Genomic DNA, 144,179 nt, shown 5'->3' with positions numbered 1-144,179 from the left:
CTGCTAGACATGACTTAAGTACATAAGTAATGAGTTTTCTTCTCTTAAAGGAAGGTTTTGTAATGGATTCACCGAATAAATTCGGCGCCCAACATTAAATGTAACAGGTATCGAACACGCTACCACAGAAAAGTATTTACTGTAATTAGATGGTAACCACCCACAATTGCAAGTACACTCCTCCGGGGCTTCAGTAATTAACACACGTATAATGTTGGCAACACCGTAAATAACTAATAACCATCCTTTATTAAAATTATGTACAATATAAACTCTCATTATTAGGCACAGCATTGAAGAAAAAGTTTTGATCTGACACACTGAGTGAACCTTGGCTAACTATTCTAATAGTTGTTCGGTCTGGACTGCTGATGGTGACAGTTCAGGCTAGAAAAATGTTAACAACTATGACACTCGGTGCTGACTGAGTGGACTTCGGCTACTGTACATAACTGTTCGGCATCTGGAACTGGTCGGCAGCTGGTTGTCTGTGACAACAGACCAAGTGAAGCTGTGCGGTTGCTTTTATCCACTAACGGCGGAAGAGTATATGTCCGCAATCTACATAAATGGACAAATATATAATAACACGAAGAAGACAACACATTACCATGCGTAACAAGGTGTAAGAAACCCGCTGGGATTCAAAACAGCTTCCAGTCGTCTCTGAAAGGTAAATATAGGTCTTGTATGGTTTTCAAGGGACTCTTTATACCTTTTTCCAGAAAAATAGTGGCTAGTTCGCTTAACGATGGTAGAGACAGATAGCGATCATGCACCCTTCTCTCCAAAGTAGAACACAAAGGCTCAATAGTATTGTGATCTGGTGACTGTTGTGGCCAGGAGGGGTGGGGGGTGGAGGGACGGCGATAATTCATCCTCGTGCTCACAAAACCGGTCCTAGACGATACGAACTGTGTGAACAGGAGCTATATCGGCTGGGAATACAACATTACCGTTAGAGAACTAACATTGTACCACAGGTTGGACCTGAGAAGCCAAAATGGTCGCATAATGCATGACAGTAATGCAACATTGCAGAGTACCTACGTAGACCACGTAATACCACCGTATGGCTGCCTGAATCGTCACCGAACTTCTGCGATGCTTCACGCTTGAGTCGTAAACCCATCAGAAGTTGGAAACAATGTGAAACGAGAAGCATCACCCAAATTAACTTCTTCCATTGCTCCACAGTCCAAAAAAATTTGTTTCGGCACCACCTTTTCCTGTGACTGGCATTTGTTTCACTAATCAGTTGTTTCGTAATTCCAACTCTCCCTGCTTATGGAAGTCCCTTCATGTTGTTTTGGTGCTGACAGCACTGCGAGTGCTACATTCATTTCTACAGTGACTTTTACAACTGTCGTCCTCTTAATTTTCGTCACAATCCTTTCATTTGCTTCTATCACGATCACTCAATATGCACTTCCTTCCTTGTTCACGGATTATTTTTTTTTTCCACGTCCCCTGCATGCAGTGTAAATCTTCAACACGGCGCCGCGTGAAACTCCAAAGACTTCGACTACCTTGTTTACGGAAGCAGCTACCATAAGATTACCAACGATTTATCTACGTCCTAATTAACTTAGGCCAGTAACAATGCGCTCTTCTGACCACGACGGACGCTTGTAGCGTATTGAGGACATTGCAAAGGTGTCGTTCATGGTCAAACCCACAGTGGAGTCTGCAGGTTTGGCTAGCAGCTGCAATTATACTCAAGCACGCATTTCTCGCTGTGTTTCCATAATTTTGTCCAATCCCTGTATTTTGGGGGATGCAGGAAGCAATCTGTGGTTCCAGCCTTCTCTGTGCAGTCAGACATAAATATCAGCGGATAGGTAGAGCTCTTTTCATGCTTCGTAGTGGAAGCATAAGAAAGGTGTCTTTATGTATGACATCTGTGTGGTAAGTAATCACATCTGCGGGGCACCACCTTGGCGAGATTCGGGCGTGTAGCGTCCTCTTAGAGTATAGTTACGTACTGTGTTTGGCAGTAGATGCAGCAGAAGGAAATTTAAAGTGAAATTATAATAAAAACAGTCCTTGGAAAGGGATATTTTCTCAACTCTAAAGTAATGACCGTTTTCTTTTATTTGTCAATTACAATTTCCAAAATATTAACAATTTACTAGGAACAAATAATTTTTTTCTTTATTATGCATCAGACTAAAACCAATGTCCAGGAGCTCCTTTAAACAAGAAGAAAGAGTGTGTAAACCTTGTGTGTTACAGGGTAGTTTCTACTGATAGATAACTGTTAAGGAAAAAGTTCGATAAATTGATTCGGTTCTGATTTAATTATTATTGCGTTAGTCAGATCACTGAGCGCAAATTCAGCCAATAGGTCGCTTTTAAATGCGGTAATACAGACATCTGTGGTTCCGTGAGTTATCACTTGTTGAAATGCTCATTACCAGTTAAAATGAGCCTTGAAGCTAGGTACGTTTGTTGAGCTTGAGCAAACCAAACGAGGAATACGGTTGGCTCCTTGAATGCGCGCGGCCAACGAGCTGAATGGTTAACTTCAATGCCAATTAAATCGGAAACCGAGAAACCTATCGAGTTTTCTTCTTTACGATTATTTCTCACCATAACTTTCCCTCCAACATCCTTACAAGCTTTCCAGACTGTATCTGACCGCCCCGTGGATCTGTTTTACTCTCAGCTTTTTTTACAAATTTATACGGTTCGTAATTTATATACAGCTACGATACATTTAATATATTGTGTTCAATAGTTTGCATTAAGATAGTTCGTTTAAGTAATATTTTTCAATAATGCTTCGTTTTTATTAAATCAATCTTAGAATTTCTAGATTGCGTAGGAAAGCTGCTGGGTCTTCCAGATCCTGTAAATCCTCCACGGTATTATCCAGTAAGATGTTTTTTAGTTTTTTTCCCATTCTCGACGTTTCGGTTCCATACTAGAGTACTGTTTTTTGGATGGTATTTCCCTGTATTTATAGCACTTTCCCTAGACGTTAGTTATGTTTTAATCATTTTCTCCCCGTTCACATTAGTGTCACATTCATTATTTGCTTTTCCCCCCGCTTTTTTCTAGGGCTGGCTCATTCAGCAGTCACGCTTTGTACATTTTGGCAAACGTCTTTTGGATGTACTGAGTTCTATTGTGACAGCCCACCACTTTGGTTTGACTCTTATCGTGGATGACGCCCCGAAACCTGAGACTTCGTGATTGTCCTTTGCATTAGGGAAATGCAACCATTGAAGTACTTTTAATTGTTTTTTGTTGAATGCCTCCACTATGATTCTGAACTTCTATCACTTCAAAAATTTTCGCACCATCATTTGTATTGCTGACAGATAAACCTGAAGATGTGTCTATACTGATGTGAAATCGGTAGATGCGAATAAAGCATCTTGATACAGCTATGCGGCTTTTGGAAAAATCTCATCTTTTTGACTTTTTAATTGTTGTAATTTTTATCATAATCTGAATTGAGTGTCGAGTTCTAATAATACCACCACTTGCAAAGTAGGTTAGAAATCAGATTAATAATGTTGCTCATGCAGCATATGTTCACTTTATCGGGCAACAACAAAGTTATTGACTGTGGATGGTATCGTCAGAATGTAAATAATGAAGTCACTGTAAAAAAGTCATTAATTTTGGCACTTATCTTGAATGGATTCCCACGTAGATTTCGTCGAAGTTGTTATGGCTCATCTTGTTGATTCTAGGGTGCTTCCACTTTGACTGCTAGATGGTCCAGATCTGAATTTTAGCAATATTTGAAGACCTAACAAATGCGTTTTTCAAAAAATTCTTAATGATCAAACAATCCCAGATCAGAACGATGGTATGGTAGAAATAATTTTTGACTGGTGCTCACGATCCACATTTTTATTAAACTTCTTGTAAATTCACATATACTGGGTGATCAAAAAGTCATCATAAATTTGGAAACTTAATAAACCACGGAAAAATGTAGATGGAGAGGTAAAAATTGACACACATGCTTGGAATGACATGGGGTCTTACTAGAACCAAAAAAAAAAAAAACACCCCATATGGTAGACGCGTGAAAGATCTCTTTCGCGCGTTGTTTGGTGATGATCGTGTGCTCAGCCGCCTCTTTCGTCATGCTTGGCCTCCCAGGTCCCCAGACTCAGTCCGTGCGATTATTGGCTTTGGGGTTACCTGAAGTCGCAAGTGTATCGTGATCGACCGAAATCTCTAGGGACGCTGAAAGACAACATCCAACGCCAATGCCTCACCATAACTCCGGACATGCTTTACAGTGCTGTTCACAACATTATTACTCGACTGCAGCTATTGTTGAGGAATGATGGTGTACATATTGAGAATTTCCTGTAAAGAACATCATCTTTGCTTTGTCTAACTTTGTTATGCTAATTATTGCTGTTCTAATCAGATGAAGCGCCTTCTGTCGGACACTTTTGAAGGTTTGTATTTTTTTGGTTCTAATAAAACCCCATGTCATTCCAAGCATGTATGTCAATTTGTACCTCTCTATCTACATTATTCCGTGATTTATTCAGTTTTCAAATTTATACTGACTTTTTGATCACCCGGTACTTCTTCTTAATTGTCACATAATCAAGAAAACAGTTTTGTATCAATCTTCATATATTTAATTTCCACTTCAACAAAACACAAGACGTGACTGTTCTTTTGCAAAGCGAAATAACAACTTAACTTCTGCAAAGTGAAACAAAGACTGCTCTGTGCGCATTCGCGCCAAAACGGTTATAAGTAAGTCAAAGATTATGACAGTCTCACAGAAATGAATACACACAAGAAGTATATCACTGGAATACATCGATACATCGGAGTACCTACACATTAATAAAACCAAATGAGAATATTGTCACAAAAATATGTCTGTTACTTCGCAGAAAAGTAGTACGATATTACTGGTATCGAGAACTGGGGTTGGAGTGCCGTAATGGTCACGTAAATAAAGAACCATTGCAGGGTGTTGTTCACAATGTCTCCTAGTTGTGGTTGCCCTTCCCATAAAGTTGTTTGTAATTTAGTGGTGGATGGGCGGGCAGGGGCGGCGTGTCTTTGACACTGGAATTTGTGGCACGGGCCCTGAACCACCTCGGTACGGCTCTCGATATAGGACACGGTTACGTTTGCAATTGAAGCTTCGTTGTAAACATGGCTTCTCACAAGGGAACCTTCCCATCGCACCCCCCTCAGATTTAGTTATAAGTTGGCACAGTGGATAGACCTTGAAGAACTGAACACAGATCAATCGAGAAAACAGGTAGAAGTTGTGTGGAACTATGAAAAAATAAGCAAAATATACAAACTGAGTAGTCCATGCGCTAGATAGGTGACGTCAAGGAGTGTGTGCGCTCAGGAGTGGCGTGACCCTGTGGTTAGCGTGAGCAGCTGCGGAACGAGAGGTCCTTGGTTCAAGTCTTCCCTCGAGTGAATAGTTTAATTTTTTATTTTCAGACAATTATTATCCGTCCGTCCGTCCGTCCGATGCGAGGTAACTGTGCATTAGTATTTGGACGCTACACCTAAACAAACATCGAAACACACGACGTCAGTCAACTACAGCGCACGGAAGAGAGAGTATTCTTGCTAACGCGGCTCCCTGGCTGGCAGTTGACTGTTCGCTACTTTGGACGAGAGTGCATTAAATACGTGAGATGTATTTCGTGGGCAATATGAATCCAGCAAATATAGCTCGCGACTTCAATAACAAGGTCAATGAATATTTTCCGAAATGTAAGGAATCAGAAAGTTCCTTAAGGGATCGAACGATTGTCGAACATTTGTATTATTATTTCCTACATTTGTTGATAAACAGTACGTATGCTGATTGTCTGAAAATAAAAAATTAAAATACAGGGCTATTACAAATGATTGAAGCGATTTCATAAATTCACTGTAGCTCCATTCATTGACATATGATCACGACACACTACAGATACGTAGAAAAACTCATAAAGTTTTGTTCGGCTGAAGCCCCACTTCAGGTTTCTGCCGCCAGAGCGCTCGAGAGCGCAGTGAGACAAAATGGCGACATGAGCCGAGAAAGTGTATGTCGTGCTTGAAATGCACTCACATCAGTCAGTCATAACAGTGCAACGACACTTCAGGACGAAGTTCAACAAAGATCCACCAACTGCTAACTCCATTCGGCGATGGTATGCGCAGTTTAAAGCTTCTGGATGCCTCTGTAAGGGGAAATCTACGGGTCGGCCTGCAGTGAGCGAGGCGGCCGCGGTGGTCTAGCGGTTCTGGCGCTGCAGTCCGGAACCGCGGGTCTGCTACGGTCGCAGGTTCGAATCCTGCCTCGGGCATGGGTGTGTGTGATGTCCTTAGGTTAGTTAGGTTTAAGTAGTTATAAGTTCTAGGGGACTTATGACCTAAAATGTTGAGTCCCACGGTGCTCAGAGCCGTTTTTTTTTTTTGCAGTGAGCGAAGAAACAGCTGAACGCGTGCGGGCAAGTTTCACGCGTAGCCCGCGGAAGTCGACGAATAAAGCAAGCAGGGAGCTAAACGCACCACAGCCGACGGTTTGGAAAATCTTATGGAAAAGGCTAAAGCAGAAGGCTTACCGTTTACAATTGCTACTAGCCCTGACACCCGATGACAAAGTCAAACGCTTTGAATTTTCGGCGCGGTTGCAACAGCTCACGGAAGGGGATGCGTTCAGTGCGAAACTTGTTTTCAGTGATGAAGCAACATTTTTTCTTAATGGTGAAGTGAACAGACACAATGTGCGAATCTGGGCGGTAGAGAATCCTCACGCATTCGTGCAGCAAATTCGCAATTCACCAAAAGTTAACGTGTTTTGTGCAATCTCACGGTTTAAAGTTTACGGCCCCTTTTTCTTCTGCGAAAAAAACGTTACAGGACACGTATATCTGGACATGCTGGAAAATTGGCTCATGTCACAACTGGAGACCGACAGCGCCGACTTCATCTTTCAACAGGATGGTGCTCCACCGCACTTCCATCATGATGTTCGGCATTTCTTAAACAGGAGATTGGAAAACCGATGGATCGGTCGTGGTGGAGATCATGATCAGCAATTCATGTCATGGCCTCCACGCTCTCCCGACTTAACCCATGCGATTTCTTTCTGTGGTGTTATGTGAAAGATTCAGTGTTTAAACCTCCTCTACCAAGAAACGTGCCAGAACTGCGAGCTCGAATCAACGATGCTTTCGAACTCATTGATGGGGACATGCTGCGCCGAGTGTGGGAGGAACTTGATTATCGGCTTGATGTCTGCCAAATCACTAAAGGGGCACATATCGAACATTTGTGAATGCCTAAAAATCTTTTTGAGTTTTTGTATGTGTGTGCAAAGCATTGTGAAAATATCTCAAATAATAAAGTTATTGTAGAGCTGCGAAATCGCTTCAATCATTTGTAATAACCCTGTATTTACTCGAGGGAAGACTTGAAAAAAAAAAGACCTGTCGTTGCGCATCTTCCTACCCTAACCACGCGACCACGGTGCTCCTGAGCTGACGCTATCCTTGAAGTCGTATATGTTCCGCATGGACTACTCAGTTTGTATATTTTGCTTATTTTTTTCATAGTTCCACCCAACTTCTTGCTGTCTTCTCGATTGATCTGTGTTCAGTTTTTCAAGGCCTATCCACTGTGCCAACTTATAACTAAATCTGAGGGGGGTGCGATGGGGAGGTTCCCTTGTCAGAACCCACAGGTGCGGTGACGGAGCCCACGTGTGCGTTACCGCTTGTCTGCACCGGACCAGCAACGGCCGCGAACCGGCAACTGCGCCACGTCTGGGCTGTCTGCTGTGTCCAGACGGCGGGGCGGCGCCGAGGAGGGTCGCGGCGAACCGCCAGCTGCGACGCCCGCGCCCTCTGGACGTCTCCGCGACAGCACGGCGTCGCCGTAGACGGCCGACGCACGGCAAGCGGCGGGTCACGTCGCAGTCGCCGCGAGTGTTTGGGTCCGCGTCGGTGTGCCGCGGAAACACGACCAGGTGGTTTCGGGCGAGCGAGCGGCCGCTCCCAGGCGCCCGCGGCCGCATTGTCTGCACCGGCAGGAGGCGCGGCTTACGTAACGGACGCAGGGCCCAGGAGGGCTCGGCCCTTAATGAACGAGCGGCTGGGCGTGGCCGCCACGCCGCGGGCCCGCACGGGCCGTCCCGCCAGCTCGTAATGGGACACCCGCACCCGCGGGCGAGCCCGCTGCCACGGCGACTCAGCCGCATCCTCACTTCCGATCTGCGCTTCGTTACAACTGTCAGACAATGACAAAGAAGGATCCTTTATTGTATGATTATATGATAGCGGAACAAACACTGGTAGCAGTGCTGTAATTTACCATCTAGTAAGGTCATCCGAAGACCAGTATCAGTTGCAAAGCGATTTAGAAAAGATTGCTGTATGGTGTGGCAGGTGGCAGTTGACGCTAAATAACGAAAAGTGTGAGGTGACCCACATGACTTCCAAAAGAAATCCGTTGGAATTCGATTACTCGATAAATAGTACAATTCTCAAGGCTGTCAATTCAACCAAGTACCTGGGTGTTAAAATTACGAACAACTTCAGTTGGAAAGACCACATAGATAATATTGTGGGGAAGGCGAGCCAAAGGTTGCGTTTCATTGGCAGGACACTTAGAAGATGCAACAAGTCCACTAAAGAGACAGCTTACACTACACTCGTTCGTCCTCTGTTAGAATACTGTTGCGCGGTGTGGGATCCTTACCACGTGGGATTGACGGAGGACATCGAAAGGGTGCAAAAATGGGCAGCTCGTTTTGTATTATCACGCAATAGGGGAGAGAGTGTGGCAGATATGATACGAGAGTTGGGATGGAAGTCATTAAAGCAAAGACGTTTTTCGTCGCGGCGAGGTCTATTTACGAAATTTCAGTCACCAACTTTCTCTTCCGAATGCGAAAATCTTTTGTTGAGCCCAACCTACATAGGTAGAAACGATCATCAAAATAAAATAAGAGAAATCAGAGCTTGAATAGAATGGTTTAGGTGTTCGTTTTTCCCGCGCGCTGTTCGGGAGTGGAATGGTAGAGAGATAGTATGATTGTGGTTCGATGAACCCTCTGCCAAGCACTTAAATGTGAAATGCAGAGTAATCATGTAGATGTAGATGTAGACGTAGCAATTACTTCTGTAAAATATCTGGCAGTATGCGCACGGAACGATTTGAAGTGGAATGATCATATAAAATTAATTGTTGGTAAGGCGGGTGCCAGGTTCAGATTCATTGGGAGAGTCCTTAGAAAATGTAGTCCGTCAACAAAGGAGGTGGCTTGCAAAACCCTCGTTCGACCTATACTTGAGTATTGCTCATCAGTGTGGGATCCGTACCAGGTCAGGTTGACAGAGGAGATAGAGAAGATCCAAAGAAGAGCGGCGCGTTTCGTCACAGGGTTATTTGGTAAGCGTGATAGCGTTACGGAGATGTTTAGCAAACTTGAGTGGCAGACTCTGCAGGAGAGGCGCTACACTACACTACACAACAAACTTGAAGGATCACTTTTTCAAAGGCTTTAAATTTGGCTCAAAAGTGTCTGTAAAGTTCCTCTGTAATGGTGCAAAAGCATGGCGCACTGCGACGCTTAAATAAAAAAGTGTCGAAGCAAGCGAGAAAAGACCACAGCTCAGAAGTTCATCTGCGCTGTGGGGTGAGTTAATGATGTCACATTGGCACCAAATATCACCACAATTCTGCCCAACGCCACCGCGGACGTGTAATACGTTGAGAAGGTCGTTACACGCCTCTTACCCACATTTCACCCCTTCTTTAGACGTCTCTGCGATGGAGGTAAGAATCGCGACACCCATCCACGTAGTTTTCTTATGGGTGGCTGAGGACAACGTTTCATACACACCGTCGCTTAGAATCGACATGAAAAGACATCAAAGGGGTGGCATAAAGGACATCAATGAAACCACCCTCTTTCTAGGGCGTCGGTTCCTACACATTTCGAGTCCGGAAACGACCCTTCTCGAAGAACACTGTGGGGCAGCATCCCCATGAACGTGGTCGCACCCCTTTGGGGTGCAGCGCGACGGCAGTATTTGCTCTCGTGTACAGCTTGAAACCACCAGCGTCTTTTCAAAGTCATCTGATGAAACTTGATCGTGATCCGAAGCACTAAAGGATACTTACATTTTTCAACCCTCCTGTTTTCAGTCCCCCCGTGGCGTGATCACTCGTGCGTGAATAAAAGGGCTGAGGGCCCCTCTAAGACACCCAGTCCGGCAGCACCCTCGGCGCCACCCACGTACTTTCGTTAAGCACGTCGGAAATGTACCTGTCAGACGTTTCGACACTAAATTAGCCTGGCGGCTGCTCTAGTACCTGGGGTTAGGCAACCACTTCGACAACCTTGGTTGTGCTTTGCTTACCTTCAGGCGCTAGACTAGTAGCCAGGCTGAATAGCTGCCGAAGTTTCTGACAGGTACGAGGGCTGTCGGAAAGTAAGGTCCGATCGGCCGCGAAATGAAAATCCCAGTGAAAATAAAAAGAAACTTTTATTCGCAACAGTTAGCCATACCTTGCAGCTACCTTGATAAATAGTCGCCGCTCCGACTTAGACATTTGTCGTGGCGTTGTACAAACTTTCCAGTATCCCCGTCACAGAAAGCAAACGCCTGTGCTTTCAGCCAGTTCTCTAAGCTGGTCTGCCTTTCGTTGTTTGTGCCAAAATGTTGTCTTCGTAGCCAGCGGTTCATGTGAGCAGAGATGAACAGCAGAGGGAGCCAGTTAAGGGCTGTATTGTGTTTGATCAAACACTTCTCATCGGAAACGCTACAGGAGCGTCTCCATTGCCACTGCAGAATGCGGCTGAAACTTGTTTTGAAGAAAGAAACGCACGTGCCGGCCGCTGTGACCGAGCGGTTCTAGGCGCTTTAGTCTGGAACCGCGCGACTACTACAGTCGCAGGTTCTAATCCTGCCTCGGGCATGGATGTGTGTGATGTCCTTAGGTTAGTTAGGTTTAAGTACTATGTTCTAGGGGACTGATGACCTCAGATGTTACACCCCATAGTGCTCAGAGACATTTGATCCAGTTTGAAAGAAACGTACGACATCTGTGTTGTGTGGACTGCATAGCTTCAGGCGAAATCTCTCACCAGATCCACATACTTAGCGAGAGACGCTGTTGTTTTAGGCATTTCTACGTGATCACTTCGCGTTCTGAGTTGAAAAGAGCGACTTGAAGCGATAGACACGCACACTAAAGACACTGCCCAACACATGTGTGTAAAGTTCCATCGGACCTTACTTTCCGGGATGCGTCGTATATTTGTAACGAGTTCAACGAAGTTGCGTGGGTGTTGCCGAACTGGGAGATCTTAGAGGGAGTCATTTCCGATTTGTTCACGTACATGTTAATGTTGCACTCCCACGTATTCATGTCACATATGGGCAGAAAGCAGATTGGAAATATTATCAAGTTTGTGGGATGCAGCCCCACAATGTCCTTAGAGAAGGGATGAAACATCCTACGGTGTAAGCAGTATAAGATTACGTCAAGAATATATTTCCGTCACTGATCGCACTGCGGACTGTCGTTCGGACTACGAAACGTGTGGGAATCAACGACCCACGGAGAGGAATGGGGTCGTTAACCCCCTTTATGCCAAGATCTGAGGCCTTGTCGCGTCGATTCTGAGCGGCAGTGTGTCTAAAATGTTTTCCTTGGCCGCCCATAAGGAAACCAAGTGATTTCGAAGATGGGTGTCCCGGTTCTTATCTCCATCGCAGAGACGTGTAAGGAACGCAGGAGACCTTTTGTAAAGTTTGGAAGGTAGGAGACGAGGTACTGGCAGAAGTAAAACTATGCGGACGGGGCGTGAGTCGTGCTTGGGTAGCTCAGATGGTGGAGCACTTGCGCGCGAAAGGCAAAGGACCCGAGTTCTAGTCTCGGTCCGGCACACAGTTTTAATCTGCCAGGAAGTTTCATACCAGTGCACACTCCGCTGCACAGTGAAAATCTCATTCTCCTCTAAAGAACGGGTGAAATATGGGTAAGAGGAGCTGTGGCGACCTTGTCATTGTGTTATAAATGTGACATCATTAACTCACCTCACAGCTCAGATGAACTTCTGAGCTGTGGCCTTTTTTCTCTTGTGTCGACATCTTGCTGGTTGAAGCGTCGCCGGTCTCCAAGGAGACGTCGGAGGGCGCCACCCTTTTGCACTCTTACAGTGATAGGTTGTGGGCATCTTCGAACCAAATTTCAAACTTACACGTCGCAGTGGTTTCGATGATGTGATCCTTTAAATCTGCTGCGCAGTTAGGAACCCTCGGAGTGGGAGTCCTACTCGCACTTGACAACTGTTTCTTCTAAAGTTGTAGGTAGAGTCATCACAGTTCTTCTCAAATTGTGATGTAATATATATAAAGAATTTAGTTCTTGTTGCTCGCTTTTGTGCAGGTAATACCTTCTTTCTATATTAAAAATATCCTGTAAGTTATTACTGAGGGCCGGCCTGGTGGCCGTGCGGTTCTAGGCGCTCCAGTCCGGAGCCGTGCTGCTGCTACGGTCGCAGGTTCGAATCCTGCCTCGGGCATGGGTGTGTGTGATGTCCTTAGGTTAGTTAGGTTTAAGTAGTTCTAAGTTCTAGGGGACTAATGACCACAGCAGTTGAGTCCCATAGTGCTCAGAGGCATTTGAACCATTTTTTATTACTGAGGGGGAATGTGAGAAATATTTGAGGAGGTTGGTCCGCTAGTTTCCAAAATTTATACGATGAGCAAAATTAGCTGACGTCATTATTTTCAGCAGCTCAGTAAAGTATTTCTTCTATTTCATAGATACACTATATGATCAAAAGTATCCGGACACTTGGCTGAAAATGACTTACAAGTTCGTGGCGCCCTTCATCGGGAATGCTGGAATTCGGTATGGTATTCGCATACCTTTAGACTTGACGACAGCTTCCACTCTCGCAGGCATAGTGCAGTCAGGTGCTGGAAGGTTTCTTTGGCAGCCCATTCTTCACGGAGTGCTGCACTGAGGAGAGGTATCGATGCCGGTCGGTGTGGCCAGGCACGAAGTCGGCATTCCAAAACATAGAAAAGGGGTTCTATAGGATTAAGGCGAGGACTCTGTGCAGGCCAGTCCATTACAGGCAAGTTATTCTCGTTTAACCACTCCGCAACTGGCCGTAAAATTACGAACAGTTGTTCGATCGTGCTGAAAGACGCAGTCGCTATCCCCGAATTGCTCTTCAATAGTGGGAAGCAAGAAGGTGCTTAATACATCAGTGTCGGCCTGTGCTGTGGTAGTGCCACGCAAAACAACAAGGGGTGCAAGCCCCCTCCATGAAGAGCGCCACACAATAACACCATCGCCCCCGAATTGTACTGTTGGCACTAAACACGCTGGCAGATAACGTTCACCGGGCATTCGCCATACTCACACTCTGCCATCGGATCGCCACATTGTGTACCGTTATTTGTGCCACCACACATCGTTTTTCCACTGATCAATCGTCCAATATTTACGCTCCTTACACCAAGCGCGGCGTCGTTTGGTATTTACCGGTGTGATGTGTGGCTTATGAGCAGCCGGTCGAGCATGAAATCCAAGTTTTCTCACCTCCCGCCTAACTGTCGTAGTACTTGCAGTGGATCATGATTGCAGTTTGGAATTACTGTGTGATGGTCTGGATAGATGTCTACCTATTAAACATTACGACCCTCTTCAACTGTCGGCGGTCTCTGTCAGTCAAGAGACGAGGTTGGGTTTTACGCTTTTGTGCTGTATGTGTCCCTTCCCGTTTCCACTTCATTATCACATCGGAAACAGTGGACCTAGGTATATTTATGAGTGTGGAAATCTCGAGTACAGAGGTATGACAAAAGTGACACCCGATCTACTGACGACGTTCGACGTTCGTGAGTTCTGCGGAGCGTCCCACGCTGCTCTCTCACGATGTCTAATGACTACTGAGGTCGCTGATATGGAGTACCTGGCAGTAGGTGGGAGCACAATGCTCCTAATATGATCACATAGTACCCAAAAATTTGGGGGCATTATGCACTGTCTACTGACTCCTGTGTATATACTACATCAGCTGCTGGTACGGTTATTTGTTGTGCAGAACTGAATATTGCATTTTCTCAAAATTTATGCAGACTTCATTTTCAAAGAACAACTAAACAGTTCTTTGAAAAATATCATTAGCAAATTATTCTCCTGTTTTTTTCCTCTCTAATGAGATTTATTTCTAACAATAGTATCGTCTGCAAATGGGACAAATTCTGCTTGATGAATATTAAGTGGAAGATCATTGCCATATACAGAGTGATTCAGTTGCTCCTATCCCTGTCCTTTTATGCAACACACACACACACACACACACACACACACACACTATATATATATATATATATATATATATATATATATATATATATATATATATATATGTATATATTGTTTTGAGTCATCAGTCTTCTGACTGGTTTGACACGGCCTGCCACGAATTTTCTCCTCAGAGAAGCACTTGCAGCCTACGTCCTCAGTTATTTGCTGGATGTATTCCCCAATCTCTGTCTTCTTCTACGGTTTTTAACCTTTACATCTCCCACTAGATCCATGGGAGCCATACTCTCATTTCTTAAGATATGTCCTATTAGACAGTCTCTTGTCCTTGTCAGTTTCCTTTCCTCTCCGTTTCTGCGGAGAGCCTCCTCGTTTTTTATCTTGTCATCTTCCTAATTTTAACATTCGTCTTTACACCACGTCTCAAATGCTTCGATTCTCCTCTGTTCCGGTTTTTCTACAGTCCACGTTTCAATACCATGTGATGCTGTGTCCAGTACATTATCACAAATTTCTTCGTCAAATTAAGGCCTATGTTTGATACTAGCAGACTTCCCTTGGACAGGAAAGCCTTTTTTGGTAGTGCTAGTCTGCTTTTGATGTCCTCCTTGCTCCCTCCGTCACTGCTTATTTTGCTACCTGTGTAGCAGAATTCCTTAACCCAATCTACTTCATGACCATCAGTTCTGATGTTAAGTTTCTCGCTGTTCTCATTTCTGATACTTCTATTACTTTGGTCTTTCTTCGATTTACTCTCAGTCCATATTCTGTACTCATCAGACTGTTCATTCCATTCAGAAAATCCTGCAATTCTTCTTCACTTTCACTGAGGATGGGAATGACATCAGCGAATCTTATCATTAATATCCTTTCACTTCGAATTTTAATTCCACTCTTGAATTTTTCTTTTATTTCCACCATAGCTTTTTCGACATATATATTGAATATATATACTGAATAGCAGGGCTTTCGCCGGTTTTAATCTTAGCACTTCGTTATTGGTCTTCTACACTTATTATTCCGTCTCGGTTCTTGTACATGTGGTATGTTATCCGTCTCTCCCTGTAGCTTACCCCTATTTTCCTCAGAATTTCGAACTTCTTGCACTGTTTGACACTGTCGAACTCCTTTTCCAGGTCTACGAATCCTGTGAAGGTGTCTTGATTTTTCTTTAGTCTTGCTTCCATTATCAACTATAATGTCAGAACTGCTTTTACCTTCCCTGAAGCCAAACTGATCGTCACCCAACACTTCCTCAATTTTCTGTTTCATCCATCTGTATATTATTCTTGTTAGCAACTTGGACCCATGAGACGTTAAGTTGACTGTGCGATAATTCTCGCACTTGCCATCTGTAGCAGCCTTCGGAATTGTGTGGATGATATTTTTCAAAAAGTCAGATGGTATATCGCTGGACTCATACATTCTACACATCCGCCTGAATAGGCGTTTTGTTGCCATTTCCCCCAATGATTTTAGAAATTCTAAATCTTCCAAATCTCTTTGAAATTCTGATTTTAATAGTGCACCCCCCTATCTCTTCTATATCGAGTCCTGTTTCTTCTTCTATCACATCGGACAAGTCTTCCCTCTCATAGAGGCCTTGAATGTACTCTTCTCACCTACCCGCCCTCTCTTCTGCATTTAACAGTGGAATTCCTATTGCACTCTTAACGTTACCAACCCTACATTTAATTTCACCGAAGGCTGTTTTGATGTTCCTTGATATTGAGTCAATCCTTCCAACAATCATTTCTTTTTCGATTTCTTCACATTTTTTCATGCAGCTATTTCGCCTTTGCTTCCCTGCACTTCATATTTATTTCATTCCTCAGCGACTCGTATTTCTGTGTACCTAAATTTCCCTGAACATTTTTGTACTTCCTGCTTTCATCGATCAACTGAAGTATATCATCTGTTACCAGCGGTTTCTTCGCAGTTACCTTCCTTGCATCTGTGTTTTTCTTTCCAATTTCTGTGGTTGCCCTTTTCAGAGATGTCCATTCCTCTTCAACCGGACTGCCTACTGAGCTATCCCTTATCGCAGTATCTATAGCCTCAGAGAACTTCAAGCATATCTCCTCGTTGCTTAGTATTTGCGTATCCCATTTCTTTGTGCTCTGATTCTTCTGATTAGTTTCTTAAACTTCAGCCTGTTCTTCATCACTAATAAATTGTGATCTGAGTCTATATCTGCTCCAGGATATGCCTTACAATCCAGTATATGATTTCGGAATCGCATATTGACCATTATGTAATCTAACTGAGGTCTTCACGTATGCCCCAGCCTTTTCCACGTATACCTCCTCCTCTCGTGATTCTTCAACAGAATGTTCTTTATTACTAGCTGATATTTAATGCAGAACTCAATTAGTCTTTCTCCTCTCTCATTCCTGACACCAAGCCCATATCCTCCCGTAACCTTTCTCCCACCCCTACCCCTACAACTGCATTCCAGTGCCCCATAACTATTAGATTTTATTCTGCATTTACGTACTGAATTACAGGTTCAATATACTGTGGTCTAGGGGTAGCGTCTTTGATTAATAAATAAAATGTTCTCGGTAACGGCTTCGAAGTCTGCCACCGCTTGAATGTCAAATAAAAATCATCAGCATTGGCGACCGAATCTTCCAGCATAATATGTGTCCCTCATTCTGCCAACGGCCTTGTCAAAGAGGGCGGAGGAGCGGGCAGTGTTTCAGGATACTCTCTGTGCTCTTGGGGGTGAGAAACTGCCCCTAAAGGCGTAAGACTCAGCAATGATCAACGGTATGAGGATGGAGGAGGCAATGAAACCACTGCATTAAAGAAAGATAACGTGTATCCACAGGAAATGTGGCCTGTCATTGAGAATGTGTCGTGATGATCTCTCCAGTAGCAAAGGTTTCCGGAATAGCCCCCCATTCTGATCTTCGGGAGGGGACTGCCAAGGGGAGGTGCCCATGAGAGAAAGACTGAATAACCATCGATAGGATAACGTTACACGAGTCGGGGCGTGAAATGTCAGAAGTTTGAAAGTGGTAGGTTCAAATGGCTCTGAGCACTATAGGACTTAACATCTGAGGTCATCACTCCCCTAGAACTTAGAACTACTTAAATCTAACTAACCTAAGGACATCACACACATCCATGCCCGAGGCAGGATTTGAACGTGCGACCGTAGCAGTCGCGCGGTTCCAGACTGAAGCGCCTAGAACCGCTCGGCCACATCGGCCGGCGAATGTGGTAGGGAAGCTAGAAAAGCTGAAAAAGGAAATGCAAAGGCTCAGTCTAGATATAGTGGGATCAGAGAAATGAAATGACTAGGAGACAAGGATTTCTGGTCAGATGAGTATAGGGTAATTCTAACAGCAGCAGAAAATGGTATAACGGGCGTAGGATTCTTTATGAACAAGAAGGTAGGACAGAGAGTGTGTTGCTGTGGACAGTTCAGTGATAGGGTCGTTCTCATCAGAATCGACAGCAAACCAACACCGACAAATATATTTCAGGTAGACATGCCGACGCCGCAAACTGAAGATAAAGAGAGAAAGTATATGAGGGTATTGAACCTACAATATTATAGCTGGCCTTTCCTGAGCCACGCGCGAGATTTTCGTAGTCTCTTGGTCAAAAAGGCAAGCTCTTAGTCCTACAGAAAAAATGAGCTGAACTTTTTAGCAGGAAATTTAATGTAGTTCAATATTTTAGTGGTATATGTTTTTTGCTGGACGCCATGGTGTTCGGGTTATTGAAGAAAAACGCAAAAAAGTGTCCTTCAAACGCAGATCAACCCCACATTCATCATTCATGAGTCAGAATTTCTAGTATGTCGTTCGTGGCATTCCCTCCTAGCACTGTACAAAAATTTCAGACTACACGAACTATTCCGATATTCCTCTTTCTTCGGTCTCATTTGATTGGGCTATTAGGACACCTTCATAGTAGGCTATTTCGTTAGCATTATTAATTCAAATGTGCCCGTGAGGGTAATGAACGAAAAATGACTACGGTAAACGTTACGCTAAAACTAATTACGTTGACAGTTCGATCCAAACGTAGCCCTTACTAGCACAGCAGTTTCGTAGTCATAAGCACTTACGAATACAGTGATAATTCTATATTTTGTGCTGCTACAATTCTCCAAATCGATAGGTAAAATTTACACAGCCGTCAGTTTTACAATTTGTAAGCGTTCAAAAATGGTTCAAATGGCTCTGAGCACTATGGGACTCAACTTCGAAGGTCATCAGTCCCCTAGAACTTAGAACTACTTAAACCTAACTAACCTAAGGACATCACACACATCCATGCCCGAGGCAGGATTCGAACCTGCGACCGTAGCGGCCACGTGGTTCCAGACTGTAGCGCCTTTAACCGCTTGGCCACACCGGCCGGCTGTAAGCGTTCGACTAAGCCGTTGGCGAAATAACGTCAGTCAGTAAAGAGTAAAAACGATCGAATTGGTAAATAATTCGTGCATTCGCAAATGTTTGCACAGTGGTAGGAGGGAGTACCATGAACATACTAGAAATCCTGACCAGTAGTTGCTGAGTGTGGGAGTAGGGGTGCATTTGAAGGTCAGTTTTGTAGATTTTTCTTAAATAACTCGAGATCTACGGCCTTTAGCGGGAATGGATCCAAGTACCAAATTTAACTACATTAATTTCTTATAAAAAGATCCTGTTTATTTTTTCTGTAGGAGTAATGGTTTGGGCAAAGCGAGCGAGAGAATATGAAATCACGTATGTTGTTTATGAAGGCCAACTATAACCTGGGTTGCATAAAACGACAGCAGTAGCGAAACTGAATCGTCCAAGGAATAGCACTGGACACAAAATTGAAAGCTGTAGGACTCCGTGATTTCTCAACAGTCACCAAAATTCTCTCTCCTTTCAACATTGTTTGCATTATGTAGTACAACACAAGAGAAGGTGCTGTAGGAATGAATGGTATAATACAAACTTTGTTCAAGTATTCGCTTTTATGTTATGAACGGTGGATTAGGACGGAGTTAGTAGTAACTTGTGTATCGCAAAGGTGATAATACAGTGCAGACATTTTAGCTACGAACTTGCTTTTTTTAGGAACTTCAGCCGTACATGATAGAAGTAACTCTCTTTTCAGCTATGAAACAGTAAATTTTATGCACCCTGCTGTCACGAATAATACAGCATGGCTTTTAAAGAACATTTTTAAGTTGCATTACATTATACGTCGCTTCTGGACAGGCAGTGGTTTGAGGAGCAAACTGAGCTAATCATTAATTGAACAACGATACAGTTATTAAGCTGAATGACATGTGTTATTTACTTGACGATTGACGATAGCATGGTGAGGAAATCGTTGTTTTGTATCTACATCTACATCTACGTCTACATCGTACAAGGATACTCTGAAAATCACGCATAAGTGGTAGAGGGTTCATCGAATCACCTTCACATAATTTTCTGTTATTCCGATCTCGAACAATGCGGGGAAAAAACGAACACCTATATCATTCCGTGCGAGGTCAGATTTCCATTATTTTATTTGATGGTCGTTTCTTCCTCTGTAGGTCGGCGTCAACAAAATATTTTCGAGCTCTGAGGAGAAAGTTGGTGATTGATATTTCGTGAGAAGATTCTGCCGCAACGAAAAACGCCACTGTTTTAATGACGTCCACCAAAAATTCAGTATCGTGTCAGTGACGCCAAGAGGATGTGAGCAGTTTGGCATGTTCAGGAATACCATGAGGTTTTGATGAAGAATTCCCGAACAAGTGATGACATAAAAATACAATATTCAGTGCAAAAGTTTTGGTCCGTCCACAGAAGACATATGATAAATAAGGTGTCATGCAAGAGATATTACCTTTTTAATGAAACTACAACTGCAAACATTAACGAAGAATATCAACGTACTGCATTACGACAATGTAAGCCCACACCGTGAAAAAAAAAAAAAATAGGAACCTGTTTGGGTGTTTAGGTCATATGAGAGGTTGGATATAATGGAGTGTTGGAGTTGTCAATATCTTCAAGGTAGATTCTAAGAAGAAAATTCATATTTAAGTATTACGTCATTGTTGGGGCTATATAGAATGCAGTCGCAGTCGCAGGAAAAAAAGAAATTTCCTCATACTCCAACTAAATGCTCACGTTATTATACCATGATCTACTTCGAGGCTTCTGAAGAGGAGGACAAAAACTTCGAAATTGATCAAGATATAATGAGATGAAGAACATTTATTTGCAGTTTAGGACAATTCTTTTTATCCAAAAAAATTTTTTTTTTACTTTTCACCCCCTGCACGATTGAGCAGAGAGGGTTGCTTGAGAACTGCACTCGTTGTATGTGTCCGATGCCTTGTGTCATCTTATTTTGGGCTGGGGTTCCTCAACTGAGAAAATTAGGGAAGCTATTTGCAATAAAAAAAGTAACTTCCAGAAACCTTTACCAGAAGCAGCATGTTGGGAATTTGTTAATTTGTTGCTGTTATAATACTGTACCACTAAACAATGTTTTACTACTGTGTGTGTGCGTTTATCTATTAATGTGTAGCATTAATAATTAGCTATACGGTGAAACTTTCACTAATATTGTTAATCCTACCTATTCACATACACTCTCAGCAAAATCATATTGCGAGCATGACAAATCTTCGAATTTCACCCATGAAGTTTCATCTTCCACTTCGTTACAATCATCTGATGTGATATTTCAGAATTATATTTGGCAAAAGCAGCACTTCAGCAAGCGACGCCGTTTCATTCAGAATATACACGCACAGTAAATTAAAACTGAATCTACCATTGATGAGCTTATCCAAAGACTAAAGGCAGTCTGCTACGTTATTAGAAATATTGGTCCTTAACTTCACTTTTACACAAATACAATAAGCATATTTTGTTCATTACCGTTTCCTGTTCGATAGACCAAACAGCAATGAAACTTCCATTCTGCAAAAGCATGTTATCAGTGTTTTTAATCAAATGTCCTACAAATCCTCTACAAACACCTTGGAATTTTTGTAATTACCTGCCATTTTAAAATAGCGAAAATAGCCCCGCTGTTTCCCATGAAATACTATTAAATTCGGTATCCACTGGACTACGATATATCCTTCCATTTTCATACTGTTATTTGTAATAAACGGCATATGGATTCTGCCTTTCTGTCAAGGATGAACAGCCGAAGATCTTCGTTACGGTACAATAAATCTTAAAGGTGTTCATTAAAACATGGAAAACTGAACACTCCTGTAAAACAATATAAAACGTCGTAATTAAAAAAAAAGTGGCTTCACGGACGAAAACAAAGAATAAGAATGAGCTGTTTCTCCGTAACTTTTGCATAAAATATGCCTGTAAGGCTATATACATATGCAACATTTTATATATTTGAAAATCTGCCTCTTAAACTTTTTTCAAGTAACAGTCCTTTCTTACTATTAGTTTTATTTGAATCTGAGAGCAGATACAATTATATTATTGCAAGCTAATGGCCAGAAATGATTTTCAGTATATTTGAGAACAATTTCCAAATACAGCACCACAGTAACAGGTCTCAAATTGTATGACCATGAATCAGCAAGAATTCCAGGACACATAAATTATATTAACTTGCGTATAGGAATTTTGTACCTTAATTAAAGAAATGAGTAAATCCAGTGTAGAAAGTCTCATCGTTATAGGTTCGATTCCAGATCTGAAGACAAATTAAATAAAGGACGGCACGTCATAGGTCATGCAGCAACAATAGAATTCTTTCCTCAAAAAATGGCTGATGCTGTAACGTACGACTGCGTCTCTTAAATACCAATGCTAGGTGATAAGTATGCGAATAACATCTCTTTTTTCCTTGATACAAAAATTTCGGAACAAAAGAGTGGTAGCAGATAAGAGATAATAAGGGCGTAATACGTTCTAAACTACTTCTGCTAATACACATTTACTCAGACCAACATCTAACTCATAAAGTACTGTCATGAAACATTACAAGTACTACATCAAGAATGTATCTTATTAAATGGTTTCTATGAATTATTAGAGGATGTGGATTATGGATTTGCAAATCTGAATGATGTAGAACAGAATTTTACAGGCGGCATATACATGAGTTGTGCGTATGTTTGGTTGTATGCTATCCGATCGCAAGTTACTAAATAGCACAGTGACTTAATTTTGATAAAAATTTACAAAATAGTGTTTGATATTACTCGAGTTATTGTGGAAATATACCTAAATTTAACAACTACGCTATGACCTCCTCTAACAATGAATTCAAAGAGTCCTTTTGAAGGAATTCTTGTAAATAGAGAAACGATGTCGAACATAATCCGATAATTTTAACAGTGCTGATGCCAAGAGTTACGCACCGACATCTTCATGCCGTACTTTGGTGGTAATTGCTCAAGAATTACTTGTCTTTGAGTGACCTATAAAAGTTTTAAGAGTTCTGGCTGTGGAAGTCGCTTTTGCCTACAACGGGATACAGTAATGACGTGAGATGTTTTGTTAGTAAACACTTGAGTGCTTCAGGCGAAAGAGAACTCCATGCTTGTGGAACTTCAGTCGACCATAGAGGTATAGGGAAATAGTAGACTGCTGTCGAAAATCCTTAATGGTGCTGACTGGACGCGAACTCTTCAAGAACAGGGTTAGGGCTTTTTCATGAATGTTCTTTTCTGTATTCCTATTTTATGGAGGGCTTTGAATATAAAGCCCTACAGAAAAGCAACAAAGCCATTCACTCTGTCAGAAAATTGTTTCCGTGTACGTTAGAGGCGAAAATGTACGAAACATTACGCCTTTTGGCGTAACGCAGTGGTCTATTGGGCACTCTTGTTTCAGAGAGCCTGCGTAGATTACGATCCTAAAAGAAGGAGATAAAGCTTAATCGTCTGAGTACAGTTTTCCGACATAAAGCCTATTCTGAAACACAGATTCTTCGTGCATTCCAGTTAAAACGAGTCCAGCCCAGGAGGAGTTACTTAGTGTTACTATCTTAGTGACGGAATTCGGCGGTAATTGGTCAATAGTTTACGCCATGGTTAAATTTTTCTTTGCGATAATCATATTTCTACAACGATATTTGCCTCCTGTGCATGATGTCTTTTACACATCTTCTTTGCTATTGTTTCAGGTGTAAATGCTACGTAAAGCTGGTGCTGACTGCTGTACAGTACCCTGTTTTCGTCTGTTCGCTTAATGCATCGTAGAGAAAAAGTTACTCGGAGTTTCTGTGGAGTGGTAAACATTCGTCATTATTGTTTCACGAAGATTTAAGGTGTTAATTTTTGGCTCCTGACGCCTGTCTGCGGAATTACTCCAAACAACGCAGATTAATGATGTTTAGGTGGAAGAAAGTGTTACGTTTGGCAATACCCAGTTAAAGTTACAATATTATTCCTTAGAAATATCAGAAGCTGGAAGCTATAAAAACAGAGGGAGAAGCTGAAGAAAATAAAAATAAGCGTCACAATATAGACAGCCTCGTACATGACAGCAGACGAATACCTATCAACAGAAACTCAGGCAACAGCTTCGTGAAACAGATAAATCTGTAGATGAAACGTATCAAGACATAGCAAGCGGTGGTAAGGTCAAATGAGGTCGAAAGAAGCCCTTGGCACAAAGAGTAGAAATCATTGTAAGGAACTGCGACGTAATCGTAAAGAAACACTAGTCAGTAAAAATGTTTTTTTCTTCTTTTTTCCTTTCTAGAAATACTTACCCCCAAGCTATGCATAGCACAATACTAACACCTCTTCCTCTTTTTGAGCTCATCATCTCACTCATTATGAAGGGATGCTGACTCAGTTTTTCAGGCTAGCAAATGGGAAGTTGTGGTACAGAAAATGGCCCAGAGATCACTAGTGTGTGTGTGTGTGTGTGTGTGTGTGTGTGTGTGTGTGTGTGTATGTGTGTGTGCGTGTGTTTGTGTGTTTGTGTGTGTGTAGTGAGTGCATTGTTGTGAAACAATGTGTGTGTAGTGTGTGCAGTGACTGATAGTGAGATATGAGTGAACGGTGTGGCATTACATTATTTTAATAAGTTATTAGTAAAAAAGTATTGTATACCAGGAGTAAATCTAAATTATGTCTAACTAGAAGTCTGTAAATATATGTGTATACGAATTAGCTTCCTTTAAATTGATCTAAACTTGAAAATACTTTGACATGTCCTATATCCTTGTAAAAAGAGATCTATGGATGAATAAAGCTACTACTACTACTACTACTACTACTAGCAGTAGTTAAACTGAGGAGACGAAGGAAACTGTGTATATATGAAGTGAATGACAAGACAAGCAATTTCCACTGCAAAACAGCAAATGTGAGATAGAAAGTGCAATGATATTAATACAATTTAGGAGGAGCACGTTCTCAGAAATATAGAAATTTATTAGGATGTTTAAGTCAGATGAGAATAAAGACAACAGTATTACTTAATATCAGCAAAATACTCTTTAGACCTGTACGAGCTGTTACTGACAGAAAACAGGGACGAATATAAGACTATTTCACAAACAGAAATATTAATCGAAGGCGAAGAGATAAATATTGACGTCTCCACACTTCAGACAGCTGTACGTAAATTAGAAAACGGCTGTGCTACAGGTCCAAAAGGAATCTCTGCAAAATTCATCAAGTTTGGAACAATGAAACTATTCGAAACCTTGACCTGGCGTGTAAATAACTTGTTAAACGGCGGTCTTGTATCAGATTAGTGGGTTGAGTTATTTGTATGGAGGGATTCTCATAGATCTAATGGAGTCAGAATACAAAGGTCAAGGGGAAGAAGAGCAAGGAGCATTCAGACCAGGCAGGATGTGCAGCGACAACGTGTTTGGCCTATAAAAAAGGCAAAGAAAAGATGAAACACCAGCCAAGAAACCTATCATATTTTTTAGACCTTCATAAAGCATACGATATTGTGCGTGAACAAAAGCTCTGAGAAGTATTACAGGACTCAAACATCAGTTACACACTTTAAAAAGAGCTCTCCGAACTTTGAATAATATTCTATAAAGTTTGTGTCAACAGTGCTTACACCAAGGCTGTTGTGTGTCACTTTCCCTGTTCGAAATAATATGTACCAAAGGCTGTAAATCAGTGGAAAAGGGAAGAAAGACAGACAGACAGACAGACAGACAGACACAAACACACACACACACACACACACACACACACACACACACACACGCGCGCACACGCACACACGCACACACACACATATATATATATATATATATATATATATATATATATGTGTGTGTGTGTGTGTGTGTGTGTGTGTGTGTGTGTGTGTGTGTATGAGTGAACACGCACACACACACACACACATATATATATATATATATATATATATATATATATATATATATGTGTGTGTGTGTGTGTGTGTGTGTGTGTGTGTGTATGAGTGAAACCTGTCTGTACACAATAAAATTCTTGCAGATGATGGTCATTACCAACGAAAAAGGTGATCTAGAATATATGGTATGAAAAGACAGGAAGAATTTCAACGATTAGGCTTAAAACTTAACACCCAGGAGACAAAATATCTTACAACAGAGGCAGCATTATTCGGCATTAAACTCGAAACAGAAGAAATTGCAGCTTGCTTTAGTTACACATATCTTCGAGCAGAATTTGATACCTCAGATAAAGATGATCATGTGGTATCATAGATTGATCACCCCCAAAGGCGTCTCACAATTAGCAACAGAAACGCATGGTTCCGACAAACGCCGATACCGATCGTGTGGGGACCCAGCGGATCCAATGATGCATACCCGCTGAGCCATATCTTCAGGGCCTCTTCTGAGTACACACGCCCTCGGCAGCCATGATGTAGCTACACGCCGTCTCAGTCACAGACTACGACAGTTTTCAGTATCAGTCAGCCTTCAACAGTTCATTCGTGCATTAGTAGCAGGAGCCTCACACTGCACGACGCTCTTTGTCTCTTTCTTGTAATAGCTGGACTTTATTGCTGTTTGTTCGTTTTGTAAGGTTTTTCGCAACGCTTGGTGAAAGCTACAGAGTAAGTGAAACTTCTGTTTACTCTTTTTAAGTGTTCGCTGATTATTTCTGCTCCTGTCCAGCTTCCCTGTGACGACAGCTGGTGCACCACTCTGGAGCCCACCTCTCCTTCCCATTTTGTACAAAGCAGTACACAACGGATCAAGAAATTACATAATGAGTAACTCTGGCTAGAAGACTGACCTCTTGTTTAGTAGAAATCCTTTGGAGTAACGACTTAGGTAGAAAATGGAAGTACTTTATGTATGAAAATCTACTTAAATATTCCTTGCTGTATTGTGCAGAGACGAGTTCAGAGAAGAAAAGGAGGAAGTCGGAAGCCAGAACAGAGAAGATACACAATGAAGAGGTCTGATTACCGAAGTGTAGCTAGATCATTAACAACTGACATCAAGTGGAAACAATATGGTATGGTCATGTCCAGCGGATGGATGAATACAAGGGCACCTAAGAAGACTATAACGTGCATACTACCGAACCGCAGAAGACGCGGACTGGCGAGGAAAACTTGGAAACGCAAAACTGAAGAGGCAATGCGATCAAAAGATTTAACAGGTCAATGGGACCATGGGGTGTCAGGGAGACTGAGCGTCGGCCAGGGCCAGAAAGTATTCTACAACCGAAAAAATGACTGAGAAGTGTGTGTCTTTTCCAGTTATATTTTCTTACAACATTCGCTCAAAAGTATATTCACACCCCATGTCAACACTGCTGTAGGTGCATTAGCACAGGTTTCAAGAAAAACCGTGTTGTGGATACGTTTATTTCAGCCATCTGTTGCTGAGTTTTTACCCACTTGAAAGTAATTATGGTTTTTAAATAAACAACAACAACAAATATCTGCTTGAGAGAAGAAAAGTAGCTATTACAACTTGGCGACAGAACGTGTTAGATGACTGCTCTATTTGCAACTGGATTACTAGCGGAAATAAATCCAACATGCCCAGGTTTGAAAAAAGCTATCCCCTCCATAAACAAAGTTATACTGCACGTAATTAATTAGTTAATGCAGTCTTTCTACAACATGAAAAAAATCAAAGTTCCGTTAGCAGTTCACTCATACTGTAATAGTGCGGTGGTGAATAGTAGGTATAGAGGATGGAAACTGTACTTAAGTAAATATGTAATTTCATCTCTATTATTCTAGCCATGGCGAATGTACTTTAGGAACTCGACTTAGTCAATGTGCACTGGTGTGGTGAATCCCAATTTGTAGTTATGACAGTAAAATTCGAAAAGTCGAACGTATACATTTCTGTGGAATCCAGAACAGTGCACCTGCAAGTTGTATCAGGGTCGCGACTTCCGCTATTTACTGAAAATGCGTGCATAGAACGGGGTATATAATATTCAGAAAAGGGAATGCTGTCTTTGAAGTGAGAGATCATATGAAAGTTTTGGAAGGTATCAGTTTGTACAGTCAAAGGCTCCGTAGTACATTACGTAATCGTGTAGTGGCTGCAGATTATCAGTCACGCTAATGCATGTAAAAAGCAAGTACGGGGCCAAGGATGTCAAAACAAGAGAGAATATTTAGAGACCACTCCACGTAACTGACTTGAAAAATCAAGAGAACACGGTAATACATACCCCCTTATCTCACAAACGACAGGTGGTAAATGAAATGCAAATATGAACTCACCAGGTGACCAAAGTCTCCATGTATGTTACAATCACTTAAAAAGCTAAACTGATGGGAAGAGTGACTGAATTGACTAGAATACTCTTCGGATTAATGAACTAAAGTCATATTCCGTCCTAAGCCCCAAACCATTGTCACAACAGGCCTCCGATGAGAGTATTTGAAAAATTATGTTCCAGTGCGCTATGTGTCCGGGCTTCTCTCTCTTGGCCTGGCCACACGGAAATGCTCGACCATGCCTTCCGCAAACATCAATGAGAGAAACTCCAAAGATTACCAGTGTCTGTAGTCGTAACTGGGTACAGAATCATCTTTGTAGTTGTGCTACAATAACTATTTGCGAAGTAATGAAAAATAGAAAAAGTGAAAATGAATGGGTGAGACCAAGGTTAGTTGGGATAAGGGGCTAGTTGTCACACAGCTTCTGTTACCTGCCAATGTGAATCCAGAGCGCTGCCGCGGTTTTAGTAGCGCGTCTGTGTAAAGTTGAACAATCCACCGGAGCTTCCCTATGCTTCGAAAAATCACAAAGGACGTTTTTTTTTTACTGGTGAGTAAATTTGCTGATCGATTTTTTTTCTAGTGAACCTGTAGGTTGAACTGAGGCGTTGCTGATGGCGGTTTCCGAAAGAGTTCAAAATGGTTCAAATGGCTCTGAGCACTATGGGACTTAACTTCTGAGGTCATCAGTCCCCTAGAACTTAGAACTACTTAAACCTAACTAACCTAAGGACATCACATACATCCATGCCCGAGGTAGGATTCGAACCTGCGACCGTAACGGTCACGCGGTTCCAGACTGAAGAGCCTAGAACCGTTCGGCCAGCCGAAAGAGTGATTAGCTGTGCTACCTCACTTGTTGTTTATGACGTCTGGGATTTTGTGGTAGACATTTTGATTTTATATCCCTTTGAAGCTAGTTTGGGTTATTCGGTATGGTGTCAGTTAGCGCAGCTACACCATCAGAACACATCGAACAAGACCAACAAGGAATGTTTCACAATATCAAGGGTCACTTTATCACCCCGAATACATTCACATGACTTTGTTTTGGAGGAGAACTATGACTGTCAGTATCCTGCGAACATTGTTGAAACCAATGGCAATAAGATACGCGTGTCCTCCATGATACAAAAAGGGAAAAGCTGGAGATGTCCAAACAAAGATGATTCATGAACAACTTTGCTTCCATAAGGAACCACTGTGTACAGCGACTGTGGACTGTCATAACGAAGGACAGAAACACAGAAATTTTATTGTTCTTGCATATCCAGATATGAGCTACAAATAACCATCCTCAGTGCATTTCAGTGAGCTACAATCCAACAAACTGGCAGCAGTGCATGTTACCGTATGACTTTGCTGATGTATATGCAGATGCAGTCTGTCTCATAAAGCTGATTAAATTTGGTACGACGAAAGGAAAGTTTAACCCACCCGTCAGATAAACGACTGCCCAACACCTACATTCATGGCTGATTGTTAAAAAATTGAACTACGAGGGTTGCGCAGAAAGTAGGGCTAATGCACGACATTTTTTCTTCAACATTTCTTTATTGAACATAATGAATGTTACACACACGAAAGAATGGTGTCTAATATACACAATCTACTTTTCTACGTAGTCTCCATCCCGTTCTATGGCCTTCCTCCAGCACGAAACAAGGGTGTGTATGCCCTGTCGGTACGAGTCCTTGTCCTGGTGGCGGAGCCAGTGCTTCACTGTGTGAATCACCTCCTCATCGTCCTCAAAATGTCTTCTACGAATGGCAGCCTTTCATGGTCCAAATAAGTGGAAGTCCGTGGGTCCCCACAGTTTCTCTCTCTGCAGCGAGAAATTCAATGACGGCACGTTGCTTGTAACATACATCACCTACAGACGCCATTTTGCAACTGCTCATCCGCTACGCTACCTGTCGGAAGTGACGGAAGCTTGGCGTGCTCACTCAGGACACTTCAGACAATACATACGTAACGTTTTGAATTTGTAGCATTGTTTCTGGCTGAGGAAAAAGTGCGGTGCATTACTTTCTGGGCAACCCTCGTAATTACGTGTGAATAACTATTGGTACCTATAATAATAATCAGAAAAATTGTTTTTCTTGATCAATTCACTGTTTGTTCATACATTTAAGTTCATACTGCGTTGAAGCAAAATTATTTTCTTCACAATGAATTTACTTTTTGAAGAATTTGTTCTTCCTATAGTATTGTGTACTCAAAAAGCCAAGCTATGCGCTGCATTCACCAGAATTTCTGCAAGAATTGCACAAAAATAAAAATAAATAAATAAATAAAACAAAAAATAGAAATATCAGAACTCAAAATCTATGACAACTAGCCCTGGTCTCCTCTATAGAAAGTAGCGTTTGACAAGCTACAAACTAGTATCATATGGCAGTTCTTCAAGTTTTGTGAGTAGGTAGTGGTGTATTGAGAACTGTGCTGACGCTGAAGGCAGGATACTTTGGTTCGATCAGCGACAGCCACCGAACGAATGGCATGTAACGGGAGCGGTGGCAGCTGCCGCCGTTTTACGGCCGCCCGTCAGAGCGTTCTCCTTGTAAGGCGACGTATGGCACCGACACGGCTGTCTATTCTCTCCCCTTCTGCTGCCGCACCACTTTCACTCGCCACACCAACCTCTGACGTGTGCCTCATCTCATTCAGGTACTGCCAGCTATGCACCTGGAACAGTAATATTTGGTCAAGCCATTATAAAATTAACACAACATCTACAACATCATAATACCATCATTAGTAACTCGAGAGGGTGTTAAACAGCAAGTCTGTGAAGGTATTAATCGAAGCTAAAAAAAATCCGGACACATGAGTGACAGCATTCTCTTCGTTCTTTGCTGCCCTGTCCTTCCGCTCTTCGGTTAGAAACGCTCAAAATAGCTAAAAATGATTTCAAGAAATAGTATTGTTTTTATGCCTCTAAGGCGAAAATAAAAAACAAAGTGGCGCACTACGAAGGACTTATGAATGGGACAGTAATCAGTAGACGTGGTGTACATGTACAGACACACAGATGATTACAGTTTCTGAAAAGACTGGATGATTTATTCAAGAGAAGGGGCTTCACAATTGGTCAAGTCAACAACTCCTCGGTCCAAAAAAATGGTTCAAAAGCCTCTCATCACTATGGGACTCAACATCTGAGGTCATCAGTCCCCTAGACTTAGAACTATTTAAACCTAAGGACATCACACACATCCATGCCCGAGGCAGGATTCGAACCTGCGACAGTAGCAGCAGCGCGGTTCCGAACTGGAGCGCCTAGAACCTCTCGCCCACCGCGGCCGGCTGCCTCGGTCCATCTATGACCCTTATGCAACCTGTTATTCGACTTGGTACTGGTTGATAGAAGGGCTGGATGTCCTCCTGAGGATCATCGTGCTAAATTCTGTCCAACTGGCAAGTTATATCGGCAGAACCGCGAGCTGGTTGGCGGACTTGCCCACAGTGCTCCAAAAGTTCTCACTGGGGGAGAGATTCGGTGACCTTGCTGGCCAAGGTAGGGTTTGGCGGGGACGAAGACGAGCACCAAAAACACTGTGCAGGTGGACATTATCTTGCTGAAATGTAAGCCCAAAATGGCTTGTCATGAAGGACAGCAAAACGGGGCATAGAATATGAAACGTCCCCTTTGTACAATTATACATGACTGTGCTTAAACTGACACACAATATTTTGTTAGCGCAACGCAATCTGACTTTCAAAATTCCCTACAAAAGAATGGCCCTGACTAACATTAAACTATACCTTTCACAAATCACTTACCTCACAAAAATCTTCGCTGCTCAAGCTACTGCAATACAGCGAGCGCCACTACTGCCAGCTAAATAAAAGATTCAAACTATGGAAAGCACTAACTACTCATAGGGATAGTTAGCAAATGAAAGATATTAATAGAGAACAAACAATGTATTTACCTTGATATCATCATATATAAATATAGCAGTTCATGACAAATTTCAAAACTCCGCCATCTCTCTCCCCACATCCACCACTGCTGGCGGCTCACCTCCAACTGCGCAACGCTACGCGCTGTTCACAGCCAGCTGCCTAACACTACAATGGCGAGTATTACAACAATGCAAAGCAGCCACAGACTGCACACAGCACAGCCAGTGATTTTCACACAGAGGTGGCGTTACCAATAAAAAAACCTAAACAGCCTACTTACATAGCCCCCATGCTCCCCACAAAAAATTTTACAAATTGGTTTGGGCAGTGCCCAATACAGATTTGAAAAAATTTTTCATAATTACAATAACAAAGAAATCAAATGCACACACTTATTGATACAATGTTGGTCAAAAGCTAAAATTGTCTCACAGTCCATAAAGACAGTCCTAATCGTACATAACAGGAGAATAGCAGTGTTTTTCTCAAAGTCTGAGCAGTAAAAGAAAATGCACACGGAAGTAGTGGATTTCCATGCAGTCTTGAAGAAGTAGTGTTGTCCTTCCAATGGAAAGACAGTGCTGACTCTCGACATGCAGACAGGTAATGGGCCACAACAGAGCAAACCCACAGCAGAGTCAGTCGAAATTTTGAAGAGTATTGGTAGGTAGGTCATCACAGAGCAGACCCACTGTAGTCCTGGTAGAGATTACGGTATTGGTGGGCCACCAGAGGTGCAGACCCACTGCAGTCCTTGTAGAAATAATGGTATTGATGGATCATCAAAGATGTAGACCCACTGTAGTCCTTGTAGAGATAACGGTATTGGTGGGCCACCAGAGGTGCAGACCCACTGTAATCCTTGTAGAGATAATGGTATTGGTGGGCCACCAGAGGTGCAGACCCACTGTAGTCCTTGTAGAGATGGCCAGCAGCCATCTGTTGCGATTGTGCAGGTGCACATTCACCATCGAAGAGTCTTGCAGAGAATATAGCAAGTCCATAAACCACCACTTGTGCACTCACAAAGTTTTTGGAATTGTCCTGAGAACCAGCAATGCTGTTATCCAGTCCCTTGCTGAATTATTAACACACGTGCAAACACTAACAGTCCCTACTTCTCACATATTGTCCATATACTATGACCAACAGAAAAGTGTGCAGTGAAATGTAACTTACAAGTTAATAATAAGATGAACTGGTGTCGATTACAATTTTATAAATTTACAACATGAAAATACAATTACAAAGGTACAAAATACATCATTAAAGAACATAATAATACAGATAACATTTGTAGTACAGGTTTTACAAAAGAATAGAAATAGACATATACATCAGTGTTACAGGAATTATGACAAGAGTACATACATAAAAGATCGAATAACTTTCGAAACATCAACTTCACACATGAGCATTAACACAAAACAGAATAAATAATGTCTAAACATCTTTACAAAGTAAATAACACATTATTAATGCCAATTGTATTTGAGGATAACAGTATTCCTCATCATAGTGAATGTAACTTAGTATTAGATGAGAAAAAAGTTCTATGAAACAGTACACAGAGACAGGAAGAAAACAAATACACAAGGGTACACAAACATATAGTGGGATAACACAAAAGGGAAAGGGCAGGGTTTGTTTTCAGTGTAACATTTGGTACTGCAGTCCAACCTAAAACTTCATTCCATAGATCTTTCGTCTTATTTCAAAATTTGTTTCCACCAAAAAAATCCTATCAAAGCATGCTTTCTGTATTTATATGTTCACATATTTCTTACCTCATTATTTATTTCCAAGAAAATCCTACGTAAACCTGTTGTCCCTAAACCCTACTTTTTTGCTCATATCCTCTTTCAAAATACTTTTTTTGGCCAAACCATTTTCTTATAGCTTCTCAATGCATTTCTTCCAATTCATCACATCTCGTTCTCTCATATAGCCTACCCCATCTTAAGCTAACTTAAATCTACTGAGCTCAGATGCTAAACTAAGGGACGAGGCAATGCAGCAGCACAAAACAATTAACACAAGCAGCAATGACAAAAAATACAGATTGGCAAAGCTAGCAGCAGCAAATGTAATAACTTACATCAAAACATGACATAGCTCAAGCAGAAAAAAATATTACACTAAAAATGGCCATGTCTAATACCTATGTCACATCTTAACACTAGAGTGATGCATCACAATTTATTCTACAAAAGAAATTACCAAGTACTTGAAAAGAAAATTATGAATGCAGTTCCTGTGAAGGTAAATGTCGCTTTGTGCTCCCTCATTTTTTTGAAAAAAATTATTATATACTCGATCTGTAGACAGAAAATATTTATATTAGTATATCTATAAAATTTTATTTTAACCAATGCTGCAGTGCAGCTAGAAACTAGATATCAAATGAAATAAGCAACTATGTACAAAGCAAAGCGTAAGAACATCGTTCAATAGTCATGTGGCATTTCATAAGTAGTAAAAAAATCTCTCATCTAGAAAGACAGTAGTCATAGTCAGGTGTGTAGACAAACTATTTCTTGTCATTTCATTAGGCATTTCAGTAAATATCAGAAAGTACGATATGTTTCCAAGTAATTAGCGTGTCGGATTTGTGATGCTTTCTCTAAAGGAATGACAATGGCCAGGATAATGGCCTCCCTTTTTTTTTTTTCTTCCTGTGCTCTGAAAGGCACGCGCCAATGGCCCTCTCTCCAGGCGTCCGACACAGCTGGGTGCCCACGACGCATTACGTGCAGGTGGTCACTTAACTTTCTTACGGAAATATTTACGACAGCAGTTTCCGCTACAGTGACAGTCTCACATAAAAATATTTCACAGGTCAAGAATTTGCATTGCAAATCTGTAGAAAGAAAATCCTATAAATATAAGTGTCCAAATAAAATATTCGTCAGCATTGTGATACAGTCACGCATTTACGCACATTTCATAACTCTTAAAGTACGATTCTTGGTTTCCAACATACTTCTTATTCCTCATATACGGTAGCAACATCTTATTGATCATAAACATATCTCAACAGCATAGTACACATCGTCGTTGTAATAATATCATCATAACACCTCAGTCAAATCTCAAAATCGTCGTAGCTTCCTCCAATAATTTCAAAACCTAAAAAAAATTCTCTGCTCATTTCAATAGTGTCATCTACCTCAAACGTACTTTAAAATCATGCTCCCTTACCAAATACATCATTCAAAGCTCTCATAGTATCACAATGATTCCGAAAAAATATGAACAGTTTACAAAGTACAGACAAAATACAGTTTCATAAGTGTGAAGTTACCCAACTGTGTATTGCATAAACATGTGTCACTGATGTAGTAAAAAAATGTTTATCTCTCAGTTAAATGATCAGATAGCTGTGTAATTTATGTGTTAGAGAAATATGGTACCGATGTGTAAAGTTGTATAAGCAAATACCATATTAGCTAGGGTTCCTTGTAGTTGCCACACACATGGTACACAAAGTAAGCGTGTACCCCCCTGAGGATTAATGTAATTATACCCTCAGGTGTTATAGATTATTGCAATGGAATGAAATGTATCACGGAAAACCTTCCTTGTAATTCAAAAATCTTTAAAAATAAATATTTTAAGTACAAAATTAATCACTCAAATACGTGTACTGTAGCGCTAAATGTGCGTCTTGTTGCAACATAATCTGTGTGGAAGTGTCGTAGTTATCGTCCTCCGAAAGCTAAGTTCTGCAGAAGTCAATATACTTACCCCATCAGAAACGAAAGTGAAATGCTTTGTGTATAGATATCGTAGTTATTACGTACATTACTGTGATCAAGAAAGTACTATACTGTAAAGTATTGTTGTGCTACGAAAAAGGCTCTCACATTGTAGCTTAATACTAAAACATGTTTTGCTTTCCAGAAGAATTCAGAAAAACTGTGCGGATATAAAACAGATACACCGCAAAAACAACATTGTAAATTTTCACTCATTAGTAGCGTCGTGATAAAACCGTGTAGTTGTCACATAAACTAACCACTGTGTCGTCTGGTATCTCACAGAAAGTACTTTAAACCCAGAATGTATTTTCAAGTAAACCAAAATGTTGCACATAAAATCTCATTAGCAGTACCAGTATGTGTCCTAAGTATGTAAGCCTGATGGTCGTTACGTAATCGTGCAACTAACAAGCAAGAATGTACAAATAACAACACTGTGTCGTCTGTTCATTATAACAATGCATTCGTAATTTCTGTTTAAATAAGTTCTCTTGGTTCTAGACTGGATATTTAACTTCAAACATTGTTGCATGTTAACAGTTTCTTAAGTCTGACAAAGCATACTAGAAATGTGAAGTGAAAAGTTTTATGGCAAAGACAAAGTTAAAAAGCAGATTATCTTTCAATAAACGGTTTTACATGTGAAATGTGGTGTAAACCTTTACTCTTCCTAGTGCACAGAGTTTCAACTTCAAAGCAATTATCATGTTGTATACATCGGTAAAGAATGCTAAAATTTTTCTCAAGGCTAGCGTCTGATGTTATTTTTCTTGGAGCCAGCGGGCGCACGCGGCTGCCTGCTGTGCGAGTCATTGTCTGTCTCTTTGTTGGCGCGCGCCGTTATTGGGATTAGGAGACCTAACTTCTACAAATTCACTCTGACGAGAAGGCCCTGCCCTGTTTGAATCCCGCCAGTTCTGATGCAATTCAGCTCTGTCGTTACGAATATATCGTCTGTCGTCATGTCGGTAGATTCCGTTGTTTCTTCCTTGTCCGTCACGTTGTGGAGAATTTCTCCCTGAGTCGTAACTGTGCGCCGAATTGTTGCGTCTGAAGTTATTCTGTCTCCCTTGATAATAATTATTTTGGTTCCCATATTGTCTGTTTCTCTGATTGTCTCTGTGATAGTCACTACCGCGGAGAGGTGATCTTTCCCTGTAATTATTACTACTCTGCCAACGGTTGTAATACTGGTGGTGTCTGTTTCGGTCACGATTTGTGTTGTGAGAATAGCCTTGTCGCGTCCAGTTATTATTTCTTTCATCGCGGAATTGCGACTGATGTGATCTGTAATTGTTGTGCTCCTGCGTTCCGCGATTGTCAGTGTCACTTTCCAGTTCTTGTAACAGTCCCTGAAAAGCTTCAATGTCGTCTTTGCAACGTCCTGCCAAAATAATATGTCGTAAATGTTCAGGTAATTTGATTAAGCAAATGCGGATGAGTTCTGAAGGGCTGTATGGGTTTGAAAGATATTGATTCTTATGCAACATGTCTTCAAAATATTTCACAAGACTGGAAAATTCAGATTGTTCAAAGCGTTTCATCATCATGATGCTATGTTTTACACGGTCTTGTGTGGCCTGAGACCAATATGCTGAGAGGAAGGCATGGTAAAACTCTCCTTCACTGTGGCAATCGTGAATTACCGATCGCATTCTTACAGCTGGTTCATTCTCTAAGTAGCCACACATAAATTCTAATCTGTGCTCCAATGACCAGTTGGGAGGAAAACAATGAGAGAATTGATGGAGCCACGCTTGTGGATGAATGTCGTTGGCAGAATTCTTAAACGTTTTGAATTTACGTGTAGTAACGAACAGCTTATAGTCAAAGTCATCATGTCGGCGAGTCGCATATCGGTCATTGTTACGTCGTTTCGGCGGTTCCATTTCAAAATTCGGTGCACCTTGCCAATTTCTTTCATAACTTCCGAAGTGTCCTGTGTTATTATTTTGTGGTTGTTCCGTATTTCTAGGTCCCTCTTCCCGTATTGGAGCGCGAGTGGCCTCTGAAATACGTAATTCTTGTATTACCTGAGTCAGCTGATCTTGTACTTCCCGGATTTCTCTTTGGTGTTGCGTATTAATTTGATTCAGATTTTGTTTCAGTTTCCTAATTTGTTCGCTCTCTTCTGTGTTATTAAAGACTACCGGTTTTGTGTCATTCAGATTATCATCTACCTTCGTAGATAAATTATTTAGCTGATCCGAAAGTTCAACTACTTTCTCTGATAATGAACTAATTTCCTCCATGTGTCTTTCTACTGTGTCCTTTAAGTTTTCCTGAGTTTTTGTAAGTTGCGTAACCGAATCGGTAGATGCAACTGAGTCAATTTTAGCTTGCAAGGTCTCATGATTTTCATGAACAATAATTTGCAGTTCTTTTATGGCTGCTTCGTGATTCTGTAATGCATTTTCATGCCGCGAAAAAATAGGTTGAGAATGCTCACAAATTTGTGTTTTTACGTCGTTACAGACTTTTTGACATTTCGATTCGATTTTATGTAACTCAGTAGTTAAATCTTCACGTGTTTGTTCAAGTGTGGTGTCTAACTTTTGAAGATTTTGTTCCATTGTGTCTAACTTTTGAAGCTTTTGTCCCATTTGTTTCTGATTTTGTTCAAGTGTTGTGTCTAACTTTTGTAGCTTTTGTCCCATTTGTTGCATTAACTGTAATAACAATGCACTGGTGTCTGAAACATGTCCCTCAGTGCTTTTCGGCAGTGAATTTGCACCGGCAACATTCACATTTTGACAAGCGGAAAACGTGTCTTGACTCATTTGGGAAAACGGTGAGGACGCAAAACCTGAATCTACAGTATTTGCAAAATTGTGTCCTGTCATTTCGGATTCCTGAGGCGAGCTGTTGCCGACCGATCGATCGATAATGCTTCCCTCTTCACTAATTGTTTCACTGTCCACGCCATTGTTTGCCGCCCGCTCCATTTCCCTATGCATAATTATCAAATTACTACTTTGAACATCAGTTAATTCATTACTCGGTGGCGCTAACACACTGCTTTCATTTTCACTGTCATTTCTCAGTTTACTTTGGAGCCTAGTATTACGTTTTTCACACGCCATTATTGTCACAGTATTTCACACGACAACACAGAAAAGCACAATTTGAAGAGCAAAAATAAGAGAACACATTAACATAACACTGAAAATAATATCTAGTTAATTGCAGCTGCGAAATACTTGGTGCAAATCTACATGCATGCCACAACTGTCTTACTGTACAACAATGAAAGACTGCAACTACAAAGGAGATTTTCTCTACAATTACGCGCTAGAAATAAACAAAATCTACACTAATTACACAAACTACAACAAAAGATCAGAAGATTCCAGTGAGGTATCCTCGGCTAAGGGTCGACATATGAAACGTCCCCTTTGAACAATTATACATGACTGTGCTTAAACTGACACACAATATTTTGTTAGCGCAACGCAATCTGACTTTCAAAATTCCCTACAAAAGAATGGCCCTGACTAACATTAAACTATACCTTTCACAAATCACTTACCTCACAAAAATCTTCGCTGCTCAAGCTACTGCAATACAGCGAGCGCCACTACTGCCAGCTAAATAAAAGATTCAAACTATGGAAAGCACTAACTACTCATAGGGATAGTTAGCAAATGAAAGATATTAATAGAGAACAAACAATGTATTTACCTTGATATCATCATATATAAATATAGCAGTTCATGACAAATTTCAAAACTCCGCCATCTCTCTCCCCACATCCACCACTGCTGGCGGCTCACCTCCAACTGCGCAACGCTACGCGCTGTTCACAGCCAGCTGCCTAACACTACAATGGCGAGTATTACAACAATGCAAAGCAGCCACAGACTGCACACAGCACAGCCAGTGATTTTCACACAGAGGTGGCGTTACCAATAAAAAAACCTAAACAGCCTACTTACAAATATCGTCGACGTACAACTACGCTGTAGGGGTGCCGCGGATGCAACCAAAGGGATCCTGCCATGAGAAGAAATGGCACCTCAGACCGTCACACCCGGTCGTCGGGCGGTATGGCAGGTGACAGTCAGGATGGTATTCCAATTGGACCTGAGTCCCGATGACCAGCGATGACGTTTCTGGAGGTGTCCCGGACAGCGGTTGGATACCATCCTGACTTCGCCCTTCATATCACCCTACAACCAGGAGTGATGGCCTGGGGTGGCATCTCATCTCATAGCAGGACCCCTTTGGTTGCCACCAGATATGTCCTTACAGCAGAGCAGTAAGTCGACGATGTTCTACTCCGCATTTCGTTGCCTTTCATGGTCACCCATCTTGGGCTTACATTTTATCAAGATAATGCCCGCCACATATTACGAGAACTTCTACTGCTTGTCTTCGTGCTTAGCAAACCCTACCATAGCCAACATGGTCGCTGGATTTCTCCCCTGTGGAGAAAGTTTGGAGCGTTATGATCAGGATATATCCTTCGTCGTGGTCTTCTTTCATTGTCTTAGAATGTATTATACTGAGTGTTCCATTTATCTCAGTCACCCATACTATACTTTTGTCCACAAACAAAATTAAAAATATATCAAGAAAATGCTGTTTACGTACCAGGTGACACTAACCAAAATGGTTGTCTTTCCTCTAACGTCCTTCTTTACTAAGATATAAACAGCACTAAGTCTTTCTTACATACCACCTTGTGTTTTTTAATCGGTAATCCACTTACTTTCCTCAAGACACGTTCGAAAACGTATAACAGTGCTTTGTTCATGGAAATCTGATGTTATGAGGATTGTAACACAAAACTGACTTCGACTCTCCACATTACCACTTAGTGCAGATACCTGGATTAACGTAATTCGTCCAGTTGCTGGAGCTGATAGCGAAACGGGAACACAAGGAAAATGCACTCTGGTCAGTCAATCAGTCTTTTCAGTTGAAAATTCATCTGAATACAACACACAATAATGAAAAGAAGGCAGAAATGCTATTCATCTACGAAGTGTAAGATAACAAAACAGTAACTGCAACAATCTTTTCTTATTTGCAATATAGATACTTCTAAATAGTACTATAGTATTTTTAAACGATATATTGTATACAATAAAGACAGTCTTTGATTAAAAACTGCATAATCATTTTTTGTGGTTTAACTTAGGCGTAATGCTACTCTGGCATCTACCTGACATGTGAGCACAGTTCTGTGGGCACAGCAGCAAATCCTCGCCAGTCAGAACTCCTCCGATATCCTTTCCATCAGTGAATTTTTCTTCTCAAACAAAGGCGAAGCAAACATAAGAACAAGTATTATTCATCCAGAGAAAACAGACGATTAATGTATTTCATCACAAATGAAGGCAAAGCAAAATACGGTTTCACAGCAAAACTGAAGCGTAACTCCAAAGTGGAGAATCACGTTAAATAACCAGTATTAAGCAACTTTCGTTACCTCTAAAAAATCTCATGTTTAACAACCTTCCAGTGCCAATAGCAAGGGTCTGATAGATCATCAAAACTTTTCGGCAAATACCACGAGGTATATATTGCAGCTGCCGGGAAGCCACAAATCTCCCTAATAACATCTACAGTTCGTTCTAGGACCATGCAGATCATAAAACCCAAAAATCCTCCTCATGCCAAACATAAAATCACCTCTCATGTCACAAAACAAACTGCTACATCCTTGAAAACTCAAATACAAATATGGCCGCAACAAATTTTTTCTCCAAAGAAAAATTTCCCATTTTGCAACAAAAAACACTTGTTTCACACAGGATTTGCACAAGACCTACAAAAAAAGGAGGCATCATAAAATAATACAATTTTGGGGGAAGCGTACAGGTCGCTTGCTTTACACTCCTGAAACATGTTTCGCCCAGATTCGCTGGTCGTTCTCGCTGAATGTAGGTACACTTCATTATATAAAACATTTGTAAAAACAGGCATTAGACTCAGGCAACTTAGGATTATCACGCCATGCGATTGTGAGACTGGCAAACATGGGCATAAAGACACTCATCTTCAACAAAAAGAAGTCATCGGCGAAGCGCACCTCTCTCCAACACCCTACACGCAACTCTCCCCCTGGTTGTTGCTCAAGAGGCGTACATGTATACAAAGAGTAGCAACCACAAGTGTTAAAAGATAAATTACGTACAATCTTATTGCTTAACGCAAACGAGAACTTATGAGAAGAAGTATGTAACAAACATGATCACAAATTACACAATATAAACAACCCTACTGTAAAAATATCTACAAATTCGAGAAGTTGTGTGTCTCAATTACTTTCTCCACCTGTTACGTTTCTAGAACAGCCACATTAGCAAAAACTAGACATTTTACCCAGAATGGTACAACGTACAGGGAGAAAATATTGTGGGATTTATTCTTCACTTTGCAGAAGAGGCGATGGCTTATCACCAGTACCTTCTGACAAGGGTGGAAGAAACACTCCTTCACATCATTTGCATTCCTGCTCTGCCACTATTCTGTCACTTTCTTGATGCACTACAATCACCTGTCTGTGCTTAGCCTGCTACTGTGACAGAAACGCAACCACTTCTGCGAATCTGTCCTCTAGTTACTGGTTGATTAAATACTTTGACTAGTGGCATCTTGGTTCAGTCGCGGGGCCGTTGATTCATCATTAACTCGAAATCTTTAATTTACTCAACACAAGTTGTAAGTAGGCTGTTTAGGTTTTTATGTTGGTAACGCCATGTAGCGCTCTGTATGAAAATCACTGGCTGTGCTGTGTGCAGTCTGTGGCTGGTTGGCATTGTTGGAATATTTGCCATTGTAGTGTTGGGCAGTTGGATGTTAACAGCGCGTAGCGTTGCGCAGTTGGAGGTGAGCCGCCAGCAGTGGTGGATGCGGGGAGAGAGATGGCGGATATATATATATATATACATATTGACTTTTGAACACTATTAAGGTAAATACATTGTTTTTTCTCTATCCAAATATTTCATTTGCTGACTATGCCTATCAGTAGTTAGTGCCTTCAGTAGCTAGAATCTTTTATTTAGCTGACAGTATTGGCGCTCCCTGTGTTGCAGTAGTTCGAGTAATGATGATTTTTGTGAGGTAAGTGATTCATGAAAGGTATAGTTTATTGTTAGTCAGGGCCATTCTTTTGTAGGGATGTTTGTAAGTCAGATTGCGTTGCGCTAAAAATATTGTGTGTCAGTTAGTGATGATCAGAATAAGTAAAGAGAGAAATGTCTGAGTACGTTCAGTTTTGCTCAGCTGTTTGAAAATCAAATAACGTAAGGGGTTTACCAGCACGATCATTCATAAATTTTTCTAAGGGGACGTTTCAAGGTGTCGTATAATTTTTGTTGCAATAGATGTGACAAAACTTTCTCAACTCTCTCGTGCATCCCTCGTTGGGTTTGGTTGTGAGTGGTAAGCATTAGTGGAGATACACTTTACTTTCCTCCTCCATATCATACTCTTCCTCATATTTGAAGTGAACTGTTTCCATTGTCCGAATGCAAATGTCTTACATGTCCGCTCATGTGGCTACTCATCAGTGCAACTTTCTTCAAACTGACCAGGAGCTTGACAGGTACTCTTAAACTGACTAATCCCCGGTGTACGATGTAGGCTCTGCCTGCACTATATGTGAGGAAAATCCTCAGCAAGAAATGCTTGTCATGAAAGTCCTGCCCGTTGACAGACACAGACCACTATGCTACACAAGATTCTATTACCAAGTTCCTGTGTTATGTTGACAAATGCGCACCACTAGGCTTGAAAGTCTCACACATATGTCCGTCATTATTGACTCTCACCCTGCTCTCCGATAGGAGACAAAGGGGTCGCTCAGTTCCTCTCCTCAATTTCAATTGAGCAAACTACTCAATTTGTGAGAAATAAACTAGTTCTGTGGCTTCAGATACAGCTCGCTCCTCCAGAACTTGTACTGTAAAATTGTGCATTCTTTGAGAACTGAGGTATTAGTTTCATCTACAGTCTGCATTCTTTGAGAAATTGAGGTGTGTGTCTCCTCTACTTTCCTCAAATTTGACTCCGTCTGGACCAGCCTGGACATACTTCTTTCTACTGCTTTTGTGACCTTGTCCAGTTTACATCAAATGATTTCAAATGGGAGTCGACTTTTCTGTGTAGCTCTGCTTTCTCTTTCCTAAACTGCACGTTCTCCTGCGCTTCTTTTCTGTCTACTTAAGCCGTCCTCTCTCTCCTCTGCATTACGTTCCTATCTGTTTCTCCTTTCCTGCCCCTCTCTTGTGACTCTTTTCTATCCGGCCCTCTGTAACATTTGTTTGCCCAGACTGGTATGTCACCGATTATCCCTGAATTAGAGCTGCTCTGTTCGACAGTTGACTCTGTTTCACTCTGTCTGGACGTCGGTGCAGTTCCCGAGTTTGAGGAAATGCAGTTGCTATTGCCACCTCCCCCTCAGAAAATTTCAACATGGTTTTCTCTGATACCATTCTATCTTCCGGACTAAAAACTTTCCTGTCTAGATCACACCGACTAGACCCAACCATGATTTTAAAAATGAAGTAAAAAGATCGATCACAATCAAAAATTTGACGTAAATAAGTATCTGTAAATAGCGGATGGATCGTTCTACCTGTTATTCAATTCCTCGACGACAGAAACCCATTCCTTGGTCACGGAGTCATTCGAAAACCTGACAGTTTGTGCTCGGTGTCGATGGACTTCCTCCCCGATCACCATTTTTTCAGATTTGTGCAGCCTTGGTCAAATTGTTGTCACAGCTTGACGCGGCATTGCATTTGGTCCATATGCTGAACCAGTGAGTAAGTTAGACATTTAGCCCATAAGAATCGCACTGATCCGCATTCTTCAACTTCGGAGTGTTTCCAGTTGCCCCGCCATTTCACTGACACATTGTGGCGCACCTGTTATCCGTATCGCAGCAGAACTGTGTCTTTGAAAAACCTAGGACGTGTACTTTCTTCTGATTATGCACCATACTTGTTGTGCAGTAGTCGTAACTTAGGAAGACAAGTCTAACTTACTTTTCGAATCCCCACACATAGAGAAAAAACTATAACACATTTGGAACGAGGTTAATGCAATTTTCGTATTTTTATCACTATATAGGGGATACCCAACCGCCGGCCGTGGTGGCCGAGCGGTTCTAGGCGCTACGGTCGCAGGTTCGAATCCTGCCTCGGGCATGGATGTGTGTGATGGTTGGTTGGTTGGTTGGTTGGTTTTGGGGAAGGAGACCAGACAGCGTGGTCATCGGTCTCATCGGATTAGGGAAGGATGGGGAAGGAAGTCGGACATGCCCTTTCAGAGGAACCATCCCGGCATTTGCCTGGAGTGATTTAGGGAAATCACGGAAAACCTAAATCAGGATGGCCGGACGCGGGATTGAACCGTCGTCCTTCCGAATGCGAGTCCAGTGTCTAACCACTGCGCCACCTCGCTCGGTGATGTGTGTGATGTCCTTAGGTTAGTTAGGTTTAACTAGTTCTAAGTTCTAGGAGACTAATGACCTGAGAAGTTGAGTCCCATAGTGCTCAGAGCCACTTGATACCCAACCACGAAGATGGTACCCAACGACTAGAGTTAACTACCGCTACTACTTTCAAGAGCTAGCACGGTTGAATGGCCGCACGGAGTGGCCGCGCGATTAAGGCGCCACGTTACGGACTGCGCGGCTCCTCTCGCCGGAGATTCGAGTCCTCCCTCGGGCATGGGTGTGTGTGTTGTTCTTAGCGTAAGTTAGTTTAATTAGTGTGTAGCTCTAGGGACCGATGGCCTCAGCAGTTTGGACCCTTAGGAATTCACGAACATCTGAATTTGAACGGCTGAATGAGACAATGTCGAAAAAAGAAGAAAAGAAAACTGTCTGAATTTTCACAACCACGGCGACGTTCACTATCAGGTAACATTGAGTGTTTGTCACTTCTTGGCCACAAACGAAATGACACCCAAGCTGCTGATTCGATCTTTCTCTTCTGTCCTTCTTAGAATGGAAAGATGCGTAAGAGAAGTGTGTCCAGGACGTGGAAGGGTGTAACAAAAATTGCCGGCACTAAAAGCACCGTTAGCGAAAAGAAGCAAACTGAATTGACACTTCCTCACCACGGATGGCGGGTGGTTGACTGATCCACTTCCGTATGCTTCGTTGAATCTCTAACTGCTGCCCTTTTGCAACAAGAATTAATGTTAAACTTGTTATCCATGTTATTTTGAAGAAAAAGAGACATCACACCAAACCTACTAATTGCTCTTGTAAGCTATACAAATTACTAACAGGAGTTACCAAACTCTAAAATCTACTCTTTTGCTTGTGCCTTTGTCCCACAGGTTTCGCAGGGTAGGCATGGTTACGGTCGGATTTGGCATGGTCAATTGAAGGGGTGGCCAGATGCCATTCCTCTCGCTACCCCATACCAACCCGGATGGAATCAGTGTACATCAGCTGTCTGCATCTAGTGTAAACCATGAAACTGTGCAAATGTGTTTCAAATGTCTGCGAGTCATGTAACTGAGGCGGGACGTGGGGACCAGCCCGGTATTCACCTAGTGAGATATGGAAAACATCCAGGTTGGCCAGCACACCGGCGCTTCGTTGTTAATCCGCCGAGCGGATTCTATCAGGGACCGGCGCACCTACCCGAGTCCAGGAAGCGGCGCATTAGCGCCCTCAGCTAACCTGCTGGGTTACCGAACTCTAAAACCTACTAAGAGAACCAATTTGCGGCTATTGCAAATGATTTCCTGAATAGCTCAGTTTCCGAAGACAGGAAAGAACGATAAATCGATTGGCTGTAGGCCTGCATTTCTGAGGCTGTACTTGTAGCCGGCAGTGATGGTACATGTCGTCAAGATTGCTGTAAATAAACTTATCAGTAACTTTTTCAAGCAGTGGGAGAAGATCTGAAGATGTCTGGAGGCTGGTATTCAGTTATGACGAAAGCAGGACGTCTGGTGTGGTAGTCTGGGGCGGTGATACTTGGTTTACTCGCACACCATCTGGTCAATGGCAAAAGGAACGCAGCTGATCATGTAAGAAATAGGCAACTGCTTGGTCTCCACAGTGCGGCACCAGTTGGAAACTGCACCTTCTCAGTATCGGCAGTAAAATATTCCCTTCCGCAAAGCAAAGTCTGTGGTTCGAAGGACATGAGGTAGATATACAACAGTGACCGTTTAGTCATAGCTTCAACGCTACCGAACATATTCAGTATGGGCGACAGCCCCGGGTGTCCTCCAGTTTGTGTGGGTTGTCATTTTCTCTCTTTCCTTTTTAATATTTCAGCAAGCAAGTAAAACCCCTTGGTATACTGTCTTCCAGTATACAAGTTACTGCATTTTTAAATTGATTGCTCGTATCATCGTTACTTGGAAATGTTCTCAGTACTATCCCATTTATTCGGATCAGCAAAACAGATATTATACAGGTGAACATTGGTAAAACTGACAATTTGCAGTGACTGACTGCTGACTGGAAACGGAGGAAAGAAGGACTTATGAACATATGTCCGGAAATGCGTAGTTGCCACGCTAGATGGCGCTGACGTATGAAAATTCCTCTGATCACATGCCGTGTGTTCGTTGTGTGTTGCAGGCTGTGTGGTCGACGCAGCGTATTGTATGCAGCAGAATGGTCCATTATTCATGTCAGAAACAACCCGAGGTTGTGTTTGTGTACGGAAAGTCAGATGGAAACGGTCGATTGGCATCACGGCTATATCAAAACAAGTACCCTCAGAGAAACCAACCACATGATACAACATTTCAAGTCATTTTTGGCTTGTATGATCACGGACTCTTTCAGACAGACGAACGTACAGGGAGGTGCGTACATCAGATATGGAAAAAGGTTCTACAGAGAATTGAGATGTACTTTATTACAAGTTCCAGGCATGTCGCCCGCCAACATGGTGTAAGACCAAGTACGATTATGTGTCTGCTGCATGACAACCGCTACTATCCCTATCACCTGCAACGAGTTTAACGATTATCAGCGGCGGATTTCTCTCTACGGGAAGGATTTTGGCGATGGGTTTTGCACCAGACCATCACATTTATGGAATATCTGTCATCAGTCCTCTTTGCTGACGAAGCAACCTTCACCAGAAGTGACATTATCAATCTGCATTATCGTCATCTGTGGGCTACAGACAATCCTTGGCGAATAGTTGTGGCGTTTCATCAACATCGGTTCAGCATCAACGTGTGGGCAGGTATTCTTTGGCGACCATATTCTTGGACCGGTTATTATTCCACAACGCCTCGACGGAGGAGTGTACCTGGATTTCCTGCGAAATACTCTGCCTGCGCTGCTTGAGAATGTGGCTTTGGCAATACGACAGGTTATGTGATTTCTGCATGACCGAGCACCACCCCACTACTGCATTACAGTTCGCCCACAAATTCAACAACATCTTCCCTGAAGGGTGGATAGGATGCGGAGGCCCTACAGCATGACCTGCTAGATAACCGAATTTAAACCTCTGGATTTTTATCTCTGAAGGCGTGTGAAAAGCTTTGTGTGTGCTGAACCACTATAACAGCGTGCTCACGACTCCTATGACGCTATCCATAAAGAGGCCGGAACGAGCTAAAGAGTGCGGCAATCGATGATGTGACGTGTAAACACGTGCATTGCATCTCGTGGATATTACTTTGAGCATATGTGAAACTTCCCCTTTGTATGTAAAGAAAGACAGTGCTGGAAAAACTCTTACGTTATTTGATTTTCAAACAGCTGAGCAAAACTGAACGTACTCAGACAGTCCTCTATTTACTTATTCTGATCATCACTAAACTGACACACAATATTTTTAGCGCAACGCAATCTGCCAATCAATAATCCCTACAAAAGAATGGCCCTAACAATAACGTATACCTTTCATGAATCACTTACCTCAAAAAAAAAAAAAACTTCGTTACTCGAACTACTGCAATACAGCGAGTGTAAATACTGTCAGCTAAATAAAAGATTCTCACTACTGAAGGTACTAACTACTGATAGACATAGTTAGCAAATTAAAGATTCTGATAGAGAACAAACAATGTATTTCATGACCTCCAGTCTTACAAATTCCTTTTTCTGGCGGACACACGTCCAGATCGTACGCTCATAGAAACCTCTCAAAACTCTGGCATCTCTCCCACACATCCACCATAACTGGCGACTCACCTCCAACTGTCCAACGCTACACGCTGTTCACATCCCACTGCCCAACGTTACACTAACGAATAATCCAACAATGAGTCCAACCAGCCACAGACTGCAAACAGCGCAGTCAGCGATTTTCATAGTCTACTTACATATGTTGTGAGGTGGAGGCGACGCAGCTCTTTACTGTATTCTTGGACGATTTGTTGTCGTTGCACGCACCTCGTGCATTTGCGGACATATTTTCATAGGACCTTTTCTCCTCCATGTCCAATGAGGAATCTGTCCCTGCAGTTTGTCGGTTTTATTGACGTACAGCTTTTGTACAACAGCACGTAATTTTAGTGTGTGTGTGTTCTTCATAGCGACTACAAAACAAATGAATGATTTTAGCATGACTCACTGCGTGATACATATCAGCCATTCAATTATTACTTTTTGCAATGTCTTCCTTTTTTATTTACAAATGAGTCACAGGTGTGCAACACTGTATATCGGGATATTCTTGCGCTTGCTGGCCGCCGCTTAAGTTGTGGTCGCTGGCTCAGCGTCTGTGGCTGATCTGAGGGCTGATACAGCGATGATTACAAAAAATATTTTCATTGGCTCTGAGCACTATGTGACTTAACTTCTGAGGTCATCAGTCCCCTCGAACTTAGAACTATTAAACCTAACTAACCTAAGGACATCACACACATCCATGCCCGAGGCAGGATTCGAACCTGCGACCGTAGCGGTCGCGCGGTTCCAGACTGTAGCGCCTAGAGCCGCTCGGCCACCCCGGCCGGCCAGCGATGATTACACACAAACGTTTTGACAAGGACAGGAGCCAGGAAGAAATTTAAATATTTGCAATCTCCTAGTTCCGGCCAAAGTTTTACAAAGCTTTCCCTTTGTTTTAACACCAATGCGAAAACGAAAATCCTCTCCAATATATTCACATTTGGGTTTTCTTCTGAAGTCTACGACGGAGCACTATACTGTCTTGAGAATGGAATGAAAGATGCATAAGTAAGTATTTAAAAAAACTCATTCGGTGGCCATACGGAGCCGCAGGGGAAGCTTCATCAGATACCTAAAATGTCACGTATGCCTGCCACATCACACTTGAGTTTCTGAAGAATAAACCTACAGGGAAATGGGCGGCCGCGAAAGCCTGAGTCACATCAGCGGGTGCTAAGAGCTTCCTTTTGTGGACAGTGCCAGGTGAGAGAGAGGTGAATCTGCAGCGCAGAGGCGTCGGCAGACGGAGGCGGCGCGAAGCTGGATTAGGAGTGGGAGGTGGGTTTCGCGAGTGCAGCACGCCGCGGCCGGCTCGGCGCCCACGCAGCCGGGCCTCAGTGGCCAGTGGGATGGGTCGGCCGTGCGGCTGGGGGAGGGGGAACAGCCCGGCACGCGCGGACCGGTCGCGCACGTGCTGCCGCCTGGCGCCCACGCCGACAAGCTCGCGCGCCGGGGCCTGCCAGCCTGCCTACATCCTCCACCAGCTGCTGGTCCCACCGACGCATCGTACCATCACGTTGTGTGCCTTCCACCGTCGACATGTAACAACGCAGGAAGTCACTGCGAGCACATCCTTTGGACGTTAGTCTGCCAGGATGAAAATATTATTATTTATTCCTCTGTTAGTGGAGCTATTCTGCATCTGCATCTACATCCATACTCCGCAAGCCACCTGGCGGTGTGTGGCGGAGGGTACTTTGAGTATCTCTATCTGTTCTCCCTTCTATTCCAGTCTCGTATTGTTCGTGGGAAGACAGATTGTCGGTATGCCTCTGTGTGGGCTCTAATCTCTCTGATTTTATCCTCGTGGTCTCTTCGCGAGATACACGTAAGAGGGAGCAATATACTGCTTGACTCCTCCGTGAAGGTATGTTCTCGTAACTTCAACAAAAGCCCGTACCGAGCTGCCGAGCTTCTCTCTTGCAGAGTCTTCCACTGGAGTTTATCTATCATCTCCGCAACGCTTTCGCGATTACTAAATGATCCTGTAACGAAGCGCGCTGCTCTCCGTTGGATCTTATCTATCTCTTCTATCAACCGTATCTGGTACGGATCCCACAAAAAATGTTCAAATGTCTGTGAAATCTTATGGGACTTAACTGCTAAGGTCATTAGTCCCTAAGCTTACACACTACTTAACCTAAATTATCCTAAGGACAAACACACACACCCATGCTCGAGGGAGGACTCGAACCTTCGCGGGTACCAGCTGCACAGTCCATGACTCCAGCGCCATAGACCGCTCGGCTAATCCCGCGCGGCTACGGATCCCACACTGGTGAGCAACATTCAGGCAGTGGGCGAACAAGTGTACTGTAAACTACTTCCTTTGTTTTCGGATTGCATTTCCTTAGGATTCTTCCAATGAATCTGTCTGGCATTTGCTTTACCGACGATCAACTTTATATGATCATTCCATTTTAAATCACTCCTAATGCCTACTCCCAGATAATTTTTGGAATTAACTGCTTGCAGATGCTGACCTGCTATACTGTAGCTAAATGATAAACGATCTTTCTTTCTATGTATTCGCAGCGCACTTGTCTGCATTGAGATTCAATTGCCACTGCCTGCACCATGCGTCAATTCGTTACAGATCCTCCTGCATTTCAGTATAATTTTCCATTGTTACAACCTCACGATATACCACAGCATCATCCGCGAAAAGCCTCAGTGAACTTCCGATGTTATCCACAAGGTCATTTATTTATACTGTGAACAGCAACGGTCCTACGACACTCCCCTGCGGCACACCTGAAGTCACTCTTACTTCGGAAGACTCCTCTCCATTGAGAATAACATGCTGCGTTATGTTATCTCTGCAATCCAATCACATAATTTTTCCAGCACTGTCATTCTTTACATACAAAGGGGAAGTTTCACATATGCTCTTACTTTGTTCATTAAACGACTGTAGGGAACTGCATCGAACGCCTTGCGGAAGTCAAGAAACACGGCATCTACCTGGGAACCCGTGTCTAAGGCCCTCTGAGTCTCGTGGACGAATAGCGCGAGCTGGGTTTCACACGATCGCCTTTTTCGAAACCCATGCTGATTTCTACAGAGTAGATTTCTAGTCTCCAGAAAAGTCATTATATTCGAACATAATACGTGTTCCAAAATTCTACAACTGATCGACGTTAGAGATATAGGTCTAAGGTTCTGCACATCTGTTCGACGTCCCTTCTTGAAAACTGGGATGACCTGTGCCCTTTTCCAATCCTTTGGAACGCTGCGCTCTTCTAGAGAACTATGGTACACCGCTGCAAGAAGGGGGGCAAGTTCCTTCGCGTACTCTGTGTAAAATCGAACTGGTATCCCATCAGGTCCAGCGGCCTTTCCTCTTTTGAGCGATTTTAATTGTTTTTCTATCACTCTGTCATCTATTTCGATATGTACCATTTTGTCATCTGTGCGACAATCTAGAGAAGGAACTACAGTGCAGTCTTCCTGGTGTAGCCTATAGGAATATGATGGCAAATACGCAAATACATTTATGTTCCATAAGATACCTTAAACTTTATGGCGGTGGTGTACAGAGCACCAGTTCAGTTTCTTGGCTTCTGTATTCCATTTGAGGGATACCACACCTCAGCTAGCTAAAGATGAGAAGTCAATTTGTAGGCTTATGCGTCAGGTCTCATTTTGTTTTCTTGGGTGTACCGCTGTATCATCAAATGAAATATTTAAAATGTTGGGATGATAAAACAGCGATCATTTCACATGTATTGCAGGATCCGTCACTGCGCTTCTGAGAAGAATAGCAGCAGCCTTCTTCAGGTAATAGGAAGTCCACTGGAACACGATAAACAATCGCAAGGCGGGGGGGGGGGGGGGGGAGTCCTAACGAGGACATCTAGAAAAGTTGTTGAAATAGTGCCAAAACAAACGCATGGAAGCCGTCAGTTTCGCTACAAAAGTCTCGTGGATCACACTGCTGAGCTTTCAGTTGTACTCCTCACTCGGTCCAATATTCAGAGGCTTCCTCTGAAGTCAAGGAGAATTTTCTAGTCGTTATTTGGCTTGTGGAGAAGAAGAACTAGTAGCATTTGAAACGTGGTGCTAGCGAAGATGGACCAAAAAAAGTGGAGAACATGCGGAATGGGGAAAGAGCCCTATGGAACAGTCTTCCAAGGAGAAGGATGAGGTTGGTATGAAATCTTGCATCTCAGTGACCACAATTCACTCCACGAAACAAAAATCTGACGTGCCTGAGTCTACCTTTCTTTGCTTGGGAATGATCCGCGAAGTGAAACCACCGAGGTCCATGAGAAAGACAGATCGCCGCGTGTACGTCACAGCACGTGACAGTGAACATCTTACGAGTGTCAGCAACCGTCTCCGGTGGGGAGCGAGTAACTATTGCAGACGAATTTAGTAATTCTCAAGGGCGCGTTTGAATACATGCAAGCTCTCGATAGCACATGACACAGTTAAGACCTACAGTGGGTACCTTTTCGTTGATATTCGAACCGGCCTGCAGGGAGCCGAACGTTCGCAGAGTATGGCGGACAAGGCTACTAGTGTGACGTCACAATATGTACATTTACATCTACATCGACACTCCGCAACCCACGTTACGGCGGGTAGCGAAGGTTACCCCGTATCACTACTAGTCATTTCTTTTCCTGTTCCACTCGCAAATAGAGGGAAGAAACGACTGCCTCTATGCCTCCGTAGGAGTTCTAATTTCTCGTATCTTATGTCCGTAGTCCTTACGCGCAATGTGTGTTGGAGGCAATAGGGTCGTTCTGCAGTCAGCTTCAAATGCTGGTTCTCTAAATTTCCTCAGTAATGTTCCTCGAAAAGAATGTCGCCTTCTCTCTAGGCGCCGGCTGCGGTGGCCGAGCGGTTCTACGCGCTTCAGTCCAGAACCGCGCTGCTGCTGCGGTCTCGGGTTCGAATCCTACCTCGGGCATGGATGTGTGTGGCGTCCTTAGGTTAATTGGATTTAAGTAGTTCTAAGTTATAGGGGACTGATGACCTCATATGTTAAGTCCCATAGTGCTCAGAGCCATTTGAACAATTTTTTACTAATGCTGTAAATGAACATTACTGTTTTCTTTTCTTACTTATCCGCATTAACTTCCATTTTTCTACAAATAGAGCTAGCTGTCATTCATCACACCAACTACAAATTTTCTCTAAGTCAACTTCGACACCTTACCGTACATTACAACATCATCAGCAAACAACCGCAGACTGCTGCTCACCCTGTCTGCCAAACTACGAGGGTCACTCCAAAAGAAATGCACACTATTTTTCTAAAAATACAGTTTTCATTCTGCATGTTTGAAAGTCTTACAGTGTGTAGATGCGTCCTTCCCGCTTGTTTTCAAACTTAATTCAACCTGTTCCCGTGAGTGGCACCGTCACAGGATGTCTTCAAGATGGCTGCTACACTTGACGTTCGTCAGAAGCAACGTGCTGTCATAGAATTCCTGTGCTGGGAAAACGAGGCAGTGGGAAACACCCACAAGAGGTTGAAAAAGGTGTATGGAGATGATGCTGTCAATCGCAGTACAGTTAGTCGGTGGGCAAGCAGGTTACGTGATGAAAGCGGGCACGGCAATACTGAGGATTGTCCTTGCAGCGGCAGGCCTCGTACTGCACACACTCCAGACATTGTGCAGAGAGTTAACGAATCGGTGACTGCTGACAGACGCATCACAGTGAACGAATTGTCACGCTACGTTGGGATAGGGGAAGGAAGTGTTTGCAGAATAGTGAAAGTGTTGGCGTTAAGATAGGTTTGTGCCAGGTGGTTTCCCAGGATGTTGACAGTGGCTCACAAAGAAACAAGAAAAACGGTATGCAGCGAACTTTTGGAACAGTACGAGAATGGTGGAGATGAATTTCTTGGAAGAATTGTGACAAGTGATGAAACATGGCTCCACCATTTTTCACCAGAGACGAAGAGGTAATCAATGGAGTGGCATCATGCAAATTCACCCAAGGAAAAAAAATTCAAAACCACACCTTCTGCTGGAAAAGTTATAGCTATGATGTTTTTCGATTCCGAGGGACTCTTGCTTGTGCCATCATGCCAAGTGGAACCACCATAAATTCTGATGCATATGTGACGACACTGAAACTTCATGCTCGACTGAGTCGTGTTCGACCACATCGGCAAAAGCAGGATGTTTTGCTGTTGCACGACAATGCACGGTCACCTGTCAGTCAAAAAACCATGGAAGCGATCACAAAACTCGGATGGACAACACTGAAACACCCACCTTACAGTCCTGACCTGACTCCGTGTGACTGTCATCTCTTTGGGAACTGAAAGACTCTCTTCGTGGAACAAGGTTCGAAGATAATGACACCCTTGTGCATGCTGCCAAACACTGGCTCCAACAGGTTGGGCCAGAATTTTAATGTGCGGGTATAAAGGCGCTGGTTCCAAGATGGTTTAAGGCAGTTGAGAGGGATGGAAATTATGTGGAGAAATGAAAATACTGTTCCTGAAGGATGTATCCACACACTGTAAAACTTTCAAACATGTAGAATAAAAGATGGATTTAAAAAAAATAGTGTGCATTTCTTTTGGAGTGATCCTCGTATTTATGTATACAGAGAAAAGTAACAGTCCTACCACACTTCCCTGGGACACTCCTGACGAAATCCTTGCCTCTGACGAACACTCGCCGTCGAGTACAACATACTGTCTTCCATAACTTCTTCTTCAAGGCTTTCACAAATCTGTGAACCTATTCCATATGCTGGTATCTTCTTCAAATGGTTCAGATGGCTTTGAGCACTACGGGACTTAACATCTGAGGTCATCAGTCCCCTAGAACTTATAACTACTTAAACCTAACTAACCTAAGGACATCATACACCGCCATGCCCGAGGCAGGATTCGAACCTGCGACCGTAGCGGTCGCGCGGTTCCCGACTGCAGCGCCTAGAACCGCACGATTTAGAAATATGGAATCTGCCTGTTGCCCTTCACCCATAGTTCGCAGTATAGTACGTGAGAAAAGGACAAACCGCTCGGCCACAACGGCCGGCGTATCTTCTTCAACAGCCTGCAGTGGGGCACCGTGTCAAACGCTTTCTGTTAATTTAGAAATATGGAATCTGCCTGTTGCCCTTGACCCATAGTTCGCAGTATAGTACGTGATAGAAGGACAAACTGAGTTGCGCACGAGCCTTTCTTTCTAAAACGATGCTGATTCGTGGACATATTTGTCGTCGGCCCCGAACTCCACGTCGTGAAGTCGCGAAATTCGACCAGACCTGTGGTCCACGTCCTCTTTCACGTCCCGTGTGAGGGCGGCCTCAGTCTCTCCTTCTGACGGAGCTGGAATTTCTAAGACGTTTGGCGATGTCGACAGGCATGCAGAGGCGGGACGGACGGCGGTCTTCAGCCAGACTCGGCTGCCGGCAGGGGGTGGACGGGCCACGTGGGGTGCGGGCAGCCTTAAACACACCAGTCCACGGCCGGCAGTGACGTCTTAATTGTAATTAGCGGGTCCGCTCTCGCAGCCGCGCGCGCCCCGAGTCCTCCTGGAGCGGTCGCCGGCTGAGCCCGGCGCCGCGTGGGCCGGCCGCGCATTTCCATAAACATCGGCGCCGCTCGCGCTACACGCGTTCCTCTCGCTCGCCCCATAAATCATGGCGCCGCGCTCAAAAACCGAGCCGGCCCGAATATTACCAAAAGGAGGAGCTCGGGCGGAGCGGGCAGGAAGGGGCGCGCGCCAAGCCAAACAAGAGCGCCCGCTAATGCCGCCGGACTTTGCTTTTAATAAAACCGGGTATCAGTCTGGCGCTGCTGCTGGTGCTGCCGCATAATTAGTTTTCGGGTAAGCGATGGACCGGGCCGCCCACTGGCTAGTCTCGGCCGGCTTCTAATGGAATTCACCTGTCAACGCGCCACTTCCTGCCGTAAACCCCTCTGACGTCTCATTCCGTAATTGTGATATTACCTCACTCACTGTTACCCGAGAATACCCATTCCAGTGAAAGTGCTACACGTGTCCTATTCCGCTGGCGGCAAGCGAACATAAGACGTCTGTAAGGGTTTAGCTTATGTGGCAAGTCACTTGTCCCATGCTGATACCAGCACTTCATCGATATGCTACTTTGTCGAAAATTGACATTTTGGGATCATGACTGTGTACAAAATACGGTTTGATTATCGCAAAGAACTAAACACCAAACCAAATACTTTTCAGAATGCTATATTCACATAAACAGCGCCGTTACCGGTTTCGAACCGACAGGTTCATCGTCAGACAGCTTGTTCACATTTCGACGCATTGCATAAAATGTAACTGCTTGCTTAATGATACAATACCTTCAACTAACTATCACATTTTAATGTATTGTCCACTGTTGTCGTATTTGTTTATATACATATATCATTCCATCACTTACTTTGTATCCAATGTATACCAAAATAGTTACATAATATCATAGCAATAACATTTTATAACAAACTTGCTTTTTTATTTTTTTAGCTTAATTGTAATCAGTTCTCATATAATATAAATTGAAAGTAACAAAACGTTTTGTAGTTTGTAAATTTCTATTGTAACGTCAACATGTATATCGAAATATCTCTGAAAGAGAAATTCTTTGGCATTGTTATTGTTGTGTGATATCGCCATCTTTTTATACATCATTCCATGTGGCAAAACTTTTTGGTGTGTGCGAATATATATATATTAGTCTAATATATACATGGTGATCCATTGATCGTGACCGGGCCAAATGTCTCAGGAAATAAGTGTCTAACGAAAACACTACAAAAAACGAAACTTGTCTAGCTTGAAGTGGGAAACCAGATGGCGCTATGGCTGGCCCGCTAGATGGCGCTGCCATAGGTCAAACGGATATCAACTGCGTTTTTTTAAATAGGAACCCCCATTTTTTATTACATATTCTTATAGTACGTAAAGAAATATAATGTTTTAGTTGGACCACTTTTTTCGCTTTGTGATAGATGGCGCTGTAATAGTCACAAACATATGGCTCACAATTTTAGACGAACAGTTGGTAACAGGTAGATTTTTTAAATTAAAATACAGAACGTAGGTACGTTTGAACATTTTATTTCGGTTGTTCCAATGTGATACATGTACCTTTGTGAACTTATCATTCCTGAGAACGCATGCTGTTACAGCGTGGTTACCTGTAAATACCACATTAATGCAATAAATGCTCAAAATGATGTCAGTCAACCTCAGTGCATTTGGCAATACGTGTAACTACATTCCTCTCAAAAGCGAGTAGTTCGCCTTCCGTAATGTTCGCACACGCATTGACAATCTATCACAAAGCGTAAAAAGTGGTCCAACTAAATCATTTATATTTCTTTACGTACTACACGAATATGTAATAAAAATGGGGGTTCCTATTTAAAAAAACGCGGTTGATATCCGTTTGACCTATGGCAGTGCCATCTAGCGGGCCAACCAAAGCGCCATCTGGTTGCCTCCTTCAAGCTAGACGAGTTTTGTTCTTTGTAGTTTTTTCGTTTGATGCTTATTTCATGAGATATTTGGCCCGGTCACTATCAATGGATCACCCTGTGTATTAGTCTTTCATACCCTCGCCACTGCATGAACACAACAAGCAGTCAGCATCCGAACGTAATGGCGCGGGATTTTCGACGAAAGTAACCAAAACATTTCATTCTAATAATTTGTTTACATACTCTGAAATACTTACGAGGCACAATTACAGTTCAGTAGACAGTATCTCACATTATCCATTGATCCATTGATCGTGACCGGGTCATATATCTCAGGAAATAAGCGTCTAACGAAAACACTACAAAAAACGAAACTTGTCTAGCTTGAAGTGGGAAACCAGATGGCGCTATGGATGGCCCGATAGATGGGAGAACCACCATCCCAAAGAATTTTAACCAAATGCGAGAATAAAAAGCGAAAACTAATGTGAACGAAGACAAAAATATTTCTTAACGTGTGACAAGCCGTACTGGTCGGTTCGAAACTGCTAACGGTGCTATTTATTTGCATAAATAGTATTAAAAAAAACTTTCTGGTAGCTATTTTCTTCTCTGCAAGAACCAAACAGTACTTCATCAACATCTACTAAATAAAACGCGATCCTCTTGCATGTCTAACCAGGTCTGCTGCTGGATCGAAAATTTCCTGGCAGACGCTTATTTATAGACACTGAAGTCATGCCTGGTGAACCGCAGAAGAACATTATTGTTGTACGATAATGACTTACTCGTCTGTGGGTCGGCAGAAGCAATCATGGAAACAAGTGCTCTCTGGAGTCCCCCCAGGATACCTTCCTTAGTCCGCAGCTTTTCTCGCTACATACGAGGGACGTTCAATAAGTAACGCAATACATCTTTCTCTGCCAATTTCGGTTCAAAAAAAATTTTTTTTGAATTTGTTATGGGTCATCGTGCAATATTTCTGCTTCAGTCCCTATACTGTCATGAAGTTCCAATAGACTGTGACGCTATACATAGCTTTCAGAATGGCGTTGGTAATGGAAGTGCATTGCAAGCAAAGAGTTGTCATTGAGTTTCTCTTGGTGGAAAACCAGAGCATCGAAGATATTCACAGGCGCTTGCAGAATATCTAAGGAGAACTGTCAGTGAACAAAAGGACAGTGAGTTGCTGGACGAGGCGTCTACCAGCATCGCAACAAGGTCGCGAAAACCTGTTGTCTGCCGGTTGTGACTCATGTAATGTTGGAACGTGCGTACACTCTCGCTCAAGTTGATTGACGGACCACAATGAAACACTTCGCTGCTGAAATGGACGTCTCTGTTGGTAGTTCTGACACACTCGGCCATCAGTTGCTGCTTTACCCCTTCCTTGCCCTTGGGGTGAGAAATTCCCCTTGAAGGCCGAATAATCAGCAATGATCAACGGCATGAGGATGCAGAAGGCAATGGAATCCACTGTATTAAAGACACATAAAGTGTATCCACCGGATATGTAGCCCGTAATTGAAAAAGTATCATGGTGACCTCTCCATTGGCAAAAGATTCCTGACAAACCCACCATTTGGATCTCCGGGAGGATACTGTCGAGGGGAGGATGACCACGAGAAAGAAGATTGAATAACCAAGGAAAGGATACCGTTCTACGAGTCGCAGCCAGTAATGTCAGAAGTCTGAACGTGGTAGGGAAGCTAGAAAATCTGAAAAGGGAAATACTAAGGCTCAATGTAGATATAGTGGAGTTACTGAAATGAAATGGAAAGAATACAAGGATTTTTTGGTCAGATGAGTACAGTGTATTATCAACAGTGGCAGAAAATGGAGTAACGGGAGTAGGCAGAGAGTGAGCTGCTGTGAATACTTCAGTGATAGGGTGGTTCTCATCACAATCGATATCAAACTAATACCGACAACCAGAGTTCAGGTATACATGCCGACGTCGGAAGCCGAAGATGAAGAGATAGAGGAAGCTCAAATGGCTCTGAGCACTATGGGACTTAACATCTGAGGTCATCATTCTCCGAGAACTTAGAACTACTTAAGCCTAACTAGCCTAAGGACATCACACACATCCATGCCCGAGGCAGGATTCGAACCTGCGACCGTAGCAGCAGCGCGGTTCCGGATAGAGGAAGTATATGAGAATATTGAACGGGTCATTCAGTACGTAAAGGAAGATGAAAATCTAATTGTTATGGGGGACTGGAATGCGGTTGTAGGGGAAGGATTAGGAGAAACGGGTACCGAAGAATTTGAGCTGGATACTAGGAATGAGAGAGAAGAAAAATTAATTTAATTCAGCTAGTAATATCGAATACTCTCCTAAAGAATCACAGTAGGAGGAAGTATACTTGGGCAAGGCCTGGAGATATTGAGAGAACTTCAGTAGGGAAACATCATGGTCAGGCAGAGATTCTGAAATCAGATACTGGGTTGCAAGGCGTACCCAGCAGCAGATATAGACTCAAATCATAATTTAGTAGTGATAAAGAGTACGCTGAAGTTAAAGAAACTGGCCAGGAAGAATCAAGAAATGGGATATGGAAGTACTGAGGAAGGAAGAGGTACGCTTGAAGTTCTCTGAGACTATAGATTCTGAGGTAAGAAATAGCTACAACTTACGAAGAGAAATGGGCATCTATGAAAAGAGCAGTCACAGAAGCTGGGAAGAAAACGGTCGATACAAAGAAGGTAATTGCGAAGAAACCTTGGGTAGCTGAATAAATACTTCATTTGATCGTTGAAAGAAGGAAGTAATAAAATATTCAAGGAAATTCAAGAATTAAGTCACTTAGGAATGAAATAAATAGGAACTGCAAGGAAGATAAGGTGAAAGCGCTACAAAAATGTGAAGAAATCGACAACAAAACATTGTGGGAAGAACTGACTCAAGATATAGGAAAAAAAACTTTCTCTGAAACTAAAAACAAGGGCGTTAACATTAAGAGCGCAATGGGACATTCACTGTTAACTGCAGAGGAGAGAGCGGATAGGTGGAAAGAATACATTGAAGGTCTGAAGGAGATGGAGGACTTGTATGATGACGTGATATAAGAAGTAATAGGAGTCCATGTAGAAGAGATAGGGGATACAATATTATAACCAGAATTTAGAAGAACTCTGGAATACTTAAATTCAAACAAGGCAGAAGAAATAGGAGTCCATATAGAAGAGATAGGGGATACAGTATTATAATCAGAATTTAGAAGAACTGTGGAATACTTAAATTCAAACAAGGCAAAAGAGATAGTCAGCATTTCGTCAGAAATTTTAAAATCATTGGGGGAAGTTGCAACAGAACGGCTATTCAATTTGATGTGTAGTATGTATGAGTTTGGCGATATACCATTTGACTTTCGAAAAAAATATCATCGAAACAATTCCAAAGACTGCAAGAACTGACAAGTGCGACAACTATCGCGCAATCAGATTAACATCTCTGGCACTCAAGTTGCTGACAAGAATAATATACAGAAGGATAGAAAAGAGAACTGAGGATATGTTAGATGACGATCAGTTTAGTCGGCCGGTGTGGCCGAGCGGTTCTAGGCGCTACAGTCTGGAACCGCGCGACCGCTACGGTCGCAGGTTCGAATCCTGCATCGGGCGTGGATGTGTGTGATGTCCTTACGTTAGTTATGTTTAAGTAGTTCTAAGTTCTAGGGGACTGATGACCTCAGATGTTAAGTCCCATAGTGCTCACAGCCATTTGAACCATTTTTTTTTTGAACGGTCAGTTTCGCTTTTAGGGAGGGTAAAGGTTGATAATGGAAGCAAGACTAAAAATAATCAATGACACGTTCATAGGATATGTCAACCTAGAAAACCATTCGACAGCGTAATATGGTGGAAGATGTTCGAAATTCAGAGAATAATAGGAGTAAGCTATAGGGAAGGACGGATAATATATATAATATGTAGAAGAACCAAGAGGAAACAAGAGTGGAAGAATAAGCACGAAGTGCTCGAATTAAAAATGGTGTAAGACAGGGATGTAGTCTTTCACCCCTACTGTTCAATCTATAGGCTATAGGCTAAGACAACTTCGTCGATGCCGGTTATCGCTGTTCATGCAGTAAGACTCACCAACATGTCCTTGCGAAACCTGTTAATATCATCTTAAAAGGGGTATTATTAGCATGAAGTAATAATGTATTATTCAATGTGGGAAACAAATTTAGTGCTTATTATTGATCGTACGATTTAAATAAACGTATCTGTCTTAACCACCCAAGGCCAGGTGAAGGAAAGGTAGAAAGAGGGAAAAACAGTGAACTATGTCAGACAAAAGACGGATATTGCTTTACTAGAATAACTTGGTTACTAAGCTGATCTTACGCATTATGATTGTACATTTCACGTACGTGAGTCATTCATTCATTACAAATAACATACTTTATAGTCAGACTATTATATTTGCTATAAAACAGATAGTTTTATTAAAATAAGGAAAAAAGAGGAAATTACTGATACGCTGTGTAATCGCTATCATTTCCCAAGAAAAAGGACAACCGATAAATTTTCCAGCCCTATTTTTACATTTATCTGGTAGCGATAGCACAAAACGTACAGATCAAACTTTAGCTCGTGACATGGATCCGTACCACTTGGAGCAACAATGGCAAGTTGTAAAAACATTGAAAAATAATACTGAGATAAATTTTGAATGAGCCTTACTGCATTTAAGTAACAACACCCTATTAGCACGTAATTCACTACAACAGAAATACGGTCAAGTTAAAGAACGACATCGTGAGTCAGATGTGTTAATGATTTAAAACACTTTTATTTCATATAATACTTTGGAAGCTGGTTTTCTTAAGCTTATTTAACTAAGAGTGTCTTTCTCTTAAGGGAATAGACCAGGGTGACGTTCGATTTTGGAAGCAACATTCATGATTTTTTGCAATAAATTAACCAAAAAATTACAAAACTGATTTTAGATCTCTATTGTACACCCTTAAGATTGTATTATGTATTTTTTAAGTAAAAAATTGTACAAGCTTTTTACTTAAAAATGCATAATACAGTCTTGTAAGACACTGTACAACAACTACGAAAGGCCTTCGCGGAATGCGAAGGCGGTTAGTCGGAGCTTTGAACGCCGCAATTGTCAGCCTAGAACAAAATCTCAAAATCTGCTTTGAAACTGATGACACAGTGTAAAGTAGTACGTAGGGATATTAAAAAAAATGGTTTTTAACAGAACGGTGGCACTCTGAAGTAAACGTTTTTTGACTTAAAAAAGTTGACATAAAATCGTGCACTAAAAATCGAAATTAAAATAAATCACAAGAATCCTATGTACTGCAGCAGAAATAAAGCTTACTCACAAGTCAAAAAATGATGAAATTTAAACGATAAAATTTAACTGCATGCGTTGAAAAAGGAAATTAAAGCGCTTCAATTTCCAACTTGCGGTTTTCAATATTGATACTGAACAAATCTTTAATTGGCAATGCCAGCACCCTACAGCTGGCCGTCTTTTTCGCCGATGTCGAAACACTCTCATTCTAACGAAATTATATCGATTAACTGGCTTCCGCTTACCAATCGAATCCTTTTTTGTACGATTTTGATTACTTTTCGCAACTTTGTTATCGATTTAAATCCGTTTGTTTGTCATTTGCAAGCAGTTTTGCTTTGTATAAAAAAACAGGCGAAATGACAAGCAGACACTAGACAAGCAGGTGCCTTAGGACTGTTTACCATAAACGAACCATGCTACGATGAGAAATATTGTTGAGAATAGTATTATAATTGATACTAATGCCGTCTGTGATACTGTCCGAAACTAAAAGGACCCCTGTTCCTTTTAGTATCGGACAGTATAGTATTACATCGGTTGTATTCGAGAGGTTGGATTCGCCACCGCCCATACAGTAAATCGCGATTTTAATATATTTCAACACTTACAACTCACTTTAATTGAATTAATCTCAGAAATAGACTCTCTAATAAGTATTTTAAGCCAATAAAAATGAGGCTATAAAAAATTCTGCTGTGGTCTAACCCCTTAACTGCAAGTAAGCAGAAAACTTGTATGAAGGTTAAAACTGTTTCACTTACCGCTCGTTTTAAATTAATTATTACTTTCTCTTAAAGGTATACAACTTTAGTTAACACTGTGGTTTGATTCCCCTAGTTGTTAGCAAAATTTTAAACGTGTAAACATACGAAGAAAATGCTAACGAAAGGAAATTTTGAGAACTTCAAGAGGTGTCGAATTACTCATATTCAAAAATATGTTAAATATGCACGGAGTTTTTGGAATTACATTATTTACTATTTGTGTACAAAACTATACCAAATTATTTTAAGACATAAAGTAGAAGGAGAACAACTGCATCGTGCACATATGATTATAAATTTACTAACCAGAAAGAAAAAGAGGCCGTTCGATTGTTCCCAAAATGATCACCGAATGTGAACGGCGTCAGCAGCCCGCGTCGTTTGATTCTCCTGTTTCTTTTCCATCGCTGCAACGAAGAGCAGGTAAGTGGAATGGGTTTGTGCAGTGTGTAGAAAGTATAATCTGCATAAAATCGTCTGGGAGTTTAAACCAAATGTAAAAATTCCTGATATGACGTAGACGTTGGGCTTGCCCATAATGAACAACTATTTAGTGAAATCCATTTACAAGCTTAAATTAATATATAGTGAGTTTACTAATACTAATTCTAAGAATAATGATGATAATAATAATAACAATACTCAAAAGAAGAAGAAAACAACAAGAAGAAGAAGAATGACGAGCTTTTTTACTTCTATCCGCGAGATTAGTAGATGTTTATAGGAGTCATTCAGTAATTTCGGTCAGGTGATGCACAAAATCCAGACTACGTACACCAATCAAGCACTTGACGAAGTTGTCAAGGCAATCTTGAGCAGAGAACTAGAAACGTGAAACAGTCTAGGCTCTAGGTACGTACCTTGAAACAATAACCATGTCTACAGAAAAATAACACCGTTATACGAAGTAAAAGTATGGATTTTTTTGTTTTGTTTTTACAATCCAAACATCTCTGGACTAATGAAATCACTCCGGTGAAAAATTATAGTAGTTTGAAAATATGTATTTTGTGTGGTATTCATGATTCATGTGGAAAATATTATACCGAAAAGAAAAGGGGTCTTCATGATACATTTTGAGCAACATTTGGTGGCCACTACAATTATAATTAGAAAAAGATATCAGTTACAGAAATTACTAGGTGAAACGTGGAATGTTCTTTCTGTTACATACTTTCTCGAATAATATCCTTTCACTCGGGTATTTGACACTAATGTGATTTTAAGTTCCTCACTAGACAGTCGCAGCTAGCGGTGAAACTGCGGTGTTAAGGGAGTCACTCTTTTTTCCCGACAGCTGTGTGGACGCCACGAAGGTCAGAATTGTACCGCAACCTGACGTCCTTCTCCCTGGCTGCCGGTACCTGTTTTCCTGTCATTATTTACAGCAATGTCCGTGACGTCTACACGGACTGAAAACCCTGTTAACCGCGCAGGTTTTAATGGAGCCAAGCCATTCCTACAAGACTTATTACTTACTTCCAAATAAAGAAGGAGACTGTTACGAAACTTTCGTCTATCCATAAAATACCGATTTGCTTTGAGACACTCACCTGAAGGGAGTTATTGGTTTTGTTGGTACTTTGCGGCGGCAGTCACTTCTGCTTCGATATTGGCATCTGACACAAACGGTGAGCGGGAGACCTAGACACAAAAAGACATGATGAACGACGAAGAAGGAGAGAGAGAGAGAGAGAGTGAGAGAGAGAGAGGGAGGGAGAGGGTGAAGTGAGGGGGGCTGAATGGCAACAAGAGCATCGAAACATAGGAGAACGGCTGGTAGTTTATTCTCAACACTAACATTTGTAATGAATTGCGCGTGAGGCTGACAGACCAGCTATTGTTTAACTATGCGACTGACGAACATACACTGGAATCAGTCACAACCATAAAATTTACGTTAGGAGTATGGGTGAAGAGCAACTTGAAATGGAATAACCACATGAAACTAGGTTTATGAACGATCCTAGACTGTTTCATTTCAAGAATACTTAGGAAACGCAGTTAACTTATGAAGGAGGTAGCTTCTTGAGTACTGCTCGTATGAAACATCTACCAGATAGTATTAATGGAGGAGACAGTAGCAGATCGGATAGGAGATTCTCAATGCACTCCTGGGTTGTTTGTTTGTAAATCTCTCCATAAAACTTGTCGTGCAGATATTGAAAATTGGAAAACGAAATAATAAGAAGAGAGAAGAAAAACGGCGACGTTGCAAAAGTAGATTATCATCACACCCTAAAGTATTACCTTAACATATATACTCACACGCATAGTTTATAATTATTCCGATTACCATTCCGTCTCAAGTTTAAACCACGAATATCAAATCTGCTTCTAAGAAAAAACGATTATGCTGAACTTATATCATGTAGCCTCATAATAATACTATACTTCGAGAACTAGGAGCATACTAAAGAGATTCAGCTAACAATAGTCATTATGTTCTTCAAGTAATTGTAGTCATTCTAAACATCTGTTCGTGTGAGTGAATTTACCAATCACTCATTTACATCAAACGAAAACCTTAATAATTAGTGCACCAACAGGTCACGCCATGGTCAAAGAACAAGACTACCGACTGAATTAACATTTGTCAAGATAGGAATAAATATGAAACTCAAAACTGCATTTTCTGATAAGGAGTAAAATTGTAGAATAAACTACTCACAGAGATTAACGAGATTACCAAACCGAACTTATTTAAGAGGGCAGATAAAACGTACCTGTTAAGGAATACGTTAATAGAGTGGATGATTACTTAACGCATAGGAGGAGTCTGGTAAAATATACAACAGAAGAAAATGATAAAACTCTTCTTTGATTTCACAAGACATCGACGGACTATAATGCCTTCTTTTATTCTTTTAGTTTCTGTAAAACCTTTTACCAAGGCTCTGCATGGACAATACAAAGATAACATCCTATTTCTGATCTAAACACGTCACTCATTATGAGGTGATGCAGACTCAGTGCTTCCAGCATGCAAACGGGAACAAGCAGTACGAAAAATCGGACCCAAACGTCATCGCCATGGTCCTGATGTCGGCAAGTAGTGTTTATATAGTGTGACTGGTGTTGAAACATGAATGAATATTTAGCTTCAGATTTTCACATTATAAATGAACACTTTGCATGAATGTATAAACAAAACATTATCGTGCACTAGGAATAAACCGAATTAGGTTGCGCTGTTTTTAGCAAACTGATCTTGTATTCGGTACGATGGAGGCTCTAATATCTATCAGGTCACAGTTGTTTCCTAAACTACACAAGACAAATGCTGAGAGGTAGTGGCACAACTTGTACAATTAAAGTAAGTACAAAAATATCTGGAGAAATATCTGATCAAAGAGTTATGATAAGGATGCGAGATGACACCTAGATTACTTCTGCCTTAAGGTTATGGAAAAGATCCTTCCTTGTACGCGTGTATCTACAATGATAACTAGCGCTTCAATTTACATTTTGTTGGTGATCAAGTCATTTTCGCAGATGATGAGTATGACATGAAGTACTTGATTAGGAAGTAGTACAGAGAATATTAGAAATGGCGCCTAACCATTAATTCAGAGAAAACGCAGTATATGTTTACAGGGGCAATTGGTCAAGACCTCACACTAGATTTTGGTAAAGTACGGTCAGTGGACTATTACAAATATTTGGGTGTCGTTATTAACAAAAATGGATGCAGTGAAAGCGAAATAAAGAACGGCAATAGCCGAGGTAGACGAGCAAACAAAAAATTAAATGTTTTGTGGAGCACATATATTAAATCAGAAGCGATTATTAGGATATTCAAAACTATAGTAAAAGAGTAGAGCAACGTACGGAACAGAAACATGGGAAACAACTGAAAGCAAGAGGAACTTACTGTCAATGGAAATGGGATTTCTGGGTGTTGCTTTGAAATGAATACAATCGTAAGAATAGGAACTTGGGCCCCACTGGAATAGATTCAGTCGAAGCAAAACAACTGAGGTGTTACGGGTATGTGTGTGGCGTTTGGTTGAGAGCGGATGGCCCAAGAAGATGATGGAATGGATTCCTACTAATAGAAGAAGAAGACACCTGAAAACAACAAGGGGAAGGAGTCAGAAAAGCTATGGCAGAGAGGAATTTGTAGGCGCAATATTGGAAAAGTAGGAACCTTTTGAAGGTCGGATACAGGACAAAACCATAATCAGTACAACGGAAAAACAGCCAAAGTTTCAAATTTACTTGATGATTTTACCTCATCGGAACAAATTTTCAAATCATCCAGATAGTGAAAATGGTATTTACCAAAATATGAGAACCATATCCAGATAGACTGCCAGTTATCTGTATGCTCTGTAACTGTTCATTTGCACTTTGTTATACGTATAGGCCTACGTGTGTTATCTTGACATGTTTCTTATATTTTCGGAAATATCATTTTCACTGTCTGGATGATATGAAAATGGCTCACGACCCATAAATAGCCATCAAGTAGATAAAAGTGAAAGTTGCAACTTCGGCCGTTTTTCCATTGTACTTATTAACATAGCTTGATGTCCGCAATTACTCCAGCATGCTGGAAGCTCGTAAAAACTATAATGTTGCATTAAATTGTAATAGCAAAAATTGGTGGTATGGTTCGTACTATAAAGCCACGAGGGTTTACCTGCCAAATCTTGTCAAATTATACTCTACTCAGGCTTATTTTAGGATTGACAGATACGAAAGAAGTAGTTAGTGAGGCTCATGCACGAGGAACGGCACGCATTCAGACAATTCTGTGAGAGCTTTAGCTGCAGAAACCAGCCGCAGCTGCCGAACTGTCACCCTATCCAGTACAACACTTCCAGCTTGCACTACATTTCGCTTTCACGCATCTCACTGTGATGTATGAGGTTTGTTTGTTATCACTTCCGAAGCTTGCTCTATCGTTTTTTTCTGTAATAATAATACGTCAACTCTATACCTAGCGCTCTGTTTCTCGTAATGAGAACAGACATACGACAGAGTTACTCATGCCGCGCGAGCTTAGCATATTATTCAACATTTAACTCAAACTACCTAGTGTTAAAATACTCTCCCATAGTTCTGGTACGGAGCAGCTAAAAATAAGCGTTATCTTTAACATTTTGTTCTCAGCATATGTTCAGCAACTTCAATAACAAAACAGATTACCGCTTGTCGAAAACTTGGTAACGTCGTCAAGAAACAAGAAACAGATTTTCGTAAATATGCTTGAATGACTTGAATGAATACAGAAACTAGCCACTTTTTCATGTATCTTTATTTCATGCACTCGCGTGTTTCGAGATTTTACCCAGCTTCAACTTTCGGTTTTATATCCATAGCACAAACAATTTTCTATTGTGAAGCTGAAAGTGTTTGTGCTGTGGTTATGAAGACGGAAAAACGAGCCACAAATTACAGAGAAAAGGCAGCTGCAGCATTCAAAATTCAGCCACGAGTAACGTCATACTGATGATGATCTAAACGTACTATGCAAATTAAAGATGGGGAAAAGCTCGAAACGCGGTTTCGAGTAAAATAAAGCTACACACACAAAAAATGGGTGATTGCCGTATTTCTTTATGTAATTCAGTCCACAATCACGGAGCTTAACCACCATTAACGTGGATAAAATAGTGTTTCGTAAACTTTCCGTATATCATACCAATATTTAATAGTAAATAAAATTAAACGTCAACATAATGCAGCTTTTTCAGAACAGACTCAATCTAGTTCGATGCTCGTAGTTTGACTGTTGGCAGATCTAAACGTTTAGCAGCGTGTAAAAGCTTTTACTTTCATCTCAAAAACCAAAACCACAAAGCAGAACATACCGATAATGCATTACAAGTACTACACAGAATACCAAAGGCACATTCTATGAATATCTTGGAGGAATTAGAAATTTATACCCACACTAAAAATTATCCAAGTGATCTCTTTAATGAAAAAATCTATCTCAAACATGAAAATTATCTAAAATATTTTATTAAAAGTTAAAAAAACGAAAACAGATAAAAAACACAGGAAACAGAAGACAATAGACAACCGTAGATACAAATGATAACAAATTCTAATATCAATGGAATGCAGCTAACATTAGCGACTAGCAAAGATCCAAAGATCAATGAGAATAAACTGTGCATCCAACTCTCAAAAGTATTTCACGAAAATGTTCTATACAAACAGAATGAATGTGATTATAACGATCTAGCAACAAATAGACAGCTGAAATTGCTCACTCATCCAATACGGACAACTATTCCAACTAGTTGTAAGTATGTATGCAAACTGACCTTTATGTAAAACTGTTATAAACGTAGATAAAACCAAATGTAACATCTACAGATTTACTTGAGAATGGTGCTAAAGCGGAAACAAGCATGTAATAAAGAAGTAGCATTACTAATTAAACCACTTGCAGTGTACCTGGAATTGTTCATTACAAAGTGTCATGTTGTTGTTGTTGTTGTGGTCTTCAGTCCTGAGACTGGTTTGATGCAGTTCTCCATGCTACTCTATCCTGTGCAAGCTTCTTCATCTCCCAGTACGTACAGCAGCCTACATCCCTCTGAATCTGCTTAGTGTATTCATCTCTTGGTCTTCCTCTACGATTTTTACCCTCCACGCTGCCCTCCAATACTAAATTGGTGATCCCTTGATGCCTCAGAACATGTCCTTCCAACCGACCCCTCCTTCTAGTCAAGTTGTGCCACAAACTCCTCCCCAATTCTATTAAATACCTCCTCATTAGTTATGTGATCTACCCATCTAATCTTCAGCATTCTTCTGTAGCACCACATTTCGAAAGCTTCTATTCTCTTCTTGTCCAAACTATTTGTCATCCATGTTTCACTTCCATACATGGCTACAATCCGTGCAAATACTCTCAGAAACGACTTCCTGACACTTAAATCTATACTCGATGTTAAAAAATTTTTCGTCTTCAGAAACGCTTTCCTTGCCATTGTTAGTCTACATTTCATATCCTCTCTACTTCGACCATCATCAGTTATTTTGCTCCCCAAATAGCAAAACTCATCTACTACTTTAAGCGTCTAATTTCCTAATCTAATGCCCTCAGCATCTCCCGACTTAATTCGACTACATTCAATTATCTTCGTTTTGCTTTTGTTGATGTTCATGTTATATCCTCCTTGCAAGACACTGTCCATTCCGTTCAACAGCTCTTCCAAGTCCTTTGCTGTCTGACAGAATTACAATGTCATCGGCGAACCTCGAAGTTTTTATTTCGTCTCCATGGATTTTAATACCTATTTTTCTTTTGTTTCCTTTACTGCTTGCTCAATATACAGATTGAATAACATCGGGGAGAGGCTACAACCCTGTCTCACTCCCTTCCCAACCGCTGTTTCCCTTTCATGTCCCTCGACTCTTATAACTGCCATCTGGTTTCTGTAAAAATTGTAAATAGTCTTTCGCTCTCTGTACTTTACCCCTGCCACCTTCAGAATTTGAAAGAGAGTATTCCAGTCAACATTGTCAAAAGCTTTCTCTAAGTCTACAAATGCTAGAAATGTAGATTTGCCTTTCCTTAATATTTCTTCTAAGATAAGTCGTAAGGTCAATATTTCTACGGAAGCCAAACTGATCTTCCCCAAGGTCGGCTTCTACTAGTTTTTCCATTCGTCTGTAAAGAATTCGCGTTAGTATTTTGCAGCTGTGGCTTATTAAACTGATAGGTCGGTAATTTTCACATCTGTCAACCCCTGCTTTCTTTGGGATTGGAATTATTATATTCTTCTTGAAGTCTGTGGGTATTTCGCCTGCCTCATACATCTTGCTCTTCTTTACAGACGAATGGAAGATCAGTTTGGATTCCGTAGAAATGTTGGAACACGTGAGGCAATACTGACCGTACGACTTATCTTAGAAAGTAGATTAAGGAAAGGCAAACCTACGTTTCTAGCATTTGTAGACTTAGAGAAAGCTTTTGACAATGTTGACTGGAATACTCTTTTTCAAAGTGTCATACACTCCTCGAATTCATCTGTTATAGAATTCAGTTGTGTGGCTTACTGGCCGCATGGCAAGCTGATGTCGCAGGATGTAACAAAATTCAGCGGGCGTGTCGCGACTGCATGTGTTAGATTGTACTACTACTATTAAATTAGCCGGTCATGCATCTCTGATGCGCTGCAGGCAAGAAGCGAAGCCCCTGTCGCGGTAGGCCACCGGGCGGCCACGCTCTCTCCAGCTCGGCCGCTCGCCCACTCGCCGCGTCCACCGGATGTGACGTAAGGCGGCGCGCCGCGCCCAACCCTTCTTTATCTCCTTGTACGGCATATTCCGAGGCACAGGTACAAGGCCGGCGGTACACACCGGCACCGGGACCCGCACCTGACGCTGCCCGCCCGCCTCTTCTCGCTCTTCCTTTTGGACGGCCGACGCTTTGAATATACATTTATTTAACGTTTCGAGCGGCGGACGGCTGGAGGGAGCACGATTCTTGAATGAAAGTGGCTGCGTAGCGGAGGGATCGTTAAACCTTTATGCTAATTGAGCGCACGAGCGGGCCGCGCCCTTCTGGCCGGCTGATGGCGGCGTGCGCCTATTTTTTTCGCTTCCGGTGGCCGGCCGGTGCCGTTGACACGCCCGCGTCCGACATCTTGTTGCTCTCGGCAGGATCCAGTTTGTGACGAAGCTCCTCTCTTCGGCGAAGGCCATCATTCCTAATCTCAGATGCCACCGCGACGGGCCAGCGAAACGCTTTCCGTGTACCTATTAATCATCCGAATGTATTGTTAAGCACAGCCATCTGAGGAGATTACAGGTGTAATATATAACCAGGGAGCTTCCTAAAGGATTTACACGTCGGTGAAATTGGACGGTTTCGAAATCAGTAGCAAAAATTCGTCACGTCAAAATGTTCATTTATTTTTATTTGCAAATATTCTCTCCGACAATATGTAATAAAAGGACGATTTTAATTCTGCATTTAATTCATCCTGTTATGAACAATTTAACTGCTTAATATACGGATATAAAATTTAATTCGGATGATGTGAGACTCTAAATGATATTTTTAGACATTATTGTCTACTTTTCAATTACGTAATTTAACTGTTTCGTTGTTGTCGATAACTGTTGGACTTCTCCAATACGCGAACACGTCCTGACCTCTGCAAGTAGCGGAAATAAAACAACAGTTTTCTTGTGACTCATGGACGTGTCATAGAATAACTTGCAAAACGGTGACTATAAACGTGTAAATCTGTGAGTATGCTTTACAGTCAGTCATTAATTCCTTTCTTCATATGAACTGTGTGTAATGTTGTTTCTCAAAATTAATTAAGTCGAAAGCCTACATGTTTTTAATTTTTTAATTGTATTAGTCGCCTTTTGCATCATTTACAGTATTACTTACAATACCATTTTCTGCATCATTTACCGCACCCTAAGATTGTCTTGTCTCTTGTTGGTACATTATTTTGGTTCTCAAGAAATATGTTTTTTTATTTTCTTCCACTGTAAGTGTTTTACAATTATTGGACCGTTTATCGTATTTTCACTCCGTTATATCTATTTTGTGTAGTAAATATGAGCGTAGTACATGTTATTACGTATATTACCGTAATTTTTTGAAGAAAGGGTTAACTACAATGACGGACAAATAACATTGTGGAAAATAAAAATAACAAACATTTTCGATAAAAATTTGCTATGGAAGAAATGAAAAGTATGCAAGAAACAGATAAGATGTTGGCAATGGCCTATCAGTGAGAAGCTTCTTAACATTCGATGGCATAATGTGATGAAACCATGGAAAATCCAAATCAGGGTGGCTCTATCAGATAAGCAGTCTCAGTTCCTCGTTGCATGAACAGCTACTTATTGCTTTTAGATTTATTTCTAGCAGGTATAATTATTGGACCACAATCAAGCGAGGATTCACAAATAATACTACTAATAATAATAATAATATATTGATCAACGATATAAGAAGTTAATAATAGGACAGTACAGGAACGCATCTTGTGTGTGTGTGTGTGTGTGTGTGTATTTGTGGGCGCGTGTCGAAGGTACCGATTGTGAAATTGAGTAATAGAAAACGTTGCTTCGCCAAGTCTGAAATCACGGAAAACCTGTCATAATTTGGTCCGAAATCTTTCCAGGCAAGCTTGTTTATCGTTTTCTGAGTGGTGCATCTCAGCTTGAGAGACATCTGCACTATGTTAGGCTATCATCAGACTTTACGTGAACAAAGTGTTAGTTTGAGTTAACAAGCATATGAGCATTAACTAATTTATATAAATACTATGTGCGGTTGCAAAAGTGATCTAGGGAACGAATCTACGAGGCGAAAAAGAAACAGGTGCTACGTGTAGCTATTGCGTTGCTACTGTAACAAGTCTCACAAAAATAGAGAGAGAGAGAGAGAGAGAGAGAGAGAGAGAGAGAGAGAGAGAGAAAGAAAGAAAGAAAGAAAGAAAGAAAGAAAGAGTAATAGTGAAAGTGAGAGAGACTTCCCAATAGCGAAAACGTTCTCTAATTTATAGCTGAAACGCTCTCATAATTGTTGAGAGTATCACAGCGAACAAAAAGTACCTTCGGCACATGAAGAAGAAAAGGGAGAGCACCACAGTGCTTTAAACATCATTATCACATTTTTTATAGTACGTTATTTCCTTTTCGCAGCTCCATTAACACCTGTGACCCCATTTATGAGACTAAAATGTGGAATATGACCTAATACTTGTTATGACCGATTTCACATGTGCAGATGAATAACAGAAGTAAAAAAAATATGTATATATTAACCGCTGGAAAAGTCCTGGAATGGGAAAAATGAGCTTGAATCATCGAGATTTCAAAAACTGACTTCAGAAAACTAGCGTTACTTGCGAACTGATTGTAGGTAGAGAACTAAGCAGAAATCATTATTTTCTTGTGAAAGCTTTCCATAGATAATTAATTTTTTTACTATTGCTCCCAAACACACTACCGCAAATAAAAGACCTCGGCAGCAATATTTTCAGTCAGCTTCTTTGGAAGCTTGCAAACACACGAAAATGATTATTTCTAGAGAAAAGAAAAGGTCTCTCTCTCCGCTCAATTACTTTTCACCAGAAATTGACAAGAAGTCAACTTTACTGTCACAAACATTCCCTTAAAAGTCTGGTTTTAAACTGTTAGTATTTATCATCCACAAAAAAATTTTTCACTTCGTCGTCAGAAATAATGAGTGATTTTATTCCTTTGAGGGTGAGCCTTGCTGTTAATTTTCCTCCCCGGTATTTTCATCTTTTCGCTGTCTCTTATCTTTCTTCAGATCACTTCACATCTGTTCTCTTACCGCTTCGATATTTTATGTTTGCACAGTTTCCTTCTGAAAATGTTTCCTTCTGTTGCCCCTACTTCTCATATGTTTTGTGCTGTTAAATCTTTCCCAACTTCTCAGCTCAGTTTCTCGTTAAGTCGTTCTTAGGAGATACTTAATGATCATTTTTGTTTGCGTCTATCGTTAATTAGGAATAATAAAATAAAAAGTCATTGTTCTTTTCCTTATTGGTTCTTTAATTTTTTCTTTGTTGTGTTATATTTCATGATTACTTATTTAAAATTCAAAGTAATGAGCGCTGAAACTAAAACCAAAGATACAGGAGAAATTCAGCCGTTAAACGAGTAGAGAGAGCGGACAGGTGGAAAAAATATATTGAAGGTCTCTACGAGGGAAAGGAAGTGTCTGCTGACGTGATAGAAGAAGAAATCTGAATCGATTTAGAAGACGCAGGGGATCCAGTATTACAGTCAGACATCCGATCAAGTCAGATAAGATAGCACAGGTAACACGCCTTATGGATTTTTAAAATAACAGGGAGAAATGGCTCCAAATTACTATTCATGTTGACGTATAGAACTTAAGATACGAGAAACATAGAATAAGGCTTTCGGAAAAATATAGTCCACACAATTCTCAAGATACCAAGAGCAAGTATGTGCGCGATCATTGCATAACCAGCCTGACAGCTCATGCATCCATGTTTCAGACAAAAATAATATATCGAACAATGGTAAAAAAGTTCTATTAGTTGATAGTTAGTTTAGCTTTATGAACGTAAATGTGCCAGAGGGGCATTTTTGACATTTCTGACATTTGATAATGGAAGCAAAACCCAAGAGAAAGTAAGACACGTTCAAAGGGTTAGTCGACATAGAAAAAGCGTTCGATAATGTAAAATTGTGCAAGACATTCGAAATTCTCAAAAAATCGATGTAAGCTTTAGGGTAAAAGGGATAATACGTATAAGTACCAAGAGGGAGGAATAACAATGAAAGACGAAGTGCTCGGATTGAAAAATGGGAAAGAGGTGACGTAGTTTTCATTCTCTACTCTTCAAATTGTGTATCGCAAAATCATGACGAAAAGAAAATGGAGATTTAGCAATGATGTTAAAATTCAGGGATAAGTATATCACAAATAAGATTCAGTGATGACATTGACATCGCCAGTGAAATCAGAAAGAATTACCTACCAAATGGAATGACCAGTCTGGTGAGTGTAGAACGTGAACTGAGGGTTAACCGAAGAAAGACTAAAGTAGTCAACAGTAACAAAAATGAGATTACTGAGAAGCTTACCATAAAAACTGGGCACCACGAAGAAGAGGAAGTAAGGAATTATGCTACCTTGGAAGCAAGAGGACATAAAAAGTAGACTAGCGTAGGCAACGAGGGCATTCCTAGTCAACAGAGGTGTACTAGTAACAAATACTGACCTTAATTTCTTGAGAATGTACTTCTGGAGCACAATTTTGTATGGAAGTGAATCATGGATTGTGGGAAAACCACAAAAGAAAAGAATTGAAACGTTGGAAATTGCGGTGGTACAAAAGAGTTTTAAAAGTTAGGTGAACTGACAAGGTAAGGAACGAGGAGGTTCTTCACAGAATCGATGAGGAAAAAAATATGTGGGAACCATTGGCAAGAAGAAGGGACAAGATGGTACGACATGGATTAAGACATGAGGGAATAATTTCCATGGTACTAGAGAGAGCTGCAAAGCAAAAACTGAAGAGAAAGACAGAAATGAGAACATATCCAAAAAGATAACTGAGGGAGCTGAGAGAAAGTAGCACTCTGAGATGAAGGGATACCAGTCTTGTAACCGGACTTATAACTTCTTTCATAATTAATCTCTCCAGTGCATCTTGTTTGTCGATTTTGAAATTCAGTGATAGGCACTCACTTGCGTGGATGTATTCCGATTTCACTACGTTGTTGTAATGTACTGTTTTTGAATTTCTCGACATGGATATGAAATTTTCCCCTCGGAACTGAATTCTTCAGGACGTTGCCAAACAAAGTCAAGTCAGTCACAGCGTCGGAATCGGGCGTGGGACGGACATGCAAATGACTGGTCAGCCCTGCGTGGGCAGGCTTTGACAGTCGCTGCTCGCCTCCAGCGGGCGATCAAATGTTTACGACATCCGGTTGTCCCACACGATGACCGTTTTTAGCGCTGCACTGTACCAGATCATCTCCAGAAACACCCCGTGGCGTCACGTACTGCGTTATTGACTTTTTCGGGCAGTATGCATGTTGCATCGAAACATGTGTTACCGAAAACACCAGTAAAATTATCCATCAGATTTGCCAATTAAACGCTGTACATCCCATTACTCTATTGCTTTTCCTGTCTTAGCTTCCTAACACACATTGAGCGAAGCAGAACAGCTGCTCGCACAAGTACATTTTTCTAATAATTGGTTAAATGTTCCATTGGTCATTTGAACTTCTATTAAAATGGTAAGTAACAAGTCATTTCAAAGGCTGTGTATATACACTGACGAAAAAAAAAAAAAATCAACATCAAGGAGGAGTTGTGCGAAGTGAACGAAAATCGGTAGCCGTATTTCTGCATCTGAAAGATGATGTATTTTCAAATTTCGTGCCAGTCGCCTAAGACTGGCGCTAGTAACGCCACTATGAGGATGCAGATCAGGTTTGCTTTAAATACACGCTGTAACGGTCATGAAAGTTAGTTTCCTTTGAGTTTGGACGTGGTGTGTTGATGTTAGTCAAGAATGCCTTTAAGGGGACCACACCGTGGTGCAGGTCGAAAAAAATCGATTTTCGTTTTCTATCATATTTCGATAGATTAAGGTTTTATTTAAGTACTCTGAAAAGGATTTTGCTGAAAAATTTTTTTTTTCGAGCATTTAAAGAGCATTTTCCTACCACTTGTGTTTATGTGCCATGCCCACTTTTCTGTCACCAACTGTCAACCCACCCACTGTCATCTCTAAGCCATATGGAGATGCCATTATTAGCGAAATAGAATGTGTGGGCCATGTTCAAAAACGTTTGGGAACAAGGCTGAGAAAACTAACTATTGAGATGAGAGGAAAAAAATTAGAAGATGGAAAATTGCTGACTGGACAGGGTGAGTTAACTAAAACTGAAATAGAAAACTTGCAGGTATACTATGGGCAGGCTATTAGGAGAAATAAAGAAGATCTGGAGGCAATGAAGAGAGATGTTTGGGCCATATTCTTCCATAAGTCCTCTACTGATAATAAGCCATGTCATGGATTGTGTCCAGCAGGAGAAAATTCGTGGTGCAAATATAATAGGAGAATCTTATTCTCACCAGCATTCTCTTCCTGCTGCTGTTATTACAGCTATTAAACCTATTTTCAGAGAATTGGCTCATTCTAACCTTCTAAGGAAAAGTCTGCATGGGCAGACACAGAACCCAAATGAATGTTTCAACAGCATAATTTGGAACCGCCTTCCTAAAACTGTATTTGTAGGCATGAACACAATGAAACTTGGAGTTCATGATGCTGTTATTACATTCAATTGTGGTAATATTGGAAAGTGTTGGGTACTGAAAAAGCTGGAAATTAATCCTGGTGAAAATATCATCACTGGGCTGCAACATTGCGATAAAATGAGGATAGCCGATGCAGACAGGTCTGCATCTAATATGACCAAGAAAGCAAGACAAACATCCAGAAAGATGAAAAAGAAGCTGGAAGACCTGCTAGAGGGCAAAGAAGGGTCACCATATGCAGCAGGACAGTTTTAATTAACTGTAAGCAACAAATTTCAAAAGTATTTTCTTTCTTTAAAGGCAATTTCCCGCAAACTAAAATTTTCAGTACATATGCCCCATTATATCAGAAACTATCATAGATAAATGAATGAAATTTTCAGAGACTCTGCATAACATAAAAAGCCTACTCTGGCACTACATTCATTAATATTCCCCCATTAGTAAGTTCACAAAAAATATTTTCTGCAGAAAAAACTTAATATATTTTGTTAATAAATTTAAAAAAGTATTTCTTAAAAACTTTAAAATGGATAAAGTAAATTTTAGTACAGTTGACTCTATTAGCATCATGTAACATACAGTAAAAATATTAAGGTCCTGCATCAAATAGTTTTTTTCAGCCATGGGTGCAATACTTGCCTAAATTAACATGGGTTAGATAGGTCCCTTTAAGGCGACAAATACGCCATTATCTGCGCCTCACTGAGTTTGAACGAGATGAGTAATACCGCTAGGAGAAGCTGGATATTCCTTCTGCTGTACTGCAGAGAGACTTAACAGGACTATAGCGGTGTTCACGAGAGTATACGACCGCAAGAAGAGTGGGGAAACTGACGGCCACGTGGCACTGCCGAGAGTGAAGACCGTGTTTGGTGTGTGGCTCTGGAGGATCGTGCTGCATCTGCAGCTGTAATTTGAGCAGCAGTTGGCACCACAGAGTCACAACGAACTGTTATAAATCGGCCTCTTCAACGACATCTAGCCAGACGCCCTGTAGCGTGACCCCAAACCACAGCCATCTGCGACTTCAGTGATGTTAAGTGAGGGCTCATTAGAGAGCAGATGGAGGTCTGTTGTTTCCTGATGGAAGCTGTTTATGCATCGGTGCCAGTATTATTGTTAGGAGCAGGACAGCTGTAACCAACCTGTCTGCGTGCGAGACACATTGAACCTACACCTTGACTTATGGTGTAGTATGCGACTTCGTCTGACAGGAGGAGCACTTTCGTGAATATCCCATGCCGCTTCAGCGGAGTGTGCGCTGATAAGAAACTTCCTGACAGATTAAAACTGTGTGCCGGACCGAGACTCGAACTCGGGACCTTTGCCTTTCGCGGGCAAGTGCTCTACCAACTGAGCTACCCAAGCACGACTAACGACCCGTACTCACAGCTGCAATTCTGCCAGTACCTCGTCTCCTACCTTCCAAACTTCACAGAAGCTCTTCTGCGAACCTGCGAACAAGGTAAAGGTCGCGAGTTCGAGTCTCGGGCCGGCACACAGCTTTAATCTGACAGAAAGTTCCATGCCGCTTGATTGCAAAACTGTACGTCGGTCTGGTGATTCGAGCTGTTGTGCTGCCATTCGTGCATAGCATTCTAGGGGATATTTTCCAATAGGTTGACGCTCGCCCATACACCGCTGTTGGGTTGCAACAGCTCTGCGGAGTGTCGACATCTTGTCGTGGCCTGCTCGATCACCAGATCTGTCTCCAGTCGAGCATAACATCAGCGTCATCCACAAACAGCATTTGCCGTGTATGTATTGAGCGACGAAGTGCAACAGGCATGGAACTCCATCACACACACTGACTTCCGACACCTGTACAACAGCCGCCCGAAGTGGCCGAGCGGTTCTAGGCGCTACAGTCTGGAACCACGCGACCGCTAAGGTCGCAGGTTCGAATCCTGCCTCGGGCATGGATGTGTGTGATGTCCTTAGGTTAGTTACGTTTAAGTAGTTCTAAGTTCTAGGGGACTGATGACCTCAGATGTTAAGTCACATAGTGCTCAGAGCCATTTTTGAACCTGTACAACACAATGCATGCACGTTTGCATGCTTGAATTCAACATTCTGGTGGTTACACCGGTTATTAATGCACCAGCATTTCACATTTGCAGTGGCTTATCTATCGCTTTCATTAACCTGTGATCTTGCGATATTAATCAGTTACATACGTCACTTCGACAAATGTATTCCCGAAATTTCATTTCTCTAAATTAATTATTTTTGGTGTTGCGTACTTTTGCCGGCAATGTATTTTCATCAGTGATATCTGTTGCTGAATGCGCCAGTAAATATCCTTCTGCGTTACCAATGGAACGCCGTATGTCCCATTTGTCTACTGTTCTTTCTGCCTTTACCGAGCGAGGTGGCGCAGTGGTTAGCACAATGGACTCGCATTCGGAAGGACGACGGTTCAATTCCGCGTCCGGCCCTCCTGATGTAGATTTTCCGTGATTTACCTAAATGCCAGGATGGTTCCTTTCAAAAGTGCACGGCCGACTTCCTTCCCCATCCTTCCCTAATCCTATGAGACCGATGACCTCGCTGTTTGGTCTCTTCCCCCAAACAAACAAGCAACCATCTTCCTGCCTTAGGCTACCTTAAACAAATGGGCAAAAGACAATAGCTTCTTACACATACACAGTTCTCAAATCATTAGTCAAACGTTCCATTGGTCATTTGCACTTACATCAGACTGATGTCTATCAAGTCATTTTAAAAGCTGTGTATACATTATTTACGTGTACGGCTGCATATTGTCTGGTTATAGAATACTAAACAGCATAGTATTTCAAATGTAGTGGAAATATACGTATTTGATTTTCTCATTAGTCATCTTACGAATGGAATGCAGATTTGATACACATTTTTCTACTGTAATATACGTGCCGCCAGTGTTGCATTAAAATTTCGATTTCAACTGTAGTGTAAGTGTTGGCAGCGTTTAATTAAAATTTCGTCTATAGAATAGAAAGAGTTGAACAAAAGAAAGGATTTGAGATTAGACAATAATTGGCTTTGCTCGGTATCAGATTTTATATTGATTGGAAGATGACTAAACGTTTCCGTGTCCGGCCGGCCGCGGTGGTCTAGCGGTTCTAGGCGCGCAATCCGGAACCGCGCGACTGCTACGGTCGCAGGTTCGAATCCTGCCTCGGGCATGGATGTGTGTGATGTCCTTAGGTTAGTTAGGTTTAAGTAGTTCTAAGTTCTAGGGGACTGATGACCACAGATGTTAAGTCCCGTAGTGCTCAGAGCCATTTGAACCATTTTTTTCTGTGTCTGCAGATTGTACTCCTTTAAGAGACACAAACAGCTTTAATATTGAGTAAGTATTTAAACTTTTTCTGTTATTGTTGTAGTGGTGGGTATTACTGTTCGTTTCAGACTGCGATGCATTATTTATGCCGAATTTCATTAGCGAATAAACACGCCGTTTGAATGCCTCACTCATAAAAAAAAGGCGCCTGTAATATGCCTGTGTGCGAACACATGTCATCACCATCGATTACTTTGTGTAATTGATATTTTCTTCGTAAGTGATGAGGCAGCCTAAAAAATTATACCATATGACGTTAATTGGTGGAAATATGCAAAATATTGCAATACCTTTTTTTCTGTGTAAAACTGGGAATTATTAGCTAAGCAAAATGTACTAAACTTAGCTGTTGAGAAGCTCAGTGGTAAAATTCTAGCTGCGAAAATTTTCGTCAGTATACACTTCCAAAATTTCGAAGCAGTCTTCCCTGTTCACTGTTAGTTTTCATGTACTACCATACATTAATAACAGTTCCTTTATAGTTTGTTTCCAGTTAACAGTTGTGGAGTTTACATAATGGCCAAGGAAATTAAACTGTAGCCTGTATCAGCCGTATGTTTGAATGACAGGTATTTCACTGAACTACGCTTCATTAAACTAAGGGTATTAAGCAGTCGGATATCACAGCGTCACTTTTTAACAAGTGGCTAGAGGAGCTTTACCACAACATTCAAAACTGGAAAATAGGTTCAAATTTTTTTTCAGTCTTGATCGATTCTAAAAATCGTTATTCTTGTTTTCTATAGACTGGCTTTTACAGCAGTCAGGCTGTTGATATCTCTCTTTTCCCTTACTAGTTTATTACGTTTTGTTCGGCCAACGATTGGATTTCAATAGTAACGATGTTCATTGAAATTGACGTAGTACTTCAGGAATGCAGATTCCAGGGAATTTGTATTCCTGCCGTCAGTGTTCCTCGTTTTGGAACACAGCTCTCGCTGAAGTTGTGCTCTATGATCATTAAGAATCGAGGCTGTGTTCTTTCATATTTGTTGAGGAACGGCTTCTAATCAAGTTTTACAGGTGTGTTTTTCAACGTGCTAAACACTACTCGTCACGCCAACGCATTCTGTCTGCACTATAGATATGCAACAATCTTACGGAAGTGCTAAGAGAGATTGCTGATTGATGGTTTCATGATGTATAATGCAGTACGTAGAAGGAAAGACACATGTAAAACTGTAGTGTGTATCTTTCTACAGATCATCTTTATCATAAATCATTAAACTTTACTATCTTGCCTAGAGTAACTTTTATAATTCTGTTTCACTTTCAAAATGTTGTCATGTGTACTTACAAATCTCATGCTGAATTTCGTACCTCGAAACACTTCATATTTAGTAAATTGAATGACGGATCACCGAAAGTGACATGTTTTATTTTAAAGTAGAGAAACTTTCTGTTTATTTTCGGTATTTGACACCTCGTATTTGGTTTCCATAAATATCGAGAGTATTACTTGAATAAACACATTTTAAAGGATATCTCTAAATGTCTCAAGAATACTGCAGATTAGTTAAACCAAACGTCTTCAATGGCAGACTGGCACTGCTTGCATAGCCTGTTGATCAAGGAGCAGGAAGAAAAGGGTCCAGTTACATTTGTAGCTGTATATATGAATTCCGAATTAAATTAAGAAACGAGGATGCAAAGTCACCGCTGCCAGTGAGAATGCTACAGTTACACTGATTATAATTGTTCCTCTTCCGCTTAATGTCAGACGTAAAGCTGGAGTGAAATCAGTTGATTGAGTGTAGTCTACACTCTTCGTTTTTATTTCACTTTGTTTTTCTCTTACACAAAGTGCTTCGTTCGATTTCATAAGGAAATTTCTTAATTCAAGTTTAAAGAAACAAAAAAGTGATTAAAAGAGCGTCCAGTGTAAATATGAGGTTTTATGGATTTGGACTATAAGTCAAAAGATCGTGTTTTGTATGTTTCTGAGTTCACTTTCTTTTAGTTTACTTATGATGCATATATGTCTGCAGACGGTTCGTTTCACTCATGAACGTCGTAGTGGTTCTTTGTCTAATTTAGACAATGCTGATTGTCACAATCCTCGCATAACAGCTGGTCACAGAGAGCGATAAATATTGAATAAATGGCTGTTCCAGCCAAAATGTATGTGTGATATCGAATCCATAATCTTGTCTCCCTGTGGAGAAAAATGTTCGAATTTCTGCAAAGCACACAGTTTTTTCATGACTGCAGAAAAGTTTCTACATGCAAATGAGCGTTTATGTTGCACGTGACGCCAGTCTACTAAAGTCATTGCTTTTCAGCGATCTACAAAACGTAGTTAAGTCTTACACGATATCCGTTCATTCGTCCAGAGTCCTGCACTACCAGAAAAAAAACCGCAAGTTTTCTTTCAGTCAGAAGAATCGTTATTGATGAACGTTTAATAGGGTGAGTTTTCAGCAAAAGTTTCCCTAATTTCGATACGGGAGAAGACAAATCACATAAATTTTACTGCTGTCGTGTTCTAGACACAACCACACCCGCCCATCATCCATAGTTATCTGATCAATTTCCACGGTAAGGCGATATACATAAAAGGAATGAAAATTATTGTGGTTAAGCGCATTTAAATACTTTATAAATCGGCGCCCGAGGGAAACACAAAACACACTCAGAAAAACTAGGTCCGAGAAGTTCCCTCCTTAAAGGTTAATGTATGTTAAAAAGCGCTAATGTTCTCAGACGTGACTTCTAAACTGTGTTCAGCTATGCGGTTTGGACAGAAATTTACATTTTAGTCTTTTGTATAAAGCGAACTTGGACATCTGACAGTAATAACTAGCCCATCTCCTTCAAAGTTTTTCGTGCCTCATTTGTAACGGTCGAAATCGAAACAAGTGAACTTCATTGCAGAAACAACTTTTACTGGCACATCACTGCTGGGCGGAATATGACTGCTTTTTCTCTAAACATGTAACTGATATATAATGGACCGAAGACAGCCATTATTTAACAGTTATTTGATGGACATTGCCACTTGGAAAACTGATAGCAGATTTCAGGACGAAACGGATTTTGTTTCCCCTTTCTTCCGCACAGGGCTTCCGTGCGGATGCTCATTTTACAGACGAGAATCCCAGCGACCCTGTTTGGTTTAAGTTCATTCGTTAATAACTTGCACTGTAATGTTCGGGAGCAACTATCCACTCAGGCTAAGTACGACGACGCAAATTACGAATAAGATGAAGTTTTTCAGGACAGAAAGCATTCCAGGAAAATCTACGTCTTGTCTGCACTGGCAGCTGTCGTGAAATAAGTATTATTTTATACTACTTCTCCACTAGTGACCAGTTTCTTGTTCCTAAAATGATACTAGTAAGAAAATTCACATCCACTATCAGGCTGTCACAAACAGGAGGAAAATGTGTGGCAATAAAATGTTTTTAAGATATCCTGTGACTTACAGTTCTTTTTCCTTAAATACAAGACAGGAAGTGTTGTAATAGAAACACACACTTGATGACGTCCCCACGATTTAGAAAGAGCTGGAAAACTCTTCCTTAAAACAGCTGAAATTTTCGGCTACAGTAAGAAGATTCGAACTGGTGGAAAAAATGCAAATAATTACTAAATCATATATCATCGATAGTCCATCATTAGCAGACCCTAACAGACGTACAATACATATCAGAGAAAAAGGAGCACACGGATCCACGTGTTTCAGTGATAGCAAGATTTGAACTGAAATTAACTTGTCGCAAATATGTCATATGAATACATAAAACACTGCCAACCCAGCGACCAGCATATAAAATTTCCGAAAAATTATACTGGTTTTACATATTACCTGACACCTTGAACATCCTAGTGAGTTATTGTAGGTACGCTAAGTGGAAGCGAGAAACTCATTGAAAATGTAACGAATTTACTAATAGAACGAGATAGCTAATAAAACTTCGATCGTATTAATAAATCACAGAGCGATTCTGACTCTGTTATACATGATAGGCGCTGTTAGAGTTGCAAATATGTATACAAAGTAAAATTAAGGCTCACTCCTCCTATTGAGAACATTCTGAATCGCCAACATGGAAGAAAGCTCGACAAATACGGTCAGAAATGAAGAATATGCTCGGTATGTTCTTCGTTTTTAACCGCACAGTGAGCCATGAGATCGAACGATCAATAATGAGTACTGCTTACAAGTTCAAAACGGGTTGCGTGAAACAATTCTAAACAGTGTCTGCATTTATAGAGAAACTATTAATGGCTTTCGCACCACTATAATGCAACTGCTCCAAAATAACTGTTTGATCGTGAAAATTTAGCCAAGAACAATACTAATATGATGTTCCACCTATGTTCACTAACATGGCCTCATTTGACTTTTCCGTACTCAAAAATAAAGAAAACCTTAGAGTATCGTCGTTTTAAAAGAACAGATGAGATTAAAAAAAGGCATCGCCGAGAAATCTAAAAGTTGTTCCAAAGGTAGAGTTCCAGAAGCGTTTCGGAGATTAGTAAAAGCGTTGGCATAAGTGAATAATATCTAATGGGAACAATTTTGGAGGAGGTAACACTGACGTAGACAAATAAACAAAGTTGTTTAAAAAAATCACGTCATTTTTTGAACACACCTGGTACACTGCAGGTTCGGGATATCATGTACGTCGTAAACTGGGACAACTTTGCCAAATTTTATTTTTCATTCGGTTATAATCATGAGGGGTTGAATTATGATACCTGTGTGCTCCAAATTTGGTTCTAACGAGCCTTGGTATTTTAACGAGCTGTACAAAGAGCAAAAAATGCTCGAGCAAATGAAAATGTTATGGAGGACGTAAGAAAAACACATTCTGGATTGGCAAAGTTGTCCCATTTTTACCAAACTTCCTGGTGCAACACTGCCAAGTTATATTATTATGCTAAATACAGCACACAGTTTTATTTCTAAAAGTGATTCTGAAACGTAATTGAGAAGTGCGTTGAAAAAACTTACGTTAGAATGAGTGGGCAGAACGAAACACTTTCGTAGACTACCACAAAACGAGTGTTCCACGAGCCGAAGAAAAAACACTGACGAAGACGAGGAACTAATGGATAAACCAAAAATGCGCACCAAATCTGTCGTTCATTGTTTCCACTGCGCAATGAAAGCGTTGGCGCTGGAGACGCCTTTAATCGTTGAAACAATCTGTCTTCGGTTATATTGTTTTTTTTTTCACACGAGTTTAAGCTGACTTTAAACCGCCCGGAATAACTGTTTTTCAGTTTTTTGTTCCTATTATTTCCAGTAATAAATATACAAATCGAACAAAGATTGAAAAATGTTGACTCTCTCAGTTTCAAGATAATTTCGTGTTAATTTGTCCGTTTTCATGGGCGTCAAGCAGCAGATCAACTACTTTCTGTTTTTATTGGCAACTGCAAATGAATTGTTGTTCAATTTATAATTTCTTTCTGTTACCACAATTTCCTTCCTCTTTTATTATTTCATACAAATGGCAGACAACTCATTAATCTTTTAAAGTAAATGAAGCATTGTACCTGATTGCTACATCACTTCGTAAAAAATATTTCCACGCTGGGGGTGGCACAATTCTTTAATACCACGGAAGTCTGCCGACGTCAGCGAGAAACTGCTCTACATACGAAGAGGGGACATGTCTTGCACACTGCACGCACACTCATCCCCTAAGTCACGACATACGGCAACAGGGATATTACGGTTTCAGCAATACTGTATGAATTGTTAAGCCGTGTGTTTGTTGCTCGGTTCTATCGGCCTTGCGATTGAAATAGCACGGAAAGCTTTCCCATTTTGTAAATTTTACGAATAAAAATTACCTCCTTTTCAAAAAGCTTTTTTGTTTTCAGAATGAGATTTCACTCTGCAGCGGAGTGTGCGTTGATATGAAACTTCCTGACAGATTAAAACTGTGTGCCGAACCGAGACTCGAACTCCGGATCTTTCCGTTTCGTGGGCAAGTGCTCTACCAACTTTTTTTTTAAAATCTCATTTTGTTCGTTATAGTTGGTTGCAATTGTTCGTGGCGGACGTCCCCTGACGCCCGTTTAAGTTCGTTGTTGATCCATTCACTCAGTTTTTTTATTACAGAGGGCCGCTAACCCTCTGACCGAACACGCTGAGCTACCGTGCCGGCGATCAAAAAGCTTTTTTGTTTTCAGGATGAGATTTCACTCTGCAGCGGAGTGTGCGCTGACATGAAACTTCCTGACAGATTAAAACTGTGTGGCGAACCGAGACTCGAACTCGGGATCTTTCCCTTTCGCGGGCAGTGCTCTACCAACTGAGCTACCCAAGCATTACTCACGACCCGTCCTCACATCTTCAATTCTGCCAGTACCTAGTCTCCTACCTTCCAAACTTCACAGAGCACTTGCCCGCGAAAGGCAAAGGTCCCGAGTTCGAGTCTCGGTCCGGCACACAGTTTTAATCTGCCAGGAAGTTTCATATCAGCGCACACTCCACTGCAGAATGAAAATGTCCTTCTGGCAACATCCCCCAGGCTGTTGCTAAGCCATGTCTCCGCAATATCCTTTCCTCCAGGAGTGCTAGGTTCGCAGAAGAGCTTCTGTGAAGTTTGGAAGGTAGGAGACGAGGTACTGGCAGAACTGAAGCTGTGAGGAGGGAGCGCGAGTCGTGTTTGGGTAGCTCAGTTGGTTATTCGGTCAGAGAGCTGGGTGGCCTCTGTAATAAAAATAAAAAAAAATAAAAAAAAACTGACTGGAAGGATCAACAAACGAACTTGAAAGGACGTCATGTGACATTCGCAACGACCAAACACAACGATAAAAAAAAAGGAAGTTGGTAGAACACTGTCTGCAAAAGGCAAAGGTTCCGAGTTCGAGTCTCGGACCGACACACAGTTTTAATCTGTCAGGAAGTTTTTTTTTGTTTTGTTTTTGGAAACGAAAAATTTCAGCACCAAATAAATACCGAACAATGCCGGTTATTCAGAACTAAAAAACCGGTTTGGTTTTATTCGGTCGATTTCTCCCATCCCTAACTGGCGTCCCTATGGGATGATTAAGAAACCTGGTAGCGTGCCAATTATAATCTTATTTAAATAGTGGCAAAGTTGCCATGCTTCGCAAACTTTTCCCCGTTTACGGTAGACGCGAAAACCTTTACAAGTAAATAATTGAATATTACGCTTAGAAGATGTTTAAACAGAAAGTGAGTGTAAATGGAAGTAGGATGTCGTCTGAGCGTGACGCATGCAGGAGGTTGTATTGCAAATGAGCTCTCGTCTTCGTGCCCGGTGGCGCGTCGTGGCCGGGCGGTATGTTTGTCTAAGCTAAGAGCGTGTGTCGGCCTGGCGGAGTAGCGTAGGTCGCCGCAGAGTAAACGGGACTCCGAGGGACACGAGAGGGCCAAAGGACAGCAGACGGGAAGCGGGAGGCGCCCGGCGCCACAGCGGCGCACCCTTCCCAAACCTGTTCTCTCAGCGGGACTGAATAATCAGGCATTTCCTACACTCAGCCAGAGGCCTGCGTCTCAAAATACCAGTGCGGGATCTCACGATACCTCTCAACTTACACAATTATTTTGGGTTCTTGCCAGTTCATCATCATCATTATGTCATCATCATCATCACCATCATCCTTTCCATCTAACTGGAGAACTGTTTGAATTCCATAGGGCTCCATACTTGGGCCACATCTTTTCCTAACACGCAGTAGAAGTCACAGACGGTAGTAGATAACACCGAAGCTGTTTATTTCTTGCAAGATGGAATTGGACTGGAGTTTAAGAAATCAAGATATCAAGTTGTCTCCTAGAAGGTGAAACGTGGCTGCCATTTCGCCTCGTTTCATTACTTGGCGTAATTTGGTATACACGATAAAACTTCCATAGATACGTGCGTGAATCGATTCATGGTACACCTTGGCGACTGTCTTTGAGCGGCAGGGCGATAGAAATATCTCGTGGAGCTCTTTGGAGTGGCAGCCAATCACGTTTCGGCCGGAGAAAGTTTTAGAGAACCAGCTTTCGCTTTAGCACCCACCAAACAGGTATATAATCAACAAAGAGAGCCTACCTGTGCGTTACAGCGTCCTTGGTGGCCGCAACAAGCAATACTGATCGCCATATTTTGTAACGTCAGGCACACCGAACATTTCAGCTGGTCGGACGCTACAGATGCTGGAAAATCATGTGTTTTTGCTATTGAAATACAAAGCAAAAGTATTCTGTTGATCGTAAAACGGTCTCAGTGTATGTTAAGTGTACGATTGTATTAATCGGAGTAATGATACAGTTGAGATACAGAAACTTTAGCTAGGTACCAGCATGTTTTCACATACGTAACTGTCATATTTACCAAATTTCTACATCGTATTTTCTGGATTTTCATTGTCATGTGGAATGTTAGGCAGATGATTGTATTAAAATGCAACTCCGTACTGCATTTAGTGTGTCTTCATATGGTTTGTTCAGTGTAAAATTACGTGCACAACGGCCTAAGGTAGTCTTCATTGTTTTTCGTACAGAATTCCTTTGAAAAGCAACGAGCTAAGACAACATTGGTAACCAGCATAAGGCGGGCACAAGTAGCGGCCTACTCAGTATAGCTATACACGCTCTTCTCAGCTTAGGGCTTCTGGTAAATGCTCTTTTCAGAGAAACAATAATCTTAACGCAATATCAGATGAACGGCAATAGTCTTATCTTCAATTAAAACTGCTGAAAGACACAAAAACATGACGATAGAACAAAGAAATCTAGCCCATATATCTGGAATTATCCTGAACAGCAATGATAATTAAGCTATAGAACTGCACATTAAAATGTTTATTTACAACCCCATCCGTCTGCTTTATCTGTTAATACCAGAGACTTATATAAATATATTTCCTTGATAGATGCATAAGACAGAACTTCCTAGCGTGTGTAAATAGGACTTGTACAGAAATTCGCCAGAATCTGTAGGGTTAAAGTAAGAGATACAATCGGTAATTACAGAAATGCACGTATTTACATTTATGTCACCAGAATAACGCAGAATAACGTATGAGGGCATTATTACACGGAAAATGAATTTGATATTTGGGAATTATTACCCTGAACGCGTCTTGTGGCCAATAAATGAAGAAAAAGTATCGACTGGCGGTAGCAAATGTTATTGTATGACAAGCAAACCGTATGATTCCTTGTTGGCACTTGACTACATCGTTTAACGTGACGTTGCATAACATGGCGACTAAGTTTTCAATTGGCTTCAAACATGGCGGTAACTTGACCAGTCTGTGTTGTTTATGTAGGCTATTGGCGCCCACGGTGTAATTCCTAAACTAGGCAGACGTAGATCTATAACACTTGCACGCTCCTGTATTTGGTGAGATCGCACGATCTTTTTACGATAAGGGAATGCATTTCTATTATGATTTTCTGTATAAGCTTACAAGTAATTCTACTTCCGGTGATTCTTGCACGCATCGTAAATTCACTCGTATGATTGAGAGCTTGCGTGAACTGGAACTCGATGATCTGTGTTCCCATAAGGGCGAGTATATCAAACTAGTGTATTATTATCCGGTCTTGTACATTGATTAATTCCCTCTCTCAGTAGGAAGTAAATCAAATGTTTTAGTACCTCTCGGTCGAGGATTATCTTCGAGCGTTATGAAAAGTGTAACGAGATAGGTATATTTCTTTGTGGAACTGACGTATGTGAATAGTGAGCACAATAATTTTCTTGACCATTGCATCAGTGTTTCATGAATACAGTACACTTTTGTCTCTTAATATCTCTATTGCTAGTCGACTTCCGCATTCCCACGGTGAATTTGGTATACTGTTATTTCGCGAGCGCTGCTTGTATGTCAGTCTTATTTGTAAAATTTTACCAACTAAATGAAGGGAAGCTAAAACAAATTTCGTGCAGTTGGAATTTTCTTCGAAATTTTTTTATGTCTTGTTCACCATCTATCCCATGTATTCATAATCCTACAGCACGCAGCTCTATGCATAGAACAATGTTTAATTATAATTTGCTGTCCGGATGTCTTGCGCAAGTTACTGATCCGTAGTTTTCAGCTTCAAAAGGTACGCCAACATGCAGTGCAAACCGTGACAGCATGAATTAAAATCAAGTCGCCTCTCTTCAAATGTTGCATTAACATGCTTCTAATTTCCAGTCAGTGGCGATCTTGTGTTTGCTTTTAAACGTAGCGTATACAAATGCATCGGCACATTATGCAGATTGGACACACATGATCACTGTATGAATGATGGCTATAAGGTAGGACACACTTTACATTAACGTTCCCCGTTGTATGTTATACGTTTTCAGGAGCTAACCATTCGGTATGTAATAAACTGAGAGTAGCTTCATCCATCATAATGTAAGGCGAGATAGCTGGTTGAGATAGGTGTTTAATGGTTCTTCTCTGTGGAAGAAAGTTATCTAGGGTCAGATGAAGTCAGCTGTGTAGCAAATGGACTTAAACCATCAAGAGTTATCTATAAAGTTAAAATAAGGGTACCTTGCAGAGTTCCATGTTGACTCGAAAGTTTGTTGAGAGCCGAACTGAAAATCAACAGAACACGAACCCACAACTTAAGATTCCAGAAGAGCAAACATGAAACACGGAAGATAATGATTCAGTGTCACATAGACGACGACGTCATTAATGACGGGAAACCGTATCGGACAGAACAATGCTGGAGAATGAACTCACACTCGCCATTTTCAAAGTAACCATCCATACATTTACTTTAACAAAATAAGGGGAAACACGGAGGGCAGTGCTACCTCGTTCGATAATCCAGACGAAATCAGAGACTTTCGCCAACACTACAAGCATGGATGACATGCTTTACGTATGTGTAAATATTTCTTTAAATATCAAGCTCATGCTGAAGACATATCTTTTCTGCAGCACAGTCAACGGATATGTTAATATGTAGTTACTTTTTTACACAGAAAAAGAGAGAATATGATTAGAAATTTTCTGCCAACAGGTAAAAGACAACGGTTTTTAAAGAAATTGGTTACAATAACAGAAATGTTTGATAACTTTTCAGAACAAGTATAATATTTTAAATACTTATGACGATATAATGCCGGCCGTAAGGGACTAAACTTGAACTAAAAACTCAGCAATTTTTTTTATAAAATAAGTTGTAGTATTCTCAGAAATTGTAAGAAAGCAATTTTTAGAGACAGTGAAAGTTCCTCTTCTTATGCGAAGGAGGGGTAGAAATCACGAAAGTATTTGGATGCAAGCGGCGAAATTGAATATTTTACGAAGCACGTGTGGGTGTAAACCGTTAGATAGGAATCGAAGTCGTATAGGTAGAGAAGAAAAAGTAGAACCTTCTCTGGGTGATGTAAAAAGAGGAATTGTATAAACATTTCCCCAGGATACAAGGATACAAACCAAGATAAAACAATTAATTAAGCTTCTAAAGGAAAATAGGGATGTAAGCTCCTCTGAGTAAGATACAAACAACCAACAGCATTTGTCGCAGACTAATCTACAAAGAAAAAGAAATGAAGAAGAAGAAAATACCCACCACTGAGCATATCACACGTCTCGAATGTATGTTACATTTAAATGAAAGAAGCATAACTGTGACAGGTAAGAGGAGACACCAATCTGCTGTGGACAGTGAATGCCAAAGCTCAATCTATGATCATTCTGTATTATGCACATTTGCAGTGATGTACAGGTATGGAATATTGCCACGTTCATAACCGTGGCAACAACGAAAAGAATCCCACTAATAATAGCCTTGACACCGACTGTTCCTTTATCAAAACATTCGACAAACAGTCCTGATCGGTCTCTCAAAATTTTACAGAGGCATTAGGACTCACCAAGTATATATTACTTTCTGGGGTAAGTGACGCCGGTAAATTGTCTCTGACTCGTCAGTTAGCTGTTCAGTTGTTAATCTGAGCAGTTACTGGAAAAAATGTGTTGAGAAAGTCTGAAAGATGACCGAAAAATAGTGTGTTGTAAAAACTTTGGAAAGAAAATAATACAAATTATGAACGAAATCAGAGAATCAGTTGATGAGTTTGTGTCTCTGTCAAGATAATTGCCGGGACGAAAAACAAAAGAAATGAATAAAATATAACAACTGTTGATAAATGTCTCTAGAAAATTAAATACAATTTTGAAAAGTGGACTTCTGACGTGTCTGATATCTGAAGTTACAATTAGTGCCAGTCGTCACTTACGGCCACGAAACTCGGATTTGGAGTGCAAAAAATATAAAAAAACTGATGGTCGCACAGTGAAAAATTAGAGACACGCATGAGAGAAATTACTAGGACAGAAAAAAACTGGCACTGGAAAGGAAGACGTAATTGTGTCTGATAATAAAATGAAGCTGTGTCGAATTACAATACATAAGAAGTAACCTACGTATCTACTTCACGGGATGCGGAAGGGTGACATCAGAATACACGATGGAGAAATATGGGTAGCTATATCCGAAAGCCGGAAGAAGCTTGGGGATGGACATGAACCACCAAAAGACCTCAAGGGGTAATGGAAACTAGCGTAAGCTAATTATTGGATGTGTGCATGCTCTTGCACCTGCACCAATGCTTTTCTCTTAGAGCTCTTGCGTCGTCTAATTTCGCAGTGAAAGAGATCTTCACTCCTTAGTTATTCTTCTAAATGACACACCCGCAAAGGCGAATTGTGTATGGGATTAGCTTTGTTAAATGCCTGTTTTTGGATATTAAGGTAAGAAAACGTTTTCCTCATACCGATCTTACAGCTGATAACTAACTGGCAGTACCATTAACCCCTCACAAAATTTAGAATTGTGATTACATTGCTAATTATATAAGTATTCTGCCATGCTCTGTCACAATAGTGCTATTTTGCCTCTTAATTGCTTGAGGGATTAAAATGCGTCTGGCGTGCCCATGAGGACCTTTCAGTAAACAACATTAATATACAAAATACATGCGTAATACATTCAAACTGCGAGAGAAAACCTACTGGCGAAATGGTAATCTCTTAGTTTCTGTTACAGAAAATGATAACAATACGATAAAAAACAAAAACCATGGTTTTAGACGTGACGTGATATAGGATAAGAAAATGACCGATCGTGCGCAACAAAAAACAAACACATGATAAGTAACGGGGTACACAGGCTTAAGTGAGTGAAAGAGTGAGTTATGCCAACACAGTTACTAGTACTGGCGCTAAGAGAAGACGAAACGGCATACCACTTATACAGAAGCGTCGATAAGTTCCATCAACGTCAGAAAATACGACACTGTAATAAAGTCAGAACGTTTGAGAGCAATCAAATGTTTGTCACCAAGCTGCAAAGGGCGAGTGGGGAACACAGAAAGAATGGAAGACGAAAATCTCGAGAAAGATGTTACAGCAGAGGAAGAAAAATACAGACTTCGCCCAGATGTGGGCTTTACATAAAAAGTGAAACAACAGCTGCATCCTTTAACAAAAGATTGCTACTGTAGAAATAAACCGAAAGAACCTCTTGAAAAAAAGTGCCATTACAATTCTGCACTATGTAGAGGAATCACAAATGAAATAGAATAAATGAGTCAAGATCTTGAAATAAATAATGAGCCAGTGTGGTAGAAACTAAACCAGATATTCCAAGACCCAACAAGCAGGAAACGATCACACTAAAAAAGAATGAAAAAGTACTAGCTTCATCAAATCGAGAATAACAACATGAAGCAATTGCCGATTAACATAGTCGACTGTAAATATTACATGTTAAAGGAATGAAGAACAACATAGTTATTTCTCCAGACAATCGTCAGAAACATTAAATATTTTAACTCATCTATGAAACGAAGAAATAATATAGACAAACACCTGATACCAGCCGTTTTTAATTTTGGAATAAAATATCTTTTCTGTAACGATAATTTTGAAATGTATTATAACAAAGGGCTATTAAATTAATTTTGAACTTTACGAGAATATTCAGCGAAGTGTAATTACGTCGTTCTAGACGGTGTCTAACGCTGAGGTGTGGTCAAACATTAGAAAATATTTTGCAGAGGCTAACATTCAGTGGGCACAGACACATACGACTGATAGAAACGTCTTGCCCACAGCAAGATGTTACGTTCAGGCAATGAACAACGGTGTATAAAAATTTTACGGAATCTATAATACATAAATTTAACCCACAGAAAATAACACTGAAACATGAACCTAATGCTTATAGATATTGATCACTAAGAAACACAAAGATAGTAAGTGTGCTTGCTACTTAGTATCGATATTGGAAAGGGTGTTTACGTTAAATGAAAATACGTACGTTCTTGCCTGACAGTCCAAAATTCAGTAAAAAATAAATTATTTATCTGTTATGTACACGAATTACAGGGAAGAAGTAAAATTGCTGCTGCAAATTTCGATAGGTGTAAATCTACATATAATTAAAGAAAGACAGTTTTGTAACGCAGCATTAGCTATAGAGGCACATCTCTTAATTTTTACTTCTATTGAAGTGACAGAAACATAGTTCAATAGAATTTTATAGAAAGTAGCTCCGGTTGCAAAACTATACGCTTATACAGTCTTAATGTCTGAAAAGCAGAAAGCATGCAAGATTTTACAGAATTATTTAATGTACGACTTTGCACATTTTAATTGTTTAATAGATCAGAAAAGTTGCGAACTGAAACGAGATCAGACAACAGTTTATCGAACATCGAAGTGTTATGAGTGAGCTCTGCTGTGATTATTTCTCTAATTTGTGTACGCAGTTGCAAAACAAAAGAAATGTGTCAGAAATTCTCAACACTTAATTCGAGTAAAAGACGATTATGTAAGTGAATGTAGTTTTCCATTGATCCGGTTAATAAAGAATTTTAAGGAGTTTATAATGTCTTAAACTCGTTTTCCATTTCATACTGGGCTTGTATGATTTCTTCAGTCATTCGTCAGCCATTTCAAAACCGCATCCTACTACAGCTAATCTTTGGAACTAATGAAACCGTAAACATCAATTTTCCTCTTTTTTGCGTACGTAAGGATGATTAATTTACCCAATAGTTTTACGGCTAGTTCGAGCTGAATTTAGTAAATTACCTCCGAAATAATAGACCACCGAATCAAGATATTTATTGAAACACGTCTGGCAGAAGAGCAATGTTATTTCAGAGCGGACCGCTCAAGTATAAAATATTTTAACATAATTGATAGCTTGAAGAGCTCAATACGGAAACAAGAATACCTTTCGTCAACTATGAAAAGTTACCGAGCATGTGATCTGTAGAAAATACTGAATTTGGAAGGCAGGAAGTAACTTTCTCCTCTTTTTGCAGCTTTCTACCGTAGATTACTGGAGAAACGAAAAGTTCCAAATGACTGGAGAAATAAACAGCCAAAGCGCGAACGCAACTACAAGCCTGTATTAATGTCCTCTGTCTGCTGTAGAATTTTTGAATATACTACGTAAAACTATTCGCAGGAAAGGCAAACTACAGGATGAGATTCAATGGATGAATCCTCAGGAGGTGCAGGGCAGACACGAAGGAGCTAACTCGCAAATGCTTAAAGCGACCAATACACGAATACTGCTCCTCAATCTAGGTTCCTTACCAGATAGAGCAGATAGAAAATAACCAAAGAAGAACAGCGCGGTTCGTTACAGGTTCGTTTATTAAACTCAAAAATGTCACGAAGATACTCATCCAACTCCAGTGGCAGAAGCTACGAAAGAGCTTGTATGCAACACAGGCTGGTCTACTGTTATTAAAGTTCCGGGAGCGCACTTTCCTAGAAGAGTCAAGCAATATATTGCTTCCTCCTACGTATATCTCGCGAAAAGGTCATGCAGATAAAATTACAGAGATTCCAGCTGACATGGGGTGTTACCAACAATAATTTTCCAAGCACCATTCGCGACTGGATGCTGCCACTAAAGGGGAGAAGCGACAGTGTTAGACGAAGTACTTTCAGCCAAACACTATAAGGCTTCTGGGAGAGTATAGATGAAGGTGTGAATTTAACGTGTCGTAACCATCGGAGTCAATCGAGTCTACGCTCTAGCTCAGCAGGACAAAGTTTTCTGGAAGGCATTGAGCGATTTGAACACTGGAGTCCCACATACATAGAAAAGGAGGGGATCAATAGTGATGAATCACAAACTGGAATCACAAACTGGAATACAACAAGGATGGGGCAACCCACTTTTCAAATGATCTGCTCTGACATCTGCCTTATTCGATTACGAGAAACCATGTAAAACCTAAATCCAGAAGTTGGAATGGGGATTCCAAAGCTGCTACTTCCTGACGACAATCCAGTGCCTTAAGCGGTACAGGACTCGCACGGGATTGTTGAAGGGATGGAGCTATCGCAACAACTGATCACTGCTAATCCTATGTCTTTAGTTTAAACACCGATAAAATGACGGAAAACAATAGCGAGAAGGCTTGCGTCAAAACTGCAGAAAACCAAGTGTAGAATTGAAATTTTTTACTGACAATATCCTTTGGCAAGGGTTGAAGAGACGAAATAGATTTCTGAATATTTGGACGCCACAGAAAGCCGAAAAGCCATTAATTCACAGAATACAGACGATCAATTGATATTAATAAGATTGAAGATGGACAACAGAACTGGTTCCATTGGTTAAATATTATTTCCAGCGTCGATTGAAGTACCATAAAATGAGTTTTGTAATTCAGCTATCCAAAGAATGATATATTTTATGACTGGAGTAACAACGACATTAGAAAATACAGCATTTCCAGAATTAAGCGTAACAACAGTAATAAAAGAAATAAGAGGTTTAATAGTGTAAGAGAAGATAAATCTTAATCACTCACCGTTTTATATCTTTTCAATGAATGAAAGTTTGCTTCGAAGTCACACGCAATAGTGAACGATTTTTTCTTGCTGTTAAGATTTCGGGTGCGTCTGCAGATGTTTCAAGACACAAAACGAAGGAAGTTTTACGACTATATGCAGAACGACACACAGGTTATTTTAGGAGGAGCCTGCAGCAAAAGCACTTTCAAAGCAATAATTTTTTTAAAAAAATCTTGTAACCTGTGAGTCACCTGAGGATGTGAGATAGGTTCCGAAACGAAAAGTGAGTCGTTACAAAAATGAAAAAAGTTAATTACAGAACACAAGAATGCACAGCTTCCTAATATCGCTATTACACCCAGCTATAAACTACTATCCCGCAAACAAGGAAAATACTTGGACATTGTTTGTAAGGCCTACTATGCATTAGTTAACGAGTGACGTGAAGAGCGATGATAACTCGGCTATAGAGTGTTCATCGCAACCCTCCAGGCACAACTACTAAAGAAAGACGCTGTATGTAGATAAAACTATGCAAACTTCATCTCAGTACTGAAACTAATGTAAATATGAGCGTAAAAACAGGAAGAGAAAGAAATGAGGCGAAAATGGAAGAAATAGAAGTAAGAATGTTGGCAGCTGCTGGTTGGCAACTGTTGGTGGCTTCCTGCATTGAATTTAATCTCCTTGCTCCAGCTAACAGACAAAATATATAAAGACATAAATCGAGGGAAGAAAATGAAGCACCTGAACTGGAAAACATAGCTTAGCTATTCTACCGCATAAAGTGGCATTGATAGATGTGATTATCCGTTCACCGAAGTTGGGAAAAGGGCAAATGACTGTGTTCCTAACTATTACATGCTGAACAGAGTAAAACAAAAAGAGATTGTTAAGAATGGCACAGAAACAGCAGCGCAACGAAGCAGTCAAGATGATAACTGCAGTGAAGATCAGAAGAAGAACAAGAAGAAGGTGATGCTGAACAAACTTCTGGTAGAGATAATACTGTTTCTCTGGTATCTAAAAGAATAAAGATCTAATTACTTTTAGAATAATACGTAAAACTTATATAATCTGCCTATAACAAAAGACATTTTTCTGTGTTATTTTATGAGAATGTGTCTGTATTATGTCGAAAGATTATATATTTACTACACTAAATTACCTTTGGAAAAAGTGAGAGGATGCCTTAATCTGTAGTGTCCTGACAAAGAACACTACCAGTAAAAGAAGATTATCGAAAATCTTAAGTGAAGTAGGTGCATGAAAACAAGAAAAGATAAGTACTTGACGGCAAAACATATATGGATTGTCTCACTTAAATCGTTAACCTAAAATACTTACAAAACGTTTAAGCTACTAAAAAAGTTTTTCTACTAGTTATTGTATGCTAAGTGGCAATTATTATTAATAAAATGAAATTTTTCGCCTTACCGATTTGTTAAAGTAATTAAGATTTTCAAGGGACAAAAGGCAGGAAATAAGAACCAAATTCAAACTACAAGAATTCATTTAGAACTGAGGTGATATAATCAGACGAGAAAGCGAAGATTATACGTACGCGAACGGAGTAATTAGGTACTTAGCCGAACAGTAAGACCATATGCAAGCACGGACACAGCTAAGGAACAGAAAATGTCGTGTGGAAGAAGGCAAATATTAAAGAAAAGATGATAAGTTCAAGAAAACAACAACGGGATCATGATAGCGTATAGTGAACTAAAAGAAACTATTTGGGTCTGTAAACGAAAGTATATGACGAGATATAACAAAATTTGGTAAGAGAAATAATTGAAAACAGTAAGCGTACGGGAAAAAACGGACATTTAGTTTGAGTAGACACTACGTTTTATCAGTGAAAATGACAAATAGCACATTTACTAACAACGGGAAAACCACAGACGTATTAATTTTTTAAAAATGTTTGTTAGTTCAAGAGAGGGACCAAAATAGAAATAAGTTAATAAATAAAACAACAGTATTTCGGAAATAATGCGAGATACGTAAGAAGAAGAGGTAAGCAAGAAGCAGAAATACGGGGGAAGGAAAAGTGCCTGGAAACAGTGATTTAATAGATACGACTAAAACTGGAGGACAAATAATAGAAAAATAACTTGCAAAATTATTTACAGGATGTCTGCGGAGGTAGAAAATTCCAATAAAACTGGAACAATGCTGTAATTGCGCAACTTCCGGAAAAAGCTCTACAGCCCCCTCAGATTTTAACGTTAACCACTTAGAAAAAGCTGTGAATTTTAATCAGGCAAAGCAACAAGGAGGCTTGAGAAGTTATCGGTATAACAGAACGAAGTAATGAGTATGAATTACTCTTCTGTCTATTCTTCATGCTATTTAATTTCCGTACTGCTAGACGTTTAGAAAAGAGTAAATTCAGTACATTAATATACTGAAGGATGTATACGTGACTGCCACACCTTTTAGTAGGCGCCTTCACAATAGTAAGCAGTTGAGTGTTGACAGAAAAACAACGTAAGGAGATGCTATGTCATCCAAACTATTCTCGGCAGCACTAGAAGAAATTCTTAGTCACTAAACTAGACAAAATAAGATGGAATATGTGTTAGGGGAACATCGTTTTAGTGATAACGTTATACCATTTGTCTCTCGAGCAAATAAACTGCAACAAATGATGGAAGAACTTAATAAAGTTTGAAAGCAGCAGAGAAAATAAAAACGAACAAAATTAGTATAGAATCACAAAACCTGATGATGAAGTTTTATTTTATTTGGAGCAGTTTAAATTAACGACCTGATGGACAGCACAATACATAAACAGAAGGATACTAATGGTCTTGAGTGCTTTTGCTACACTACACAGAGTTTTCAAAACTAAACTTCCGATGGGTGTAACGGAATATTTAGTCAGTGTGCCAGCGTGAATTATCATTTCGGCTTAGAGCAGTAAGACGTAGACTTTCAATACGAGAACTATCTAAAGCCATAAATTTACTAAGTAAGCATTGGCACGATGCATCTCAATAACTAAGAGACGCTGGAAAACTAGCAAATTGATCAAGGAACAAACTGGAGTGGAAATCAGAATTACGACTGATGATAATTAACTGGAGGAATGTGGAACATCGTACCCAGGCAATTTGTTGGAAAGTACTTCGCAGGATTCCACGAGACTTCAAAAGAGCGAAATAACGGCATAGCAAGAAAGTTTATTTCGGAGAAATACTCACGTAAATTCTTTAATGGCTACATCGCTTTTGACAGATGAAACATTTTCAATAGCGCATAGATACTTGTTAGCTGACGGCTACGTCATAACATGTGGGTAATCGTTCTAGTAAGAGCTTCACGTAAATGGAAACTCTCCGCGCGTTATGACTTAGGCATCGGCCAAGAAGTATCTAAGAGCTATTGAAAATGCCTTCTCAGTCGCAACAAGTTTAGCTTAAACAATTTATGTGTTCATTTATCTCCAGTAAACTTTATTATTAACGGTAATGTGCTCGCTCGCTGCTGTTCACAGCCTATAACATGGCAAATATAAACAAATGGAAGGTCGGTAGTTAACATTACGAACATGCACCAACAACAGAGATGCACAATTTTGGCAGATAAACGTCTGAGAAATAGGTGGGATATGTGCTGAGGCAAAAACGAAATAGCTACTAGCCTTTGTAATGATGAACGATCTCCAAATAAAATATCAAGTCAGTGTGTTTTTATAATATGATCTGTTTTCTCAACTCAAATTTACAAATTTCTTGGTTGCTAACACTCAAGCCACTGCTTACAGATTTTTGAATGAAGCAATGCATTAACAAAAGGCTTATTAAATTTACGATTTTTGTTCTTTAGAGAGGAGCGGTCTGTAAAGAACATACATCTCAGTGTACAATCGTGGTCCGCAAAGTGCGCACTTACAGATAGGCAACACCTTTTTCGACATGCGCCTCGGTTCCACATGGGTCATGCACACGAACAGAAATTGCACATACCTCATACACACGAACAGAAATCGCGCCTACGGTCTCACCACTGCGGGACATCGTATTTCATCGCCCTGTCTCCACATTACGAGACGAGCTTTAGGATAAAGCAGAATGCTGGAGATGTCAAACCGTCCAAATTTCGAACCACATCTACAAGCTCCTGACATCAAGCGTTAAATCGTCCACCTGACACTAATATAAATGGGCGTAGGTCTGTGACTCACGTTTCTACGAACTTTTTAGTTACAGAAACTTTCACAGGTAATACTTCAGAAATTACACTCCGGCGTGTTTACGTACATGTGCTTTTAGATGCGTCGTAGGAAACTGTATGGGAGGAGAACACCTGCCGCCCTATCTGTGAGCAACATGACTTGCATCCTGTTTAGCCCCAAAGGGAAGTAATAGTATCTTGTAAAGAAGCTATAAGATTAACATCAACAAAAGTAAAACAAGGATAATGTAATTCAGACCCATTAAACCAGTCTTTTATGGGTGAAACAGAATATACAATCAGAAACTAAAAGTAGAAGATTAATTTTTTTATATGGACAACAACAAACCTATTGACTAGAGAGACTTTGTAGAAAGAAAAGCATGTCTGAAATAAAGAGATGCTGTTAACGTTGAATATAAGTTTAAGTGTTAGGAAGTCTTTTATGAAGGTACTTTTCTGAAGTATAGTCTTGTACAGATGTGTAACGTAGAGGATAAACAGTTCAGAGTAGAAGATAATATAAGATTTTGAAATGTGGTGTTACAGAAGAATGCTGCAGATTAAATAGAAAGATAAAGTAACTTATGAGGTGGTGCCGAATCGAACGGAAAAACCAAAAATGAGTTTATACCACAATCTTAATAAAAGAAGAAAAAATAGGACACAACCTTAGACATCAAGATGTCAATTTCGTAATGGGGAAATGTGTGGATAGTAAAAATAGTAGAGATACCTCGGCTTGAATACACTAAGCAAGTTAAAATGGGCGTAGGTAGCAAAGATGTAGAAATGAAGCGACTTGCACAGGCTAGACTCGAATGGAGAGCTATTCCAAAGCAGTCGTCGAACCGAAACCACAACAAGCAAGAGTACTACAGCACTGTCTTCCACACTCAAGGCGTATTATTCGGAATGTAGCTTCGTTTTCACATTGTCTTTAGACTCACGTTCATACGTCATGATCCTGCAGCGGGTGACTGAGCGACGATTGGGTAATGGACGGTAGGGCCATTCGAGCACGGAATTCCCGAACGAACGTGTGAAATGTCGAGTGCAGCTACTCCCCGCGCCCAAAGCGATTGCAGTGAGATATGCCGTACTTTCAATGAAATAACTGTGCTCAGCAAGAACTGCTAGTATCTACAATGCCTGTTTAGACGAGCTTCACTTCCGGAATTCATGCAAACATGCAAAAGTCATCACGTTATCGAAACCATCCAAGGACTCATTGTTTCCAAAAAAAAAAAAAAGAAAGAAATTATTTCTCTACCAAGTTGTTGCGGCAGAATCCTTAATCATCCTACTTGTTCTTCAAGATCTCCTGAATACCCGATAAATCATCTTGCAACGATCGCTTGGGTTTCGTGTACATCACAGCACCATTAACAGAACTCTTCGACTAGTCGAGCAGCAAGATAAAATGAGCACAGTACTGGGCTGTCCTACTGGACAATGAAAAGGCATTCGATGAGGTTTGGTGCATGAGACTCAATTATATTCTCCTCCGTGTGCAGCAGACAGTTGTTATAAAAGGCAACAAGAGCCAGCAACACAGTATAGTTGCAGGGGCCCCTCAAGACTCAGTCACTGGTCCTTTACTCTGCTCTACATACACCGACGATAGTCCACAAGAAGCAGGAGCCCAATTGTTCTTATTTGCCGACGGTACAGCAACCTATGGAAGCAGCTCCAGTTTAAAATACATTGCACGAAAACTTCACAAACATCTGGACGATATTCATCGATGGACATTTCTCTAGAAGATCACTGTAACTGTCGTTAAGACTCAAGCTATTCTTTTCACTAATGACAGCGTGCTCCATCATGTTGAAATAACAGCCAACAGCATCGATATACTTTGGAAAACAAATATAAAATAGTTGGGCCTGATATGAGTATGAAGACTAAATTTTAGGAAAGAGATTGCATATATCACAGACGATCAGGCTTACTCTACCGGATGTATTTACTCATGAGAAGTGGGCTCATCATGACAGTGAAGATAAGAATTTGATACGAATTTTATTAGAATTCCTACTGCCGGTCATCACCTACGGATCCGGAATCTGCGAGCACCAATATAAAAAGGGCTGGTCATCACCTACTGGTCCTTAATCTGTGAGCAACAATATACAAAGGTCCAAATACTTCAGGATAGATTTCTAGGTGTTGCTACCCTCTGAATACACCTGTATAGAATGATCTTGAAATCCACAACATATAGAAATCATTCGAAGTAAAGGCAAACCTTCTACAGAGCGTTTAGAAAAAAGGTGACATATCTCTACAGGAGGTAGTATTGACCAAAAATAGAAGAAAAGATCCTGTAATCATACGTCCAGTAACCAACATCTGTTGAAAATCCGCAGCTCACAACTTTCATTTTCTTTAAAGGTCAGGCAAGATTCGTAAGAGATAGTATAGTAAATTACTGAAGTAGGCAGGTGTGGACAGATGCAATTTCTCGAGCAGTCATGGAGGTATGACATCAGGACAGCCTGTATGGGCAGAAATTGTTGGTGACGGGCTCACTGGACCCTACGCTTCAATAAACAGATCGACAATGCTTTGTATCACCAATTACTGCGCAATGAATTACCAGAGCTATTGGAGGGTGTTACTAACGCAGAAAGACGACTGCTGTTATGTACGACGGATGAACACTCCATTTTCTACGGATTGTGCGACATTATCTCACCACAACGTTTCATGGGCTATGGACTGGTCGAGGAGGTCCGGTGGCGTGGCCTACCAGTTCACCGAACCCGAATCCGTTTAGTATGTGACAATGGAGACATTTGAGCGATTGATGTATCGCAACCATTGCTAAAGTGGGGACGTTACACGAGTTGGTCACGAATTCATGTGGCGCAATCCGAATGTAGTCAGGTGTATTTGTGTATTTGAAAAAGTGAATGATTCATTGCGAGGAGGATTTGAAGGATGTGTCAGGATGCACGGTAACCACATGCAGCAGTGTCTATAGTGTCTGCTTCTACGTAAAAAGACAGACTGAAATGACAGGACAGATTGCCCCACATCTTAACAGGTATTGGTTTCCGATCATTACAGGAACTTCTGGTTTTCGTCCTCATCAGTAGCTGAGTTGCCAACACAGCTCACAAATGGTTCAGATGGCTCTGAGCACTATGGAACTTAACTTCTGAGGTCAACAGTCCCCTAGAACTTAGAACTACTCAAACCTAACTAACCTAAGGACATCACACACACCCATGCCCGAGGCACGATTCGAACCTGCGACCGTAGCGGTCGCGCGGTTCCAGACTGTAGCGCCTAGAACCGTTCGGCCACTCCGGCCGGCCGCAGCTGACAGCCAGGTAGTGGAACCGGGTTCAATTCCCGGTACTGCCGGGATTTTTCGTTGGTGGGATGACTGGTACGAGGTAACTACAGCCTCTTGAGGACACCTGACGAGCTACTCGACCGATTAGTAGCGGTTATGTAGACAAGAAACCCGACAGCAACAGGGAGAGTGGGTTACTGACCACATGCACCTCCATACCGCATCTGATGGTAGATGGTAGATGTCGGTCGCTCGTGTCCGATTGGACCGTTTAGGGCTAGAATGGGGAACTTTCGGATCACGTTGGAATGAAATTACAATGAAGTGAACACCCTTAGCTGCATACAGGCGTTGACATACGTCAACGGGGACAGATGAAAATGTGTGCCACGACCGGGACTAGAACCCGGGATATCCTGCTTACATGGCAGACGTTCTATCCATCTTAGCCACCGAGGACACAGAGGATAGCGCGACTGCAGGGATTTATCTCTGGCACGCCTCCCGCAAAACCCACATTCTCAACGTATTGTCCCGCACTACATTCGTAGTGCCCCCGCCCATTATACTCATTACTCGCGGCGCGTTGCCGATTCCCGTAAGAGTTCGGGCACGGTTTGTGCATTCGCACACAAGAAGAAGATGGTCAAGTGGCCGGTGAGCCTTAACTATATATTTACTAAGGTGGTATCTGTTCTTTCGGACATGTGTAGTTAAGGCTCACCGGCCACTTGACCATCTTCTTCTTGTGTGCGAATGCACAAACCGTGCCCGAACTCTTACGGGAATCGGCAACGAGCCGCGAGTAATGAGTATAATGGGCGGGGGCACTACGAATGTAGTGCGGGACAATACGTTGAGAATGTGGGTTTCGCGGGAGGCGTGCCAGAGATAAATCCCTGCAGTCGCTCTATCATCTGTGTTCTCGGTAGGTTAGATGAGAGCCGGCACGGTAGCTCAGCGTGTTCGGTCAGAGGGTTAGCTGCCCTCTGTAATAAAAAAAAACTGAGTTAATCGATCAACAACGAACTCAAACGGATGTCTTACGACGTCCGCCCCGAGAAGATGCAACGAAGAAAAGCGAACATAATGAGATAAAAAACAGATGGATAAAGCGTCTGCCATGTAAGTAGAAGATCCCGGGTTCGAGTCCCGGTCGGGGCACACATTTTCATCTGTCCCCATTGACGTGTGTCAACGCCTGTAAGCAGCTAATGGTGTTCATTTCATTGTAATTTCGGATTTTTACCAACCTACGTTTTCGTTTGATTTTCACGGATAGGAAAATGTGATACTTCCTTTCACACACCCAGTGCAATCGTTCAGAACTGCCCCCCTCCCCGACACCTCACTCGCTAATCCAGGCCTCGACCATCACTCGGCCAGACTTCAAGACAAAATTTCTAGTGATGATAATGGACTCTGAGTTCAACTTTTAACTTCTAGCACTTAAACATCCTTCAGTTTAAATCGGAAACTCGTCACAAAAAACACTCACACGAGCTCGACCCCCATTCACAAACTAGAAACGTGAACACAAGAAAAATCGCTTAGTTAACCTTGCTGCTCGAACTAAAGGGTTGCAGTGCCGATTCGATTGCACGTTCTGTCGGTAGGAAGAAATGCTTCGCGAGGAGCGTCGCACGGCGTCGCACGAACACACACGGGGCGCACAGTGGACGAGACGGGCGCACAGTGGATGCAGACAGAGGACAGAGCGCGTCGCGTCGCGTGGCGGCAGGGCGCAGCGCGAGCCAGCCGGCCCCGGGCGGGACTGAGTGCGGCTGCCGCCGCGCGGCTGGCCGGGAGGCGCGCGGCCCACTCGCCGGCGCGGCTGCAGCCCGCGCGGCCCACGTCGGCACAGCCGCCCCGCGGCGCGGGCCCACACCGTGCGTGGTCGTGGCCGTGGTCGCCGAGGGCTGCCCGCCTCATCTGCCTTTAATGCGACGCCCCGGCGCTGTCCGTGTCTCGCCTGTCCTCCTCCGTAGCCTCCTCCGCGGATCTCTAATCTTCATGAAGTGCCGCTCCCAACTGGCTCTCTATACCTGACACGTCCGGCAGCGAGTTGTAAAGCTAACGCTGACGCGGAGCTGAACGAGTTTTGTATCGTCTCTTCCTGCTATTTCATGTTGAGGAGCCATTTCGGCACGTGAAACACGAAATAAGTTCTGCGATACTTGGGTAAGGTGTCACCTACATCTACATCTACATCTACATGATTACTCTGCAATTCACATTTAAGTGCTTGGCAGAGGGTTCATCGAACCACAATCATACTATCTCTCTACCATTCCTCTCCCGAACAGCGCGCGGCAAAAACGAACACCTAAATCTTTCTGTTCGAGCTCTGATTTCTCTTATTTTATTTTGATGATCATTCCTACCTATGTAGGTTCGGCTCAACAAAATATTTTCGCACTCGGAAGAGAAAGTTGGTGACTGAAATTTCGTAAATAGACCTCGCCGCGACGAAAAACGTCTTTGCTTTAATGACTTCCATCCCAACTCGCGTATCACATCTGCCACACTCTCTCCCCTATTACGTGATAATACAAAACGAGCTGCCCTTTTTTGCACCCTTTCGAAGTCCTCCGTCAATCCCACCTGGTAAGGATCCCACACCGCGCAGCAATATTCTAACAGAGGACGAACGAGTGTAGTGTAAGCTGTCTCTTTAGTGGACTTGTTGCATCTTCTAAGTATCCTGCCAATGAAACGCAACCCTTGGCTCGCCTTCCCCACAATATTATCTATGTGGTCTTTCCAACTGAAGTTGTTCGTAATTTTAACACCCAGGTACTTAGTTGAATTGACAGCCATGAGAATTGTACTATTTATCGAGTAATTGAATTCCAGCGGATTTCTTTTGGAACTCATGTGGATCACCTCACACTTTTCGTTATTTAGCGTCAACTGCCACCTGCCACACATACAGCAATCTCTTCTAAATCGCTTTGCAACTGATACTGGTCTTCGGATGACCTTACTAGACGGTAAATTACAGCATCATCTGCGTACAACCTAAGAGAACTGTTCAGATTGTCACCCAGGTCATTTATATAGATCAGGAAAATTGTAAAAAGAAGATGATGATGATGATGATGTTTGGTTTGTGGGGCGCTCAACTGCGTGGTTATCAGCGGCCGTGCAAATTTCCAACTTTTGCTCAGTCCAAACTCGCCGCTTTCATCAATGATGATGAAATGATGAGGACAACACAAACACCCAGTCATCGTGAGGCACGTAGAAAGAAGAACGCTCCTTGTATCACAAGCAGAACTTGCGATACGCCATACTGTATCTGTCGTGTTCTCCTGAAGCCCATATTTGGTGCATTTTATGTTATAATTTACTCCTTACGAATAATGCTGTTTCTATGAACCTCCACATTTCATCTGTCGAGAACGAATCGGTCCTGGTCCGATTTGTTGTAATAAAATGGGGGGAAACGTCATACTTGCTGTTAAAGAATTTTCGTATTTAGTTATTTTCGCTTTAAAACTCGAGTTTTATGAAACTACCGCTGTTTAACGAAAAGGCACATTTAAGTTTCGTTAAAATGTGTTGCTCTTGGTAGGATTTGTTATAATAAGGTGTTATTTAATAATATATCGGCCAGTAAAGCCTTACCCGGCCGGTGTGGCCGTGCGGTTCTAACCGCTTCAGTTTGGAACCGCGCGACTGCTACGGTCGCAGGTTCGAATCCTGCCTCGGGCATGGATGTGTGTGATGTCCTTAGGTTACTTAGGTTTAAGTAGTTCTAAGTTCTCGGGGACTGATGTCCTCAGGAGTTAAGTCCCATAGCGCTCAGAGCCATGTAGTAAAGCCTTAAGAAGAGCCGGTCGTTGTGGCCGAGCGATCCTAGGCGCTTCACTCCGGAACCGCGCTGCTGCTACGGTCGCAGGTTCGAATCCTGCCTCGGGCCTGGATGTGTCTGATGTCCTTAGGTTAGTTAGGTTTAAGTAGTTCTAAGTCTAGGGGACTGATGACCTCAAATGTTAAGTCCCATAGTGCTTAGAGCCATTTGAACCTTAAGAAGACATTAACATAGAATACAAGGTCGTTGTAGCAGAATTGCAGTGTAGCGTACGTAGAAGACAGGCACGCCAAATTACAAAACATTAGGTATTGAGTTCTCTTCCCACTACTTGCAGAGATTTTTTCATTTTCGTGATTCCTAAAAGATTGTGCGGCATTTTTATTAAATTAATAGAAAAAGCTTCTGTAATATTTGATGTTATATTAATGTAAGTGCGTTCTCTGACACGAGTGAGCATGCTCGATTTTAAGAACATTTATATGCTGTTGTCATTACTGACTGGACGTGCAACATACGTTTTTTTTTATTATTACGTATTCATCGACACTGAAGTTTTTATATATGTGTACTAAAGACAGAACACCACACCATGGACAAGCGAGGGAATGTGCGCTTAAATAGAGTTAACGTACGAATTTTATGAATGTCCATATTCGTAAACAAATTGTGTGGTTTGTGAGGAAAATAAAGGTGGCAGGGCACCGAGAACGCTAAATCACGTTAACCAGCTCGTTCCGTGTGCCGACGGCGCTGTGACTCGTGACGTTGGACTTCCTGTCCGACTCCACGTCGTCGTCAGCTGTCTTGTCACATGTGACTACAGCTTAATGGTCCAGTTACATGCGTTTTCATTGCCCCCTAAAGTATTAATCTAGTGTACTACAGGGAAGAATGTTTGAGACTGGCGTCGTTACTATTAGACCTCTGGAAAAGTATCACTCATACAGTTCCGAAGGTAGCAAGTGCTGTCAAGTGCGAGAACTAAAACTCAGTCAGCTTAACAGCTCATGCATCCAAGCTGCCACGGAGCGAGATGGTGCAGTGGTTACAACACTGCCTTTGCATTCGGTAGGACGACGGTGCAGATCCCCGTCGGGTCACACAGATTTACGTTTTCCGAGATTTACCAAACTTGTTCCATACAGGTGGTTCTTTCGAAAAGAGTACCGCTGATTTCCTTCCCCGTTCTTTCCTAATCCGAGCTTGTGCTCGGTCTCTACAGACCTAGCTGCCGACGGTACATTATACATTAATCTTATCCAAGCTGCTGACAAGAATAATATATAGGAGAAAGGAAAAGAAAATTGAACATCTGTTAGATGACGATCAGTTTGGCTTTAGGGAAGGTAAAGGCACCAGAGAGGCAGTTCTGACGTTACGCTGGATAATGTAATTAAGAATGAAGGCAAATCGAGGTTCGCTACTAGGATTTATAGAACTAGAAAAAACATTATTTAATGTAAAATGGTGCATGATAATGTTCGGAATTCTGAGAAAAGTAACAGCAAACTATAGGGAAAGATGGGTGATGTAAAACTCTTGCAAGAATCAAGAGGGAACAATAAAACTAGAAGACGAAGAACGATGGTGTAAGGCAGGGCTGCAGTCCTTCGCCCCTACAGTTCAATCGAAACATCGTAGCAGCAATGACGGACATGAAAGAAAGATTCAAGAATGGGATTAAAATTCAGTGTGAAAGGATATCAATGATAAGACTCGCTGATGACATTGTTATCCTCACATCAAGTGAAGAAGAATTATAGGACCTGGTGAATGGAATGTAGAAGGATATAAAAAGCAGAATAGCACAGGCAATGAGGGATTTCCTGTTCAAGAGAAATCTTCTAGTATGAAACATTGACCTTAATATGTGGAAGAAATTTCTGAGGCTGTACGTTGGGAACACAACATTGTACGATAATGAACATAGATAGTGAGGAAACCCCGACGGAAAAAATCGAAGCGTTTGAGATGTGTTCCTACAGAAAAGTGTCGAAAATTACATGTAGTGATAATATAAGAAATGAGGAGGTTCTCCGCAGAATTGATGAGAAAAGAAGTACGTGATAACCATTCAGAAGAAGAAACAAAATGATAGGAAACGTGTTAAGACATCAGGGAAAAACGTACACGATACTGGAGGGAGTTGTAAGGGTAAAAACACTGAGAGAAGACAGAATTGGAATACATCCAGCAAATAATCGAAGAATCAGGTTGCAAGTGCTACTCTGAGATGAACAAGTTAGCGCAGGAGAGGAATTTGTGAAAAAAAGCACAGAACGATCAATACTTGGTTCAGTTGGTAAGAGTGTTAACGGAAGTGGCAAGTGAGCAGACACGAAGATATATCGTAGTGAAAATAGGGTGAGAGTTTTGGGTTGAAAATTTGACTCTGTCAGAATTTAGTGCTGTGTGTATGCATTGACCTTAAGGTTGGAGAGTTGTTCTATCCACTAAAAAAGTTTAATACTGCGTAAAGCAAACTAATGTTTTTACTCTAGTATTTGTATTCAAAACTTAAATACTGCAATTGTGTGTAATGTTCAAACTATATGAACTTAGTTACGTAAGCCAAAACAATTCTGTTACTAATAAATATAAATTTCAAAAACTATACATATCCATTACTAGTAAGGTTAATAATCTGTGCAGTCTTTCATTGTTCAGTTACATCCTTCAAATAAAAAGGGCTACTGTATTTACTGTGAACTATAAAGTTGTGTGTACTTTTAAGTTTGTACGAACTTTGAAAGAAACTGAACTTGTACATTTGCTACAATCAGTTAAGTTATGTGTCATTACCACAGTTTCGTTTAACTGAACTTTTGTTAAGTAAAAGTTACTTCACTTGCTACAAACATAGGTAATAATCGTGTTTTTATAGAAACTTCCTACTTCAACAGTTTTAATTAAACTTATTAACACACCACATAACTTAAGGTTGCTTAACGTTTAAATTTCTCTTAACAGTACATTATAATATAGACTCTTTAACAATGCACACTAGATTTCGTAACTGTGAGACAGCAGTGGTAATCAAATTGTTACAATGACATATATACCACAAACATCAAGTGCGTTATTCGCAGACACAGAGATAGTCAGTGGGATTTGAAATATCATGGTAGTCTTTAATTATTAAGATTCACCTACTTTTTCATTCTCTATATATCGTTCAACGTTAGTGGAATAGTGATTCTACATCCTGTTACAAAACTGAAATATACAATGTTATATCTTGTCTTTGTTGGTCGAAGTTAACAAAACTTGTACTCAATTTAAAGTTCCAGGTGTACGGCTTCATATTATACAAATCACATGCTTTTTACACGTTATTATTCTTCTCTGGATACATCTTTACGCGCAATTAGTATTCTATCAGCTATACTGATACAAATGTCCTTTGAGGCAGGTAATTACAGCTCACAACGGGAAAAATCAACATTTGATTTGCTCCATTCTTCTTCTCGCCTCGCAACACATAATAACCGCATATTTATTGAAGCACACGGTGCTATCCATTCGACCACTTCACCCAAACGAAGACTATAACAGACTGAAAACAGAGCTTTCGATGCTTGCTCTAATCTGCAGCATCATGGCACATCATCCTTGATACGCTGCTCAAGCATACACAAATATCAGTCCTAACCAGGATGAGGTTCCACAAATTCTTTGACATATTTCTCCACTATTTAAGTGACTGAAACCACAATGAGAAATTAAGTTGCAATAATTACATATGTTGAAAAATACTTCAAATTTATCAAAAATAAATAAAGATACATACGAGAAAACGAATGTAAGTATCTGTTGTGTGCGTGTGTGTTTAATACTATTACGTTCCAGCCTTTAGATGTGGAGGGTAAAAGCTTTGATTTGGTAAAAGAGCTCACATGTCTTGAGGCAGTACTCAGTGAAAGCATGAGACAGACCAGGAAACAATGCGAAGAATTCAAGCAGGCATTCGGAAAGCTGCGCAAGTCCCGACTTCTATCGAGATCCACAAAGATTGGTATCTACACGACCATATGTAATACAACCTGTGGTCCTATACGGAACAGAGATATGGACTTCGATCTAAAAGATGGGAAGAAAACTCCTGAAATTTGAGAATGCTGTTCTGAGACAGATTTTTGGACCAGTAAAGGACAGAGACTACTGGAGAAAAAGGAAAACCCACGAATTGCAGTAACTATACAAAGTGTTTCTTCCAGCGTTCCATATAGCCTTCTATTCACGAATCAAATAAGAACTTTTGCCGTCTGCGATGGTCGTGTGTTCTACACACTTCTCAGAATTGAGGCTGTTATGGATGCAAGAAAGTCCTCTGGCCATTCCCGTTTGTCGTAGACGTAGTTGCGCAGAGAGGTCAGTTCCTTTTCGCTTATTCCTAATAGTCTTTAATATTTCTGGAATATTGTCTGCACCACTCATTTCCCTCAAAGCCTTACCTCCGATAACGTCTCCCCTTTTTTCTCTACATTTACTGCTCCTTTCTTCTTCAGCTTCAAGGAGACTTTCATCATACTCTTTCCACTTATCCTGAACTTCTCTTGGATCGCTTAATAGAGTTCCGTTTTACCTTTCTATCTCCACATTAGATTCCTGAAATATTATCTCCTTGGCTTATCTATTCAGCATTTCGCGCTTGGCCTCTTTCTCTAGTGTCTCAGTTTCTGGCAACCAAACTTCCAGATGTCAGACACTCAGATCGATACCAGGCGTTGTAAGTAGATAGCGTATGTAGAACATGCATAAACGGTAATTAAAAGTAACACCAGAGCTACGGAGCACAGGAAAATCGCATCTGTCAGTAATTGTTTCGAGAGTATCTCGTGCGTGAGTTGGTAGAGCGTGCAAGCGTCGTATCAAAGGTCCTGCGTTCAAACCCCACTCGTGACAATTTTTTTACCTATTTAGGCGTGAAACTGTTATATGGGAGAACATTTTCCTGAGATGTAAAAGGACTTTCCGGAGTTTGTAGCAATATTCTTTTGGTAGTCTGCTTTTGCTTCGTTAGTTGAACGTTACGTATTTATTGCTGATCTTATTATTGTATTTATTATTACTACTATTAGTTTTGTTATTCTTCTTCTTCTTCTCCTTCTTCCTTTCTTCGTTTGGGTCAGCTAAGGACCACGCACCAATTTCAATGCTTCCTTCTTTGTTATTCTTTCTTTTTCCTCCAGTATTCTTTCACCTTTTCACTATGTAACCTTTTCCTCTCCTCGGACCATTTTGACCCTATCTACTTCTCCCTCTTGCCTTGAAATCCTTCCATTTTTAACACTTTCCTCTTGAAACTCTCTCTTTCAATTGCATCTTTTTCACTTATGTTGTTTCTTTCCAAATCTTTCCTAACTTCTTGTATCCAGGCTTTGTTGACTTCTGTCCCAAAGATATTTAAAAATCTGTTTGGTTAACCTGTTGCTGTTCATTCTGTATGAGTGTCCAAAAAATAGCAGTCGCCTCTTTCTTAATGTTTCATTTATGTTTTCTATGTTGCGATAAACTTCTTTATTGCTTCTTAATTTTTAGACAGACACCTTTTGTTGTAGATATTCCTAGTTATTCTATAACCTCTCTCCATTTTATGTACTCTTTCTTCAACAGAGGATTTTTCTACACCATTTTCTTGCATAATTTCTCCCAAATATTTAAATATATTTACCCTTTTTATCTGGCCAATATCTGTTGCTATGGATTGCAGAGCATTATTTATTTTTGTCATAAATATTGTTTTTTCTACAGATATTCTTAAACCTGCTTTGTTGGCTACTTCTTCCAAGAGACAGATTTGTATTCCAGAATTTGCTAGGTTTTTAGAAAGAATGGGAAAATCATCCGCAAATGCTAAACAGTGAGTTTCAATACCTTTGCTTTTATTTCCCAGTCTGATTGGTGATAGCTTCTCTTTTATTAGTTTTTGTTTCCGTTCTCTTACTATTTTCTCTAGTACGTAGTTAAAGAGGAGTGGAGACAGGCCATCACCTTGTCTTACACCTGTTTTTATGTTGAATTCCTTTGATATTATTGTTATTATTATTATTATTATTATTATTATTATTATTATTGCTTCCACAGATGTGGTGCAATTGTTTCTTTATATTTCTCTTTTAATTGTATACTCTGTGAAACTATGAAGCGCTAGCAGACTGCCAACAGTAAAAAATAAAAAATAAAATAAAAGATGGGTGCAGGAAAAATGAGAAGAAATTGGAAAAGAAATGGTGTCGGAAAGACTGAGTCACTTAATAGAAATTGAAAGCAATGGCACCAGACATTAAGACTGCAGGAGGAATTTCGATTTTGAACGCAACGAAAGAGCAGACAGCAGAAAAGGTGCACTGAAGGCTTCTCTGAGGAGGAAGAACTTTGTAATGAAGTATGAAAGAAGAAACGGAAGATGATATCGAAGTCACATGGCATCCAGAATTAGAGTCAGAGTTTTACACAGATTTGGAATACAACCATCAAATAAGTGCATCGAAATTTGTAAAATCAGAAGGGGTGCACACTGAAAGGGCGGCGGGGGGGGGGGGATGGAGGGAGGAAGGGGAATAGTACCAAACGACTGCTCAAGTATATGTGTAGCAACAATAAACTTCATTTAACTGCAGCCCTGTTCGGTGGTACAAGGCACCATCTTCAGGAGTCTCTGCGACACGGGTGATCACGCACTCAATGGGCTTCATCAGCATACCTCTAATAAAGGGAGCAGAAACCATATCGATGTGCGGAATTATCGTTTATGGTGCATTTGGTTGCTGCATACCAACTCATATTTGGATTTTTAGAATCTATGAGTCGAGGACTCTCCAAAAAATATCATCCATGTAGTCCCAAAGATAGCAAGGGCTGGTAAGTGCGACAACTATCGCACAATCATTTTAACAGATAATGCATCCAAGTTGCTGATAAAAATAATATACAGAGTAATGGAAGACAGGTCTGACGTGCCTGATAACGATAATGAGACTTAAGAGAATCTATGAAAATTGTTCGACGCTGTGAAATAGTACAAGATGTTGGACATTTTCAAGAAAATGGATGAAGTCCATGAGGAGACACGGGTAATGTACAATATGTACAAAAAAACCACGAGGGAAGGAAGAATGAATCACCAAGAACGAAGCGCTCAAATTAAAAAGGTATAAGACAGCGATGTTGCATTTCGCTCCGGATGTTCAATCTGCAGACCGAAAAAACAATAATGGAAGTAAAAGAAATGTTCAGGAAAGGAAATCAGTGTTAAAATTCCTTGAGACGTTGCCATACTCTATGTAGTGAGAAAGAACTGCAGGACATATTAAATGGAATGAACAGTCTTCGAGAAACAAGGAACAGTTTTAGAGTAAATTGGGGAAAGTGGAGGTTTCGAAATAGTGAACAGTACAAATGAGATAAGTCATAAAGTTGTCTTCAAAATTAGGACCACGAAATAGAGAAAGTGAAGGATTTCTGGTACCTTAGAAGCAATAAATAAATAAATAAAATAAAAAATACGATTGACGAAGCAAGGATGACGCAAAAAGCAGACTAGCACAGGCAAAAAGGGAATTCCTGTCCAAAAGAAGTCTACTAGTCTCAAGCATTGGTGTTAATTTGAGGGGGATATTTCTGAGGACGTAGATTTGGACCACAGTACTATATGGAAGTGAATCACAGACTGCGGGAAAACCGACAAAGAAGAGAATGGAAGCGTCTGAGATGTGATGTTATAGATTGTGGGCCTGAAGGCTGAGATATGAGCAGGTTCTCCACACGAACGTCGAGGAGAAGAAAATGCCTACAACACTGACAAAAAGAATGGACAGGATGATACAAGAAGTGTTAAAGCACGAGCGAATGATTTCCTTGCCACTTCAGGCATCCATAAAGGGTGAAAATTATAGGGGAAGACAGAGAATTAAGCAACCTTCCAAGTCAGCTGAGCGCGCTAACGCGCTACTTCCTGGACACGGGTAGGCGCGCCGGCCCCGGATCGAATCCGCCCAGCGGATTAACGACAGAGGCCGGTGTGCCGGCCAGCATGGATGTGGTTTTTAGGCGGTTTTCCACATCCCACTAGATGAATACCAGGCTGGTCCCCACGTCCCGCCTCAGTTACACGGCTCGCAGACATCTGAACCCTTTCGCACTATTCCATGGATTACAGTAGTCGCAGACAGTTGGGGTACACTAATTCCATCCCGGAGGGTACGGGGTGGCGGCAGGAAGGGCATCCGGCCACCCCTTCCACTAACATTGCTACATTCGATTAACCATGGCAACCCTGCGCATCTGCGGGAAAAACGGCACAAGCAAAAGATAGAACAGAAAAGCAAGACAGAGAATTAAGCAAACCCGATGAATAATTGATGCCAATAGATGCAACTGTGACTCTACAGTGAAGAAGTTGTCATAGGACAAGATTCATTCCAGACTGCATCAAAGCAGTCTGAAGACTGACGAAAAAGATGTGACGGGACAAGGGCGACTAGTGTAAAAACATTTTTTGTTTATCTGTAAAAATCTGTTGCTTGTTACACCTGGCAAAGACTTTTCAAACCACCACCCAGTATCGCATTTTGGGGGAAGTGGAGAGAACCCGCTAGACTCATGTGGCTGTGGCGAGGTGGGGAATAACAGTTTAAGGACAGGGGCTTTACGTCAGAACCAGCCACGGCGTGCCAAACAGCACGCGAGCTGTATGTCCAGGCCGTGTGCATGCGGATAGATGCCTGTGTCGGCTTTGCTGTGTCCTTCTCGGAAGTACCCGGAACAGCGCGACATTTTATTTAGTATTGCACTGTCGTATTTTTCGATCGGCATAACTCTCTTCAGTTCGACGGAATCTTCGTGTCAGCGTTTTTTGCCCTTCGCTATTTTTTTGCAATTTGAAGGATGTTCATAGGCCCAGTCACTCGGTGGGATGCTCTATCGTCACAATCTTTTAAAAATGAATGAAAATGAAGGAAGGGAGGAATGGGTGTTTTCAATATCTGTGATGCAGTCGCATAAGCTGGCCGCAGTGGCCGAGCGGTTCTAGGCGCTTCAGTCCGGAACCGCGCGACTGCTACGGTCGCAGGTTCGAATCCTGCTTCGGGTATGGATGTGTGTGATATCCTTAGGATCGTTAGGTTTAAGTAGTTCTAAGTTCTAGGGTGCTGATGACCTCAGATGTTAAGTCCCATAGAGCTCAGAGCCATGTGAACCATTTGAACCAGTCGCTTAATCATCGGGTACGGTAAATTTGCTATTAAACAACGTTACGATACCACACAGAAAGAATTTTAAGCTTTAGTTGACGACGGAAGAGCAAAATATTACCACGACTAACAGATGGGATGACTTGTTGTGCATATCAAGAAGCAGATTGTGCCATATTTGCAGGCGTGGAGCACATGAAGAAATTGGTGGTACGAATAGTAAAACTGTTGAAATCGCACGGATTACTCCATTATCATTTGCAACACTGTTCATTGGAAGTGAACGAGAAGTATGGAAACTTAACTTAAAACTGCAAAGTACGTTGATTAAGCCAAGGGGCATGCCTGGAACGAATTTTCGATTTAAAACACACTATTTTTGAATATGCGAAGGAGAAAGGAGTGCAGGAACGAAAATTAGAACATCCGGAATGGATTGCAGACTTCCCAATTTAAGTGGACCTGACAGCACAGTAAGACACTGCAGGGTAATTTCTTGCTGATTTAATGGGGATACATTTAAAAAGGAAATGGCGATAAAGGGACACATTCTGATAAAGACTGTCCAGTTCCCGAAGCTCATTGGCGTTAAAGAAAAGCGAGGCTTGAAGACTTCATTGTGGCCTTGAAATGATTTCAAGGATAGTTTTATAAATGTTTTGAGGACACTGTCAATCTCGCATTTGTTGCCGAGCTGGTTTCGAGACCGTTTGCCGTTGCAGTTGAGAGCGACCCTGTGCCAAGTCCAGGTGCAGCTGACTGACCTGCAGGGTGGCTGCTGTTTTACTGACAAATCTTTTTACGTTTAAACCGACCAGGACTGCTACATCTCCATAATCAGGTTGCAAAAGTGCTACAATATGTCGATTCCATGCATGTGTGAAAGATCTTTTTTGGATTATAGAACTAAAGAAGTCACGATTACGAGGCAAATTGATTGCGAAATGGTGAGAAATTTTCTGCGTCTGTCCGTATGTACAAGGTAAAAATTATATTACGTCTTTAGCGCGTGAAAAATAACTAAATAATACTGAAAATTTGTTTTGTTTGTGTTATATGTTGTTGAGAAATGAGAAATTTAACACAAAGTCGCGTGCAATGTACGGCATTGCCATTTGAATGCGGTGCGTTCGCAGATTTCCCCTCTTCCCCCTCCTCATGCTCGAAAAGCTTGGCGTGGCGGTGGGGGAAACGTGCCAGCCAGTAAAAGAATTCGCCAAATTAAAAACTCTCAATGAGTTTTTAGTGACGGAACGAACTACAATGCTGTTACTTTTCGCTCTAAAAATGCAGCGTCGACCGACAGGGAAGAAGAACAGTAAATAAGACAAGCCGGGTGAACTAGCTCAAGACGCTGGGTTGTCGATTGAAGAAGAAATTCGTGGGTCAATATTTGAGTGCATAGAACGAGTTATACAAGAATTGTCACAATGATGCACGATGATGAAGGAAGTCACCAGAATTTTCCAATTTTTTGAAACAAAATTTGTGCTTGAAGCATCCGATGACATTCTGTCTGTAGCATCTCTTAGAAATTTACTGATGAATTTGACAAGTAGCAGGTGCTGCAAGAAATAAGAAGTTATGTTAGGCACCTAAGGGCAACCGATACGATTGTGGAGATTCCTTCCAGATGGACAGCCTAAGAAATCCTTCAGTTAATAATTAAATAGGACTTCAATAAATCATTACCCTGTATGCCACCTATAATCCACCACTACTCACCATTTGTATCTCATTTGCATCCTGCGAGAGAAGCTTTTCGTAACTGAAACTAATAAGAAATTGTCTTCGCTCAAGAACGGTTCGCCAAACAGTACATTTTCTATAGAAAAATACATTTCAAATGAAATAGACTACAACGACGCTACTGAGAAATTCATTAAAATAAAAGAATAACAATACTGTAATAATATTAATAATAACTGCTATCTCGTACTACGGCTACGAAGTTAACCAATGTTATACCTGTAAAAGCTTTGTTTCCATACATATAAGACAAAAGATAATTTTCTTATTCTATTCTTCATTAATTATTTGCACCCTACTTGATGGTGGCTGTGCTAAATGCTGATTCCTATATTAAGTTTCTCACCTGTATCACCGATAGATTACAATCACTAAAGCATAGAGTACGCACATTATAAATACATCTATATTAGTTATTTTTTTTACAAAATGCACGCTACAAATATTTCAGTTTCTAAGCAGACCGAGGACCTTTTTAGTTTCGCCGATCCGGGTCTCCCACGGACTTCGTCCGCCACTATCTTCATCAATTCCTCTTATTATGTATTACCGTAAAGGGCTATTTTCTTGGTGAACAATTTGTTTATCTGCTAGGTACCAACTTTCAATGTCTCACTGGTGTCAACCAGCCCATGCAGTCGTGTCTCCTCGATTGAAAAATTCTCTCAGTTATTCTGCTACTGTGTAGTTCCCATATTTGGTGCAACTCACTGTTCTCTTCCTACTACTCATCTGATAAAGATGTGTGCATTAAGAAAAATGAACAAAAATTGGAGGCTAAAGAACAGAATGTTTCAGGTTTACGTATGACATGTTCCTCTTTTCGGACATTGAAGATTAAAAGAAAAATGAAAAATTGGTGGTCCGATTGGAGTGACGATTGTATTGAACGATTTAGTTGCGTTCAGTTCTGGTGATCAAAATTATGAGTACTTTCCTCCATATCAGCTGTGCACCAAGTCATGTGGTGCACTGAACCCGGATTTGGAAAGACAGCGGGTCAAATCCCCCGCCGACCACTAATTATCGTGTTCTCCTAAGTGGCTTATGGCAAATTCCGGAATGGCTTCCTTCAAAAAGACACGGTCGAGTAGTTCCTTTCCCCCAAATGCCAGCCATAATCACCTTGCCTTAGAGGGGATGTTAAACCGTAATCTTCCCTCAGTTAATTGTCGCGGCATTGAAGATTTGTAGTATTAAAATTGTTACCTTCTGCTTGTGTGAGAATGTGACGAAAGCTACCAGTTGATCTACTCGTTTTATTCTTTACTTTTCTGATCAGATGTATGCCAAGAGACTATTCTGGGAAAATTCGTGGAATAAAAATCAGTTTAAGACAAACGGAAGTTACGATAGTAGAAGTATGCAAAAATTTGAAAATAATGTCGAACTGAAAGAAATGGAATGTGTTGAAGAACACATATACCTTGGAACTAGACAGATTTGGTATTTACAAGAAAAAAACATGATAATTTGAAGGAATATCGGCCTCTGCTTGACTAAACGGCCAGTGAAATGTGTGGACAAAAATCCTTGGTCAACATCGCTAAAATTCCTCTATTGATTGCTAGTTTCAGCTCACTAATGAGCCATCTTCAGATCTTGAGCAGTTTTCTGCAATCTACCGTAGCCTGACTTGGAATATTTATGATGTTATTTAACATTGTCATTCGGAAGACAGGCAATCTGTTATGTTAAAACGTGTGGATAAAAATCCTATGTCTTCCGATTTGACAATGTCAATTAAAAAGTAAATGCGCCGAGGCAGCCTAAGGAAGACTGTAGATAACTACGCAAGATCTAAAGATGACTCGTCAATGAACTGAAATTAGTAATTGACATAGGATTTTTTTCACACATTTAACACAACAGATCACGTCTCTTGCGGCTTGACAACATCAAATAACAAGACAAATGAATTGTTTTACCGTTAGCATTTTGTTGTGTGTTTCCGCATCTTTTAAACCGAGAAAAGAGGGCAGGAAGTGGCTTAACGTATTTATGTATGAAACTTCCTGGCAGATTAAAACTGTGTGCCGGACCGAGACTCGAACTCGGGAGCTTTGCCTTTCGCGGGCAAGTGCTCTACCAACTGAGCTACCCAAGCACAACTCACGCCGCGTCCTCACAGCTTTACTTCTGCCAGTACCTCGTCTCCTACCTTCCAAACTTTACAGAAGCTCTCCTGCGAACCTTGCAGAACTAGCACTCCTGAAAGAAAGGATATTGCGGAGACATGGCTTGGCCACAGCCTAGGGGATGTTTCCAGAATGAGGACGGGGCGTGAGTCGTGCTTGGGTAGCTCAGCTGGTAGAGCACTTGCCCGCGAAAGGCAAAGGTCCCGAGTTCGAGTCTCGGTCTGGCACAGTTTTAATATGCCAGGAAGTTTGATGTCAGCGCACACTCCGCTGCAGAGTGAAAATCTCATTCTGGAAATATCCCCCAGGTTGTGGCTAAGCTATATCTCCGCAATATCCTTTCTTTCAGGAGTGCTAGTTCTGCAAGGTTCGCAGGAGAGCTTCTATAATGTTTGGAAGGCAAGAGACGGGGTACTGGCAGAAGTAAAGTTGTGAGGACGGGGGGTGAGTCGTGCTTGGGTAGCTCAGTTGGTAGAGCACTTGCCCGCTAAAGGCAAAGGTCCCGAGTTCGAGTCTCGGTCCGGCACACAGTTTTAATCTGCCAGGAAGTTTCATGTCAGCGCACACTCCGCTGCAGAGTGAAAATCTCATTCTCTTTATGTATATGTGTAAATGGGAAAGATTAAATGGGTTGATATTGGGAGAAAATGGTGAAGAGATGGGATGAATGAGAAAAATACAGCCTTCAATGGCCGTAATAAAAAGGAAGAAGAATAACTGAAATGGCATATTCCAACTAATATTTGTAAAATATGTAGAGGGGAAGAAAATAGTAGGATGGTGAAGGATGCAGTTTCTGGATGATCTGAACCATTCCATTACAGAGAACTGCAAAAAGAAAGTAATGCATATGAAGAAATGCAACCAGTGCGCATCTGTTCACAAAATATGAAATGATCATCATTAGTTTCATCTTAGACTTGGCTATTTGCAACCTATTTTCTGTGCTAAGCGCCAGTACGTTGAGCCCTATCATATGAGGTACGATCTCATCAGTCTTCAATGAACATCTTTAATTACTCTGAGTGTCTTGTGTTTGTCTCAAAGTTGTAGATTACTTGTCCGTTACCGGTTCTTAAACTGTTTTATGCTGTCGAATAATCTGTTGTGTCCCCACAAATGTTGTGCTTGTGTCGTGGTTTTTCTTTACTCCATGAATAAGTAAATACTCAAAATATTTTCTCTCGTTCCTTTACCTTTTTTGAAACGAAACTGATTATCATTCAACATCCCGATAAGTTTTGTTCCCTTCCTCCTTGTACTCTTGTAGTAAGTAGTTCACAAGTGTGAAATTTTTGAATTACCTTTCTCTAGTTTTTACAATTCATCGGCTAGTTTCTTTCAGGTATTGTGACAATATTGCTTTAAGAAAGTTTGTCGTTAACTACTAACGTTGTATTCTGCTGTACATCTCCCTTTCTTCTGTACTTTTTTTATAGATAACCTGTGGTATTTATTTGATACATACCTTGCCGATTCACTCTTTCATTTGCCTGTGACGGCCTCTGTTATTTTCATCTTTATTCTACTCTCCTCTGTTGAAGTACACCGACCATTTTACTTACCCTACAGTTGATCGTGACGTCAAAAGTCGAGTTTGTGTTACTTCTTTACATATTATTGCATCTTACTTAGTAAAATGGAACCAGTACAATGTTCTCTCACAGATGTGTACAGCTGAAGATGTAATCCACAGTAAAAGGTTGAGTGTGCCTTTGTCTAGCAGACGACATCAGTTGGCTGATGATAGTGATGATGATGATGAACAGAATAGAAAATTTGCGTAAGAAAGTTGAAAATGACATGTCAGTCAAATAAGGAGGGATTAAATTCTTATTATAGTATTACTGGATGTAGGATTGTGGTTCTGAGTAGATAAACTTCATAAGTATATCTCAAAATTGCTTTCACTGATTTCTAGTGCGATTATTATGAATGGAATTCAGTTGCATATTTCAGTGGCCTTTATTCGAGACTTAGTGAATTAAGAAAGGCCGTGAATGTACAAACAAGTCAAACTTGTCCTCACTTAGAGATAGAATTACGAAACAGATATCAAACAATAATTTCGAAAGCTTCAAGTCTGTAAAACATGTAACTGTTCTAAAACCGTTATTTCGGAAAGAGTGGGTTTCAAACCGACGGTTACTCATTCTGATTGAGTTTGTCCGTATTTTCTGTGCGGGCAAATGCTGTGACGACGTCTTAATCCGGACAATGTTTCTTCCATTCTCTGTTGTTCTTCGGATTATATACACATGTGTTTGTATTGATCTGGATGTCTACCATACTTCCTACGGATAAGAACGACATGTCAGCCTGTGAGGATCATGTATCCTGCCACGTAAAAAAAATTTGCTGTATTTGGTGATATCTGCCTTACATTATAGGTAGTTTCATTGCAGATGATGTATTATGTAACTGCAGCTACGGCAGTGTTAGCAGAACCAGAATGTTAAAGGTTAATACACTACTGGCCATTAAAATTGCTACACCACGAAGATGACATGCTACAGACGCGAAATTTAACTGACAGGAAGATGATGCTGTCATATGCAAATGATTAGCTTTTCAGAGCATTCACACAAGGTTCGCGCCGGTGGCGACACCTACAACGTGCTGACATGAGGAAGGTTTCCAACCGATTTGTCATACACAAACAGCAGTTGACCGGCGTTGCCTGGTGAAACGTTGCTGTGATGCCTCGTGTAAGAAGGATAAATGCGTACCATCACGTTTCCGACTTTGATAAAGGTCGGATTGTAGCCTATCGCGATTGCGGTTTATCTTATCGCGACATTGCTGCTCGCGTTGGTCGAGATCCAATGACTGTTAGCAGAATATGGAATCTGTGGGTTCAGGAGGGTAATACGGAACGCCGTGCTCGATCCCAGCGGCCTCCTATCACTAGCAGTCGAGATGACAGGCATCTTATCCGCATGGCTGTAACGGATCGTGCACCCACGTCTCGCTCCCTGAGTCAACAGATGGGGACGTTTGCAAGACAACAACCATCTGCACGAACAGTTCTACGACGTTTGCAGCAGCATGGACTATCAGCTCAGAGTCCATGGCTACGGTTACCCTTGACGCTGCATCACAGACAGGAGCGCCTGCGATGGTGTACTCAACGACTAACCCGGGTGCACGAATGGCAAAACGTCATTTTTTCGGATGAATCCAGGTTCTGATTACAGCATCATGATGGTCGCATCCGTGTTTGGCGACATCGCGGTGAACGCACATTGGAAGCGTGTATTCGTCATCGCCATACTGGCGTATCACCCGGCGTGATGGTATGGGGTGTCATTGGTTAAACGTCTCAGTCACGTCTTGTTCGCACTGACGGCACTTTGAACAGTGGACGTTACATTTAAGATGTGTTACGACTCGTGGCTCTACCCTTCATTCTATCCCCGCGAAACCCTACATTTCAGCAGGATAAAGCACGACTGCATGTTGCAGGTCCTATACGGGCCTTTGTGGATACAGAAAATGTTCGACTGCTGCCCTGGCCAGCACATTCTCCAGATCTGTCACCAATTGAAAACGTCTGGTCAATGGTGGCCGAGCAACTGGCTCGTCACAATACGCCAGTCAGTACTTTTGATGAACTGAGGTATCGTGTTGAAACTGCATGGGCAGCTGTACCTGTACACGCCATCCAAGCTCTGTTTGACTCAATGCCCAGACGTATCAAAGCCGTTATTACGGCCAGAGGTGGTTGTTCTGGGTATTGATTTCTCAGGATGTATGCACCCAAATTGCGTGAAAATGTAGTCATATGTCAGTTCTAGTATAATACAGGGTGATTCAAAAAGAATACCACAACTTTAAAAATGTGTATTTAATGAAAGAAACATAATATAACTTTCTGTTATAAATCATTACAAGAGTATTTAAAAAGGGTTTTGTTTCACTCAAAAACAAGTTCAGAGATGTTCAATATGGCCCCCTCCAGACACTCGAGCAATATCAACCCGATACTCCAACTCGTTCCACACTCTCTGTAGCATATCAGGCGTAACAGTTTGGAAAGCTGCTGTTATTTCTCGTTTCAAATCATCAATGGTGGCTGGGAGAGGTGGCCGAAACACCATATCCTTAACATACCCCCATAAGAAAAAATCGCAGGGGGTAAGATCAGGGCTTCTTGGAGGCCAGTGATGAAGTGCTCTGTCACGGGCTGCCTGGCGGCCGATCCATCGCCTCGGGTAGTTGACGTTCAGGTTTCATAACTAACCTTTTTCGTAGGACTCTCCATACAGTTGATTGTGGAATTTGCAGCTCTCTGCTAGCTCTGCGAGTCGATTTTCCTGGGCTGCGAACAAATGCTTGCTGGATGCGTGCTACATTTTCATCACTCGTTCTCGGCCGTCCAGAACTTTTCCCTTTTCACAAACACCCATTCTCTGTAAACTGTTTATACCAACGTTTAATACACCACCTATCAGGAGGTTTAACACCATACTTCGTTCGAAATGCACGCTGAACAACTGTCGTCGATTCACTTCTGCCGTACTCAATAACACAAAAAGCTTTCTGTTGAGCGGTCGCCATCTTAGCATCAACTGACGCTGACGCCTAGTCAACAGCGACTCAAGCGAACAAATGTACAACTAAATGAAACTTTATAGCTCCCTTAATTCGCCGACAGATAGTGCTTAGCTCTGCCTTTTGTCGTTGCAGAGTTTTAAATTCCTAAAGTTGTGGTATTCTTTTTGAATCACCCTGTATATTTGTCCAATGAATACCCGTTTATCATCTGCATATCTTCTTGGTGTAGCAATTTTAATGGCCAGTAGTGTAGTTGCCCGCTCACAACACGTAATGATATAGTGACGATGTAGTGATTAAGTTGCTTTTTTGTGCCTCGGTAGCTTCCCGGTCAGTGCGGCGGATTACTAACTGAAGGGGACCGGGCTCGACTCCCGGACGAATCGGAGGGGTGTTCTTCTGTCCTCACGCTCGTAACGTCATAATTGATATTACACTATGGAGATGGTTGTATGGGCACGTCCCGATAGCCAGTAAATTAAAAAAACGTATTGCATGGGGCGCCCGCTTGCCGTGGCAGACTAACAGTACAGACAGCGTGTGAGCTGCTATTGATCGGATGTGGTTGTCAAATGCGCACTCTTGAGACAGGCGTTTTTTGGCAATAATGAATTCAGTATAATTATTCACACCGCGTTTTTCCCGCTGTAGTTTCAGGTGATTCAGCACTGAGTAAAGAGGGTCGCAACATGGTACTGGCTAGAGTCGTTAGGTGACCACGCTCTCTAAAGTGATCTCGGACTCATTATCAGCTCCGCGTTATGATGGTCTTAAAGGTTCAACGTGAAACCGTTCATGTTGTATGGTAGCATACTGGATGTTAGTAGCCGAATGTAGTTAAATTGTTGTTGATTCGGTAACAGCTTTTCTCAGTCGAACCCATCATTATCCGCTACATAAAAGTTATCAGTCCAAGAAAGTACATCATTAGGTCCAGGGAGTGGAGAAAGGCAGCACCATACTTTAATACCATTACTACAGCATCCCTGCAAATCATATTATAAGCTGATACAAGAGAAAACTCACATTACGTTCCTATAAATATTGAGCAAGCAGTAAAGGAAACAAAAGAAAAATTCTAAGTAGGTATTAAAATCCATGGAGAAGAAATAAAAACTTTAAGGTTCGTCGATGACATTGTAATTCTGTCAGAGATAGCAAAGGACTTGGAAGAGCAGTTGAACGGAAAGAACAGTGTCTTGAAAGGAGGATATAAGATGAAGCTCAACAAATCAAAACGAGGATAATGGAATGTAGTCGAGTTAACTACAGTGATGCTGAGGGAATTAGATTAGGAAATGAGACACTTAAAGTAGTAAAGGAGTTTTGCTATTTGGGGAGCAAAATAACTAATGATGGTCGAAGTAGAGAGGGTTTAAAATGTAGACTGGGAATGGCAAGGAAAGCGTTTCTGAAGAAGAGAAATTTGTTAACATCGAGTATAGATTTAAGTGTCAGGAAGTCGTTTCTGAAAATATTTGTATGGAGCGTAGCCATGTATGGAAGTGAAACGTGGACGATAAATAGTTTGGACAAGAAGAGAATAGAAGCTTTTGAAATGTGGTGCTACAGAAGAATGCTGAAGATTAGATGGGTAGATCACATAACTAATGAGGAGGTACTGAATAGAATTGGGGAGAAGAGGAGTTTGTGGCACAACTTGACTAGAAGAAGGGAAAGGTTGGTAGGACATATTCCGAGGCATCAAGGAATCACCAATTTAGTATTGGCGGGCAGCGTGGAGGAAAAAATCGTAGAGGGAGACCAAGAGATGAATACACTACGCAGATTCAGAAGGATGTAGGCTGCAGTACGTACTGGTAGATGAAGCAGCTTGCACAGTATAGAGTAGCATGGAGAGCTGCATCAAACCAGTCTCAGGACTGAAGACCACAACAACAACAACAAATAATGTAGACATTAATGCATCTCTGGGAGACGGGGAGTCAACGTGTTTCAGAGTGCCATTACATTTATGATGTAGCTACATTTGTTTCAAATTTTAATCGAATATTTGTAGTTACATTAATCACGTGTGGCACAAATTGTATGTTGTCATTTTGACAAACCTATCTACACGTGTGAGATTTATTTCTCCAACAGCGAATATTAATTATTTCTTGAGAAAAATTTGTCCTGGTAATGACCTTCGTTCCAAAATTTGCATGTATTCTGAGCAGCTAACAATTATTATTAAGTTTATTTATTAGAGCAATTATCAATAATTGTAGCGTTGTGCCCTAAGTCGATACTTATTCCATATTTCGAGCAGCCTGTTCTGACAAGGCTATCAATTAGCTGGAATATTTTATTACACAGTTTATATATATATATATATTGGCCACACCATACGGCCCGCCTCTGCGGTACAAGCTGTCGAGGCAACTTCCTACACGAGGCTATCCGGTACCTGAGTTGTGGAACCAGATGGATGCCGATGTTCGCTTCCGTACCGATAGATGGCCACCAGCGTTTTCTGCACACTTGTGAGCATCTCTTCAATGTCGTTTTGAGTGAAAACAACACGAGACGGCACCGATGGTAATTCATCCAGTTGAAATCTTGCCGTTCCTTGAATTTTATTCCATAGACGAACTGCGTACCTAGTTCATATATTTACTCGTGTCAATAGGCTCTCTTTCCATTGCCATTGCTGTTGGCCATAGGAGCAAGTACCTAACAGATCGGAAAAACAATGTGATAATATCCGAGTCATACACATGATTAGAGAGGGACAATATAAAACAAGTAGTATAGTTGGTAACTTGTCACATTCTCAAACAAACAGAAGGAAGCACCTTTAGTGTTAAGAAATCCTCAGAGCAGATTAAGGCTTAACATCACGTCTACGAGAAGGTGATTGGAGTTCGCATTTGGTGACCTTAGAGAAGAAAATCGTGTCAAGACCTCATTCCGAAATTTGCCATAAGCAATTTAGGGAAAACACGGTAGACCTAAAGCAAAGTGGCCAGACGTAGATCCGAACTGCCTTCTCCAGCCTACCACTTAATTTGGTGCACAACTGAGATGGTGGAAACTACTCACAATTTGATAACTAAGACTAAAATCAACTCGGTTGTTTAATACGATCGCCAGCCCGATCGAACTAAATTGTTACTAACCAGCTGGTTATTTGAAAAAGGTTATTACAACCTATGACTGAAGCACCGTTATCATGAAATAGTGCGAATGCTCAGTCGTCAGACGTTGACAAAAAATGATGTAACATATTTTGATAGTTAGTTACATGTTCCATAGATCATTTGAATGATCCTTTTGTCGAAATGATGTGGAACGAGTCAGTTTACAGGGTACGTATGCATGATTATTGTTACTGTTAGTGAACATACTATGTCTTTAGTCTTACTCATGCAACAATACTTAAAAATAAGGTTTGTTTTTCCAACTGGCTACCTATTTTTGAGTAGAAATTCGTCAGTGGAATAAAAACAGTTGTCCGGGGTAAATATTTTAAGTTAATGTGAATGTATGCTTTCCCGGCGTATACAGCTGGCGAAGAGTTCTCGGGCTTCCAGCCGGGTGGCGGTGTCTTCAAACTGCGACGTTTCGACGAGTGACATACTCATCATCTTCTGGCCAGAAGATGGTGAGTATGTCACTCGTCGAAACGTCGCTATTTTAAGTTAGATTTAAGACTTGATTTGCTACCTGTCAGACGTTTTATGTCATTATGCAAACAGTAAAAAAAATTGTTGCTGCATATTCCAACATAGGAATCACAAAGCCAACCGGTTGCAAATAATTGCAGCCGGCTGGCAGTATGATTCCTATGTTGAAATTTATATTCGGTTGCTGAGAAACAGCCAAGCTTAAAATTGTTGCATATTGTACTCCTTTCTGAGCCACTGACAGCTTTAATAGTGGGTAATAAAGCTCATTATTTCCCTCTATTGTTGTGGGTATGGACATTATTTTTCTTTGTATAATCTCTCCAAGATTAGCGATTATACAAAGAGCAAAAACAGCTGAACTTTGTAGGAAAAGTTCAGTCTCATTCTTCTTCAAGTTCTCATCAACAGGCATATGCAAAAACTTAGAGCATTCTGCCCTGTTGTGGAACTCTGAATATAGTACGTTTTTTTCTGAGAACCCTTTTATAATTCCAGAATGAATTTATCAGTCTGCAGCAGAGTGTTCTCCTGTGTGAAACCTCCTGACAGATTAAAATTGTGTGAAACTTGGAAAGATCACAAAAATACAAACAGGTGATATTTTATTATTTAAGGCTTTTAGTGTTCTATGAGTGAATTTATAAACTTGAAGAAGAAATCTGGAAGAAAAGTAAAGCAAACCTAATCAGCACTTTTACTGAAATGTGGGTTCTGCAATTTGTTATGAATACGCGTTCCTTCACGTTACAGATTCAGATACTCCTGACTAGCACTTGTGTGTACTTTGTAGTCTGACTTGTTCCACATCATATCGATAAAATAATCGTAAAAATGATCTACGAAACATGACATAACTAAACTAAAACTAATCCAAACTAAACTATTGGACACAATACTATTTCTACAGTGACTTGGTCTTGTGTAGTCTTTAGCGTTCTTAACCTTAAAATATCAATGGTATACGAACACAAAGTTTTACTGAAAACAGACACATTTTATATTTCAGTCTTTTATTCTGTTTTATTCATTTGAGCTAGGGGACTTTCCTTGCCTTCATATTTTTGTCTGGTATACATTGTGAAAAAAAAGGTATCCTGCCAGCGGTTTCCACCAAGATGGCAGATTTTCCATGATTATAATCCAAATGCCAGAACTGTACTATTTGCTATGTGAGTGTTTTTTTGGAAGCAGTCCAGTAACGTATGTAAAATCTTAATGTAAAGACCCGTTAGAATGGAATGCTTAATTAGTACCAAGAAATGTGATACATAAACATAGCCAAAGCCTTGCAGACAAACAAAAATTACGCGAAGCGAAATGTAGTGTGAGGAGGGCTATGCGAGAGGCGTTCAATGAATTCGAAAGTAAAGTTCTATGTACTGACTTGGCCGAAAATCCTAAGAAATTTTGGTCTTATGTCAAAGCGGTAGGTGGATCAAAACAAAATGTCCAGACACTCTGTGAACAAAATGGTACTGAAACAGAGGATGACAGGCAAAAGGCCTAAATACTAAATGCCTTTTTCCAAAGCTGTTTCACAGAGGAAGACTACACTGTAGTTGCTTCTCTAGATTGTCGCACATATGACAAAATAGTAGAATTCGAAATAGACGACAGAGGGATAGAGAAACAATTAAAATCACTCAAAAGAGGAAAGGCCGCTGGACCTGATGGGATACCAGTTCGATTTTACACAGAGTACGCGAAGGAACTTGCCCACCTTCTCGCAGCGGTGTACCGTAGGTCTCTAGAAGAGCGCAGCGTTCCAAAGGATTGAAAAAGGGCACAGGTCAGCCCCGTTTTCAAGAAGGGACGTCGAACAGATGTGCAGAACTATAGACCTATATCTCTAACGTCGATCAGTTGTAGAATTTTGGAACACGTATTATGTTCGACTATAATGACTTTTCTGGAGACTAGAAATCTACTCTGTAGGAATCAGCATGTGTTTCGAAAAAGACGGTCGTGTGAAACCGAGCTCGCGCTATTCGTCCACGAGATTCAGAGGGCCGTAGACACGGGTTAACAGGTAAATGCTGTGTTTCTTGACTTCCGCAAGGCGTTCGAAACAGTTGCCCACAGTCGTTTAATGAACAAAGTAAGAGCCTATGGACTATCAGACCAATTGTGTGATTGGATTGAAGAGTTCCTAGATAACAGAACGCAGCATGTCTTTCTCAATGGAGAGAAGTCTTCCGAAGTAAGAGTGATTTCAGGTGTGCCGCAAGGGAGTGTCATAAGACCGTTGCTATTCACAATATACATAAATGACCTTGTGGATTACATCGGAAGTTCACTGGGGCTTTTAGCAGATAATGCTGTGGTGTATCGACAGGTTGTAACAATGGAAAATTGTACTGAAATACAGGAGGATCTGCAGCGAATTGACGCGTGGTGCAGGGAATGGCAATTTAATCTCAATGTAGACAAGTGTAATGTGCTGCGAATACATAGAAGGATAGATCCCTTATCATTTAGCTACAAAATAGCAGGTCAGCAACTGGAAATAGTTAATTCCATAAATTATCCGGGAGTACGCATTAGGAGTGATTTAAAATGGAATGATCATATAAAGTTGATCGTCGGTAAAGCAGATGCCAGACTGAGATTCATTGGAAGAATCCTAAGGAAATGCAATACGAAAACAAAGGAAGTAGGTTACAGTACGCTTGTTCGCCCACTGCTTGAATACTGCTCAGCAGTGTGGGATCCGTACCAGATAGGGTTGATAGAAGAGATAGAGAAGATCCAACGGAGAGCAGCGCGCTTCGTTACAGGATCATTTAGTAATCGCGAAAGCGTTACGAAGATGATAGATAAACTCTAGTGGAAGACTCTGCAGGAGAGACGCTCAGTAGCTCGGTACGGGCTTTTGTTGAAGTTTCGAGAACGTACCTGCACCGAAGAGTCAAGCAGTATATTGCTCCCTCCTACGTATATCTCGCGAAGAGACCATGAGGATAAAATCAGAGAGATTAGAGCCCACATAGAAGCATACCGACAATCCTTCTTTCCACGAACAATAAGAGACTGGAATAGAAGGGAGAACCGATAGAGGTACTCGAGGTACCCTCCGCCACACACCGTCAGGTGGCTTGCGGAGTATGGATGTAGATGTAGATGTAGATGTAGAACAATACTAGTAACTGTCGGTTGCTGACTAACGTAATTTACTTTTCACTTACTCATTTATTCGAATTTGCATGCCCTATACAAATGAGAGGATATCAAAAGCAGACTGGAACGAGGCGATATAGCCGTGGAGTCACGTAGGTCACTACCAATCTTCGAGCAGTTCTCGGAAAGGAGGATCGGGTGGCGTGCAGATCAGTGGCTTTTAGATTACCGGACAGTCTTTAGCAGTGCTACCGTTGGGTGCCTGAAGCACCACAGGCAGACATACATATCTCCTGTGGCGTAAGGCCCCCAGCCGTGACTACTCTGATAACCAAGAAGTGAAATGAGAAGGTACACTATTTTTTTGCGAAATCTGAGAAGGCACTACTGCGCACAAAATGTATGGAGCTGTGCTTCCTCCGGAAAGGATCGGTGGACTTGGAGACATATCAGGCTGATTCTAACTTAGCCGTTGGCGGGTGTCATTGGTGTGTTGCCAGTGACTGATTCTGCAGCCACTGCAGCCTCCACCTACAATTTGCTATGTTGAGGTCGAGCCGCAACTGCGAGACGATGTGTACAGACATTAAAGCAATTGCATATAATTTCGTAAATTGAAGCTTCACTTGAAACCTTTGCATTCAGATTCAGTGACCAATTTGCTTTCAGCTCTGATCACAGTTTTAACGCATTCACTTCTTTAGTACTGTCTGTCTTTTCTATTAACACCACAACAATCACGGTACAACGTTGTAATTGCAACTGTTTCATTTACGCGATTGTTAGAATCTTACACAAGACCCTTTTATCAGATGTGCCAAGGTTTTACTAGTGTAGTATTATCATTGTTTCTCAAATGTTTTCTTTGATGGAATAAACCGAATTGTGATTATTATGTCATTTACTAATCATTTAATTTCTAGTCCGTTATTCTGGAGAGTGATTAATAAACGAATGACAGATACAGGGCCAAATTTCCATTTGAATCATGCAACTTTAAAATAGCATAGTCTCCTACACATTTACATTTGGAACACCCCTGTCCTACCCCCACCTTCCTGAGACTAAAACAATCTGGCCAGATATCAATGAAATTAATCTTTCCTGCACAAAAATCACTTATGCACATATTTGCTTTGAACAATAATAACATATGCACAAATTTTGTGATTTACGTCTGCAACAATGATATTGTTCATTATCCCAGCACCAATTACAAATTGTTCCATTTATCTGGTTCTGACTTAGGTTTTCAGGATGTCGTAAGCAAATCCCGCAACTGGAAACCACATCCTAATTATTTTCCATTGGGACTCCAATTGTCGAAGGTCACTGTGGTGTAGCTGACTAGACCTCGGACCTTCACGAGGTTAGAATCTGGTGCTACAGAGTAAGCCATTTCGTTGAAGTGTATTCCCACCCGATCATACGGGTTGAGCAAGCTCATAAACATCTAAAGATGGCTCTACATTATGTGCTTATTGACATGTAATCCTACACTCAGAATGACATTTCCAGCACACGAGATAAAAATAATAAGATTGGAACGCCTCAAGGTTCTGCAAAAGTTGCCTGGACTAAAGCCACCGCATGATCATGTGATTTGAGATAGAACTTCAGTCACTATGAATGCAGTGATCAGCAGACTCACACTGCTAGAAGACTACATCCCGTTAAGCATATCCAGTTGATCCAATGGCAAAATGGTAGTGACGACAGACGGATAATGTGATGTAAGTATGTGACAGACTCGCAGATTACAGAAGCACTCACGCATAACACGTGCGATAAAGAGGACAGACCGCACGACCCTTCCACTACGTGGGCGTGAGGAGCAGACAGCACTATGTTAGACCCCAGCAAGCAGGAGACAAAGTGTCTCCTGTCACTGACCCCCGCGTCTTGGCTTCTCATGCAAAGTGCGGCGCTGAGCATTAATAACGCTCTCGTTAGTGCTGCCCACACTGCCGTCTTACCACGAAGAGATGAGAGCAAGTTATGTATTTTTAAAACTGTTTCCGTCCCTGATATATGCAACGAAAACAAATCAGCCGATAGGGAAAAAATATATATCGACAACTTTTTGTGTTTTGTGAGTCTGCTGCCACATTAATGCTCGATAATATTTAAAAGTGGACATATTTGTTTCTTTTAAAACGAGTCTTCCATGATCCTCTTCATTTGATGCACTAACGTTTCATTAGTCTACGCTTTGTCTTTTTGATTTTGAAATTCCCTATCATTATAACTGACACCTTATTGATCCAGCCCACTTCAAATTGTTCTAGTTTATTCAAATTTTGTATTGTAAATACTTTTGTGCTTGCTACGTCGTGCTGGAAAATTATCATTTAAAATATTCTATCTTTATTTACATCTGTATAGAGTCACCCGCCAGGTTAGCCGAGCCCGCTAACGCGCTGCTTCCTGGGCTCGGGTAGGTGCGCCGGCCCCGGGTCGAATCCGCCCGGCGGATTAACCACGAGGGCCGGTGTGCCGGCCAGCCTGGATGTGGTTTTTAGACGGTTTTCCACATCCCCCTAGGTAAATACTGGACTGGTCCCCTCGTCCCACCTCAGTTACACGGCTCGCAGACATCTGAACGTTTTCGCACTATTACATGGATTACACTAGTCGCAGACTGTTGGGGTACATTAATTCCTTCCCGGGGGGTGTGGGGTGGCGGCAGGAAGGGCATCCGGCCACCCTTTCTACTAACATTGCCACATCCGATTAACCATGCCGACCATGCGTCTCTGCAAGGAAAACAGCACAAGCAAAAGAAAGATTTACGTCTGTATAGAATCAGTGCGCCAACGGCCTTGCCGCAGTGGTTAACATCGGTTCCTGTCAGATCACCGAAGTTAAGCGCTATCGGGCTGGGATAGCACTTGGATGGGTGATCATCCGGTCTGCCGAGCGCTGTTGGCCAGCGGGGTGCACTCAGCCCTTGTGAGGCAAACTGAGGAGCTACTTGATTGAGAAGTAGCGGCTCCGGTCTCATAAACTGACGGCCAGGAGAGCGGTGTGCTGACCACATCGCCCTCCATATCCGCATTGTTATACTTCTGGGGTAAGAATGACACGGAGACTGGTCGGTGCCGTTGGGCCTTCCAAGGCCTGTTCAGACGGAGTTTAGTCTAATTTAGTTTTATAGAGTCAGTTCCACAAGAAAGTGTACGCCGTTATTTGCATGAAATAAAAGACTCTATTATAAACATGCGTTTACTTGAAAATACATATTATTACTAATTGCACAATTACCTAATAGTTAATCCAATCGCCGCCATTATCGATTATAACTTGGCACCTTAGCCCTCTGTCCGGTAAATCTTCCACATTCAGGAACCTCTAAATATCATTTTACCCATTTCACAACGAATGTCTTTGACTTTCTGAGAATTTTAGCAGCAGCTCCATATGAAAGCTTTGGTCCCTTTGGATGATTTACGAGGAACATTGCCTCGTGACGCTTCAGATTTTTACACTAATTTTAAATTGCAACCGACAAAACAAAACATTCAACTCTCACACTGTTCATCTAAACACTGTGCAAAAGCGCATTGTTTACAGATTCGAGGGCTCTGAGCACTATGGGACTTAACATCTGTGGTCATCAGTCCCCTAGAACTTAGAACTACATAAACCTAACTAACCTAAGGACATCACACACATCCATGCCCGAGGCAGGATTCGAACCTTACAGATTCGAGACCACTACCAAAGATATCGCTGCGGAATAGCATTTAAAATTATGGTGTACACTTTCTTGTGGAACTGGCTGTACATACTTTCTAAATTACTGTACAGCGTATAGCGAAAGGTGCTTGGTACCATTATTAGCCACTTATTGTCCTACTCTGTATGTGTATATCTTTAGAATAAAGTAACTATAAGTCATCGTTGACAGCTTGACGTGTCTCACTGTCATGGTCACATGCAAGATATTCACGATTGGAAATAAATGTAAAATCCTCAAGGACAAGGATATTTTACTGACGAGTGAAGTGAATGTTGGCTGATCATTACAGGAGCGTACGAGAACAGAATCAGACAAAATGACGCATGTTAGAGTAAACAATGCCCAAACAATCACATCAACACACAGTACATCGCCCCGTCTCTTTGGCGGCACGGCAGCCGTGTTTTCTCGCGTGCAAACGGTCATAAAGGCGCCGAATGCCATTCTGCGATAGACAATGGTTCTTGCACGCCCTGGAGGACAAACAGTTACCTGCTTCATCACCACACATGTTGAACTGGCGAGAGATCTGGAGTTTGTTGGTCAGGGCAGTAGTTGTACACCACAAGCAGCACGTTAATTCGCAGCAACCGTAGGTAGATGTGCGTTGTCCCACTGCCCTGCTCTCGTCGCTGAAGACAACGTAGCGTCATTCCACTCTCCAGTCAGCTCTTTCACGATACAAGAACAGCCGTTCTTGGCCGTGTTGTGGTGCTAGTGGTAGCGTGGTTGGAGGCACAAGTAACCCTAAGGCTGTCCGCCCCGCGGTAGCTGAGTGGTCAGCGCGACTGAATGTCAATCCTGAGGGCCCGGGTTCTATTCCCGACTGGTTCAGAGGTTTTCTCCGCTTAGGGACTGGGTGCTGTGTTGTCCTAATCATCATCATTTCATCTCCATCGACGCACAAGTCACCGAAGCGGCGTCAAATCGAAAGACTTCTACCCGGCGAACGGTCTACCCGACGGAAGGCCCTAGTCACACGACATTTACATCTACCGTAAGACTGCCGCAAGTAGATGGTTCCAAACGATCCCTGACTGCGTAGCAGGTGCAGCATGTGGCCGGATTTCGTCCCTGGATTAATTCGCTCAACCATGGCTGTTCGCATAACCTCTCGATCTTGACGTGCATCTGTACAACACGAACTCTCTCAGAACCTGGTCTACAGGTTTGGGAATGTTCCACAGAACACTACTGAAAGCGACACACCGCCGATACATTGCGCCCAAGATGTGCAACAATCCGGCGATGCGTCCATCCAGTTTCTGGCAGGTCCACAATGCGACCCCATTCAAATGGCCAAACTGTTCAACAGGAGTATGTACTCGTCCGTGGACCATGGTTGCACCCTAGAATGAATATTGTTATGTTCACCTTCAAGGTCAGCACGGTTACTGCCTGCAGAGTGAAAACAGTAGCTCCACGGACAGACTTCCCGAGCGCCATCTGATCGTCGATGAATCACTAGCACTACAGTTCCTCAGTACGCAAGTATTATATCCCGGTGCCACTGAACACAAAAAAAATGGTTCCAATGGCTCTGAGTACTATGGGACTTAACTTCTGAGGTCGTCAGTACCCTAGAACTTAGAACTACTTAAACCTAACTAACCTAAGGACATCACACACATCCATGCCCGAGGCAGGATTCGAACCTGCGACCGTAGCGGTCGCTCGGTTCCAGACTGTAGCGCCTAGAACCGCTCGGCCACTCCGGCCGGCCACTGAACACAGTCTTTATGAGCGTTACATTTTTATCTCGACAGTGAATGTTGGAGACACTAGAAGTGATGGGCAATGTATCTCAAAAATGAATCTCTGAATTCACCCAATAGGGTTTCAATGCAATAGACATGTCTAATGCTGCATATTTTCTTCAAATTATTAAAATGGCCTCTAAAAAGATTACAATACCAGGCCATTTTTAATTATGTTTTCCTCGATTTCCCTAATGTACAGTCATAGACCGACTTACGCTACCACGTTTTACCCAAATCTGGAGTTACGCGATTCACCTGCCTGAGCGCCGAGCACCTCTATTCCCTCAAGTCCGTCCACACAGCTTTCGGCTGATGACAGGTTTGGACGTGATTCGTGAGGAATTGTTTTACCTGCGGAGCTCCCTTGATTGATAGATTCTAACTATGTCATCCAAACTCAGCAGAACTGACTTATTGGTATTAAACAAGAAAGGAAAAATAATTATCTTAAGAATGTGAACTTAATATTATCAAAGTATGCAACGCAAAAATTAAAATTTGTGAATTGGCAAAGAAGTTTGATCGAACCGAAAGCAACAGTCAGGACAACTATAATAGGCAAAGAAAATATTCTCGAAGCTGTGAAAAATGATCTTTCTTTGAATGCAAGTATCATTATTAAACGTCGTGATATTGTAGCCCAGATGGAAACAATATTAAAATTATGGTGTGATAATAAAGTAAGAGTGGCTGACGTTAAGAGCATGCCGTCCCGAGGGCTAGTAGTACGGGACATCCGCCACTGTCTTCGTGTGCGGAATTCTGTTCACTGCTGTTCCAGGAGACCAAGGACTGGGGCGGCACTTGGGACTGCGTTAGTGTTGTGCATACAGCGCTTCACAAGGGCCAGTGCAAGTCCTTGATCTGTCCGCTATACAGTAGACCTCGTGGTTACGTGGAAAGAACAGGCACTAATATTACATTGAATACATGGGCAGAAGGTCTGTACAAGCTGACCACGTTCTTACACTACCTGTAACTGATTTTGTGTATTACACCTAGTTGTGAATCTCCTGGATGACAGTATTTCGTGCAGTCCTTTTAATCGTACTGGGTGAAGCAAACTTTATGTATGCGATTTAATGATACTTTTTCACCTGAATGATTTTTTTTCTTTTTGGGGGAGGGGGGAAAATTAGAACTGATGGTTACATTTTTAAATCTGATGATCAGTCTGTTGTTTCATTTCGTTGCGGTTGTGAACAAGGTAAATTATTTTGTGAATTTGATTTCTGTTCTGGCCCCGTGAGCCCTGATCTTTTACTATAAAATTATATTTAGTCGCTATGAATTGCAATTCTTTGGCTTGGGCTAGTATATACTAATTTTTTAATTATTGGTATCATCCTTTCATTGTCTGGATCTTGTCTGTCGGTTTGGAATTTAATTATTTAAAGACTGGTTCTTGTTAGTTTTGCATTATTGGGAAAGCGTTTATTGCAATTCCTGAATATTTGATTTGAAATTTTCTATTCTTGTCTCTTGCTTGCACTCCTCTGCCAAAGTTGCTCCAAAATCTATCGCACCACCATCCTCTTCCATATGTTGTTGCATTGATAGGGGATATAATCACCTTACGTTTGTGCGATGTAGCTTCTAACAGTTACAGTCGATAGGTTTTTGGTTCTAATAATTTCCCAATGAGCTTCCAAACGGTTGTCACCGAAGTATCCAGGTATCTGCTTTCTATGTCTGTCGACGTCTGTGGTCTACTCAGGAAACTATCAAATGCTTCCTCATTCACTGTCACCCGACTTGTTAATTTGCACTCATAAAACCCTGTGATTGAACCACGGGTATCATCGATGAATGGAGTTGTCACTCATTGCATCTTTAGTAGACCTGAAATTAAAGCCTCGTTGCATTGTTAAATCAAATCCATGAAATCAGAACATAAGAATGAGTGTGCTTGTCGTGCTCTTCAATAACTACTAACTGCTTCGTGTTCGTGACAGAGAATGAAAACTGCCACAACAACACGTAGATTTTGTGTTTCTTGGTAACACTGCAAACGTCCTCGATATTAGGTCACAAACTGTAGCTGCGATGTATTCCTGACACCTCTTCAGTCACTTGTAATAACCCTGTATATATATCCTAAATATTTTCCAAAAGGTTATATAATCTTGCTACCGCATTCCTCTCTGTTGTCGAATGATTTTCTTGTATTGTCAATTTTAAAAGTGTATGTTGTTAACTCAACATTATCGTAGAATTGGACAACCATTTCATCTCTCATATATAGGGTGGGGCTAATAAAAGTAACCAAGAGAACAGAGTTCCAGGATGCATACAGCCACAGCAGAGGAAAGGAAATACAGTACTAAACTGACTGTAGCAGATATCGAAAGTGTCCACAATTCGTCCCTTCGCACTTTAAGCCCTGGCCAGCAAGTTGCTGAAGGCGGATCAAAGCTGAACTGCTGTAATTACTGCAGTCTCATCCGAAATGTTCTGCTGCAGTTCTTGAAGACTATGAAGGTTGTCGTGATACACCTTAGACATGAGGACTCCCCACACAAAGTAATTGCACGCTGACAGATCAGGTGACTTGGGGTGGCCAGCTAGGTCCGCGACCAGACTGACCTCTGCTAATAACTCTGTCAGACGTGAAAATTGTGTAAATGTGCCCCAAGGTTCGGCTGGATGTGTGGGTAGTTGCTCCATCCTGTTGGAAGAACTGTAGCTTTCTTCTTCCTACGTTGATGCTGCCACAAATGGTTTCAAAATGTTGGCACTGTAACGCGCCGAAGTTTGCGTTTGATGAAAGAAGATGGCACCAATAATGCGGGGTGCACACACTGCACACCAAACCCCAACCTTCTGATCATGCAATGGTGTTACGCGGATTCCCCGCTGCCCAAAACCTGTGATTCTGTGAGAAACCAGGCTTCATCAGACGTATTGAACAGAGCCGTGTCCAAGCCGTACATTCTTATTTCAGTGATTAGCCACTCACAAAATTGGAGGTGCTGAGGAAAATCTGCTGGTTTTAATGCATGAACAGCAGACAGTCGGTAAGGATTCACATGCAGGTCCAGGTGGAGTATGCGACTGCGTGACCTACTCGATATGCCGGTCTCTTGCGGCAGGGGTCGGGTTGATTTAGTAGGACTCTGATATTTTGTGGCAAACTGCTGCCACATCTTCTAGTGTGCAGGCACGTTTCGGAATGTTTTTGACTTGTTCAGAATAGTTTCGGACAGAGCGTTGCATGGCACTCTTTACTGTCACTTTGACACCATTAAACTTCTCAGTAAACAACTGACCACACCGTTTCCATGACCAAGTTGTCGTGTAACTTTCCACAATGAACGTCCGCTGTTAGACTGTGAGTACCACGCCTTCCACTCACACTGGCACAGCCCTCACTATGCTCTGGACCGATGTGGATCACGTGGCGGGTGTACACGTGGTGTATGCAAAGGTTCAAAAAATGGTTCAAATGGCTCTGAGCACTATGGGACCTAACTTCTGAGGTCATCAGTCCCCTAGAACATAGAACTACTTAAACCTAACTAACCTAAGGACAGCACACACATCCATGCCCGAGGCAGGACTCGAAACTGCGACCGTAGCGGTCGCTCGGTTCCAGACTGTAGCGCCTAGAACCGCTCGGCCACTCCGGACGGCTAAATTGTGTGTGAAATCTTATGGGACTTAACTGCTAAGGTCATCAGTCCCTAAGCTTACTCACTACTTAACCTAAATTATCCTAAGGACAAACACACACACCCATGCCCGAGGGAGGACTCGAACCTCCGCCGGGATCAGCCGCACAGTCCATGACTGCAGCGCCCTTAAGACCGCTCGGCTAATCTCGCACGGCTGT

The 144,179-nt window shown here is 41.3% G+C and overlaps 1 long non-coding RNA gene across 1 annotated transcript; it reads right to left on the bottom strand.

Moving 5' to 3' along the window:
• Positions 1-29,612: 29,612 nt before the first annotated feature.
• LOC124549847 lies at positions 29,613-108,398 on the bottom strand. The gene is made up of 4 exons (XR_006967717.1): positions 108,198-108,398; positions 65,826-65,916; positions 64,579-64,679; positions 29,613-30,647 (listed from the first exon to the last, which is right to left on the bottom strand). It is a non-coding gene; the product is annotated as an uncharacterized LOC124549847 (long non-coding RNA).
• Between the last annotated feature and the right edge of the window lie 35,781 nt (positions 108,399-144,179).

This window comes from Schistocerca americana, chromosome 1 (assembly GCF_021461395.2).
Source record: "Schistocerca americana isolate TAMUIC-IGC-003095 chromosome 1, iqSchAmer2.1, whole genome shotgun sequence".
Lineage (NCBI taxonomy): Eukaryota > Metazoa > Arthropoda > Insecta > Orthoptera > Acrididae > Schistocerca > Schistocerca americana.
The sequence above is the reverse complement of the archived record's forward strand: the minus strand, read 5'-3'. Positions and strand labels throughout refer to the sequence as shown.